The 116,059-nt window shown below is 39.9% G+C and overlaps 3 protein-coding genes across 3 annotated transcripts; all 3 read left to right on the forward strand.

Moving 5' to 3' along the window:
• The first annotated feature begins 6,200 nt into the window (after window positions 1-6,200).
• EPC2 (enhancer of polycomb homolog 2) lies at window positions 6,201-24,468 on the forward strand. The gene is made up of 14 exons (XM_053470952.1): window positions 6,201-6,628; window positions 15,899-16,058; window positions 16,735-16,880; window positions 17,390-17,596; window positions 17,859-18,007; window positions 18,098-18,230; window positions 18,578-18,772; window positions 18,933-19,022; window positions 19,223-19,368; window positions 19,462-19,796; window positions 20,577-20,713; window positions 20,888-21,047; window positions 21,573-21,906; window positions 23,191-24,468. The coding sequence occupies exons 1-14, from the start codon at window positions 6,476-6,478 to the stop codon at window positions 23,261-23,263; spliced, it is 2,418 nt and encodes an 805-aa protein (XP_053326927.1). The 5' UTR covers window positions 6,201-6,475; the 3' UTR covers window positions 23,264-24,468.
• Window positions 24,469-27,281: 2,813 nt separating this feature from the next.
• Window positions 27,282-51,866, forward strand: KIF5C (kinesin family member 5C). The gene is made up of 26 exons (XM_053471339.1): window positions 27,282-27,566; window positions 32,205-32,295; window positions 33,621-33,694; window positions 35,134-35,238; window positions 36,389-36,437; window positions 36,793-36,848; window positions 37,259-37,346; window positions 37,834-37,958; window positions 38,285-38,389; window positions 39,177-39,325; window positions 39,419-39,567; window positions 40,918-41,093; window positions 41,951-42,019; window positions 42,302-42,508; window positions 43,731-43,877; window positions 44,336-44,524; window positions 44,644-44,761; window positions 45,540-45,616; window positions 45,868-45,977; window positions 46,255-46,356; window positions 46,619-46,679; window positions 46,885-46,956; window positions 47,280-47,384; window positions 48,693-48,909; window positions 49,384-49,500; window positions 51,387-51,866. Exons 1-25 carry the CDS (start codon window positions 27,441-27,443, stop codon window positions 49,494-49,496), a joined length of 2,880 nt encoding a protein of 959 aa, XP_053327314.1. The 5' UTR covers window positions 27,282-27,440; the 3' UTR covers window positions 49,497-49,500; window positions 51,387-51,866.
• A 4,811-nt stretch (window positions 51,867-56,677) lies between these two features.
• LYPD6B (LY6/PLAUR domain containing 6B) lies at window positions 56,678-84,787 on the forward strand. Its single transcript, XM_053471810.1, has 5 exons — window positions 56,678-56,795; window positions 81,821-81,982; window positions 82,307-82,405; window positions 82,735-82,865; window positions 84,290-84,787. The coding sequence occupies exons 2-5, from the start codon at window positions 81,871-81,873 to the stop codon at window positions 84,455-84,457; spliced, it is 510 nt and encodes a 169-aa protein (XP_053327785.1). The 5' UTR covers window positions 56,678-56,795; window positions 81,821-81,870; the 3' UTR covers window positions 84,458-84,787.
• The last annotated feature ends 31,272 nt before the right edge of the window (window positions 84,788-116,059 follow it).

Consider the following 116,059-nt stretch of genomic DNA (forward strand, 5'->3'; position numbering starts at 1 on the left):
CACCATCAGCCCCATGGATGATAAACCCCTTTTATGCATTTGCCCCTTTGCCCACCCTGGGGGTATTTTCCATGCGGGCGATGTATATTGTCTGTTAGTATCATATGGTCTTTATTGGTCGGATTGCCACGGCGCTGGTACGGCAAACACAAGGGGGTCCAATGAGAGTTCCAATGGGAGCGCCTAGGCTGCTACAAGCGGTGGCGGGAATCTCAGGAGAGCCATACAATAAAAAGAAATCAGTCAATAAATAAAATACTTATTATCAGTATTAATATTTTTTTGAACGATAATTCAGAATCCTTTTCCTTTAGTACGCTCTCTTCTTTAGTAGGGCTGAAAGAGGCAGTAACTGTCCCTTAAAATTCAATATCTTTTTGGTTTCTTGAAGTTTTTGGTTTTTTGGTTTTAGAATTTAATGGTCATCAACGAGAACATGTCCGGATGGGAATAAAACAGTTTAACGTCACTGACAGCCCTTCCGAATAAGAACTCTGTGAATAGTTTAATGTACATTCTTCAGAGACAAGAAAACCGACTTAACTCAAGTTGAAACTGCAGCCCTGCAGCTGCCTTCCAACTCCGTGGTCTGATGATTCTTTTCACAGATTGGCTGCTTGTAGCAGCCAATCAGTGGCAGCAAAGCACACCCACTGAAATCTTTGGGAGTTCTGGGGGTGAGTTTATCACATGTGGGGAGATGTGTTTGGCTGAACATATCACATGCATGAAAAATAGCTGGGGAGTGGGGGAGGGGCAAATATGTATAAAAGGATTCCGCAGAACCCCCCGATACATTTGTGGGGGGAGGGGACTCCACAAAAATTTAAAGGGACCACACAGCTATCACATGCATTAAAGTGAATATGATGGCTGGAGCGTCCCTTTAAAAGCGTCCCTGGCTGAGAAAGCGATCATGAGCTCCATATAACATGACACATCATAACAGGAGATTGGATTTGTTCTACCCCCACTCCTCACATCTGTTACCATGGTAACTACTACACCACTGCATCCACCATATGTACCCGAGCAGTCGAGAGTTTATCTAGTTACCATGGCATCCCATGAGCACAGAGTACTCAAAAAGAGCCACCAAGACACCGCATCTCGGACGAGGTAGCGTTAAAGGTGCTGTTCCACTGAGACAAAACATTAAGTGCCCGCTCCAGTATGTTAAGCAGATGATCCTTAATAGTTTTTTCTCTTTCCTTTATAGGTTTTATCATCTAAAAACAGCACCAGAAATTTCTGTAGTAAGCGATGACTTCTGACTCCTGTGTCATGTGACCCGTGCCGTGTTCCCTGCAAAATGATGAATGAGACAAAATTGCACTTGAATAAAGAATCATTTCTAGTAAAGGCTCTGGCATTCATATGTACTTGAGATGGAGTTTCTGATGCTGAATTTGGTTTTAAAAAAAAGTGTTCAATCCGGCAGCGTAGATTTTGAAAGATGTGGAATTTATTCTGGGAAAACAGTCCCAAGGAACAATCACCTTAGTGACCTTGAGCATGGCCGTATTTTAAATACAATGTGATGGAATTTGGGGATCTTTGGATCTTTCTTGATTACGCATGGCCCTCCACATGCTAGTAACGCAAATGATATTTCAAAAATAGAAAATAATTTAAAAATAACGTTTTATCAAAATAGACTTTCGTATTTATTTTAATCAGTGCTAAAGCAGATATACGAGGGCAAAGCATGAAAATAAGTAACTGTATACACATAATCCATTCACTAAATCATTTACTGAATCAGGGGTGGGCTTGCCTGGGGGGGGTCAGGGGGAGCAATTGCCCCCTGAGCCACTCCGAAATTCTTCAAAAAGGGCTGGTATGACTTGGTCCAGGCGGCACACAGAGACTGGAACGCGGCGGGGGGAAGGCTATAAAATAGGCTGTATGAGAGGTGCATAAGTGCATGTATGAGAGGTTAAGGGAGTTAGGGAGGCAGTGTGTGAATTAATATGTGTGTGTGTTAGCATGAATACGTATGTGTGAAAGCAGGAGATTAAACACTGGGATTAAAACATTGAGGGGTTTTGGTTCAGGATAGTTTTAGTGCTCGATGAAAAAAGTAGTGTTACGTACATAGCTGGCGTCACATGTTAAGACTATACTCTGGCTTCACGTATGATGCTTTTATCTTCGGCTCTGGATCCTTGTTGTCTGAAGTCCGACCCGGAAAGGCAACACTCAACACAAGATGTGCCGCCTGGAAATCACGCCGGAAAAACCAGGAACTAAGAACACGTATGGGAAACATAAATACCAACTTACCGAGTAATTACCCCCATTGGCAATATAAACACGACACGTAATGGGGAAAAAGTGGGACTTTCCCTTTAACATCTTTAGAGTTATCTTCTCAGCTTTGACGTCTTATCGCATTCTATAAAATCGACACTTGTTTCTCACGACGCTGCCATGTTTCCTCGAATCTTCGCGCATGGCTTTGCAATCGTCCACACGAGCCTCTGGGGCTGTTTGTTCATCTGTGAAGCTATTAAATGTCAAATGTCTTCGAATGAGGCAGCAAGGTGACAGCTCCAGCTTACACCAAATTATTAAGTAACAGGTCATCCTTATATTTATAAGTCATCCACCAAAACAATGTGTATTTTTAGATCCGTCTTACAAAATAGGGGTACTGAGTATTTACTAGTGTATTAGTGTGGATCCCTCCGGTGCATTTCTATAAACACACATAATAAAGCACAGTAACTTTACAATCACTCAAAAGAATGGACATGACATTGAGAGCTTATTCACTAAACCAGGACTTTGCATTAGAATGGAACCCAGAAGCTCCACTGCTGTGTTGGAGAGGGTGTGGGGACAACAAAGCCATTTGCCATATGCTTTGGTCTTGCCCTGAAGTCATGCCAATGTGAGATATAGTGTCCGGCTTGCTGGGCTCCATTCCAGAGGAGATTCCTGGTAGACTCCACAAACTGGGTTATACACTCTTGCCTTGGTCCGGCAGTGGAAGCAAACTGAATGTTATCAAAAATACTTCATTAGACGCTAAGCGCATGGGATATTTAACACATTCGATTCAAAATACAACTGGAGTGTTTGATGGAACTTGAGCTCCATGGTGTTTGGATGGTCAGATAATTTAGATGATTCTTCAAGGGTACAGTTGTGTAAATTCTCTTGTCTATAGGGGGAAATAAGAGTGATTGTCGGGGGAACTTTGTAGGAGAAGGATCAGAAGGTTGACCATGCCCGAGCCACCTAATATATAGGCTTATGTTTAGCTGCAATTTAGGTTTGAGTTACTTCTTGGAAATAGACTGGACCTTTTCTCTTCTTGCTTGGGAAAGGCTTTGGTACAAGAGCATAAACTGGGCGTAGGAAATGCTTATTTGTAATTTTTTAAGCTACGGGTTGTACGACTCTGTATCTGGTCAGGTTGTATGTTTTATTTGCAAATAAACATCAATGGAAATAAATGGAATGTTTTCAATTCCCAGACTTTGTTAAGAATCATAATGAGCTAACGCCTACGAGCCTAGAGGTCCTCCATCACACAGGTCCAGTTCAGAAGGATAATCTTACTGGTTATAATGCGTGATGGTGTGCAATGGAATCAACTGTTCTGTACGTTCCCAGTATAATGAATACGCCTCGTTGTACCTGTGATAAAGGTCAAGTCAGCTTAATGAATATCAGAATGCAGCTTGACAATGATTTGGTGGATTTGGTTAGGAGACTGAAATAAGATGAGGTGTGCAGAAAACAAATAAAACACCCTGTTTAATGGAAACACGAAAAAGTAGCCCGGATAGCTGTTTCTCAGATGTGACGACCACAACAAATACCATATATAATTTCCAGGTTAAGTGACACGAAGTTAAAGGGACACTCCAGCCATTGTAACACTTTAATGCATATGACAGCTGAGAGTCCCTTTACATTAACATGGTGTCCCTTATGCAAATGCATGGAGAGATTCTACAGAATCCCCCATATAGATCCCTCTACTAGTTGCCGTGCAGGAGGTCCGTTTGGCCCAACACATCTCCTTGCACGTGATTTACTTACTGCCCGTCAGCTCCAGCGCTGGCTCCGTGAACGTCACAGGGGGGGTCTAACAAGGACCTCTGTGTGCTTGTGTGGAAACGCTCCTATTAATTACAATGAGAGTGCTTTCCTGCCATCGTTGTGTCTGTAAATCAAATTGTTATGTTATATACTACTTCTTATGTCCTTTTACTCATTGTACAGCACTGCGAAATATGATGGCGATATATAAAACAATAAATAATAATTAGAAGTACTTTAATATGCATTCTTCTTTGGTGAGACTGCCTGGGACACTAAGCTGCCTCTTTTAGATGATCATGGGAGCGTGTGGGGCTGAGCATGTAATGGGTATGGCTGAGCATGTGCTACTTTGTTTAATATTAGTTTGGCTGAGAGTGCTATGTATGTGTAAGTACTAAGGCGTGTGTGAGTGCTGTGTGTGTGAGTGCTGTGTGTGTTTGAGTACGCCACAGACTCAAATGCAGAGGGTTTTGGGCACATAAATAAGAAATGATGTGACTTCTGTGTAAATAAATAATAAAAAAATATTGTTTTAGTGTTTTGATGGATACTCGGCCACATATATGTACAATAAATACTATAAACACGTTTGGTAATTTTGTATCATAGGAAAAGTTATAAAAAAGGTAGAAAGGACTAACAACTCTTGGCAAAAAGTATATAATTGATAGTATGTTGTAAGTATATTTTTTTATATTATTTTGTTAACATATTATTTATATGATATTTTGTAAATATATTATTTATATTATATTATTTTGTAGATATATTATTCATATTAATTTTTAATATATTATTTATATTATATTATTTTGTAAATATATTATTTATATTAATTTGTAAGTATTTTATTTGTCTCAATTGTTGTCTGTTATTTTAATAGTTTAAACAGATTTCACTAAAATATTCAACTGGCACAACGGTATGTGCACAAAATGTTTAAAAAAAATCACTGCAAACAATTTTTTTTATATTTTTTTTAAAAAAGTAACGTAGATGTAATGTAAGGAAGTTTTACTTTAATGAGAGGGTGGTAGATAAACGGAACAGCCTCCCAGTAGAAGTGGCAGGGGCTATTACATTAAAACATGCATGGGATGGGCATATGGCTCCTGAAGGAGAGCCTATGGACCTAATTAAAATGGGCAGACTAGACGGGCCGAATGGTTCTTATTTACAGTTCTATGTTTAGTCTATGAAGTAGCGTCATATTTGGAAAATGTTCAGAGTAAAGTTTTTAAGAGAATAAACTTTTGGGAGAAAAAAACACAATTTTAGGGTTCCCCATCTAACAAAAATAAATCCAGAGTACCTTATTTACCTGGTACAGGGACGGAAAAAAATCATTATTTCACACAACTATGGAAAGTCTGCTATTTTAGTGCAATTTATTCAGCGTGGTCATTAACACTATTTAATGCTAAAATAGTATTTTAACACCAAGGGGTTGCCATCTATTTACGTACAGAAAAAAACTACGACTAATTGTCAGAACAAAATGCCATAATCTAAACCTAGAAGGTCAGAGGCTTAGGTGTAATTCCAGGACGTTTTACTTTGCCGAAAGGGTGGCAGATGAATGGAACAGCCTCCCAGCAGAAGTGGTAGAGGCTAATACAGCAAGGGAATTTAAACATATTGCTCCTAAATCTTAAATCTGTAAAATCAGTGGTCAAATTCTATGTTTCTATGAATCCATCCTAGTAAATGCAAAATTACCCCAGCCCGGGGCAGTACTCGATGAACTTTATATCGCTTCCTACACGCATCATAATTGTGCTAAAATGTGGGTTTTGGTGATTTTAGGTGTGTCCCAAATTGTTTTTAAATAAATGTATAAAATAATCCACTATAATGGATTCTAAAAATACAACTTTACAAAAAATAAACATGTACTAAAATTAGCAGAATATTATTGGTGTAATGGAATTTTGCTGGCTTTCTTCTGCCAGTAAAGGTTGAGATATCTATAAATATTAATTGCCCCCTGGGAATTGCCCCTCTCCTCCTCCCTACACCTTCAGGGGCAGCTCTCGCTTCTCCTATGTGGCTGTACTGCGTGCGCGCCCTCGAGTCTCCGCGCGCTCCCTCTTTCCCCCCCTCCTATTGCGCGCGCACCCCCTCTGTGCCGCCGCTCGCGGGGGCTGCTGGGATCGCTCGCCGCCTTGGTAATGTCCGCCATGTTTGCCATGGCGCAGGGAGCGGATCGAGCCAACAAAACCCGGATCTAAGCGCGACGAGACACCGCCCGAGCCGCTGCATTCCGCCCCTCACCGTAGCCCGGGGTCCCCCATGAGTTCGAAGGGGACACAGACGAGCGGCTTGGGGCAGTCTTTGTGACTGAAAATTTAAAGCGTGGGGTGTTTTTTTTGTTGTTATTCCTCCCCCGTCTGTCGGGTGTTTTTTTGTGGTAACAATGAGTAAACTCTCCTTCCGAGCGCGGGCGCTAGACGCCGCCAAACCGCTCCCCATTTACCGCGGCAAAGACATGCCCGATCTCAACGACTGCGTCTCCATCAACCGGGCCGTGCCGCAGATGCCGACGGGGATGGAGAAGGAGGAGGAATCGGTATGTAATCTTTTGTTATCCCGCTCTCTGTTTTTCTCTCTCTCCTCGGCCTCCCCCCTCCGCCTCCCTCCATTGTAAATAAGAGATTGGTATTCAGGAAGCCTCTTACGCCTAATGGGATGCGTAGGGGTCGCTGTTCTGCTTCTTCGCTACGTCAGTGTGGGTTGGCGTAGAGCTGTGGCAGGCGTAGTTGGCGGGAGCCGCCATATTGTTGCGTTCAGCCCTTACGTCAAAATGTGTTTGGGAACTTAGCGTAGGCGTAAGCTGCGCTGTGAATAGCAATCCTTCGTATCGCTGGAACTGCAGCCGGCTTGTGTTTTTGTTGTTGCTCTGTATCAGCGCTTGGCAGGCAGCGCTATACCGGGGGCCTCCTCGGTCTTATGAGGCTATGGGTGGTCATTCTGCCCGCAGTCTTTATACTGATGAATTATACGCGAAACATCTGATTTTTTTATTTTCAAAAGTAGACTTAAGTTTCTCCGAATAGCACGTGTGCTCTCTGTTAAGGAAGTTACTCCGTCTTATTGTTGTTGCCTCTTCAATTATGAAATTCCAAGATGTTCTGCAGCATCTGAACCATTTCGTTATTGACAAGTGACCTTCTAGAGATCGAACAGCATAGAAGCTTAATTTGTTATTTAAAATTGTGCAACATAACTTAACTCTTTCAATGGTGGGCATGTCTTTACAGCATCTTAAGTCATATATTACATGCCTGTTACACAACGTGGGAGCCGAGATCTATTACTAGGAGATGTGCGGTCCTGGTGCTGTCACTCTCCAGTGCATGGCCCAAAACAGTGTTACTTAGTGTTACTCTCATGGATACATTGTTGTAACATTGTTACTATGTATCTTTACATTTGTTCAGCACAACCTAGTTCAGTTCCATGTACCCAATTAATAATAGCATTCTTAATTATTATTTATTATTGCGATCAGCAATGTCTTGGTATGTTCTCTTGCGTTTGCGTTCTGTGGATATTGTAGTGTGCAGTGTTTAATGGGTTGCAGTTACTAGACGTTGTGTGTTGTAGAATAAACAGGAATCAGAGGTTACATGAATATTCTGTGTATAAATCACGCGTGTCGTGTCCGCGGTGTCTGTAGCTTACAATGTATGTGCTCTGCAATAAGGAAGACACGGGCTCCTGTCCGTTTGTGTGCGTAGTTGTGGTTGTAAGTGTAGCCAGATGGATTTCCTGAATGAAAGCAAGCCACGCCTCTGCCAGTTTCCTATTGGCTGCGCTTGATTCTTTCAGTGACAGGCCGCGGGCAGCACCGATCGGTCACTCCTACCCAGTGTTACTGTTTGCGCTGGTTGGTTGGCGGTAGCCGTCACCTCATTTCCCCGGGCACACGCACTTAGCAGTCGGCTGGGCTAGGTGCTGTGGCCCTCGCTAGTATCTTAAGACACGCAGATGCCCCATTAAATCACGTTTTCTTTACCCGTTTCCTCAGTGTGTTGCTGTCAGTTTTCATTTACGTTAAAGCCCCTCGCTGTTCCGGAAGGTGTTTCACTTTGTAGATGAGCAGCAAAAGTGTAAATCGGATTCGTTGGTTTGCTGTTTAGTAAATGTGGTTGTTTTCTAGGGTTCTATTAACTAAAAGGAGAGCTGGTGGGAGATTTGTGATCTTAACCCTCTCACTTCACTATTCATTATGTAACGCCTACTGGAGCAAGTTATGCAGCCTGAGCTGGCCCTGTATAATGCATAGTTAAATGGGACAGGAGACTGAAGAAAAATCACTATTTTGACTATACTGGATTAGCCAAACTCTTCCTGCAGCAGAAGCTCCCCGGGGTCATCTCCTCAAACACAAGTGTCTTTAATGTCACCCGTGTCTACGGGAGGGCCTCCTGCAATGCTTAAACAGAACTTCTCTATATGCTCAAGCATGGGAAATGTGTCAGCCACACCTATGAATAATTCACACTCCACTCTGTCTAATGAGTTCACTCAAGTAGTGACTTTATTCTTGTAGAATTAGAAAGATGTGTTGTGCAAAAAAAAACTTATCATTTGATGAATATGTTGCATTTCTTTCCAGCTAATAAGTGTTTTAACATTGTGGCCAATTCTCTTGTGACTTTGTATAAGTCCTGCTCTTTTACCCCACTGAAAGGTAGCTTTGAGCACTGAGTGTGTCTGCGGTGTATGGGGGGGGTATAGCTGATTGAATTCAAATCAATTGATTGTATTGTCAGGCGGTGTAATCAGTGCATTTGTTTAGGAAAATGTAATTAATAGTATACTCTGAGTACTTTAATATGTGTTCTTCCCAAACTGTACATAGATTCCTGTCCCTTAAGTCAGGCCTCAACAAACCCTGGGTGCCATGTCCTCTAGAAATAGCTTCCTGGCAGTTTTAGGTGACAAGGGGGTAAAAACTGTCCAGGGCTCCCATTGTGAATCTGGCACCCTACGCTTTCCTGCGGGGGCCGTGAGGCCCCTGCTCCCCATGCCATATTCACGATGGCAGAATATAGTCAGCAGCGTGGAGTGGTGTATGTGAGTGTGTATACTGTACTGTTTGTGTCTATATGTGTGAATGTAGAGTGTTAGTGTTAGCCAGTGTGTGTGTGCATATGAGTGTGGTATTGTGTATGTTACAGGATGACATTGGAATCAGTGGGAAGACTATACACGGATCTAAACAAACCCCTACATGCCGCATTCAGCAGAACCCGCAACTGGATTAGAGTTGAGTGTTACGTGCAGGGTAATGCATTCGTCTGAATGCATCTCCTGATGGTCATTTAGCGAGGCGATGGGGGAAGGGGACAAATGCATTTGAGGAGGATTTTACAGAATCCCCCCATGTATTTGCTTAACCGACCACACACCTTTCATATGCGTTACAATGCATGTGACGGCCTGAGTGTCCCTTTTTTAAAGTAATTTTTGTTAGATCCTAGTGTGGATTTTGTTCGTACCATTTGTAAATTGAATGCGTTCTTCTGTTATCGGTTGAGGTGTTGACATCGCAGCGATCGTATGGCCAGTAAGAGTTTCCAGGTCACAGACCTCTGTGTTTAGGAGGGTCAACCAGATGTAACAAATCTTCTGCTTCTTTATACATAATAGTGTGTGTGTTTGTGTATATATGTTTGTGTGCAAATAATCGTACAATAAAACATTGCTGCTTTGTGACTGTTATTTTACGTAACATCCCGTAGTTTAATACACTCTTGTTCACCAAAGTGTAAAATAATTTAACTCATTAAGTCACCCGAATTCCAGAATCCTCCCTTCGTTAACACTTAATTTTGGTAGAAATAGCTCATTTTGATCTGTTGAAGCCATTGTTGTTGTAATGTGTACTTAATGATTTCATCGACAACCCCTCCGGCCCCGAGTAATTGGATCGCTGATCATCGCCTACCTTCATGTACCTACAAACCCACCCGACACAAATAATGTAATACTGGCGAGCGTTAGTGAATCAGTGTAAAGCTTCCAATCGAGTGCACGCTCCAAATACGTCAGTCGGATGCTACCCAGAGATCACAACAGGTTAACAGCCCGGGATATAATGACACCGGCCACGTGATAATGTCTGGGAACACAAAACACACTTAGTCTCGAGTTTGTGGCAGAACAATCCTATCCTCCTTGGTTTGCTTTACATTACCTCGCCGTGTATGTATCCCCACCCGGGAATCTGAAATTAATGAAACAAAAGCTATAGATTTGCCCAATCCTTGCACAAAATATCAGAAAATAAAACCTGACAGCCAGGCTTTGGTAATGCATGGGTTAATTAACGCATCTTCTATTCTGCAGATAGTTTTTTATTAAAGTAAAGGTGGTTTTTGCTTCATTGTAAGAGGGCAACGAGCCAGCGGGACCTTTTCCTCGCCGCAGCGTTCGGCTTATTATACATGTGCTTACCGTTCACTCGTGGTCCTTACTGTCGTAGTTTACAATCTTTGGCGGGGGGGGTCCTTGCTGGGCTGATTTAGGGAACATAAAGTAAAGATTTGCCGAAGCGCTGCGTAAGGTGCTTCTTAGTGATGGAGGAGGAGGAGGCGGCAAGACTTCCAGGTCTCCATAATACAGGCGACAGAAAACAGAAATCCTCTAACGTTACCATTATATGACCTTTCATAAAAACACTGGGGTGTCCCTTTAAGGGGGGGGTAATACAAAAACCATGCGTATGAAAGTACTTTGTAAGTACATCCGTATGCATTGATCTTGAGCTGCCGTCCTCCATAGTCTAATGATTCTTTAAATCTATGGGAGCGCTTTCTGCGCATGCATGTGAACCGAACCCAAGCCAGCCCTGGAGATGACTTGGAGCGTCCTGGATGAGTTCGGCCGAACACCACCTGCGGAGATAATAGTGAGGCTGGGGGGCAAATGCAGAGAGTGGATTCTGTGAAATTTGTGCGAATGACATACCATCCCTTTGCTGGTAGCACACTTATTCCTCCCCTACTCCTTCACCGGTTGAAACTATTCCTCCTTTCTAATCGCGTGTCAGAAATCCGGCTATATGTGTTCTCTGTTGTGTTCTGCTGCCGGTGCGGGATCCCCCACCGGGTCCATCGGCTCAAGTAGCAAATGACTTGTGATCTACCACAGCGTGCAGACGGCGCGCTCACTGACTGCATTATTAATAGCGGAGAATCATATGAATGAGGCAGGAGATGCTTACTAGGATATGTAGAAGGCGGTTTGGTGAACGGGGTAGAGAGCGGTGTAAATATTTTGTATTTAAAGTCTATTGCGCCTTTATCATTGTACATATTACTCTGACATGTATGTATTCTCTATCCATGTACACCACCTTAAGAAAACCAGTACCAAACGTACACAATATATATATCCCATACCTATCCCAACAATCACTCGTGGACATGTGCGAAGCTTTATTGTATGTCATGATATTTCATCGGGGATTAGTATGTATAATGTTATTGTGAGCAAGTCTGTCACGACAATAGGTCCCTCGTACAAAACAAAGCCTCCACCGTCTGAGGTCCAAGGGATAAATAGTCGGTGGTTTCGAAGGCAAACAGTGACATTGTGCCATATAAATCCGACTTCGGCCCCCGCCATCAGATCAAAGTTGTCGGCACACAAGTGTCCAAACCCGCAACCAGCCGCTTCTTAAAAGGCATTCCCTGAACACTTCCAGGAAGCAGTTCGAATAAACATTATTTTGTCCCGATGAAGACCCGATGTTTGTTGGGTTGGAACGTTTGCTTTTGTGATGGATTTTTTTTGTGTTTTTTGCTTTTTTATACGTTTTCTTTATTTCTATGGCTGTAATCCTCGTGGATCTGGGCGCCTCATGTTTTAAATCCACGCGTGTTTGTCTGCGCTTTATTTTTCACGCATCTGAAGCTTCTGTTTTGTACGTTGATGTTCATTAATTTGGAAAAGGTTATGCGGTTTATAACGAGCCGCTGTCACCGCTACACCGACCAGGTGGGGACGTTTAGGGACAGTAATGAGTCCTTCCAGGAGTTGCCAGATTCTGTTAAAGGGTCCGCAGGCCCCCGTCGCCTCGGCTCGAGTCCCGTATTCGGTCTCTCTGATGGCAAATGATTAAGCTTGAAACGCATCTCAGGGGTTCTCTCTACCCGCTCAGCGTGTATTTGCTGTGTAGATTGATCAATAATTTCTGCAGAAGCTACTTTTCTCTGTGTTGATCTTCTTACCGAATGGTTTTTCTGTTTTATGTTCAGCTGGGGCTGTTCTGAGATCGCGATCTGGATGTTACATTTATTCACCAAACCTGGAATATAGAAGACATCCGAAGGGGACGTGCGTTTCCACAAAATGTTATCAAAGATGCGGATGCCAGCTTGCTTTAGCTTTAGTTGTCGGGACGGTTTTATGCTTGGAATATATATGCCTGTGTTTATTACTCCGGTTTTGTCTTCCTTTAATAAACTGAAGATGCTGATTTATTCTTTTTTGGGTTTTGGCTGCCTTAGGGATGGAAAATCCTAAATAAAATCTATCCAGGGTCTTACTTTTATACAAACTATTCCACATGTGTGAGACTATGCAGTATTTGCTGCCTTTTTAATGAACAAAGCAGCAGGTTTGTGTCTTCTCTGCCACAATATGCCTGCGACAGGTTTCAGCGAGTCGTTTTTATGGAGTTCTTTATTGCTTTTACTGTTTGCTTTTCTTGTTTAGTTTTACTTGTAGCGCAGAACTGGCCAAATCAAGTATTCAAAAACTAAACCCGCTAAAGTCATTTAAAAACACGTTATTTCCCGCTGTGTATCTTACTGCCGCGTCGTGTTTTTAAACTGGTTCCTGGCCTTGTGATTGCTTTACGGGGGGATCTGCGCACCTAGAGACCCGAGCAAAGTCTGCTAAAACAATGCCGGTATATTCTCGGAAGCGGCCTGAAACTTGATGTGTGGTAATAACTTCCTTAAATAATCTTCTTTCAGACATCATGGGCATTAAAAGCCACAGCCATACCTTTGGCGAATCTCAGAGCCGGAAAGTGTGTGTGAAAACTATCATTCAAAAGTTTGGGGTCAATCGCTGTTTTCATGGAAAACGAGGACATTTCTCGCTGTAACATTTGCAAAAGGGTTTTCCTAACCATCAGCCTTTTAAACTTAAACTTGCAACAAAATGCCATTGGAACACAGGAGTGATGAGAGTGATAAAGGGCCATTGGAACACAGGAGTGATGGGAGTGATAAAGGGCCTCTGTACGCCTATGAAGATATTCCATTAAAAATCAGCCGTTTCCAGCTAAAATAATCACTTACAACATTAACCCCGTCTAGGCAGGATTTCTGATCAATTATGTTATTTTACTGGACAAAGCTTTCTTTTAAAATCAGAGATTTCTAAGTGACCCCAAACTTTTGAACGTTAGTGTGTTCTCACAGACATGGAATACTCTATTGATATGAGCGGCTCAGTAAAGGTATAGTTCAAGAGATAATGTACATAGATATAGAGTCTTGGATCAAACACTGCAAATAAATTGCCGCCAGTCACAAACTGTGTAATATTTTTAAATGCCAAACTAGAAAACTTAACAAAATCCTCCTAATATTACTTATTCTATCACAATACGGGAAAGTGACATCACTACTTTTGGATTAGATTTATGTGACTTAGTGTTATATGTCGGAGCGTTTGCCAATAATACATTTAATTATCTTGGCCGTTGCTAGTGATTGGGGATAGAGGCATGCGCTCGTTGCCTTGGTAACGGTAGTAATCGTGCTTATTGGAGCGTTACTGAGAAATGGATTCCTATAAACCTGCTGTACGTGCAAGGTTTTTGTCATGTGATCATTTTCTTTTGGCCGTTAGTCGCATGCTTTTTGTGCAGAATTTCCATCTTAGGCCCTCGATGAGACGGCTGGGGGGTCTGCATCCTGGCCGCTCCTATTAAAGTTAATGCGGATTAATAAATCCCAAAACACAATAGCAACAAGGGCGGCAAAAGTGAAATAATGGGGTATTGGCAATCTATAATAGATGCTTAAATAAGATGTGTGTTGGGGATAATTGAGTTTGGCAGTTTTTGATGCGTAGCGACTTCAGAAATAAGATGACGGAGAGGTGACCCTTCCGTGTGTCTTACAACTCGCTAATGTCTATTGGCCTGGAGGGGTTAAAAACGACCAGTAGTTTTATGTTGACTTCCATTTTGTACGAATGCCTATAATAAGCGTGAGAAATAATGTTTATGGCTGGAATGACAGATGGCGATTAATGTGAAGGAAGCCGCTTTCCCTGCGATTCTAGCGGAAAACAGAAAACGTGCTCATTTTAGTTAAAAGGCGTAGGAATGGCGTAAATGTCGCTCTGTTTCTTTGTATCGGCGCCTGTTGGAAAGTTGTAACTTGTGATGGAAATGCTCTCAAGCGTCCCGGAGCTTCTGTTTTGCGCTTTCATGGAACATCAAACTGATATTTGTAACAGGAATCTCCAGCTCTTTCATTCCAATGAAAGCTGCGCGGCCACTTAAACTTTTCATTATGGGAGCCCCCCTCTTCTAAATGCATTGGGGGTCTGTATCCCCCCATTCCCCGCTATTTTCTGAGGAAGAGATGTATTTTCGGCCAAACTCCCTGCCCTATGTCTGATGCTCTAAGTTGGCGAAAGCTGCAAACGGGCGTCCAGACCCCTGTGCACTTTCCTTCCGCTGATTTGCTGCTAGAAGAAGCCAATCAGTGGCAAGAATCATCGGAGCACAGAATACTTTAAAATGCATTGTTAGCGTTGCTGTCAGGGCCGGTAAATTGCCCCTTTTGTTTTTTGGAGGAACCTGTTTTGAGGTGTGAAGCTGGTTCTGTAAGGATGATGCGAATCACGCTGCGATACAAACAAATTGATTACAGGCATTGTTCTTAACGATGTACCCGTAGGAAGCCGTTCTAATCGCGCGGCCGTCCCGGGTATACGGCAGGGCTGGTGTTAGTAGCGGAGAAGCTTTTTCTCGGCACGGTGAACGAAGCTTCTGTTTTCTGTCTGCGGTTTTTGTGGATGTTTTGGATCTTTTTTTCCTCTAATACAGCTCAATATTGCTTTTGTCACGCTATGCCTTGCTTGTATTCGGTGTGCATGTATGTGGAATCGGCCCCGTTGGCCCCTCTCCATGTATACGGGTGATTTTGATGCAACCCTCAACCCTCCTGAGTGGATTGCTGTGATTTTTGTGTGCGAGTCTCACGTCGCCTTGGAAACCTGGTTGTAACGTTTTGTCAGATTTGTTCAGTTATCAACATAATTGCAAATAATCTCTTTTTTTGTATTTCTTCTTAGCAGTCACGTTCTCCCCAGTTTAACCTCCTGTGTATAAAATGATCTTTCTCTGATGTACTTGATGTAAATGGCAAGTTTTTTTTTGGGGGGGGGGCGCAGATTGTTTGGGGTTTTTTCCCCCACACAAGGCTGCATTTGAATTGGCCAAACCACGCTTCTGGTTCGTTTATTCGTCAGGGTTCTAGAAGGAAACATTACATGTCTGGGGAAAAAAAAATTTGGTTCCATATCTTGATTTTTTTTTTTTATGTCGTGATTATGAACCTGAAAGTTTCTGATGATATCAGTATTGAAAGGTTTGTACCTGCGCACATTACAAGTCCTAAAGAAGTCTCTGCTGCTTTTATCTCAGGGCCTTCTATTTTTTAAATGTTCTTCTTGCGTTAATCGTGCCCGTTTTGTAAAGCGACAGGGAAGAGTCTGATATCTGATGTGTTTTGTTTCTGGTTGTTTTAAAGCCTCTCCGATTCTCTGGACTGAGTTTGTCGTTCTCTTTTCGCAGGAACACCATTTACAACGAGCTATCTCAGCACAGCAAGTTTTCCGAGAAAAGAAAGAAAGCATGGTTATTCCGGTTCCTGAAGCCGAGAGCAATGTACTCTACTACAGTCGTCTGTATAAAGGGGAATACAAACAGCCTAAGCAGTTCATTCACATTCAACGTAAGTTCATCTTCATTGAAAGCCGTGGTGTCTTCAGAATTGTCAGCGTTCCAGTAACAAACAGCGATGCGTCTGTTAGTAGTAGCGAAGTGAGCCACCTGCCCTCTCATACGTGAAGCCAAGGGTAGAGCCGACTACCGATCCCATTAATGGATCAAGTTGCCCTTTTGTCCTGAAATTTACATAATTGCCGGTTTGCCTGAAATGTTAAAATACCATCATGTTGCACTGTGCATTACATAAAGGGAGGAAAGACTTTCCTCGAGGGGGAGACATTCTTGTGATGGGGCAGATATAGAAGAAGCTTCATTGTACATCATAATAAAAGGTAAAAATAGATGTTGGGCCTGAATCAGCTGGATCTGGTTAAGGGTTCAAGTGATGGGCCCGTCAACAGTTTTGCCGTAAAAAAATGCAATATTGACACAGTTTATATTGAGGGGGGGAGGTATTTCTGGTTTGCGGCTCATCAGGTGTTTAAAGCTGTCTACATTAAAACATACACATTAATCAGTGGGGCATTATTTTGTGTGTTTTATGTAAGGACCACTTTCAGTTACATGTTTCTGCTGAAATTTGACATATTTAATCCAGCCTTACAAACGCCTATTCATCAGCTCTGTATCAAAGTTGTTTAGTGATACATTTATGAATGGAAATGCTCTGCGTTTTTTAGCTTTTAATCTGGACAATGAGCAGCCAGATTACGATATGGACTCTGAAGACGAGACATTGCTTAATCGGCTAAACAGAAAAATGGAAATTAAGCCACTGCAGTTTGAAATTATGATTGACAGGCTGGAGAAAGCAAGCTCTAATCAGGTAATGTACTGCTACGGCGGCCGTTGGGATTTGGTTTCATTTCTAGTGCTTTAGTAGGAGAGGCTCCAGCGAGTACACATCGGTTTATTATTCCCGAAACTAGTCTGTTCTAATATGGCACGAGCAAGACCCCTTTCTTCTGTATCTGCATTATGGATTCTGTGTGTTCAGATCGTTAATCTCGTGTATTGTCAATTTTAATGTTGTAACTTTTATGTTGCTGTTGGAATAATGCTACAGAACCTGCTGGTGCTCTATTTTTATACAATGTAATGATATTCCGGTCTGCCCACTTTGAATCACTGTTTAAATTATTTAAGGCTGTTGGCGTTGCACACGTTTTAAGTTAACTTGTATTGCTTTATTTACATTCTACGTCCTCACAAATAAAGAGACTGACTTTCTTGCTGGGGTTAACTGTGGCATGAGTGTGTGTGATATATTATATGCTCATGTACATAGTGTGATTGATTGGCATCTTCACTTAACACCTTGAATTTGTTTTGCAGCTTGTGACACTCCAGGAAGCAAAGCTGCTGCTAAATGAAGATGATTACCTTATCAAATCTGTATATGACTACTGGGTGAGGAAACGGAAAAACTGCAGGGGGCCATCCCTTATTCCTCAAATCAAGCAGGAGAAGAGAGATGGCTCTACGAACAGTGACCCGTACGTTGCCTTCAGAAGGAGAACCGAGAAAATGCAGACGCGAAAGGTAACGTCTGCAAAATTTTCTTTTCTTAACATAACTGTCAAAAATAAAAATAAAAAAATCAGGTGATGCCTTATCCAAAAGTTTATTTAATGTTTTTAAATACATTCTGTTTTGTAACCGTACAGCGAGCTGAATACTTATCACACAGACAGATAAGAAAACGGTTAAACCCCTTGTCTTTTGTCACTTGTCGTCGCTGTTTTTGAGCTACAAAACTTGTTTGGTACAGCTGGTTGATTATGTTACATTCTGGTTTCTGCAGAATCGTAAGAATGATGAAGCGTCTTATGAGAAGATGTTAAAACTGAGAAGGGAGTTCAGCCGAGCCATAACCATCCTGGAGATGATCAAAAGGAGAGAAAAGACAAAACGGGAGCTATTACACCTAACTTTGGAAGTGGTGGAGAAGAGGTAAATTGGGCTGGTACATAGCATTTCATACACTTTTTATGTATATTTGCTCTTCCACTATAACTAGTAGTGTTTCTCTTTGTATCCAAGGTATAGTCTGGGTGACTTTGGAGGAGAAATCTTGAATGAAATTAAGATTCCCAAAGTTGAAAAGGACATTCATGCCATTCCTGCCTCCCTTCATAATGGAAACCATCATAAAGTTCTGGAATGTAAAGCTAAGGTACAGTTCTTTAAGGTTCAAAGTGTTATTTTTTATTATATATATATATCCTGTTGTACATTTAACCAGTTATGTAGAGTGTAACAGGAAAGAGATACTTTTCCTCCAGTATTCTCAATTATTAAGTTATACAATTCACAATGTGTTCAAATGTATAACTCTGTTATGGCTCAGAAAAATCAAACTGAGGCCGTTTGGTACTTTGATGACATCCAGTGGTTGTCATGAAAATAACATAGAGTGGTCTAATTAATCATCCAGGGAATCCTGTATATCAAGGAGTTTATCACAAAGCAATGCATAACAAAATATACCATATAATTATCATATTATCTGTACCCTTTTAGAATTTACATCATTCCTCTGTAAAAGAAGATGTCTTAGAAATTGTCCGTCTCAAAAAGAAGCATCCAAAGAAGCCAAAAGCAGAAACCCTCAATACCCCTCAGTCCCAAGCCACCTCGGAGCCATTGCCAGTAATTAACAAGAGCGATATCAAACAATACGACTTCCAAAGCTCTGATGACGAGGAATTTCCACAGGTAGGTAGTAGATGAGCGCTATGGCGTGTTACTTGTGGCATAGTCCAAGAAATCTTCACAATTTAAAACACATGTCTGTCAAATCTTGAGAACACACATATGTTGACCTAGTAAGCTGTTACTCCTGGACCAATATTTACCATTGATTTTTGTTTCTAAGGTACCTTCGCCAGTCTCAGAGGTGGAAGAAGACAGTGACCCTGATGGACCTTATGCTTTTAGAAGGAAAAGTGGATGCCAGTATTTTGCCGTGAGTAGAACAAACTTTTTTAGATTAGCATTCGCCTAGTTCTAAATTTGAGGGCCATGTTCTAATTCTAAGCTTCGCTTTGCAGTCTGATAATAAATATGTAATGTAAACTTACCACAAATCAGTGTTTTGTAGTAGTTTTGCATTGTTTATTGTGGCAACCACAATCATTAAACTTGTTTTTGTTCTTGAATGTGCAGCCTCGTTTGGACCAAGCAAGTGAGCCTTCGGAAAACACAGATTTGTCGACCCTGGCCAGATATCGGTATAGGCATTGTCTCACGGCTCTTACAGTTCCAAGGCGATGCATAGGCTTTGCAAGGAGGCGATTAGGCCGAGGTGGAAGGTAATTTTAACTGTTTTCCTTTTTGTCCTTCTGTACTTTTTCCCCCCCTCTTCTGTCTGAGATGTTCATATTGTGTTCTTTATCATATCACAGGGTAATAATGGACAGACTATCCACGGAGCATGACCACATTCTAAGGCAGATTGACCCAGAAATGTTGTCGAGTCCTCCAAGCTCTTCCCACGATGCGCCGCTCCCTCCCAATCCCCCACGGACCAATGCTTCCGATAGACATTGTGAAAACAGACTTTCTCTCTCTGAGATCCTAAGCAATATTAGATCGTGTAGACTGCAGTGTTTTCAGCCAAGGCAACTCCATTTTCAAGACAGCGATAGCGAAGAACGTACCTCACGGATAGTAGGACAAGCTGTGAACGTTAAAAGGGTTTCTGCAGGTTTATTGAGCACCAGCAAGAATGGCTTAACAGGTAATGTTAAGTTGGCCATTTAAAGGTACTTTTGTCACTTCCATCAGTTTTCCGTTGTATGTTGGTGGGAGAAATCGATAGCAATAAATTTATATATAATCAGTCACCTGAATACATTTTTGCTCTGTTTGTGTGTTTACATTCTAATACGTAAATGTATGAGTGGAACGAGGTGGACTTGTGCCGTATGCACATTCTGTATGCTGGCTTTTCTTAGACGTCCTCTAGAACCTGCAACGGTTTGTCCTTTTCTGTTATCCCTCACATCCCACCCCCTAGGTTTTTCTTAAGATCCTTCTCGACATTAAACCAGAATCATTTTTTAGATGTATGCCCTAGCGCGTGAAGCTAGGCGCTAAAGATCTCTAAGGCAGATGTTTCTTTACAAAAAAAAATCTCAATCTTGCTGTAGATGTTATATTAGTTGTCAAATAAGCTTTATTATCCTTTTTATAACCTTTTAAGTCCTCTGTCGCCTTATTCTCTTACTGCTCATAGTTAGGATGAGATGGAACTCGTACCGCTGAATTATTTTACAGGGTGTTTGTTTGTTTTATTAAAATGTTTTAGCATAATCATGAATGGGATTGGGTTGTCCGTGTGCAGAAGCAGCTAACAAGAGTAAAACCAGTACAGCTTGGGAAATACAAGGCTAAATTTTATAACTAGTGGCAATAGCAATCCACATGCAAATGAAAGACCTGGTTCTGTGAAGCTTTGTTTAGATTTTGTTTCTTCTCATGAACCTAAAGTGTTTAACACTTTATATTACTGTCACAGGGGGCATCACAGAAGAGCAGTTCCAAACACATCAACAGCAGCTAGTTCAAATGCAAAGGCAACAACTGGCTCAGCTTCAGCAAAAGCAGCAGCAGCAGTCGCAGCAGTGCTCTCAGCAGACGCATCCGAAAGTCCAGGTACGAGCAAAGACTGAGCGGAGCGACCGTTTCACCACTCGCACCAGTCACACGATAGTGGTGGGCACAGCAACATACCACAGACTAGTGGGACTATAAACGTATTACGCTTTTTATTAGTTTGCTTTCTAAGTAATTAATGTACCCTTTTTAAAATGTGTTTTACTACTCTAGGGCTTAAGCAGTTCTGACTGCATGTCCAAGACGCTTGACTCGGCAAGTGCTCATTTTGCTGCATCTGCTGTGGTCAACTCGCCAACCCCAGGCCGCAGCGAAGTACCCAAGGAGCAAAATGTTGGTCACAGCAACCTGAATGGTGTCTTACAACCTTCAGGTAAGAGAGCCACAGCAGATGTCCCATGTTTCTTCTACACGTACAATATTAAATTTCCAAGCTATTGGATAACAGCAGTTACAACCACATGGCCCACTTAGTATGGTCCATAAGTAACTGCAGGCTAAAGGCAGAAGAAATATATGTTCCAGAGTAACCCTGCATACAGTCTGAGGAGATTAGATTCATACCTGGGTGCCTCTCCAAACCAAGATCCATATACAAGAAAGTAAAAGAGTGCACGCAGCAGGAGAGTCTATTCACTTCAAGTGGTTATCGACAGAAACTCAAGGTTTCAGCCCCTGTCTGGGTAAAAGACCACCAGGATATGTCTTCCCTTTATGTGCACAACTGCAATAGGATCAAATCTTGGTTATTTTACCAGGTTGCAAAGCTGTGTACGTAAACTTTCTGGAAGAAGAAGCTTACATTAGTTTTTCTCCTTAAATGTAACCTTGTATTAGCTTAAATGTTTTCTTATTAATGTGTTTTTTTTTTTTTGTTTTTTTTTTTCTCTTTCTCCAGGGACTGCTAAAACTCTGTACCCCACAAATATGGCTTTGTCATCCAGCCCAGGGATTTCCACAGTTCAGCTTGTACGGACAGTTGGCCACCCCACCACTAACCACTTAATTCCAACATTGTGCACAAGCAACTCACAGACACTTCCTATAAGTAATTCTTGCCTAACCAATACTGTTCACCTCAACAATGTCAGTGTTGTCTCACCTGTCAATGTGCATATCAATACAAGGACTTCTGCACCATCGCCCTCAGCCTTAAAACTTGCCACAGTTGCTGCCAGCATGGACAGAGTGCCAAAGGTTACTCCAAGCAGTGCCATTAGCAGCATAGCCAGGTGTGTATTATAGTGGGGGGCTGTCTGATGTACAATTGCCTCCGTTTTAGCATTTTTGGGGTCTTCAGCCGACCTCTGTAGGCTGTTACCATGTAATGATTGTCATGTTATTGTGTACGAAGGGAACTTTCTGCTCTGATCTTTGCTGCAGCATGCTATCTTGGGGAGATCCGTTTAAGGTTTGTGGGGGGTGCATTTGAGGGTATTTTTCTTGTGTGCAATTTTAGGGAAAAATTAAGTGGTTTTGTTTCTTATCTTTCTGTATTCATACTAAATGACAGACTAAATATGTTTAGATAAGGAAAGCCCATCATCATCCAACAGTATATTATTTGTATGGTTCATGAAATCACAGGGGATCTATTCAACAAACACATAGCTAAATGGTCATTTTTTTTACAAAAATGTGTCCAAGCCTAATCAATTAAAATGAGGCCGACTAGTTACCTGTCAGCATCAATTACATTTGCATATTCTGTTTACTTTCATATAATGTAGCTTGAACGTACAAGCTCAGCTAGAATTACCATTGTCCCAATCTAATGCAATATGGAGACTTTATCGCCTTATGATTAGTTCTCTAAAATTAAAACATAATATGCTTTAGATTTCAGACACTGTAAAAGCAAAATGTTTTCTGTCCATAAGGGAGCTTATTCACGTGATTACTTTGCCTGTCCGGTAAATGTTCACCAAAGCATACAGAGCACAGAAATCTTAGACTGAAGCGTTTCTTAATAAGCGCTCCTAGTGGTGGGCTGTGGAACTGCAAGCACAACACCTTCCACTCCAATAAATCTTGCGAGCCCTCCCCATGCGTACTGTGCTGAATAAATACATTTTAGTCGTTTTCTCAGCGTCAATGCATACATGTCAGATGCTGTGTATTGTGTTCCATATGCCGATTGACAGATTGAAAGCTCCTTTGCGTTCTTAAAGCCACTTGTGGCTCACCCTTGTTTTAAATGAATAGCTTACCCTTTAGTGTGATTTTAGCTTTGTGTTTAAAAAGTGGCCTAAGATCCAGTTTTCCTACTAATTGGATTGTTATAGTGGAAAGATGAGCATCGGTATCACTTTTCATACTCAACCCCCAATGTGCACATGGGGATATAGATAGATAGATATATCATCTATCTATGTACCCACTTTATTTTATTCTATTGCCACCTCTATTAAACACCTGTTCTCGATAGACATCGTCTTAATGTATTATGTACTAGTGCGGTGAAATATTGATCTTGTGGAATTCAGTACTAATGATTTTTCTTTTTTATCTAACAGAGAGACCCATGAACCAGAAAGGTTGGGTTTAAATGGAATTGCCGACACGACAGTGGCCATGGAAGTGACATAACTTTTAAACACGTGGACTTTGGCCTGATGTTTTTAGGCATTTGTTTCCCCACAAAATGCAGATTGCAACGCTCTGCGGATCAGTGCGCTAATACGGACCTAAATGGACTATCAGTATATCGGAAAATGAAAACGATATACTATGTAAATTTTGTAAAATTGGAGAAAATCACTACCTTGTAAAATAGTTTATTTGTATCATCAATATTATTTCTGTTACTTGAATAGTAGATATTCATCATCATGCTTTTGCACTTGAATTTGCAACTGAATGGATATAAAAAAAATCTTTAAATGGGATCATGAGCATGAAATGGGATCCTGCATCACTTGTTTTAACTATTTATTTTGCCATGTTTACATTTTGTATCTTGTACAAATAAATCCAACTTTGTGTCTCAAAAAACAAAAATTCATAGCTAGGAAATGAAATTCTTGTAATTTTTTTCTAAAAAGAAATGTAAAGTTTTCACTTGGTTCATTTTGTTTCACAATTTGACTATCTGGACCTTTTTGGTATATACTTTAGTGGCATTTCACTGTCCAATATGAAGTTCAAGGCAAAATAGTATTTTCTATTACTGTGCAGGGGTAAGGGATGGATCGATACGTACAAAACTTAATAACAGTAGCTCACTTTTCCATATATTTTGAATGTATATTTCTATTTATAATACCAGTTTCTAAGAGTTAATTACACAAAGTCTATGGAAAACATAATGATGCATCCGCCACAGAATCCCCCCCCCCAACCATTTACATTTTATCAGAAAGAAAATTCATATTTTATCCAGCTTCTAACACCCAAAGTAAAGATCATTTTACCATTTATATATTGCATTCTATACCATTGCAATAACGATTGGATGTTTAAATATCGAGCCATCCCTGGTGAAGGGGGGGTGGGCCGGGAGGGGGCAGTGGCGCGATTTGTCTTATCAATTCAATATTGTTTTCCTGTAGCTACAAGGCAAGTAACGGGTTTGAAATAGTCTGACTGTATTCGTTGGACACCTTCATAGTGTTTAGTAATATATATTTTTTCATTATTTTTTTCTAATTTTTTTTTTTATACTGTTGTAAATTAGGTATGTGTAGTACTGTTTATCCGAATGTTTGTTTATACACTAGTTCAGACAACTTTCCCTGTTACTTGTTCTTGATAAGTGAAACTGCAGGGAAATAAAATACATATCAAAACATTAATGCTTTGTGCAAGTTCTGTTTTTGCACAGTATGCAAAGAATATGGTTAAAAAAAAAACAGCACGGTCTCATCGAGTGCAGCCAATAAATACCCCCCAGAAACCAGCAGATTAAGTGCAAGCTCTTGGTGCACTTTAAGAAGTCTTTTTTTTTCTGTTCTTCCCCCTTAACAGAATGCAAGATGTTCAAGGTATTGGCGTGAAACAGGATTTAACAAAGTACAGGAGGAAGGTTTATTTTAAAGCTGGAGAAACGTCAGAGGATAAGATCTGAAGTATTATCTTTTATTTATATAAAAATATTTTTATTTATATAGCGCCAACCATTCCCGCAGCGGTTCTTACAATACATATATTCAAGTGGTACCTACTTTAGGAGGAGAGAGCTCTGGTTACAATGTAAGGACGTTTTACTTTACTGAGGGCATTAGATTAGTGGAACTGCCTCCCATCAGCAGTGACAGAGGCTAATACAATAAGGGAATTGAAGGACTGATTAAGATGTGAGTCTTACGTTAGGAAAAATGGACAGATGGGCTGATTCTTATCTGCTGTCAAATTCTACATTTCAGATGAAAGGCTAAACTGGACACAAGTGAGGTCCCGGTTGGATTTGCATGACCTGAATAGCTGCAGGTTTCATCCCGTGTGGTGGTGGCGGCAGCAGTTAAATTCCTTGGAGCTTTGCAAAAATCAATTTCCATGAATTAACATGTATTGGAAGACTCCATAAGTGACCAGAGGGTAGCGTAGTTAATGGCTCATTGTGGAGATGTTTGTGCTAGAGGCTGAGCAAACATCCACCTACAGACCAAGGCAGGGGTTGAAGGTGCCCCTAAGGTAACACTTTTGCCTTGTGTTAAATACATTATTTCAGAGAATAAAGTTAACCGTTCTTTGCTTATTCCAAGTTAATGTTTTTTTTATTTGACACCTTTTTCAATAAATTGTTTTCTTTGTGAAGTCAGGCCTGCGGTTAATAAATGGCATGTTTTAATGCTGAATAAATGTGGTCAACACTAAAAGTCTGCAGTGCAAGCTTCAATACAGCTAAATGGTAGGTGTCATTGGGCCAGACATTTAGCATGCAGCACCCGATCTGCTGCTGGAGGGGCAAAACGTGTGTGATGCTGTCAGCCAGTGACCCCCCCCCCCCCAGGTATTTGCCCGTTGTAGCAGATGACCAGGCCAGGCCAGGTCTTACCTCTTAATGAAAACCTCTTTCAATATCACCGTATATCTTAAAAGATCACATTTCACATCAATCTGGCACCAATAAAGTTAAGGCATTATTCATGGATTTATATGACGAGTAGCTAGCATCTAGCTCAGTAACTTCTCTGGAGCCATCGTTTACCTTTCACTGGAAAACAGCAGCGTGTGCTGAGATTATTAACTGGTTTCAACCTCTTACTCAACCAGTGAGTCAGACCAGCACTGAAATAAACTAATCCACTTATGGTTCGTACTGCATGCGTGACATAGAAAATCATATCTGAAACACTATAATCCATTAAACATAGGTAAAAAAAACCCTAATAAATAATAATGTACTATCATTGCTGGTTGTGCTGCATTGCTGCTCTCTGCAGAAACCAGTTGGTGTCCCAACGGATATTCTTATGCAGCATAAAAACAATGAGAAATTCAAAGCCCAAATTATTCACACACCCAGAATTGTTTCTGTAAAACCACATTGTGATGTATTACCTTGTGATTTGCCTGTTGTACAGCACTGGGGAGTAACATAGAGGTACATAAATTAATAATAATAATAAAACTTCCCAGGCACATATATTGCCCCCCCCCCCCCCACCTCCTCTAGTACACAGGAACATTTTATATCGGGTAATGTGGCCACAAGTCAGGCTGGTGCCAGTGAAGCACAAGAATGATTGTTAACTGCAACATTTCATCCCCCCAGCTTCAATAGAAGTGCTACAGTGCAGGTGAAGGAAGCATACTAAAGTATGCTTCCGGCTTTTATTAACTCCTGTAAATGAATTGAATCCATACCAAATGGATCCCAACGTTTTGTGTTTTTATTTTCCAATAAAGGAAGAGAATCTGACAGATAGACTGCATGCATCAATTTGTATGCTGTAAAATGTTTTATATATATACATATATATATATATTATTTTAAAACAAGTAAATAAAATAAAGTAATAACAATAATAATAATAAACATTTACCAAAGTGCTAGAAATAACTGTACACAGAGCACAATAAACAAAGTAAAGAGATTTGGGATTAATTGTGATGGCCATAGAGGTATCCTGAAATAAAATAAATAGGAGGTGCCAACTTGATCTATGGGGGTCATAAATAAAAAGCGATTCTGTATTCTGGAGTGTATTTGAAGGTGGTGTCAGCTTAGCCACCGGTGGAATGTTCCTGCTTATTGGACCATTCCATCAGCTGCTGTAGTTGATAAGTTTATTTGGACCAGACTCACATTGTATCACATGTGCTTTAATGTATCTAAATATTGCAACATTGTAGCGATTGTAAGTAACTCCACATCAGAGCTGTGTCAGGCTTAGAGCAGGTGATGGGGGGGCTGATGAGGATCATCAGGATTCTCCACCAAACTACAACTCCCAGCATGCTCTGGGCTCCCTACGCTGCAGAACGTGTACTAGGAGGGGCTGGGAGGGGGGATGCAGAGAAGTGACAAAGCCCTGTACCGGGGAGAAGGTGGCTGCTGCTGGTGCAGGATGGCAGATCTTGCAGACAGGGTCAGGAACTGATAGGGTGGAAGACATTCCATCGTTTTGTCTCTGCTACATCCTCACCCTGCACCTGCCATATCTAATACATGGGGCTGGGCTCCTGCAACCCCTGAGCAGATGCTGGATTGGGAATGAGATGATCTGCTGAAGGTGGAGATCTGCTGTTCCAGCTCTGGATTGATATTTATGCATCAGATTGGAAGCCATACATTGCTGCTTAGTTGACCCCCACAGGAATCATGGCAGACCCAGCAGAATGCAGCATCAAAGTGATGTGCAGGTTCAGGCCACTGAATGGAGCAGAAATTCAAAGAGGGGACAAGTTCATCCCTGTATTCAAAGGTGATGACACCACAGTGATTGGGGTAAGTACAAGGAAGGGCATCCCTTTATTTTTACAAGATTGGCCACCCCAAGCCCATACACACAATCTATCATGCAATTTTGAGCCACCATTGTGCATCAGATGCACATCATGGGGTAAGAGTGTCTGTCTAGATGCCCTCTGCAATTCATAGACTTTAGAGCATGGATAATTGTGATCAAATAGGTTTTCCCCTGTATGATGTCTGCACTGGGTCTGGTCGTTGGTGTTAGAAGGGCAAAACCAGGTGGAAGGGATAGGCTCCATTGTATTTTTACCCTGATCAAGCAAAAATGGGGTGTATGAGGCTTATTTTTCCTGTATTAGCCCATTAAGGGTCAGAGACAGGCTTTAACACACACACACACACACCCTTTGCAATTAAGGCTTTCCTTGCAGTTGCTGGGTGTGGATTCCCTGTGGGCTTTTGGTCTAAAACTGAGAAATTCATTAAATTTTTAAAAAACAAAATAGGTGATCCCATCACAAACTTCATATACATCAATGGTCCCCAATTGCATTGAATGAATGGCATCCCTGAGAAACCTGCTGTTTAACCAGACAATAAAAAAAAAATAGCCCAGACAATGAGCGAAATTAACCTGTTTACAATACAGGATTTTCTATTCACCTGCATTCCCTTTAAAATGCTGAAAAGCACCATTTAACCCTTACTAAAACATCCCATTTTCAATATAATGAAAGGGTTAAATATATACTGGTATCCAGGTTGATGGATTTGATCGGCAATCTATTAAATCTATGTTTTATTTTGAATTTATTGCATCCAAGGACAACGCTTATTGTGCTGACAAAGGGTTAATGGGAAGGAAATCTTCACTTCTGAAATATGTAGCTTAATCCTGAGGCTAACAAGCTTTTCACCCAACAAAAGCCAAAGGATTGTGCAACAAAATGCATTGTGCATCCCCCCCATGGCACCTTTAAGGGTTGTGCAAATATCTTCTTTTGGTGAAGGACTTAAGAAATGATTAGAGGGTTAAACTCTCATTAACTACATTTGGAGTTTAATCAAATCAGCTGTTATCTAGAGATGCCAAGAACCGAGATGTGCCACGTGGTCACAGCATCAGGCCCAGCTGGCTCTGCGGGGGTTAAATCAGGAATCAGACAGCAGCAATCGGTTTGGTACCTGCGGCTGCATTGCCTTTGTTCCTGAATGTTTGGAAGCTAGGCTATGGGTAGATGTGGCACTATGTTTGCCTTGTGTGGGACTGGATGGCGGAGCAGGCGCCACTCGGCGGGGATGCCCACCTAATGCAGGTGTCTGGATCCAAAGTGTTTATTTTCCTGGCCGATGGGGATATGTTCTGGTTGCTTCTGCGCTGGTGCAGCCTCCTCAGCATTCATAACGATGATGTCATCAGGATTCTGCACATGTGCAATGGGGATTCTGCAGAGGACCAGCTGATTGACATGTCCATGGTTGCCTTGGAGAGGAGGAGGAGGAGAGCCTGTTCTGGGATGAGGGCCAGGCGTCCCAAAACGATTTGGTTCACAGCGAGAGGTCACTTGTCAATCACAAAAGCCAAAGTGCTCCTGCCACCCAAAACCAGCTTTATGTTCTACAGCGGTGCTTAAAATTGCTTGTATGGATCACACTTGAAATGACCATTTAAGCGATTTACACAGTTACCCAAAACGGCCAAATATTTTGGTCTTTGATTCCTGTTCCTGCCAGAACCTCATTTGGAGGCGAGCAGACAATCAGATCATAATATTTATTTACCCCAGCAAAAAACTCATGTAAACTATCTTAATGCCCTGCTCTATGTATATATGTGCGGAGAGTGACTTGCTTGTCCCCTTGTTTTCCCCTATTTAGTCTAAAATACATGGTATGGATCACAACTCCCATCATTTTCTGTCACCCTCTGCCAAGGCTGCAGAGCTGGCAATCTGCATTTTTCATAAGGCATCTGCTTCTCTGTCAAGCTTACAAAACCCTCAAATCTCCTGGTTTTGATGGAAAAACTCTAATCACCCTTGGCCAAGAAAGTCATGGAGGCAGTAGCTAGAGTGCCCTAGACAGCATATGCAGAGAGGCCATTATAATGTATAGAACCTTACAAATTTCCTGTATCGAAAACTATAACTCTCATGACCCTTAGCCAGGTTTGGCTGAAGCGACGTGTGAAATTAAGTTCTGGTTTTAAATAGTTGGTTTGTCGAATTTAAAAATGAGTCTAAAATCCCATAATAGGTTAGAAATAAACAGAGAGGCTCTTATTACGTCACCAACTGATGAAAACCATTGTTACTTGTCAATAAATAGTATTTATTACTCCGGATTCTAAAGGCTGAAGGAAACCCCTCGGTTCTCCCCAGGGGCATTCTCATGTTCTGGGTTTATATATGAGAGCAGATCCACGGGAGGCTCTGTGGGAAAGTAACTGATCCTGCAATCTCCATTCCAGTTCATCCCAGAGGTGTCTGATGGGGTTGAGGTCAGGGTTCTGTGCAGCCGGTCAAGTTCTTCCACCCCAAACTCATCCAACCATGTCTTTATGGACCTTGCTTTGTGTGCTGGGGCACAGTCATGCTGAAATAGAACAGGGTCTTCCCCAAACTGTTCCCGCAAAGTTGGGAAGCAGAGCATTGTCCAAAATGTCCTGGTATACTGAAGCGTTAAGCTTTCCGTTCACTGGAACTAAGGGGCCCAAACCCCAAACAGCCCCAGACCGTTCATTATCCCTCACCCACCAAACTTTGCAGCAGGCACTGTGCATTCCCAGATTCATCCATCAGACTTCCAGATATTGAAGCGAGATTCAGCACTCCAGAGTTTCCTCTGCTCCAGAGTCCAGCGGCGGTGGCTTTACTCCACTCCAGCCGACGCTTAGGATTGCGCATTGCGATCTTCGGCTTGTGTGCAGCTGCTCGTGTTGGAAACCCATTTCATGAAGCTCCCGACACACAGGGCTTGTGCTGATGTTGCTTCCAGATGCAGTTTGGAACTCCTGTAGTGAGTAAGGATACTCAGGATGGGTTATTTTTCCTTATTGACCAAATGGTCATCTGTGCCCCATCTCGGGGATCATCCTCGGTACTTAGTCCCTTTTTGTTCCTTTGCGGTTAATTCTAATGTGCTGCCTTCTCCAAACTGAACAAAGTAAAACACATCTTGACACCATGCCTTTGAGAAGTGTGCGTCTTTCTGAACTCTCTGCTTTTAGGGTGTGTGGTTAGACATGGCGCTCTGGATGGGCCGTTACCAAGACTTTCTTTATAACCTGGCTACATAAATATCGGCCAACGGGTCACAGGGTAAGGAAGTTTAGAAGACCAGCAAAGTTTTTAGGGCTGTAGAACATTGGGGTACACTCACAATCAGCAAAGGTTCTGAGCTCCTAGAAAAGATGGGCAAGGGGGCATTTGTTTCCCAAAGGGAGACTGTCCTTACCAAGGGACAGTTGGTAGCTATGGTGGTAGAACATAGCTCAATTAATTCAATAGTCTCTGATATTTGGGTACTGTGACAACGTCTCTGTTTAAATACATTTCTTGTAAGTTTAGCAGGGCAATGCGAGCAAACAATGGGAATGAACATTTCTGACCAGCGGGTCCCATTCAGTGTTTCCCCGTCCCCTGCAATCCCTTTCAATGCTTTTGTCTCCATATTAGCTCAGGCTTATCACGATACAATGGGAACATTCCGGCTCTGGCCGCGCTGCTCTCTGTTAAAGTCACATCTACAAACCCACCCCACACAAGGCGTTGGAGTATTGGGGTACATCTGAGGAGATGCCATTTAATAATACTAGAGGTGTCCAGTAATGAAGAGTGATATTAAATAGGGGGGTTAAACCTTCTGACCAAATGATAAATATATACAAATAGGGTTTTAAAACTTATACTGGATACAGCGACGTAGGAGTACCATGCGGGGGGGGGGGGTTTATTTACCAGATTAAGAGTTGGCAGGGGTCACCTTTGCTATAGGTTAGGGCAGGGAGGGCCAAGCTGCCCCTGTATAATATATAGTGAGACTTTGAATACAATGTCTTATCCCATGCTTCACCTAGAGACCACCCTACCTGCCTGTGCCACGCACATTCTGATGGCGGCCCTGGTGTGTTCCTTTACCCTTTAGAACTTTTCCCAACCCCTCGGACTTGGGGCAGCGGGTACTCCTAACACTACAACTTTAATGATGCTAAACATATATAATACCATCTCCTAAGTGGGGAAATCTACCCTTTTATTAGATAAGATCGCTCCTCGTGGTATAAGAATGTTGGGGTAAGGGCTGTTCTATTAGAACCGTGCTGAAGGATACACTGGAAGAAGGGTAGTTCTCATCATTAAGGAGATCCTCAACCTCATAAAACGGTCTGGTCCCTGACATTCTTGGTTTAAGAATTTGTTATACGATCACAGTGTTATGTTTTATATTCTGTAACATCTCCTAAGGGTTAGATAGCACCTTACTGCACCTTGTGCACCTCGTGTTGTCCCTTTTTGGCCACCTCCATCACAGTGTCTTCCTGTTCCTTTTGAGGTCTCCCAGCGTCGTCGCGTTTTTCCGTGAATGTGTGACCTTTTTTATTTAGTAAATTATCTGAACCTCTGAGTTTTCCTGATTCTTGACGCCCTCCTGTTCTTTTTTTTCTTACAGCAGGGGAAGCCTTACGTGTTTGATAAAGTGTTTTCTCCCAACACCTCCCAGGATCAAGTGTACAGCGCCTGCGCCAAGCAGATCGTCAAAGGTAAAACCATCAGAAACTCCGCGTTAAGATGTCTTTTTGAAGGGATGCCCATCTAGTTATCAACATAGTTATCCTCTTTATATCTATTCGTTCCCTTTTCGTACTCGTGTGATATTTTTTAGCTTTTATAATAATAATATTTTTTTATAATAATGTGAAATACTAGAAGCAGAAATGTATGCCATTCGATGCACCTACAAGCCAAAAATGTGAGATGCTGCGTGTCTTCTGCTTGTCTGCCGTAATGGAATATTTGGTGCTTCCTGACACCCCCTCCTGATGAGCTCCGGGGAAATGAACGCCATGGTTACCGGAGCTCCATGCTAAGGAGATGACGGAGATCTCTAAAGCCTGTTGGCCATTTGCCGCTTTGAATCTATTACAGTTCGATCAATGGAGGAGCCTTGGGTTTTCTTTTGTGTTTTCCTGTGTGGGGGGGTGTAGAATGGTAAATTATAATAAGCTCAAAGCAGGGATTTAACCGACTCTGGCATTTTATGAAGAATTCCAAAAACCCCAAAACAAACAAAATCTTGAACTGCGTAGGTTGTGTTCACGCAGGGAATTGTATCCAGGTGCCATTCCTATACCTGAGAATGTCCTAAACTGACCCTGGAGCTCTTCGGAGACAGTTGGCCATCACAAGCATTCTCCTTTAGTGAGCCACAAACCCTTAGGGTTCTAATAACAGTCCTTAAACGTCCTGAATCGTCACCTGTGTTCAAGCATGGGGTTCTGCTGGGATGTGGTTATTCTTACAGGATAATGTAGGTGTGGCTTACTATAGCTCCACCCACTTGTCATAGGAGCCAGTTTTTATCTAGAGGACACTGTAGAGGTTTATTGCACCTCCACCCATAGTTAAAGTATTTTTTCGTACAGCGTTTTGATTGGTTTACGTTGACAATGGGGCGTAACCTTAGTGGGGTCACCTAGAATGTGTAACGTTTGTGTTTTTGTCATCTTGACAAACCCACAAACTTGTACTTACGGGACTGGAATGATTTGTTATTTGCAATAGATCTATGATCTCTTTTCCTCTTATGCGATTCATCAGGGCATCAAGAGTATTCAACATGTTCTAAGTAGATTCTAAGTAATTCTAAAACGAAGCAAGTATTGGGGATTCCGTCCCTCTGTACAGCCATAAATTACTCAGCCTGACGCTGCGTCACTAAGTGCCCCAGGTTTGGCGAGACCCATGTAATTTTCCATGTCTATATTGCTTACCAAGGAGCTGAATCAGTGGGACTGCGGTGATTTAAAGCCTTCTCTGGACGCTGTTAATGTATCTGAGGGCTCTGCTTTACTTCTGTTTATTGTAGATGTTTTGGACGGCTACAATGGAACCATCTTTGCTTATGGACAGACATCTTCAGGGAAAACGCACACGATGGAGGTAATAATTGCTCCTTGCAGGGTCTCCCCCTTAACACATTTGGTTTCTGGTAACTTGTCTCCATGCTAAGATCCCCCCAGGTCACACTTTATGGCTGTTGCTGTAAACTTTGACTTGCGTTTTAGTGGGGTAAATATTGTAGCCTTCATAGATTGGGACCGTTGTCCACCTGATGGACCATTTGCTCCTCTTCAGGGACTGATCGGTGTTTGTTAAATGTTTGAGGGACATAACAAAAAGCTCCTTACAAGTACCTACAGTGTGGTTGATGAGTTCGCTTTGTGTGATGTTCTTTCTACCTTTGTCCATTTTACCAGCTCTTTTACCAAGCCGTGGGACCCTCTTCTCCATCCCTCTGTTTCTACCCTTCTCTACCCCCTATCTCAATTTCCACCTCTATCCTTCATCAGGAAGGGAGTAAAACAAAGATGTTGTGGTTGGTGGATCCATTGGTGGATCCATTGGCCGGGTTATGAATGCATAGACCCTGACCTAGTATCCCTTTTTACTCGCCATGAAGATGTCCTTAAAGACCGCGTTGTCTCTGTATTGTAAGACTGCTTTGAGCCGCAGAATCTGCTGCCTCTCTATAAAAGTCATGTCATAAAAATAGTTAAATATTTAATGAGATTTTTTTCCCCATTTTTATTTTTAAATATAAACAAGGATTTACGGTTCCGTCGGATCATAAGTTTTTCCCTTGGAGTACAAATTCTGATTATCCACCACAAAGCCAGCGAGGCAAACGGAAAAAAAAATATATGATGATAAATTATGTATCCATAAAGCTGCCGGTTGCGTAATGCACACATAGTATTGTTGGGTTTTTTTTTCTTCTTCTTCCCACGCATTTTGCGGAATCTTAAATAAAAATTTTTGTTTTGTTTTTTTTTGTCCCCGCTTCTTCTTAAACCCACTGAGCTGTGATGCACGGATTAGGGATGGTGGCTGCGTAAATAACAGAACTGAAGAATTCTCTTTAAGTCTGCGCTGGTAGAGAGAGTAGATAAGTAACAGATAAGAGAAGAAGACAGATAGAAGAAAGAAATAGCAGATTGCAACGAGCAGTTCCCAATCGTAAATAGAATAAATTGGTGTGGGCGCTATCAGATATAGATATAGCTAGTCTGCATTAAAAACCAAATACATTTTAAAAGAATTATAATATATATAATAAAATGTAGATAACATAAAAATATCAAATGTACAAATGAGCGTAGAGTGCTACCAATATTATAAACTCTTCTGGTACAGAAACCCGATGCGTTTCACCAATGAGGCTTCTTCATGAAAGGCGTGATGCGCGTGTAATGTTTTAATTTGGCCGGTTTATTTTGTTTGTGGTTTGTTCTCTGTTGCCAGGTTAATGATGTATCCTATAAGTGCCAGAACATAGCCAGATGTATCTCCTCTATCGCTATTTTGTTTCCACCCCCCAGGGAAAGCTGCACGACCCTCAGATGATGGGCATCATTCCAAGAATTGCGCACGACATCTTTGATCACATTTATTCCATGGATGAAAACCTCGAGTTCCACATTAAGGTGAATGAGGGCGAGATAAGGGGATTTTGGCACGGTATCGTGAAAATATTTAGAAAAAGTTAGAAGTTTTAAATGCATAAAGACAAAAAAAAGGCAGGTGGAAATGTACTGTTGAGCTTACGATTTAGAGATTTGTTCTTCTTGATTTCTTATCCCTGTATTTTTTTTTTTTTTTTTTTTTTTTTTACTTTTTAAAAGCCTATAAATTTTTTCGACTACAATAGATTAAAAATGCATTAGATTAGACAGGATATTAAAACTTGACCTACTAAGAATGGCAGCTGGACGGCGACTGGTTTCCCGGGATTATAAACCCGTCGCTGCTGGTTTATGGCAGATACTGTCATTTAAATATTGATGTTTGATGGTAAATAGTTACCGCGTTACACTTGTAATTCTTTCTAGTTTATGTTTAAAGTATAAACGGATCCTTTTTTTTTTCTTGTTAAATTTTAATGGGGTTTCTTTATATAATATATATATATATATATATATATATATATATATATATATATATATATATATATATATATATATTAAATTGCACAGAAAATACTGTTATATGACTTTGTATGTGAATCAGACCTGGCGGGATCATGCCATGTATAGATGCAGTAAGCTTGCCCCGGGGTAACCCCCCAGCTGCCCCGGGGTAACCCCCCAGCTGCCCCGGGATCTGCCTCAGGGTCCTGCATGCCTTCTGTGCCGGGACATCATGTCCTATCCTGGTGCTCCCCACCGCAAAAGGGACAGATAGAAAAGAGACCACTGTGTTGGCTAGGGTACTTTGCAGGACATGTGTGTATATATAGGTCTTGAGAAAGGACCGGAGGTGGTCCGAAACGTTGGCCGTGCTGATTGAAATAAACTAGTGCTTAATGCGCTTTGCTACAAAGACCCGTGAGTGCCCATTTTGCTTTGGATATATATATATATATATATATATATATATATATATATATATATATATATATAATATGTGTTTAAAAATAATTGCTAGTTACCCCACAGTTGCACATCAGCTATGCTGGCTTTGATGCATAGACTCCTTCATGGCAAGGTGGTCCATCGCTGACCCCCCTACTGGCCGTTAGGGGCAGTAGTACTATGCGTTTTTTTTTTTTTTAATGACTTTTTTTTCTTCTTCTAGGTTTCCTATTTTGAAATTTACTTGGATAAAATTAGAGACTTACTCGATGGTAATGACCCAAGGATTTAATTTTTTTTTTTTTTTTGTCTGAATACTTCACCAATCACTTCAATACATGATCATACCCTTTAAAATATTAGAAAATACATTTTTACAAGCCTTAACTTAGATCAACAACTATAATAATAATGTTTCATCAGATTTCTCAAAATAAATCATTTTGCACTTAAACTGTGCAAGCTTTTTTTTTGTTAAAAATCTGCTCATGAATTATTTATTATTAATTTAATTTGATTTATTATTATTTAGCCTCGATCTGTTGAGCTCCATTAATGTAAAATCTAATTCTTTTTAATTATTTCTATGGCATTCCTAATACTTTTTCCCCTCTCTCGCTTTTTAAGTGTCTAAGACCAATCTTGCCGTACATGAAGATAAAAACAGAGTTCCTTATGTAAAGGTACAGTAGGTTTGCACTTTTTTTATTGGATTTCTAGAAAATTTGTGATCTTTTACTGTTAAAATGCAATTTTGACCACATTGCCACCAAGGCATATTTTGGTTTTTGGGAATAATTAGTTGATTGCTACTTTTTACTTTTGACTTCGTGCTCCATCCCCGCTGGCGGCCGTATCTCCTTCACAACGTCTCCTTCCGTACAGTTCTAAATCAACCAATAATATTGCCAATTTATGAAGATTAATTCATGTGTCTGATTAGTATACCTGGGAACTTTCTGTATCCGGCTTCCCGGAGCCCCGTTGAGGGACGTGGGTTGGAGGTCCCACCAATGTCGATCAGAAGAAAGTAACCCTCTCTTGTATGTAGGTTGGGCGATCGCTGAGATTTGCTGTTCTTATGTATATTTAGGGTTGCACGGAAAGGTTTGTATCCAGTCCAGAAGAAGTCATGGATGTGATAGATGAGGGCAAAGCCAACAGACACGTCGCGGTTACAAGTAAGTCATTCACAAAATGGATTCCGTGTCTGAAGGGCATGGCGATGTGCGCCGCGGTGGACCAGGGGCTTTAAGGTCCTCTTACAGTGGGAGTGTTGGTGAGAAAAGAAGAAGAGAAATTAGCAGTAAATACAGATTTTTAATAAAAGTATGAGGCGGGATTTTGGATTTAATACGCTGGGAATTTATTGTCGTAGGAAATCATGGAGAAATATTTCTTCTCCTTAGCGTCCTTCTTATCCGAAATTATATATCTCGTAGTGCTGTGTTTTAAATAAACCTCTGTATTGATGTTTACCAATTAAATTAACCGATATATACGCTATAAATCCACCTTATGTGGAGACCACGGGGGCGGCCATCTTGACTTTCTGTTCTTAGAATGAATATTCTCTCTCCCCTAGTGTTAAAGTTACGCATTGCTCTTTTTGTAAGAATGAAGGGAAGGAGATCGGGTTCGCTAAATGATGTTTTTCTTTCTTTCTAGATATGAATGAGCACAGCTCCAGAAGTCACAGTATTTTCTTAATAAACATAAAACAAGAGAACGTGGAAACGGAGAAGAAGCTTTGTGGCAAACTCTACTTGGTGGATTTAGCCGGAAGTGAAAAGGTAATCCGTTTATTTATTTATTTTTTCTTTGGGATCAGAATAATTTGTTTTTTTGTAAAGTGTGTTTTATACAGAACGTAGAACGCTGTACAAATTGGGAAATGTTTGGCTTGCTTGTTAAACTTGGCTAAAGGGACGGTCGTCGTTGTTAAAATAGTGTGTTTGTGTATTGGTTATTCAGCATTTTTTCTGGTTTATTTGTATTTTATTTGTTAAAATTGACTAAGCGGATCAAATGAATTGCAGTTTTTGAATACACTTAGAACATGTATATTGTGGCTGTTGTCACCCAAGTGATTGATGTGCTTGGTGTTGTTGTCTGGCAGGTCAGCAAGACGGGAGCGGAGGGAGCGGTTTTGGATGAAGCCAAAAACATCAATAAGTCTTTATCTGCTTTGGGCAACGTAATCTCGGCTCTGGCCGAAGGAACCGTAAGTACAGATCTCCACCACCGGCATCTGTCTGTAACATCAATCGCAATCAATGGCGTATCGGCCAGGCCGACTGAAACCTGAGGATATGCAGACTCTTCTGTTTCTTTATTACGCTTATCTAATATCTTAGCTTAGATTCGCTTATCTTAGTACCAGGTGTAATAAAAATCCTACTAGTGCTTGCTCCCACGATAGACAAACAATGATGGTGGTCCTTAAATATATATAGCTTTACTTCTATACCTATTACATGTATAGTATGTTCCTCTGCATTGGAGTTTATTCACTAAAGTGAGCATTTGTAGGAGAACTGAACATTATGAAATTCCAACCTTGGTGAGCTTCTCCTGGAAAGCAAGAGTTTGGTCGAGCCTCTAAAAATGTCATATCAGCCGGTCCTTGATTGAACTATGCAATACTCGGGGTCAGGTCTCAGCCCTTATGTCAGTTTTGGCCCTTCATAATGTATAGTAAAGTCAACAAATTGGAATCACGGCCTTCAAACTTTTGTGGATAAGTCAGCCATGGACCTTACTTGGTCCTCCTGCTTTTCTTCACAGCGGTTAGAGGCGCATTAAGTGGATTAGGGTCTTTACAGCCATCTAATCCTAAAGCTACTGGCTGTGACTCTGTTTATTTGGCTATTCTCCCTGTGATTCCTGTAACAATCTGGTTCCCGTTTTTGAGAGCTAGCGCATGCAACATGTGAGAATACCTTCCTCCAACAGAGCTGCCGATTAGGTCAACTGAAAATGTGCTTTTCTTCTTTCTTTATCTTTTGCAGAAAACCCACGTTCCCTACAGAGACAGTAAAATGACCCGTATTCTTCAGGATTCCCTGGGTGGAAATTGCCGAACGACCATTATAATCTGCTGTTCTCCATCCATCTTCAATGAAGCCGAAACAAAGTCCACCCTAATGTTTGGGCAGAGGTGAGCGTCTGTACCGGCAGAACTGCCATCCCGATCTCCAGCTCTTTCTAAGCTCCTTCACTGTTACTTGTATCTCTTGCCCCCCCCCCATAGAGCGAAGACCATCAAGAACACGGTTTCTGTGAATCTTGAGCTGACCGCGGAGGAATGGAAGAAGAAATACGAAAAGGAGAAGGAGAAAAACAAATCTCTCAAGAACATTATCCAGCATCTTGAGATGGAGCTGAGCAGATGGAGAGGCGGTAAGAAAATAATACAAACCTTTGCTGACGAGGACTGTATCAAATCGCAAGTTCACGCCAAACCTCAAAAGCTGCCGGTTCCCAAGATTACAAAGGCATCTGGAACATTGCTTTTTTTTTCTGTTGTATTTTCCTTTCTGTCTCTTATTTGCTGCCTAAAAAAGCTGATTATTATATACTGGATTTTATAGTGCTATCCTATTCTGCAGCGCTGTACAAATAGCGCTTGATAATGCCTATGACATCATGCGTGCTTATCATAACACAGCACCAAGAAGGGTATGCTATAGTACTTGGGTCCCTCCTAGCTCAGGGTATACTAATACATCATGTATTTTTGATACATACTGAATGTAATAGCTGGAAATCCCCCCGAGGTTTCGGGAGCAGTCTCTTTAAATGATGTGTAGGTAGCTTTATGCTGCCAGCTGATGCTGGTGCTTTTTCTTCCGACTCGTCCCACGGGGTTCTGCTGATTGTTGTATAATGAATGTATCTTTGATTGCGGCATGGAAGTTGCCATGGCGACTGCTTTTCTGGAAGCCGTTTTGGTTTGCCTAGAATACAAGTCCCGCGTGTGATTACGGGTTCGATGGCGGCCTCGCTTATTGCAATTTTGCGTTGCCGCTTATACTGGGAGACGCGTGCCTGAATAAAGACAGGGGAGTTCTGTGTCATTAGATTTATGCTTCTTGGAACCACAAGCATAACCACTTTTTTTTCTAATTTATATTGGCTTTTCTAAAGATTTAATTTATACATATATAATTAAAAGCATTTTTCAAAAAGAATAATTTTTTTAACCCTTTAGGCGTTGGGATATCTGTGCTTCTTGTAATAAATGGGTCAATTAACAAAAGTTAATCTGCACGTGCTGGGGCTGTCAGGACAGGGAAAAGGGATTGGTTGTCAAAAATGGCTGTTCTATGGTCCCAATTTGCTTGGGATCTCCTTATGTTGTAAATTATGACATCATTACTTTGTCAGCTCCGCTAAAAGCATTAACGGCAGTGATGTAAGCCACAGGACCCAAGAATGGATCAGCTATTTAATGTATGATGGATTAACTATTATTGCCTAATGCAGCAGGACTGTACTTAAGCATTTATCCGGTGTTTACGCTTGGTTACACTTACATGGCTGGTCTGTGGCCATCATAACCTGGGAACTTTCTGGCTCCGGCTACCTGGAGCTTCCATTGAGAGATGCGGGTAGAAGGTCCCGCTGAGGTCAGTTGGGGGGACTCCGTTGACGTTGAGGAACACGCTTCCTGTTTTTACTCATTTCCTGGCTGCAAAACTGCTAATTTACTCCAAAAATGATTGATTCCGTTTAACATTTTCATAACAGGAGAAGCGGTTCCCGTGGACGAGCAGATAAGCGCAAAAGACCAAAAAACCCTCGAACCGTGTGACAACACCCCGGTCATCGATAACCTGTCCCAGACCATCGCCAGCATCTCGTCGGAGGAGAAGAAGAAGTATGATGACGACATCGCCAGTCTGTACAGGCAGCTGGATGATAAGGTTGGACATCGCTTGCATGTTTTGCATCGTATGGTATTTTCTGGGTGACGTTACAAAAAAAATAAATTAAAAAAAAAAACTGAAAAAAAAAAAAAAAACCTCACTCTATTTTTTTGGGAGGTTTAATGATACTGTGTGAATTATTTTGGGTGTAATTTCCAATTTCTATTGGGAGATAAGTATAATGTTGACTAATTGCACGTTTCTAGCGGTTCCAGATCTTCGTTGCGCTCTGCGTTCAGCAGACAGGAGGTCTTTTTATTTATAGTTTCTAAACATCATTAGAAGAAGTGCTAATTAAAGAAGACATCTTAATTCTTACTTTGTAGCTGCACAAAAAAATGCCATTAACTGCTTCTGGTCTCTGGTGAAATGGGGCAGTTTAATGTAACGACGCAAGTGTGAGAGTGAGAGCGGATACGTGTATCACACTTCTGCGTATATTCATATATAATATGTCCTTCGTTTAATGATATTTATGTAACAATGTATTAATGTAAATATTGCGATGTTGGCCCCGTTAAACTGAATTCTTTATATTACTATTTTAGACCTATGCTCAATGAACTCCAGGTGTAATTCCCTATTTTGTTTATCAAATGATCAATTAAACTTTTTCTTATAAAAACATAATTCTGAGATCATGTGACAGAATGCATAAATGAAATCACAAAGCAGGTGAATATGGATCCTAGTTAATTATGGCTGCGGTGAGACATTTAGTTTTTTTTTACATATGTAATATGTTCCATGGCAGCATTTTGTGTAAACATTTTGTAAAGTTTACAGCATGTTTTTATTTATTTATTGCAATTGCGTGTATTTTATTTTTCATTTCTTCTTTTGAATATTTGTAGGATGATGAGATTAACCAACATAGTCAGATGGCTGAAAAATTGAAACAACAAATGTTGGATCAGGAAGAGGTATAACTGTTTGTTTGTGTTTTGTTTCTTTCTAGAATTAATAATGTTAGGGGTGTGAATCAGTTGACCGAGGGTAAAGGTTTCTAAAACCGATTCCGGTGGAATGTTTTAAAAGTAGTTTTATTGCTGGCGCAATGAATGATTGGATGATTCCAATGGTGATAAAACCAATATTTTGCGCCGGAATCATATTTTATGTGTAAACCTCCATTGAGCATCCATTAGTCTGCCCCATTGTGTCACACTTTAGTATTCCTCCTAATTTCTTCTTCTTCGTTCCAGCTCCTGGCGTCCACACGTAGAGACTATGAGAAGATTCAAGAAGAGCTGACGCGGCTTCAGATAGAGAACGACGCCGCCAAGGACGAGGTGAAGGAAGTTCTTCAAGCCTTGGAGGAACTAGCTGTGAACTATGACCAGAAATCTCAGGAAGTGGAGGACAAGACCAAAGCCAACGAGCAACTTTCTGATGAACTTGGCCAAAAAACGGTAAGTATACTGCCAAAAAACAACACTAATACCTTCCTATTACAAGAGATTTATTCGATTTTGTTACATGGAACGTTTTTGCTCGCTCTGGAGAGTCTGGTCAAAGAGTTTCAGAAGATTGAAATTCCGGAATATCCAGTGTATGACCTCTGTGAATGACTTTGTTGTGAGTCTCCAGATGATAAACCGCGTTTCCTCTTCTAATCCGCCTCGGAAGCCTCTCTGCTTTCTGAAAACTGATTTTCACTTCATCTCGGCTGAACAAACGCCTGCTATCTCTGCACAAAAGTACAGAGAATAATGCATTCATACGATGAAGCTCTGCAGCTGCTTTGGGATTCGGGATGTTTCTAGAACAAAATGCTTTCGTTTTATGAGTCATCTGCCTGCAGTCGGCTTATAGATAATAAGTCTCGCTATCTTCAAAGAGACCGTTTGTGGTTAGAAATGGTAGAACCGGCGTCGTTGAGGCCGAATGAGCGTCGTTATGAATTTAATGGCTGATCGTACGTATGATGCACAAACCAACGTTCACTTCTAGAAGAAGGCTTTGTTTCTTTATAATTAAATTGAGATTGGGGTGGATGGCTCTACCATCCCGGTCTCTTTCTTGTCTGCTGACTGTTGGTTCCGCTGCTTTACTTGCCGTATCCCTGACCATTATCCTAAAAATCTCATCCACCCGATATAGATATAGAATCAGTCTATAAATTAAGATGTTGGGGAAAGGATTTTCAGAGGGTTCCGAGGAATCCATATAGCCTAAAACTATAAAATCTCGATTAAGGAAGGTAGAAGGTTTTTATGCGGTGGAATCGTTTAGACCACAGAAAGGCCACCCTCCTTTTGTTGGTGTGATTGATGATCATGGAAACCTGGAAAGCCTTAGACAAAAAAAACAGATGTTTCTAAACTTTCTCTAACATTAATTCATTGTATCCTTCCTGATGGTACGTTGCTCTGTTCTAGATACCGGGTTCCGTCCTTCCCTATAGATATATCCTCATTCTGCATACCTTTTGGATTGAATAAATTGGTATAGAAATTAATGGCTGAAGGTGATGGCTTCCCTTTTGTCATCCTTAATTTTGACCTTTAATTTACAATAATCAGACAATAATTGAATTCAGTGACAAGAATGGTTTTAGAAGGACTAAGATCTGTGTGTTGTTAATACTGGTTATTTCTTAATACTTTTTCATTTATTTTATTTTTTTTTAAGACCGGTTTGATAGCCACCCAGCGTGAGCTTCACCAGCTGCAGGAGCTCAGTAATCATCAGAAGAAGAGAGCCACGGAAATTCTGAACCTGCTGCTCAAGGACCTTGGAGAGATTGGAGGGATTATTGGAACCAACGACGTGAAAACGGTGATATTTCTTTATTGTTGTCATCATTGTAACAATGTTGCAGCATTACACACACACACACACACACACACACACACACTGCCTAAGGGACTGATATGGTTTAAATAGGACAACTTGATCCAAGAATACGGGTTCCATACAGGAGTTTGTAGCGTACCAGTTCAACAATGATGAAACTTCCAGAACCAAGCCTTGATTTCTTGAATTTGTGCTTTTTGAAACACAAACATTAATTACTCGGCCATTAAGCCATCTTGATGACCTTGATAGTCATTTAAAAGGTTTAATTACAGTTTGCGTTACAGTAACAGACGGAAGGTCGAATTGGCTGACTCTGCAAGCTCTAGCGTACGATGCGCTCGCTGGGTTTTGCTCTTGGTTTTTAATGTGTTGCTTTATTGGACGTAACCGCGCATGGTGTCGCAAGTTTAAAAAATTTAACGAGAAACTTGTTGTAGCTCGCGGATGTGAACGGGGTGATCGAGGAAGAGTTTACCATGGCTCGTCTGTACATCAGCAAGATGAAATCTGAAGTCAAGTCGCTAGTAAATCGGAGTAAACAACTGGAAGCCGCGCAGATGGAAGCAAATCGGAAAATCAATGAAAGCGAGAGAGAGCTGGCGGCGTGCCAACTGCTCAGCTCCCAGGTAATTCACGCGGAATCGTCAAACGGGGGACAAGTGACCCAAAACTTACCGTTCACCCAACAGAATTAGCACTTGCAATTTTTGTCTTATTGCTAACGTATTAATTTCTGTTCCGCCAGCATGAAGCAAAGATCAAATCCCTTACAGATTATATGCAGAATGTGGAGCATAGACGGAGGCAGCTGGAGGAAGCTCAAGACTCGCTGAATGAGGAGCTGGCCAAACTCCATGCGCAAGGTATCTGCCAGTTTGTGTGTTCTGATGCAGACAATCAGCTGGATCTGTCACATCCCCCAAAAAGTGTATACCTCGGAAACGTTTCGCCTCCACTTTCAAGTTACTCACAGTTCAGTTTTTTTTTTATTCATATAATTTCCTGCAGCGCTTCTTACAGTCTATACATTCAAAGGGTCCGACGACATGATCCATTGGGTAAAGCCGGCCGTGCTTGCACGCTTACACTGTCCCATAGTCTGTTGGCGGCATCTCTCCTGTGAGAATCGGGGGTCCCTAATGGTAAATAGGTGTTATATATGGGGGGGGGGGTCTGTGCATCGTCCAAACCAGGATTTAGTAATGTTGGCTTCACAACACAGATCAAAGCACAGGACGCTGTACCTCGGAGATCGTGTCTGGATTATTCTGCTTGTAAGCAGCCTGCAAGCAATTCCTGTGTTTGTGACTCAAAACAGCTTTCTTATTAACTTTAATTAATAACAGAAAGGATATGGGAAAAGCTCAATTATACTGCGAACTCTGCAGAGCTAAATACATTAGATCGATATAAATAAAAATGTACATGAACTGCAACCAATTAATGCCACGAGAAATGCCCGGAGCATTGAGTAGTCGATGAGATTGTTGGGTTTAAATGTCTACATGATGGCGGACCTGATTCACAGAACTGTCACTCAAAGAAAGGCGAGGGTCTGTCCAATACAGAGGTCACTGGATACAGCTGCCAATATCGATTTAAAGATCATTTTTAAATAAAGTACTTTTTGTCTTTTTACAGAAAAAATGCATGAAGTCTCCTTTAAAGATAAAGAAAAGGAACATTTGACCAGACTTCAAGACGCTGAAGAAATGAAGGTAAATTATTGAAAATTGGGTACATCGCAGATTTAATTTTTTTTCCATAAATATTTTGGGGATGCTGATGACGGGGGAGAAAAGCCCTTTCTGGGCACTCGTTACCCGTTCTTACTGCGAGGGTTGTGTCCGCGTATGCTCGCCTTTCTGCTCGGTGTGTTCGCAGGCGTTTATACCCAACGGCCTTGGCTTATCTCTGTGTCCGGATATCTCTCTGTAGTGATTTCATGCTTTTATCTTTTGGAAAAAAGAAAACCCTGGAGCAGCAGATGGAGAGTCACAGGGAGGCTCATCAGAAGCAGCTTTCCCGACTGAGGGATGAAATTGAGGAGAAACAGAAGATGATCGACGATCTCAAAGAGTAAGTTCTGTCTTTGAATAAAATATCTACATGCCTTGTGGGTTCGACGATGGAAGGTGAGTTGGTTCACCCTGTATTTCAACTGAATCGGATTGGTGTTGATCGAGTGATGAGCAAAACGCGAAGGGGCTTCGTTTTCCGTTCTTTGGGTGTTTGTTGGGTTAACAAGTTTCAGTATGGATGATTTGGGGTCGCTAAGACAAATATCTGTCCCCTCTCAGAGGTAAATTATCCAGAGATTATTCATTTTAACATTTTTCCACCAATTTCCACAAAGTCTGAATCAGAAGCTGCAGCTGCAGAAGGATAAACTGACTTCTGATTACGAGAAGCTAAAGGCGGAAGATCAACAGAGAGCAAAGGAACTGGAAAGTCTTGTGTGAGTACCCCTTGGTTTTATGTTTGATGTTTATGTATGTTCTGTGTGTCTGGAGAACATCAACGAACAGAACTTTACAACGGGGAGCCCGCTGGGATTAACAAATAATGAACATTTTTCATTTTATAAGGTAAATGTACCGTTTCCGCCCCGGCGTATATTATTTCATATTAAGAGAGTATAGGAATGTCTTCTTTCTAATGATTTTTATCACTGTGGTGCGATATAAAACAATAAATATATATATATTTTTTTCTACTAGGCTGCTTAATGAGAAGCGGGAGCAGTCTCGCGAAGACCTAAAAGGCCTGGAGGAAACCGTGGTATGTTTGCTGAAGGTGTTTTTATTAGTCAATTTAACCTCAATTTTTTTAATGTTTTTATAATAGGATAACGTGTTAAATCTCATTATAAAATGTTAAATCCTATTAAATTGCTGATAATACAGTTTCCTTTTACTCGGATCGCTGCTGTCGGAATATTATCTGGTGAGATGGTTATGGATCCGTTGTTACTTTTGCTGTCTAGGCCAGGGAACTCCAGACTCTCCATAACCTGCGCAGGCTTTTTGTGCAAGATCTCACAACTAGAGTGAAAAAGGTATGTTCTGCGCATGGAGAAGACCCTAAGTTTTTACTTTCAGGATTACATGGCTGGCAGGGGGCACGTGGGACCGGGGGATGCACGGCTTGTCACAGCAACACGTTCCTCATCATAAAAGTTTAAAAATGTGGTTTGATAGCAGATGAGATTTATTGCCCCTCGGTAGAAGTGACTTAATCAAACCTCTGAGTAATGGGTACGCAGCGGCAAAGCTGCAGGTCAGAATCCTCAGCAGCTTACTAGGGCGAGGTGGTAACTCATGGGCAGTGACTTTTTCCTTTATCTGGATTATTTTATTTATTTGTATTCCTCCCCTACAGAGCGTTGAGCTGGACAGTGATGATGGAGGTGGAAGCGCAGCCCAAAAACAGAAAATATCCTTTCTTGAGAACAACCTTGAGCAGCTCACCAAAGTTCACAAACAGGTGAGAATTACCTGGGATGTTCTGGTACAATGAACAAAAAGGAAGGTCACAAGGTTACATATTTAAGTTAAAACTACCCCTATATGATGCATGGAGTTATAGATACTTTCTTCGGCTTTCCAACTGGGTGCTAAGAGCTGGTCGGTTATAGAATATGTTATACAATTCCAAGTCCTTATTGATATGTTTTTAGTAATATATCCCTCCCAGACAGGTTTCCTTGAATTGGAGTCTATTATAATCGCTATTCCATTTCATCCGATTCACATTACATCAGCGTTTGGAGGAGCGATCTCCTGCATAGATGGCGCTAGCCCCGGAGAACTTAAGTGGGTGTAAACTGGGCAGGGAGAGGGGATAGTTTGCAGGCCATGACCACAAGCGGCTCCCCTTCAGTGAGAAAGAAGAAACTGACCCAGGGAAGCATGGCTTCAACCTGGAGACCCCTGGTCAGACAGAGTTCCCAGCCATGGTGGTCTCGAGTTGAATCTAATGTTGCGATTTGAACAATCTTTTTATTTATTAAGTGCCAACAAACTAGGCAGCGCTGTAGTTTAAATGGGGCCATTTACACACACAAAAATATACATTCATACAGATACATCAGGAGTTGGACCTATCTTGCAAGAGCTCAGTTTAAGATGGTAGTAAGCACAAGAAATAGAACACCTGGTATGTTGGTGGTTTCTGTTTCAAATAATAAAAATGGTATTGGTTATCTTCCAATGTGTTCTTCCATTATCGGATCAGTCTTTATTTACCTCCTCCAATAAACCACAATATAATTGTTCTTTTTAGGACTCCTTTACAAATTTGGATCGGAGTTCCTCTTTTTAAGCTGCAGTGCTCACAAACGCCACTAGATGTCACTAGTATTCCAGCATTGTTCCTAAAGTGCAAGTTTAGCAAATCCCTGCCTTAAAATGTAGTTTTGCTGGGAGTAATACATACAATTACAGAAAATTAGCAGAAATTAATGCCAAAAACCCAAAGAACAAGCTTTCTACAATACTATGTGATGGATCCCATATAACTTGCTGGTCTCTTTTGCTAAACATTCATCCCATTCTAAAATATTCCCTATCACTCATTCTGTGTATGTTTGGATATCTGTATGATGTGTTAGAATCGATTGAGGTGTCTACGTTCTGGAAGTCGACAGCTGGCTGGTGGTGAAGCTGCTTCTGAGCACCTGAAGGCTCTGTAGCCATCTTTCGGCATTAGCTTCATCTGATCACTGTGTATATCTGTGTGATACTCGTTCGTAGGTGCAGATATAGTCCTCCCCAATTCTTACTTTTATTTCAGCTGGTACGCGATAACGCAGATCTCCGCTGTGAGCTTCCTAAACTGGAGAAACGGCTCCGAGCCACAGCTGAGCGAGTTAAGGCCCTGGAGGGTGCCCTTAAGGAGGCCAAAGAGAATGCCATGCGCGACCGCAAGAGATACCAGCAGGAGGTAGACCGCATCAAAGAGGCTGTGAGGGCAAAGAATATGGCAAGGAGGGCACATTCTGCCCAAATCGGTGAGAGATTCTCATTACTTTGTCTTATGTGCTGTTTTACAGTTATGGTTAATGTGCTAGTTGTTTTTTAAAACCTTCCTGGTGCTTAAAGGGTTAAACACAACGTGATGCAAAATAAAATACAGATTAAGCAGCCTATAAATTCAGGTTCCCAGCTGCATAAGCATCTCATTAAGTATTAAATGCCGGCAGAATTGGTTTACTTTTATGGAATAAAGATCTATTATTATTATTATTATTGTTATTGTTGTTGTTTTATATGGCACCATCAAATTCCATAGCGCTGTACAATGGGTAGACAGGACATAACATGTAGTATGCAACATAACAAATTGACTTACAGAGACAACAGGTGAGGAGGAAATATATATGTAGAATTGGTACATTCAGGTTGTTGTCTGTAGACTGTTTTTCACGTCTCACAGGTTGGAGCTGATAGATTGTAAAGCGTTGTCTCTGGGTTTTTTTTTCCAGCCAAACCAATCCGACCCGGCCATTACCCGGCATCCTCTCCCACGGCAGTGAACTCCGTTCGAGGCGGAGGTGGATCCGTGCATTCTTCCTATTACCATCACCATGCAAAATAAACAAGTGAGTCGAGTGATGATTTGGACCAACAAAAAAAGATCTGTGCGCAACATAATCTTCTTTTTATGTTCTTTTGACTTAAGTTATAATAGAAGAATTTCCTCTATCGGTTATGTTGCTTATTCATGTATACATTGCTTCTCCTCCATAAGATATATGGGGTAATAACATTATATTCCCCTCTGTGAGCCGCTCATGCTCCGTCTGCAAAAAAGACACACAATTTTAAGAGTAATAAAGATTTTAACCCCATAAAATTGTTCTCCGCATAACCAGTAACCCCTTGGATCCTGAATCCCCTTTACTTTACTATGGCTGTTATGGCTGGGGGTCTCCAGTGTGTTTTTTTTCTTGCTGCCCCTAGGTGGAGCTGTAGGGTCACGTTATTCGTCTGTCTCGGTCACGCAGCTCGTCTCATTAGCTCAGTTACACAATCACCATGCGCGAACCTATCGCCAGCGCTCATGCTGAAAAAATCTCCCTAAATATATACACACAACCATTCAAAAGTTTGGGGTCACTTAGAAATTTCCTTGGCTTTGAAAGAAAAGCAAACTTTGTCCATTAAAATGAAATGTATCAGAAATCCAGCGCAGACAGTGTTAATGTTGTAAATGACTATTGTAGCTGATTTTAAATACCGTCATATAACACTATTAACCAATAATGGAATTGGTGTGACCGCAAATTTATAATCCATATCTGTCAGATTTACTCCTTATCACTAACAGCCGGAAGGGCGTGATTCTGAAATGTCCGATTTGCCCGTGAAATACGTGGCTTTGTCAATACCCCAACCTGTCGTTGCATGTGAGGTCTGTGAATCAAGGGTCCCCGACATAGACCCCCTGCTCTGTTTCCATAGCGATAAGTCATCTTGGCTTTTGATTCCGTCGCAGATGTACTTGATGGGACTCTTGTTGGGAAGGACGGTCAGCACTTTATATATAATTCTCTATGCATTTGTAGATGTTTCTAGGTAGTGTAGATGTGTGTGTATATGTGGATGGATAGATCTAAAATATGCTGTGGTCCTGTGAACCCCCCAGACCGTGACAAAGAGGTGATCCTAGATAACGCGTTCCCGCACGTTTCCACGATACGGACGGAGCGGAATAAATTCTAGTGCAGTCTTGCAGGGGATACTATTTTTCTCCTTAACAAAAACCCTTTCAGGGATGGGATGGAATCTCTCCATGGTCTGCTGAGAATCTTATAAAGCCCTTTGCTGCTGGATTCCTGTACAGGGCAGGCATATTGTGTAAACGTGACGTTTGGATGGATGGAAATGCGATCTGCGTTTTGGAATAATGCGACTGCAAATCGGAAAATGGAGAAAAGTTTGTACTGCGGACTGTATTGTGTAAATCGGAGACCTTTCACTAAGTCCTAGCTTTTGGATCTGTTCTGTCTCTGTTATCTGAGCCCAATCTACTAGACATACTCCCTGACTCCTTATCATACTGCCAGAATGGCTCAGTCTTAATCACCCAACCAGACTCTCTGTCTAAAGTCTAAGAAGCAGACTTTGTTTGTTTTGCCATAAATATTGAGCTCAGTGAGGTGTTTGAGCAGGGAACGTCACCCAAAAGGTCGCATGATGATACAGCTATGGTGCAAATAAGCCAGTGATCGATAATAAAATGTTTTGCACGCATCCAAAACGCGCCTACAAGTCCTAGTGCAGGGCTGTCCAACCTGCGGCCCTCCAGCTGCTGCAGGACTAAATCTCCCATAATGCTCTTTTATCCAAGTGGCTGATAGGGGAGTATGGGAGATGTAGTCCTGCAACAGCTGGAGGGCCGCAGGTTGGACAGCCCTGTACAAGTGGATAACCCCCCCTCCCCCGGGATTTTTAATGATATTTCTGTTTTCTCCTCTCTCCCCAGGAACCATCGCTACGCATGTGAATCCGCTGTTAATAATTTCGCCATCTCTTCGCGTGTAGTTTGAATCTTTTCCTCCCTGCCCTGTCTGCAGTCATCAGTCTGGATCCCTGGCTTACCTGAACCCGCTAATGTACAGACGCGTTTTATCACAGCGTAATGTATCGAGCATATCGACAACTATAGTGACCCCAGCACCCGTCCCTTGGTGCTAAAGTGGCCTCTGCTCTTACATAGGCAATGCAATCAGCCCCTGGGGTACGGCCGCCTAGCAGCGCTATCCCCTTCCTCAGCTCCCCGGACACCATGCATCGGTGTCTCTGCTGCATATTATCCTTTACATAGCAGCAAAGCCGTATGCCACGCTGTCGGAGGCTGGGGACGAGCGAGTCGCCAGTGTCTGATGTACAATAGAGCCCTATTTTATATATTTATGGAATGAAGAAACCATGTGCTGCTACACATCGTCCATTCATTTTACAGTATAAAAAAAAAGACAAAACCCAAATCTAGCCGATTTTAAGTAAAAAAGTGGAGGTAATGGTTTACGGAGAATACAGCATTTTGGGGTTAATCATGTTCCTTCAACTGAACCCTTCGAACAGTATAAAAAAGGTTATCGGACGGTGTCACGAGGATCGAATTGTTACAACACTTACTACGATGAATGTACTGTTGATCTTGTAGATCAATCAAAGGTCCCCGTTTTTTTGGTTCCATATGTGAAATATGAGCATTAATGAAAAGAATCTCTACATTCATATGATGTTCTATACAGGTTAATTTATGCAATTGTAACAAACATTTGATTCTTGTGTCCTGGTCCATGAGGGGTTAAGTCTGCTACACTGTGGTTAAAAAAAATCTAATTAACCCCATTTAACCCATTGTGGCCTGTGAGATTAGACAGCCAATCCACTTGCTAATTTGAAAAAAACGTGATTTGATTGGCTGAGGAGCAGGTTTGTAATAGGTTGGTCTGTAAAGCCACCTCCTGAGATGGTCCATACGCTTTACTATTGAGCCAAGCACATCACAAAGAGAAATGAATGTATAGATCAAGCCTTCCCTAATGTAGCCCGTAAATTGGCTGTGTCAGCGGATAGATTTAGGATTTTTACAAAAATATGCCTTTTTTTTTCTAACCCTTATGTGCCGGTTATTTATTTTTGTCCCCAAATGTATAGAGCAGGGCAACGCCAACAGAATGCCAGTCCTATCGCCTACAGACTGGCTTAGATTGATGATATTTGTGATAGCTGGACATTCTGCTGTAGCTTTGCCCTGGAATATTCTGTAAGAAACATGACCTTTATTTACAGGACGGATCTTGTAAAGTTGACTTTTTTTTGACAAAAGAATTGAGACTATTTATATGGAAACTAGAAGCATTGCAGGCACGAGTTACATAATGTTTTCCTTTGTTTTGTTTTTTCCCCAAATGTATTTATTTTTCCGTTTTTGTAACAATATATTTATAAAGTTGGATAGTTTTTTGTTATTTAATTTGTATTTATTGTTGGAGGTTTAGTTTCGTTTACATGTGATGATGATGTAACTGCTTTTCTCAAAACTCCAGGATATCGATGTATTTCAGACGCATCTATTTAGTGTACACATGGTCAGCTTTGGCACACAACTGGTTAAACATGTTACTGAAAAGGGGCTATGGAGACGATAATAGGGTCAATAACCCCCCCCCCCAGAAGTTCCAATGATTTAAAATGATTTGTTGAATTGCCTCTTTTAGAAGGATATTTAGATATCCATATAACGTATATTATGTCCTAACAACCGGAGAGCAGTTTTCTGGGGATAAGAATTAGAATTTGCCCTCTTTAGAACTCGGGGCTTGTGGTATAAAACGGGCCGGTGACCTCTGTTGACCTGCTAATCAAGAAGAGGTCTGGTGCTCGCCTGTATTGAAGACTAACTTTCCAGGGCAAATACGTAAAAATCTTAACATTAAAATTTACTTTATAGAATATGGTCCTTCCAGATTTTTTTATTTTTAGGGAGCTGGTTAATCTTTAATAAGACGACCTAAACGTCCCATGTCTGATCAGCCAGTCAGATGTTTGGAATGTGTTGCTCTCTAAGATCGCTTTATCAAAAAGATTTGTGCCAACTATTTATGAGCGATAAAAATACCAAGAACTGGGCGGAAAAGCACCGCGTTCGCAATCCTCTATTGGTTTTATTCCATTACATTCAATTTCCAAAAGGTAGCTGTCCAATTGCTGCTGAACAAAAGTCCTATGACTCCGAGGCATCCGAGAAACATACTGATCAAAATACTGATCAAAATGTATAGGATAAGTTTCAGCCTGCAGGATGCCTTCTCCCCGATCCCAAGGAACAAAGTGATTGATTTACAGAAGGGTAGGAGTTTTAGGGGTTCGGGATTCTTGTGGGTTTCTGGGGCTAGCAAGTCCTGTTTCAAGGTAGTGTTGGGGGTCGGGGGGGGGGTTTAGCTGTCTATACCCAAAAGGACCCTTTACTGTCTGTTGATCCTTGATACTGTCTCTTCACTACCAGGACGTTCTGAAATACATAGATAAACTGTGTGGTTTTGATTATTTGTAAAATTTATTAGTTTCAGTATTTTTGTTTTTTTGTTTGTTTAGTTTTCTGGTTTATCAAACATGTAACTATCCTTCTGGGGTATTAGCGTTTATAAATTGAAACATTTTCTACCAAGTTGACCTCTTAGATGTTAGTTTTGTCGCCAACATGTCGTGTGCGTTGTTAAGTAGAGAGCTTTTTGTGTTGGTGTTTTCCATGTCTAGATTGTACCGTGTGACGTGTGAACCAGGTGTTATTCGCCGAGCTCCATGTATATGTATATAGTTGCGTTCGTCATAGAGAAGATGAGCAATCTAGCTGAGAGAAAAGATACTTTACTGGCGTGTGGCTTTTTTAAAAAAAATTCAAATACATCAGAAACGTATCAGACTGATATTCTGCTGATTGTAATATTATAATAATAAAAAAAAAAAAGTTCCAAAGTCCAGGAGGCGTATAAAAAGTTTGCCTGAGGTTTGTCTCCAGCTCCTGATATTAAAGATGTACGGAAACACTGGCAGATTGCATGATTTTATCTGAAAATGTCAAAGTGAGAAATAAAATTTGAATTAAGTTTACTATCGGTTTTTTGTGGTTTTTATTTTTTTTTTATTATATATATATATATATATATATATATATATTGTATGTATTTATTATCTCTGGCTCGATGAGCATCATGGGACTGGGCTATGTTGCTATACAGCAATGGATCAGCTTTGTAGGGACAGTAGATTGGTTTCCATAGTAACTGCTTTACATAGAACATTCTCGGTTCTATCGTTCAGCTGAGCTTTAAAGGAAAAAGTTTAATAAAGTTCGCTAAAGAAGAAAGCATAAAAACATACTTTGAAAGACGAGCCTCCTCTGATCCTCGCTACTAATTGGCTAGTTGAAGCAGCCAATCAGTGGCATGAAAGTGCTCTGACTAAAATCAATGGGAGTATTTTCTGTCCATCGCACAGGGGTCCCGATAGACCCCCCTGTAGTGCGGCTGACCGGCAGTAAGAGTATTGTGTGTAGGTACGTTGCTGATTATATACATTAAAGTGAGTATTAGCGCTTGAGTGTCCCTTTAAGCTGAATCCGATCTTGCTTTACTACACAGAGTGATTCCCCCCCCCCCCAGTCCCCCATGACACCCCCCAAATCACACACCTTGTTATTACCATGGAATGTCCCTGGTATACCGGTGAATTGAGCCCTGTGCTGTTGACACAGACTAAGTCAAACATTATTTTTATGGCGATTGCGTTCCTTCTCAAACATGGGCTAAGCACTTTCTTTGTGGCCACTTATGAATGTCACGCTGATGGATGTGGCTCTGTAACATTTTCATTTTTCCTCTCTGGTTCACCTGTAACAGGTAAGATCTTTCGCGTTTATCACCGGCTTTCTAATTGCCCGCGCCTGTTTACAGACAGTTGGCAAATATTTCACACCTGTTTAGTCCTTTGAGTTAAAAGGCACCAGGTACCGGCCTCCGAATATCGTCCTCCATATACAATGTGTTTTTGAATGTATTAATTATATTCAAACTGGGGAAGAAAGGGTTCGATTCGCTAAGCTGCGATACAGTGAGTGGCAGTAAAATGTGGCTACATGAATTTCCCTATACATTTGCTAGGAAACCCCAATGCATAGGTGGAGATGTATGGATCAAGCAGACAGTCACGTTTTGCCATCTGTTGATGGTGAGATGGGGATATTAAAGGGGTTTGAGCGGAGTCCTCCTGCCGATGGTTCCTCGGCTTTGTCCCATCTCGAAAAACGCTGGTATTTTTTATACAATCCGACGCCGTCGTTGCTAAGAGGCTGTCTTGTATTCCTTCTGTCGCTTGCTCGAGTTTCGTGTTTAATTTTTCATGCGGACGACCTTCTAGTTATATATATCGGTGTGTGTGTGTGTGTGTGTGTGTGTGTGTGTGTGTGTATATATATATCATTAGCTTTCTCCTTTTCGTATAACTTGGTTTGTGATATTGTGCTATCACTGAAAAGGAAAGCTTTGGGGAAGAACATATATCTTTTTTTTTTTTTTTGTTCCTCTTTTTGAGAATTGTTTGAATGCTGCGGCTTACGTGATAAACTTTTTATGTGACGTAAGTGTGAGTGGCGGCGGCGACGTGGGATTCCACTGAGAAAAGGGGCCAGCAGCTATTCACCTGTAGCTGAAGTATGTCCCTGTAGCCATATCTGCATTCACTATACAGCCCCGAACATGATTTAGATCTCAGGTTACAGCGCCTGGGCTGCAGGACTGAGCTGATTACACACAGGACAGAGGGTAAGTGCCGGGTACTGAAAACCAATTCACTTGTATAAATGAAATGATTTGTTCAAATAAACAATTTAAATTCCGCAGGTCTGTGTTTATTTCGCTGGATCCGGTGACGGTGTTGGGGGGGGGGGTGTATATATAACTGCCCTCATACTGGGAACTGTATACATTGGTGGTCAAGTAAACAGATCTGCCCAGGGGCATTCCCTGTGAACCACCACTCACATCATGCTCAGCCAATTGTTTCTCATAAGCAGGTGTGCATCTTTGTTAAGGAACAAGTGAAAGAGTGATGGGAGTTGTACTTGGGGGGAAAAACCCCATTATTGGATCTTTGGACCCTTTAGAGAAATATTGTCAGTTTCAACTTGAGAATAGAGCAGGGAGCTGGGGGTGTGCCTTAACGTGACCACGCCCCGTTCTTTGTCTGTCCAATCAGGAGCCGGCTCGGCTGTACATGCAGGGCAGGCAGGCTTTGTGCGCTGACTCGGAGCTTTAACTAATGCATTGGGGGCCACAGCCTTGGAGTGGTGCAGGATCTGCCCCGGACTTGGGCTCTTCTAAAGGTAAATGCCCCTCGCCCCGTTCTCCCTGCTCTCTGCATAGGGCTTGCATCACTTACTGGGGTTGTACTGGGTCATACTGGGATTCCCCTGATCTGTAAGTTAGAAACCAGTCTGACTTTCACTGGGAGGACTGGAAAAGCCACTTGTCTGTAATGCCTGAGTGATGCTCAGCTCCTGCAGAACCTCTTGGGCAGCAGAACTGACAATCGCTGCCTTATGGGTATGATCAGAGGGGAATTAAAAGCTCTGTTTACAAACAAATCCTGCTTTTGTTATTTTATTATTATGTTTATTATTTTCTCCTTTGTGACCCAGTTTGGCATTAACCATTTATATGCAGGATGTGAGCCCTTCACAGCACTATTCATTACAATGACAATAGGGATCGGCGCAGGGCAATAAATGCCATGCATTGTAATACAAATGCTTTATTCAGGGGCAGGCAGAAGAAGGGCCACATCTGCTGGGAACTACTATTGGGAGTACATGACCTGGCCATCAGTGTAGGCTGGCTGTGCTTGATGGGAGTTGTAGTCCACAGGAGCTGGAAAAACAATGGCTTTTATGGTATTTACAGGGTTCAGTAATTATTTATTTCCAAACCCAATATCATTTTTTTAATAGAAATATTTTTTAAACTGGATCAACAGGTTACTAAATTGTGAATCCTTACTGTTTATTGTGATACTGTATATCTTCCTCATTATATATATATATATATTTAGAATTCTATAACTTGGGATAAGATCTTCTTATAGTAACAATGTATCCAGTGAGCCCTCTGCGTGTACATGTGCTGTGTACATGTGCTGTTAGTATGTCATTGCTGTGTAACTGTATCTGTATGTCTGTATCTGCTCACTCAGCAGTCACTTAACCCCAAGGGCCAGCATGCTTTATTTAACCCATTCACTGCCTCACATGTGCCACAGATCATGATGAACACATTAATAGTCCATATTTTATACTTTTATATTGATCTCTCTCATATATATATATAGTAGATATTTGCATTTCAACTCATTCAAATCCCATTGTGCTGCTAACTATAATGTTATATAAAACAATTAATAATAATAATAATAATAGTTGAATATATGTTTAGCGTAACATACTTCCTGAATTCATGTGCTTTCGGTGTGTGGTTTTCTCACAGTTGTGAAGGAGTTTAAATGCCAAGAGCCGCTCAGTCGATTCGTCCTGTATATTAATTAATGTATTGAAGGCGTGAGATATGCCCCGTGCTCGGGAATTGTTCCCTCTTTCAGGACGCTATAATTATTATAATATAAATTATTCTGCCACAATCCAGATGGACGTTAGGGTGTATCTAACAATAAAGCGGAAATTACTGCGTTATAATCAGTGCTGTTTGTGAAAAGTAATCATATTTACAGGAGTTTACAGAACAAAGGCGAGACTTAGCCAGCTCTTAAGTAATCTTAGCGTTATGAATCAGAATGGGTGTGTTTAATACCTTTTGAGAGTTTAGAAAATTGTGGGAATAAGGAGAGGGCTGTTGGTTTCTTCAAACTGGCTTCACAATGTCATTTATCCGTAATGCCGTCTCCAGACCGGCTTAGCTTCAGCTATCGCAGTTATCCTCCTTGCGCACATTTACCTTGAAATGAATAGCGTATGAATGAGTACAAAGAATTCCCAATGTCTTTTCCATTTTATTCATAGAATCTTAAAGAAACATAAGAATAGTAATGTGAGGAAGTTTTACTTTACTGAGAGGGCAGTAGATGAGTGTAACAGCCTCCCAGCAGAGATGGTAGAGGCTAATACAGTAAGGGATACTGAAATTATTGTTATAAGACTGCTGTCAATCTAAATGACTGACGAGGGGCACTGTGTGTACATGACATTTTTATGCAAAAGTATGCAGAATAGTTTTTTTGTTTCAAAAAGTAACCCTACCCCGGAGAATTTAATGATTTTTCTGTCCCCCGGGGGGCATTTACAATGCGTGAGCGTAATACCTGGTGCAAGGCCACTTAACCCCTTTCAGGAGGGCCACTTAGCAAATGGTCTTCATGCCCAATCATAAGCATTTTCGAAGGAACGTGCAAACCCCTGGTCGAGTACAAAGTCTCCCTTAATATAAAATGACCGACAGGACAGGTCCGTGAAGATTATCAGCCCCCCCCCCCCCGCTGTTTCTTGGACCCTCAACATCAAGAAAGGGTTAAAAAATAACACCTTTAAGCTTGGGATATAGAACACAACACAATTTCCTACCCGATTACTCCCCGCTTTGTTCTTGACTCTCCCTTTGGATAAACACGAATCTGGCACCGAGGCTTATGACATATTATCCATAATGGGTTCTTTTCAATAGTTGTCAAAAAAAAAAATATATATATATATATATATATATATATATATAAATTCAAAAACAATATCCTTTCCACAAAAAAAGATCTATGTGGCAAAGAGCCCACCCCAGTTACTGTCCATATAACCTTCATTTTGGAATAAATAATCATTTTCAAAAACCCATCGATGTTACCATAAAAGTGTCTCCTGATGAGAGATGCTGTTTAGGCGTCATCAACAGCTACTTGAGACAAACTTTCCCCGACATGCCACTGAACGGTAGGTGACACTCATTGAGTTGTCACCGGGGGCATTTAATCAATTTGGAGACAGGTTGAAGGGCTTCGAGGACCTACCAGACATCGTTCGTTGTCCTCCTGGAAGTTTCCCTATTTATTAATCGGGGTCTAAGTATGGCTATAGCGTATTCTGAATCAGGCCAGGAGTTGGGCATTAGGACGGTGTCAGGACCTGTGCCTCGTGGAATAGGAAATTCATTATGAAACGGTTAATTAATGCTCCACGCCGGGTCGCAAGAGGTCATGGAGCAGGAAACTCTCCATCATTCAGTTGGAGATCATTCAGTAGATAACTTTTCCAACTTTGACTTCATTCACAGTCAGTGATGAAAGATCTCAGTAGCAAAGGGCATCATAACCAGAACCAGCTGCAAAATCAATGAAAAAAAGATGATTACGGAAAATATAAACTGGGCGAGAAGGTTTCTGATGCTTAAGAAGGAAATTGTCATTAGTGTCTCTTAAATTGATAGCAGGTGTTCTAGACTGATGAGCTTCTCATTCTATTATGTTGTGTTCCATGATTATTATGCTATGACTAAATGAATACAAGTACCCTCATTAGCCTGTTTCAGAGGAGAACAATCTTCTCTTTCCCAAACCTCTCGGAATCATTTGTACGAAGCAATTAATGGTCTTTGTTTTAAAACCCCTTCCAAAGAAGGTCGTAAGCTCTTTGACCAAGTTTGATTGCTCGGTGAATGCACGATCACGGTCTCTCTAAGGATAATGGATATTCGCAGATGTGCTTCCAGTTAGGTAAACATTATGTACACCCACGTCTGCGCCGATCTAGACTACTAATCGCCTGTTTGATAAACCATGTGACATGTTCCCGCATCCTAATGTTTTTTGGAGAGGAGGAAAATCCCCTTCAGTCCGAGGTGCTTATGGAAAATGCTGCAAGGAGAATTGTCACCATATGAATGTCCCTATTTAAATATTCCATCCGGTCACTCTAGCACGAAACTATTCATTTCAGTGAAAGCGTGTTCTAGACTACCCAGATTTTACCTGTAACTAGGAACGTATATGGACATTTATGTAGGTTCATAATTCTACTTTTAGTTATATACACAACAACTGTTCAGAAGTTTGGGGTCTCTTAGCGGTTCTCATGGGAATAAAGGACATTTCTAGCTGCAACATAATTGCAAAAGGGTTTCTAATGATCAGTTAGCCTTTTAAACTTAAACTTGGATCAGCCAATACACTATTGCCATTGGAACACAGGAGTGATGGGAGTGATAAAGGGCCATTGGAACACAGGAGTGATGGGAGTGATAAAGGGCCATTGGAACATAGGAGTGATGGGAGTGATAAAGGGCCATTGGAACATAGGAGTGATGGGAGTGATAAAGGGCCATTGGAACATAGGAGTGATGGGAGTGATAAAGCGCCATTGGAACACAGGAGTGATGTGAGTGATAAAGGACCATTGCAACACGGGAGTGATGGGAGTGATAAAGGGCCATTGGAACACAGGAGTGATGGGAGTGATGAAGGGCCTCTGTACGCCCATGAAGAGATTCCATCCATCCGCCGTTTCCAGCTGCAATTAGTCATTTACAGCATTAACCCCGTCTGCGATGGATTTCTGATCCATTTCATGTTATTTTAAAGGACAAAATGTGTATATCTTTCAAAAAGAATTACATTTCTAATTGACCCCAAACTTTCTAGAATATATATATATTATATTTAGTATTACATCACTGAGCTGTCACAGCTGCACATGCTTGTGTTTGTCTATTGCGGGATTACGAGCGTCGTTAAAGAATCACAGCCAAGTACAATTGAAAGCGTAGAATATCCTTTGATAAATACACTTGCTAGAGATTTTGTTAATACTGAGTAGAAAACATTCTAGATCTTTGAAGTTATAGATCACAATTTCACGTTACGGTATTTATCACGGGACGCAAGCAGTTTTCTGTTGTGTATCTCATTTCCGTGGCTACCTTATTGCATTGTCTGTTATTCTTTAGCACAGGTAGGCTGTGATGTTCTGACATTTGAATGGAGTTTTGGCCGCAGCAGAACACACAGGAGTTATTGTGAAGTCCGGTAACCTATGCTGCCTGACGTTGCCTGAGAAGAGGTCCGAGCGCCTGAGCCCCTCCTGGCAATAGTTTCTCTAAAGCTGGAAGAATTGTTCAGATGTCTTGCGATCATCAATCTCAATGTGTTTTAGTGACTGGATTGCCCGTGGCAGTCAAACACCGGCCCGTCCTTTGTATTGTTTCTTTGTGTATGGAGGCAGCTACCTCAATTGTTTTTTTTACACTGGGATTTTAACCCCCATATCCTCCATAGGGAACACATGATGCTCATGTCACTTTAGGGATCTACCGTAGGATTCTCCATGTCATACGCGCTCACCTTTAGAACATGTATAAAACACTTAGAATATTCTTTGTTTTTGACAGAAATTTGGTCCACTAAAATAACACACAATGGATCAGAAATCCAGAGCAGATGGGGTTAATGCTGTAAATGACTATTGTAGTTGGAAACAGCTGTCTTTTAATGGACTCTCTTCGTGGGCCTTTATCACTCCCATCACTCCTGTGTTCCAATGGCTCTTTATCACTCCCATCACTCCTGGGTTCCAATGGCCCTTTATCACTCCCATCACTCCTGGGTTCCAATGGCCCTTTATCACTCCCATCACTCCTGGGTTCCAATGGCTCTTTATCACTCCCATCACTCCTGGGTTCCAATGGCTCTTTATCACTCCCATCACTCCTGGGTTCCAATGGCACGTTGTGTTGTGTTTAAAAGGCTAATTGTTAGAAAACCCTTTTGCAATTCCTGTATGTTACGCATAGAAATATCTTAGTGACCCCAAACTTTTGAGCAGTGGTATATTCAAGGGCTCTACATCTATTGTACCCCTTTTTTTTACATTGAATGAAGATTTAATCATGGTGGGATTTGGAAATGTAGGGTGTCCCCAGATGTTCTCGAACTGTTCTCTAACTGTAAAACAGTCATGGAATGTGCTCTGGTCATCAAATGCAGAGTTAAAGTGGCCTATTAATGAGTTGCTAAAGCACCATGACACTCAAGGGGTTAATAATAGCAACTTATCCCCTCCCCCGCACCTTTTCTGGTACCCAAATTGTTACTCATATTCAGGACGGTATCTCTGTACCTTGTAAGCTGTACTGAGAAGAGCCTTCTTATGCCTGGGTATTTGAGGGATAATTGGACAGAAAGGATCTCCTGGTTTGAGGACGAATTAGTAAATAAATGCGGGGTCGGATTAACTAAGAAGCGTAAAGCCGCAGAGCGAAAATTCCTATGTTTGATGTATACATAAACTATATTTCACCCTTCTTCAGGATTAGCGAGCACATACCTCTACCTGTCTGACTAATGAGCGCACCGAAGAATGTAAAGAAAAACTGCCAAAATAAATAAAATACTAAATGTGAATTCATCCAGAATACAATATCAATAGGTGTGATCAATTATTGTTTTATCTGCCCAATTAAAAGATAAATCACTTCTTCGGGGAATGTTAACATTAAAGAGGACCAGCCGAGATACATCTCTTAACTCTCCGACGTGAAGATCACACTTCCATTAAGTTTAAATGAAGAAGATCCATTTCCATCAGTTGGATGGCTACCTGTTGGCTACCTGTTGGTCTAACGCCTTACCTTTAACCCCAAATAGGGGTGAGATCACTCAGATTAACTGATGCTTAGTCGTGAAATAGGAGCCCTTGCCCTCGGGCAATTTCACCATCTCAACGTGTGCAAAAAGTTAGCCGCAAGTACAGACACGGCTGAAATAAACTCACATTTAAATCGTTCTCAGAAATATTTTAACATTTCAAGTTGAGATACGTAATTTCCGTATCATCTTGGAAAAAAAAGAGTAAATGAAGAAAAACCACAATGCAAAATATTGTTCTATAACAGCCTTGGCAGTATACCGAGATATGTTAAGGATTACACTTTTTTTAGCTTTCAATGGTTTATAACAATATATTCATTTAATGGAACTGGAATTTCATAAAATCTGAAATGATATCTAAAATGATTTATTGACACTTTCTATAGGATGATAACACATTTCCATGATGGTGTCTGTTTGGCTGTGGGGATCTCATTGTACACAAGCATTGGGGGCGCTCATTCATACTCCTACAACACAACCTCCATCCCACAGCTGCCATTAGGGGGGGCTATCAGTACTGGTGTATGGGCAAGCAAAAGGGGCCAGCCTCTCTTATTTGTCATGGGCCCCTATTTGGCACTTATGGCCCACTACCGGGGACGGGTTCATACGTTTTGCTACTCAGGACTAAGCCTTTACGGCCCGCCACCCATGTCTTGGCCCTTGAGGGCTTTTGGTCCCAGGCGCCTGATTGGGATCAGGTAGCTCCTTTATGGGCTTTGGGGCTCTGTCTTTAGGTTTGTACGGGGCCCCAAGATTTCTGACGGCAGCCCTGCTCCATCCCAACACTTGGCACAAATGTCAGGAACCAAAAGTACATTAAATGTGGTCAGTGGTCTCGGATTCATTCTGTTTATTTTTAAATGGTTGTTCTATTAACACCGGAATTACCTAGAATTTATTAGACTTTGAGAATTTTTTTTTTACTCTTGAAATTCCTCCAAAGCTCTGAAATATTGAACAAAGAAAAGAAGGGCCTTTTAAGTAAATAAGACACAGGTGGGTTTCTGGAGAGATGTATACAGAACAGTTACGGATAATGTATAGCAATCGTTTGGAGAATTCCAGCTTCTATCACTTTACAGCCGAGCATTCGGTGTTTGCTCAGTCCTCTGTACCTGTTTGTTCTGCTTCTTGAAGCGTATTGAGGTGAAGAAAATCCCGTGTATGTTGACATAAGCAGACAGAACAATGGTGTGCGTGATGTCACCGCGTGCTCATGCACGTAGCTGTAAGACCTGCACCGTACATAGCAAGCCTCGCAGGGGTTATACATGTTCAGAAGCGATGGAATCCAACTCCTTTACATGTTTAGACGTAGGGATCTACCCAGGGGCCTGTCTCTATGGGCCCCTCGTCTGTTGGCCACTTGATCTCTTCCCGGCAGAGGACACCATGCTAGACCTTCCCCTCCCTGACGGTTGAAGATAATGGGGCCAATGGTGGTCGGCAAACGCAGAGACCACTCTCTGGAACACTCTGGATGTTGTGGTGCTCAGAGGGCCAGGTTCGCGTTCCAGATACCCAAAGTAACAAAGATCCCGGGTCAAGGAAAGCATAAAAAGTTTAAAAAAATTAAAGGCTTTATAGGAAGGGTCTAAGAATTAAATGGGGGGGTCAACATGAGGCAGAATGGATAGAAATCTTTTTACTGGGAGAAGAGAGTACTTACAAATCCAACTGATCTCCTAAATCCAGTATCTCCTGCTACCGACCACATCCCATGCCTGCTTTCCTGGTGCTTGGGGAAAAAAAATTGACCATAAAGAAAAACAATTCAAGTTCAAAGACGTCTGATCAATCAAACATGAGCATTCTTTTGGATTCTGCTGGTTGCTATGGTGACTTTGCACTGGAATTTTTCTCATATATATATATATATACTCTCTTTAATTTTGGAACTTGGAGACGCCATTTTCAACAAATTCCTAATACTTAAAAAAAAAAACTATTCTTTTGCGTTCACAAAAGAAGCGAAAGTTACTCTTAATAAGAGAAAACGCAGATTTATTGTACGGATTCCTACCGGTTTTGAACTGTCTCATTTATTACATTAGTTAACAAGCCCTCACCTCCCAATGGATGTTTGAGTCCTCTTGACCTCTCCCCATTCACTTATCTTTAAACTTTTTGAGATATTGGGTTATCATTTATCAACGTCTACCCCAGAAACCTGGCGGGTTTCACTTGACACTCTCGCTGCTACACATCTATTAAAAAAGATTTTAAAGGAACACGTTACATGCCTTTAAATATTTTTTGCCTTCTTGCAGTCTTTTATTACCCAAAAATGCTACAGATGACGGTTCGGTGCGGTGACCCAACTACTTGCATGCCGTCATTATGTTAATTGGTCGTTCCTTTTAATGTAAATTTAGCTCTCTGTTACTGGAAATTAACCTGCTGGCATGGATTTCCCACGTGCGTGAAAAGGTTTTTATATACCTGGTTTTTTTAAACTTCAAATAGACTATGACGCATACCTACTAAGTGTCCCAGGTTAAGAGGGGCAGTCCCAGTCCCCCCCCTTTTCTAGAGCTGAGAACGTTTGCGGAGTATGAAAGTGTCACAGTCTTCAACAGCCCTAAACGTCATAATAATAGGTATAGAAACAGAAAAAACATGTCCAGAAATTAATAAAAAAATGTAATTTTATCTTTTAAATGCCTGACTCTGTTACCATAGATACAGTAGATGGTGCATTGCTGTAACGTGCGTCATTCCAGGCTTTATATTACTTTCTTGTTTCTTTTATGGTATATCTTTTGTTCTGATATCCAGAGAGGGGCAGAGACGACGAGCACTTAATAAAGGATGTGACTTTTCCCTTTAAACGCTTCACGGAGGGTGCCTCTAGGTTTATAGAGCCCTTACTGAATAAAAGGCTACCTGTCTGTAATGCAAACAGCCGCTGTAACAATACCCAAGGAACGATACGGATTTTATAAATGGATTATTATAAGCCTGGGAAGGCTCCGGGTTTCGGCCAGAGAGCACCACATCTCCGGGTCTCCTGGTCTTCAGGCTTCCAACATGCATTGACCAATAGATTAAACACACGGGATAGTCGTATGGCTCCTGAATCTAATATAAGATCAAGGACCATTTGGCACATCGGCCACGTCGTGACAGCGCCACAACCTCACCTGATCTGCCATGACATCAGCATTAAAACGCGGCATGCAGCCGATCATATCTGGTCATCAGCGCCACCAATGTCATCAGGCGGCCTCTGGCCTTAAAGCGCCAGGGCTTCCTCGCCATCGTCAGTCTGATTAAGGTTTGAGTCTTTAACGGTCCTGCTGTCATATTCTATGTTTCTATACACAACATTTCTTATTTTACTTTTTTCTTACTCAGTGGACCATGAGAAGCCTCTTGGCAGATCTCTCTCAATGCAAACATGTCAGCGAGTAATTCTGTAACAACTCTGGGAGCCCAGAATCTGCTGCCTATACACAGCGATGACATGTTTGACTGGCGTGTGACATCATTTCTTTGTTCAGACTGCGGCAGAGCAGGTTCAAGGCACCTAGCAACCTCTTTATATTTACTGGTGTGTTTGGAAATCTTCTACAGGGCATGAAAACAGAGCAGAAGAACGCAGGGCCATGCAATGAACCAAAAAAAATCAATCCGCATTGAAGTTTCTTTGTAGCTAAACAGTGCGGCTAGGAGTCATGGGAGTAGCACGGGGTCAGTGTCTCTCGAGTCAACATGTGGACATTCCTAGATACCTCCATCAACCAAGGTCTTGATTAAGAGCATTTTTTGGCAATGGTCCACTATAATTAGGTCAAATTCCATTTTTTATACTAAAAAGTGATAAGTTTGATGTTTTTAATTTAAATATTATAATTCTTTTTTCCACAGTGCTATTCTAGATATTATCAGAAAGATTGGGTACGTGGTTAATGAGAGAACGTTATTCGTTTCAATAAAGGGGAATTGGCTATGGGTGATTAGTTGCAGTTCCTGACTACTAATATCCTTCCAAGCTTTGCATATTTAAGAGGCTTTTCATAAGGTTAGTAGCCCTGAATGTTTCCTGTCATTTAAACGCTTTGGGTTAAGAAAGAAAATCATTAAACTTCTAATCCCTGGAAGGAAGGGGAAAAAAAAAGCAGCCTAAAGAACTGCTCTAAATGATAGGGTTGGTGGGGTATAATACAAGAACACCTTGGGCTCTGGGGCTTGGGGTAGATTTACTAGAAGGTGTCCTGCCATTAAACTATTAGACACCTTAGATACAATAAACACGCTAAACAAATGACCCCAGGGGTAAATGATTAGGAGGTGTTAATATGCTCATTCCAATTGTGAGTGTTACTCAAGTCATTGGAAGGTACGCACTAAAAAGGCGCATTAGCACATATATACCCCATTGATGTCTCATGACCGGGGGCAACTGGAGCTGGTGGTAAAGCAGGACCCTCTCCATTCTCGGGTGCATTTACTGTTAAAGAGAAAAAAAACCCACAAAACATTTTGGGCCTAATTACCTTGAAACATGTAATCATCCTCGGAGCAATTCTTTTTTCTTTTGTGTTTGTCGCTGTATTGTGATAACTTGCCTAAGGTGGACCTGTTACTCAACGAGACCAACCAAGAAGAGAAAGCTGTCAATAAGCCATGCTTTTCCTGCAGGACTTTGTTGGCCAGCATAATCCTGGAACAAGGAGTAGAGGAGCATAGGCTTTTAAGCACTTTGTAGTCAATGGAAAAGCATAATTAACTTAAACAAATAAATTGCACTGACTTTTCAGTGAAGACCTTAAGCTGTGAAGGCTTCTGTGGTCTTCAAAGATAAAGAAGGGACTTCAAACAGTTGGAGCCATTTGGACATCACAGATATTATTGTATGATCATATCAGTATTGTTTGCTACTTTTACTTATTTATGGCTTCCTATCACAACGACAGTGGACATTGTAACATTAAATGTCTCTTTAAAAGCATTTAACTTCTTGCGGGATTTTACCGAAGTTACTCTGTAGAGCTGTTGTGTTTTCCATAAAAATACTTTGCTCTATCGTCTCATCTGTGCTTGCTTAAGGCTCTTAGGTTTTATGAGTTAAGTGCTTAAAGTTAATTCTCAGTGACCATATAACACAAAGAAGATTAAGGTTGTTTTTCCGTGACTGAGAACCATCCTTCTGAAAAACCAAACATCCTGCACTATGCAGTCCTCTCGTTTTAGTTTAAAACCATTAAGCCATTACCAACGTTCCATAAAATACCTTCGTAACCAACATACTTTTGTTCGCGTGAACCTGTCAGGTACAAAAAAAAGCTTTTCATGAATTGTAAAGTCTAAAGAATAACAGGTTTAGACGTTTTTTTCATGTGTGCTGTTGTGGTGGTTATGTGTAAACGAGCAAGCCTTCCAAGTGTCCCAGTTTTCATGGGGCAGTCCCGATGGTACTACATAGCTGCCTTGGTTTTGTGGGCAGTTTGGATCGAAGGCCAGTTGAGGAGATCCTCTGATGTCCCCTGACAAGCCCAGGGAGCTGTAGAATTATATCATAGATCTCGACGCTCTACAGGTGGCACTTCGGATAAAGTGAGTGGGTGACCATGCCTCTGACCCTATCCACTGCCTTCACTGGTGCAATGTATGAAAAGTGAGTCCTTGGTGATGAAGAAGTGTTAGCGTTCATGAATGTTTAGTAGAACTCAGCAAGACTGGCATCACTGCCAAAGTTCGGTTTAATTCATTTTCCTAGATCGGCCTATGGAGGGACACCAGGGGCAGAGTCTGGAAACAATACACACAATTTCGCTTATACAATAGACTGCTTTCCTACGATGAAAGGTCATTCAGGAATTTAAAACAAGGCGTGCCCATCATTTCAAGCCTCACAAAGAAATCGGATTTGGTTACCAGAAATCAGGCCACAAAGGATCACGACAAAAAAAAAAGGCATTGATAGGAACACAAAACTCTTGGGAGCTTTATAATAATAAAGAGTTATTCCTATTTATTCTGAAAATGAATAACCGGAGAGTCAGAGACTCACAAACGCATGTCTGTGCATATCGGAATTGTTACTTCCTCCAAGAAAAAAGAAGCTTCAGGTTAAATGATTTTGTGGGTCAAACCTTAAAGATTAAGAGACTCGGCATTGATCTGTTGTGACGGGGCACTATCGTGCAGAATAGGCTTATTTTTACCGGCTGCGCCCACGGCAAGCAAATAACGTCAGGTGAAAGGCAACAGGTTGTTTCTTTTAACCAGTTTGTTTAAGAAGTGTTTACTTTGTCTAAGCCAAGTGTAGCCAACGCAGATGGACAAGGTAACTTAGCCTCCTTCCATGCTTACAATGTTGCAACCCAAGGTCAGGCCCTCCAATTCCAAAGGGGCCATAAGCTGAAGACTCTTTTGCAGTAGCCAACTCTCTAATGACTGTGGAACGAAGATACTTGTGGGGCTCCTAGGGCTAGCAGATCTCCATGGATAAGTCCAGGCTGGCCATCTGGCATACAGGGTAAATGTCCTATATCCCATGGTTAGCAGCCCCTGCCTGGGCGCACATAACGTGACCATAAAAACAAAGTGTGTCCTGTCCTATCCAGCCGTCTGCCAAATGGTAATTGGAGGCCATCAGGGCCACCTTGTTGTGCCTAGTCCAACTGTCATCACTGAGGGGCCATAGGCAATTTAACACTTCACAAAGTAATAATGTATTAATCGACTGAAATGTTTACGAGCTGTTTTTGGACAAACACAAATAGCAGAGATCTTGCTAATTGCCCAAACCGCCTTTAATCTGCTATTCTTATCTTATCTTATTATCTGAGTAAAGTGTAATATAATGATAAGATGGGGTGTGAGCCATTAGAGGATGCCTAGGTCCGTATTCCCTCCCATTCAAGTTCTTTAGTAAATTCAGACTCCTTACGATTCTGCTTTGAAAAGTATTGAATGATTCTCTGAATTCTATGGCAATCCTTTTTTCTTTTTCTTTTAGTCAGTGTTTATGAAACGTGGACGAATTCCTTTGATAATGTTTAGAGGAAATATAATACATCGTGACTAGTAAGTGCGCGACTTCTTCATTGTGCTCCCGTTTTCTGGCAAAGTTCCCTTTTTTTTGCCTCAATAACGTCAAGGTCAAAAATTCAAATGGGCTGCGTCTGTAAACACAGATGATTCGCGTAAAGCGCCTACTGTGTTGGAAAAGTTCTAAAAGCCGTAATCCCGCTTCTGTTCTGGGAGAGATCTCTCACCTTGCAGGGAACCGGCTTTATAGAATGAATAATTCATCTCGTATTTAAATGTACTATTTAATCCTTCTCAGGTGTTGGGTGCTCTCAATGGCCTAACTGTTCTTAAAGTAAAAAACCTGTTTCCTTGAGAAAGTCAAAATGTTTTTTTATCCCCGCCAGTTCATGCGGACATGTTTGGCGTATCAAGAATTTGGTTCATTCATTCGGTTTTAATATGAAAAAGTGGAATAATCTTAAAGAAAAGCAAATAAAAATAGATTAGTCTTATTTCTACCGCCATGCCGTTGCTTACGTTAAAGAGAATGTTCTGCTTTGGAAAGTCTAAAAGGGACTGCCGTTCCACCTGCTCTACAGAATGTAACATTTTTGTAACCAAATGTGACATTTGATACATTATTTCTACTACTTTATTTCAGAAATAATTCTTTAATTATTTTTTTTGTTCCCAAAAACACTTAGGTGTTGCCATAGAAGCTAAAATAGCTTCTTAGAAGTGTCTGTTTTTTTATGTGATTAAACCTTTAGAGGAAAGAATAAGATATATATATAGAATAAAAATAAGTACGTATTTAGACTATAAAAAGCAGACAAAAAAAGTGTTGTGCCTCAAGCTGAAAATGTAATAAAAATATGATGATAAATATAATTATATATAAATATAAATTAAATATATATATATATAGAAATAAAAATATTAACAACAATAAAAAAGTTATAAGGCATTAGATATAGCCATACCAGAGGGAATGGATTCTTTAGTGGAAATTGATACCTATTATTCCGTCTGAAGAAGAGACCTATGAGGTCCTGAAGGCTTATGTACCTTTACCTCTCTTTTTATATTGGTGCATAAAAGGCATTAACTTTAACTAAAGGTTCCTTAAATACTGACACGTTCTTAGTTTATCTTTTGAGAAAATCAGTCGATGGCCAGAACGCGTTGGTTGCCACAGCAGAAACGAACCAGTTCACATTTTAATTATTTCTTCTTTAATATGGATTCCTAAACATTTCGTTACTTTGCTGGCCCATTCTGCTTCCGCGGGAAAAGCGATTCCAGATCTCTTCTACGCTTTTTGATAGAGACGCAGATATTTTAAGGCAGGAGCTTTATTGCTGTAACTAAAGCCACCCCACCACCTCTCTCAAAAGTAGACCTGGTGTAGACTCTTGGTGTAAACGTCAACAGAGACGGGCTTCATCGCCGCTGGACCGGTGCCATTCCAGCCAGCAGACCTGGTGTTTTTTGGAAAGAATGCTGCGGGAGCTGACATGCGAGACACTTTCTTCCAGGCGTATTAGCAAGAGAATGAAAGCATCTCGTTTTCCGTCAGGTGCGCACAATGAGGGTTTTTGTTGGAGGGGGAAGTAAGAAATGGTCACTTGGTGGTTGCCGATTTAACTCATTTTCCAGTGGAGACCAACAAATGTAATCGGCCTTCTCATTAAGGTGACCCCATTTCTGTCTCCAGTTGTAATGATGTTACATAAGCTCTTGGGAAACATATGCGGAGCCGGGAGATTGTGTGTCTACCCGAGTCCGGGTTAAGTGGGGACGGGTCGTTGAGTTTAGCATTGTGTTCAATGCAATGCTTTCAATAAATTCACAGCTTGTCTAGGAAAAAAATGCTAAAAAAATAAAATTCACTTTATTTTCATGACTTAATATTAACTTTTGAGATCTGCCCATTGACAAGGTTGGCGGAGTAGTTCAACATATCTACCACCCTGTCAGACTCTACATGTGGTGAGGAGTCCGCTGGAGGTTTTGCAGGTTGGGGGGGTAAAAGTGAACACAAAGCCTCCGGGGGGCGGTGCAAAGCCCCGCAGGGCAGAAGGAAGCAGAACAAGAAGCTCTATAGACAGGAGCGAGGCAGCCTTAGGCTCTGCAAACACAAGGGATCGCTGTGTCGTGTCCGTATAAAGAGAGAATATGTCAGGGTATCATAGTGTCAAAAAGAATACTCAATAGGTCAGCTAGGAGTACTTATTGCGCATGTGGAAAGTGGCATATATGACACCGTATATGTAATATTTGGGGAAAAGTTACTGCCTTTTGTTTCTAGTTAACTCTGTAGTTTGCATCTCGTTAGGTCGGCTCGAGATTGAATCTTTCGGTCTCAGTCATGGAAATTTGCTTAACAGGTGGCCATAACCCGTTAACCTTTGACCTCTCATTGGTTTATCCTAATTCCATCTCCAAAACCATGCCCATGGCAAACATATGCGCTGTGAGTCAGTGCCATGTATTGACCCGCAGGCGTTTCATTTGCTGCAGTTTGCAGAACACCAGGATATAGAATGCGATCAAACGACCATTTGTCAGACACTGGAGGAAATCGAGATTTACGACGGGCTCATTTCCCTGTGGCTCAATAATGACCTCAGTATCTACACCGAGAGTCACCGTAATGATTAAAACATTAACTTAGACGCTGTCACTTTAAAATGCATTCATACTGTGTCCATAAAGCTTTGCTGATAATATTTGTCTATCGTGAATACACAGACATACATCATTCAGGATTAGTAATTAGGAACGGGATTAGTAACGTCCAGGGGAATGCCCAGAGAACAAAAAACATTTAAATATTCATTTGTGGAATGATGTATGAAGCACTTACGAAATGTGAATTGTATTTTTGTCACATTCTATAGAACATGTGCTGTGTGTCACCATATGGCATCAGGCATACACACTACCGTCAAACATGTGGGGTCACTCAGCTGCTTATTTGGAAGGATATTTCTGGCTGCAACATAATTCCAAAAGTGTTTTCTAACGATCAATTAGTGTTTTAAACTTAAACTTGGATCAGCAAACACAACATGCCATTGGAACACAGGAGTGATGGGAGTGATAAAGGGCCATTGGAACATGGGAGTGATAAAGGGCCATTGGAACACAGGAGTGATGGGAGTGATAAAGGGCCATTGGAACACAGGAGTGATGGGAGTGATAAAGGGCCATTGGAACACAGGAGTGATGGGAGTGATAAAGGGCCATTGGAACACAGGAGTGATGGGAGTGATAAAGGGCCATTGGAACACGGGAGTGATGGGAGTGATAAAGAGCCATTGGCACACAGGAGTGATGTTAGTGTTGCTTTAGGGACCTTGCTTTATGTTTACTAACGTGTAACTGTAAATGGCCAGAATTGTGCTTTTTTAGTTTTTTGTCGTGTCCTTTATTGCTGTGATCCTGGTATTTTGTGTATTGTCTTAATAGGACACGCTTGGGAAAAAGAGTCAGGACAACAGCTGCGGTCCGACTACAAACGTTCCTCTGTTACACTTGCACAGTTTAACGCTGTAAGAATAGAGGAAATAGGGACTTTTAATTCAGAAGACTTATTATACAGTTTTGTGACTGTCATAAAGTTTATTGCTTCCTCTGGTTCTGAATGATGCGTCACAAAGCATTCGATTGTCCCCCGGCACCTGCTGGGACGGTATTCCAGAAATCTGCCAGCATCTGCCCGGCTTCCCCAAACATTCCAGCCTGAAACGGCTCAGCCAAAAATAAACTATACGAGTCTCATTAAAAGAATGCCTTTAATATATATATAGTTGTCTTTTTTTGCAATAGTTTCATTAATAGTATATTAATTTGAGCTAAATGTTTTAGCTGTTTTTCTACTTTTTTTTTTCACTGTGAAGTCCGCGGGATTCATGTTTCTCAGATCCGTCATTAAGCTGAAGGGCCGCAGTGGAAACCAGGTCAATCTTTCAGCCAATCTTTCACTTCTGAAAGTGATAAGCAGCGGAAGCCTAGGAAGGGCTGGATTTTCTAGGGTCCCTTCGTTAAGAAGACCCACTAAAGTCTTCAAGGGAGGGTGACGGCCATAAGCCACAGACCACCACATCCTCCACCAAAAAGCAGTGGTGTTTTCAGTGAAACCGTGTCACGTGCAAAAATACATATAAGTAAGAAGCGCTGCGTAAATTGTTGTCATTATGTTACCGTTGACTACATGTACAATTTTGCCAATTCCTTTTTCCTCTTCTTATTCTTTTTTTGATACTTAACGCTAGTGAAAGGGTTGTTGATTGTTTGGAGTGTTAAAAAATCAATCCCCGGGCTGCATGGGAAAGCAAGCAGGCCAAATTCTTTAGAGGCAATTACCAATGATAAATAACCCCCATTGTCCCCAGTGCAGGTTCGTTTTAAGTGACCTATTGTTATCTGAAGGAGGCTGAGGTTAACAGCAATTCTGTAACAATCATGGTAGACGGCAAAATACATACCTGGAGCATTGTAGGTGAATTTATGGCATTCCTGAAGAAAGGCCACAATCACAATAAGCGGCGTCGCCTTCCTGTTAAGATGCAAATCTAGCTACGGCTAACCTACCGCAGAACGCTTCTGAAGTTTTCCTACTGTTCCGAATCAGCGGAGCACGAAATAAACTACAACTAATCAACATAGAGTCATATTCTCTCCTCACATCTTTTTCTTTAATAATCTATGTTTTTCAAAATAGATTTTTTATATTTTTTTTTAATAAATGCCCCCGTTTACCCACTGCGAGAGTGGAGTTGCATTAAAGGGGAGCTTCCACCATTTTTGGTTGGTAGTATAGTCAATAAGGTACCTAATAATGTCCGGTTTGTAGGTAGATGTTGAATGAAGCAGTGTGCTGGAAAACGTACATAAAGTCTGATCGCACCTCTAAACGCCAATTATTTAGTGCTTTCTTTAGAAATACCCATTTATTTTCATGTTTTGCTTCATCATAAGTACTCTAGGGCTGCAACTAACGATTATTTTAATAATCGATTAATCGGCCGATTATTTTTTCGATTAATCGGATAAAAAAATATTTAATAAAATGCCCTGCACCCACCCACACTCTGCCCCATCAGTTTCCCACCCGGCAATCATATTCATTCTCTCTCTCTCTCTCTCTCTCTCTCTCTCTCTCTCTCTCTCTCTCTCCATACGTACCTCCGCTACCGAATCCTTCCACTTACAACGTGCAACCGCAAAACTTTATTCAAATCTTCATCGTACACGCGCGTCACATCCGTCATTACGTAACTTCAAGCAGACGGACACTACAGAGCTCTGCAGCAGAAACGGGGGAACGCCGGCGGAGGTAAGTGAAAGGAGCCGAGCGCTCCAACGACGAATCGATCACTCGATTAATCGATAACGGAAATCGTCGACAACGATTCCCGTTATCGATTATCGATTTTATCGATTCGTTGTTTCAGGTCTAAAGTACTCTAAGGCAGTTAGTGGCAAATCAGATCTGCATGAGCTCTGGGGTTGAGTCACATCCGGAATACTCAACACAATAACCACAACGGTATCGCGAAATGGCATGACGTCCCACTGGATACATCCCATGTAAATCGGCGTTAGATATGATATCCGGCAAATATTTATTTACAAAACGCGAACACACATTTAACTTAGAAGCTAACATTTAAGAACCTAAATAGGAAAAGGATTCATAATTTGTCAAGTTGATGCGAGATACGCGATCATTTTCAGCATGCTTATCGTGGCATATTAAATATGAAGAATACCATGTGTATATTATTTGACACATTCTGTTCTCCCCATTTACATTTTTAGTGACCTAAAGAACACAGGTGTGGACGTTGTCCAGAATTGTCTCAATTGTTGTTTTTCTAACAAATCGCTTGTGCAAAGTGTTTGTGATTCTTTATCTTGTTTGCCCCTTTTTAGAAAAGGCATTGAAGTCTTATCTCAGTACATCGCCGTAAACAGTAGAAAGCGGGACCCAATCAGCATGTCTTCCGGTCAATGATTTCTACGAAAAGGCATTCCAATTTGCCATCAACCAAACAGAATAAACAGGAGCAGATCACGTGAAAACACAAAAGCAATCTATGATTTGCTGCATTGTCCCTTTAATTCTATTGAGATAAACCAGATGTTATGTTTTTTTTTTTCTCTTTTATCACCTTTCTTGTTATTTCAAACATCAGGAAAAACCAAAGTACAAACTACTTAACAAATTAAGTGAACCAGATCTATTATTAAATGATATTCCTTTTTTGTACTTTTTTTTTTCTAATATATATATATACCCATTTATGTGTATGTATATATGTCTATATCTCTATACATAAACTTTCTAATTCAGATTTATATTTTCTAGCGCTGTTGTGCGTTTGAAGCAAAACTTTATTTAAAAAAATAAATTAGAGCAACGTCGGATAAATTAATCTGTTATCGGTTAAAGGGCACCAACTAGTTCCAGTTTACTTTGGTCTGTTTTGGGGTTTGTTTGTTTTTTAGTTTTAAAGCATTGACAGATGCATTTTACTAATATGCACATGGCTGTGTGACTTTTTTTAAAGTATTTATTTTTTATAATTCCTCATTCCCATTAATTTTCTGAGTCTTGCGAAAGCAGGAAGTGTACATAAGTACACTTCCTGTGCACACACTGTAGCTGTCCCATTGAAAGAAAGGAGAGTAAAGTCATCTATGCTAGCCGAATCTTGACAAAATGCTAGATTTAAAAATAAAAATAGAGGGGAAAGGTGGTTTTTATTTTTTTATTAATTTATTTTTAGAAATACTAATATATTAACAATGTTTGCTTATCCTGGAGATAAGAAATGAAAGCCACCAATCGAAATGTGTAAATTGTGAATTCCTTCTCTGCCATTACCGCACTTGGTTTCCATGCGGGGCTGCGTCTGTGATTTGTGTTATGGTTTTGATTAATAGCCTTCCCAATGGCTCATCCATTAGGATATTTAGTAAATCTTTTGTGAAGCTCACTTTGTAATCCAACAGAATAAGAACAAAGGTAAAGCGGGATTTGGAAACATTAAGTCCTAATTCTTTAAGATTCTAATGTAAACATCTAGAAATATATTCAACCATTCACTTATCTTTCTTATCAGCTAAAGTGTTAATGTCTAACACATGGGTTTTGGGATATATTTGGGATCAGGCTGTTAATTGCAGAGGGCTAAGGAAAACAATAGATGACAAATGTTTGGAAAGGGCAACATCTGATCGTGTAAACGTTTGGAGGTATTTAATATTTGCTCTTTAAGACAATCATACTGATTTTCTCAAGAACATTCATTTTGAATTTGATAATATGTAATCAAGTAACATTTGGGTTTTTTTGGGGACTGATATTTTCTACCTTTGTGACATTTTCTGACATTTCTAAAACCGCATTGATTGTGGTTATGATGATTTGATGCAGTTTTTAAAACTTCAAGACACAGAATTTTCTTTTTAGAAACGAACCAAACTGAAACATTATAATTCTGAATATATATATATTTAAATGATTTATTTGGTGTATTTTTTATTTTTTTTTTAAATCAAAAACTCTAAGATACAGATTTTAAAAAAATGTAAAAAAAATTCGATTAACAAATAAAAATCATAATATTTGCCCCCAGCAGACGCCTAGGAACTTGGGTGCAACGGCTCCTCTAACCCAACTATTTATTCACCCATGGCTGAAACAAAGCATTTTGGAAAATAATATCTGGAGGGTCTCTACCGCTTGTTAAAGCTGATATATTACACCTTGCTTTCATTTTTATTAGGTATTGATTTTCTTTCATGTGATCCCATTCAGAGCCCTTGAAGCGAGAGACTCTTACGTTTTCTTTCTGAAGACTAGGCATGAGTTAAAATCAGAAGTTAATGGTTTGTTTCCTCTAAAACAAATTCCAGGTAGTAGCTGACACGGTTCATTTGCTCTGTTTAACTCTGCTTGTATGGCGCTCTATCAAGGCAGAAAATATTTTGTTAAGAAGTCAACTGAGACCAGAAAGCGACATTATATGGGCTCCGTTGGAAGAAATAAAAATGTTTATTTATTAATAGCCAAATTAACTTACACATTCTAATGCTTGGATTTAGGAGTTAGATAGATACTGTATTCTTTTGAATTTGCTTTGTTGAGCTCCAATGCATGTAACGCTCAACACGCACCCAATGATTATTGTAAGCATCAGCTCGAGGTCAGAGACAATCACATATCTCCAACTTTTTTCATGTTTGACACTTGATTTAATAATGATTTAATAACATTATTGAAAAAAAATAATTTTAAAAAAGTTATAGAATCCTCGTAAGAGACCTTAGATCCAAAATGGATAATTTGTAAGGAAAATATTGAAATAGTGGTCGATGCATGCTCTAATTCAGTGGTTTATTTTGGCTTGGGCAGCCCTAGACTTGACCCAAGGAAGCTGTCTAGCCATCTTCTGCCACTTACCTCCCTGACCCTCTGTTCGCCATGGAGGTTGTGCTGGTTAGGTACCATCCACCATAGTCCACATGGGTTGGTTAGAAATACCTAACTAGCCCACGGGCCAGCAGCACACAGGCCAACCTGCCCTCGGTTCTGTGGCTGCTGCCCCCTGGAACTGGCACCTTAGGCCTATAGTTGGACTTGGCATCACTCCTCAAACTCCACTAGGGATAAACCAATCAAATATCTGGCATTGATAAAAAGAGCAATAACTATTCTTTTCAGCGGATGCCATCTCACGCGCATTAATGAAAACCTTTCGCTACGCAGATCAACTCGATCATTTTCTTTCTCCAAGGTGTAGAACAAAGAAAAAACAATCAAACCTTTTTTTAGAAATGCAGTCTTCTCGAAAAACAAATATGATTTTAACACGTAGATCACTGCAACGGCCATTAGTTATTGCTTGGGCCGTGACGGTTTACCTTTCACATTGTGCATTCGCCTTCCCCACGGTGAGTATATTTGAAAAGGTAATTTTCCATTGGACATATTTATATTTAACTTGGGTTTGGGCCAGAGAGATCAGCTCCCGTTGCCAGCGCTTGCTTTCATGGTACTTGTTACATATTGTACTGTAACACCAAACGAGAGAAACTAATGAACAAGGACAGATTTATCTATACATAGGGTTTTCTCCAATTTAAATAATAACAAATTTGACAGATTTAACGTAAATGGGGTTTTTTAATCATCATTGGAAATGTTTAGTAAGAAATATAACTTAAATGGATATTGTATTACAGTGTGGGTTTCTTTATAGAATCAGCAGGGGTGGGCTGTTACTTATAATCCTGGCAGGAAGGCAGGCAGGCAAACCAAAGTAAAACTGTTTCAAGGAAAGAACAGAGATTTTCCAACACTAAACGCATTGTTATATAAGACAAAACCTATTCATTTCGGCCAGTAAGTAGAGCTTTTTCACTCAATACTGTAATATCACTTTAAGAGACCATAAAGCATGTGTTGCCCAACGCATCAAATAGTCAAACAAAAGCAGAATGTGGGCAGCGGGTTCATTGTTGTTTGATAATGTGTTTCCTGTTTTAGAATATATTTATTCAGCTGAGCTCGTGATAAGAAAGTCAGGTACGGGAGAACTGGGTGCGGCGATTGGTGTAGTTCTGCTGAAAATGGCTGTCCTCATTCCCTTAAAGGGACACTAATTATATATATATATATATATATATATATATATATATATATATATATGTATTAACTATAAGTAGAGCCTGCAGCGCTCATAATTTAAGATCAGTGTTATATTTCAACTTAGGTCTAATTCTCTATTGCGTATGAGTCAGATATTATTGACTTCTGTGTGTAAAATATACTTTTTTAGCAGGGGAAACAATTATTAATAATATTATTATTATCTTTTATTTATTAGGCGCCAACATCGCTTTACAATTTCATTGGGGCAGTAAACACATACGTAACGAATATACATTAATACATCCGTGAGCTTGTCTTCTAGCCTTATGATACTTCTTAAAATTTACAAAAAAAGCTTTTTTTTTAGTATTTTTTTTTTTAAGACTAAACATTTTGATGACCTTGTCCATTTAAATGTTCTGCTAATTAATATTGAATACTGTTGTAAAAGTGAATATCCCGCATCAGAACAGCTCCAACTTGGTCATGATGATGTAACAGGGTGGGTGACTTATTATTATTTATTATTATTATAAATCTGGGGTAATTCAAGCAGAAACAGGGTGTTTATGGAACAAAAAGAATACCAAACTTATTTATCTGAAAATATTTCTTATGGCATCAATGAGGTAAGTGCTTAGCTCCAAAATTGATTGTTTTCTCTTGATCAATACACTTCTACATTCACAACGGCTATTGCGCAAGGCTTCGGTACAGGCAGAGCGCTGGGTCCTTCGGCTCAGAGAAGGAATGAAGTGTTTTCCTATATATTTTACTATAAGCGTCTCACCCCTAGCTGGGAACCACTTTCCAGTCTGATGCCTTAGTGCCATAATAATATGGGCATTGAATTCCTGCTCTTCTGTACGGAGTGTTGATTAAATTGGCCAAGGTCCAAGCTTTCATGGGCTTCCTGACATGGACTCCCTGGCCAAACAGAAACACCCGTAATATTTGTTTGAGATTATTCAGAGTTCAAACGCGGAGCAGAGCTTTGACTCCTAAAATTGCCGCAGTAAAGTAACGCGTTCAAGGAATGAGTGAAACCTCCCGGCTGGAAATGCCTGCCATGATACGTGTCAAGGCGGTATGCGGAAAGCTTCAAGATACAATAGACAGGCTTTAGTTTTCAACACAACCGAAAATAATCATTCAACAAAAATGTATTAGTTATATATTTACATACACAGTGCTAAACCACCATGGGGGGGAAAAAGAATATTGATTATAACTATATATATATATATATATATATATATCACTGGGAAATTATTTCATATTGGATTTTATTTCCACCAAAGCCATTTATTTTTGTATAGAATGTCAAGTTTGGTGAAACATACATTTTCGGAAAAACATTTTTTTTCCCCCTCTTAAATAGACCAGCTCAATGCAAGCAAAGAACAAAATCAGGAAGAACTTAAATTTGCAAAAATGCTGTTTTTTTGGTTTTGTTTTTTCAATTAGTGGATTATTATCAAATGAGAAAGAAAAAAAAAAGTTTAAAAAAGTCAATGTTTCTGTGCACACATTATTAAAGCAGTTTTTTGTATGTACCCCAATGTCACATAATTTTGTATGTTTTTATATAAATGTTATTTTTTAACTCTAAATATCCTTGTGATTCCGTATGGACACCTTATGCCACCAGCCCTCTACATCACTATGCACCTTACTATATACAGCCAATATATTACTAGACTAATTAGCTGCTAAAATTAGAAACATTATTCCTTCTGTGAAACAAATTTTGGACAGGAACATTTAATTGTCATGTGACGCAAAAGTAGACAGTGATTGGTCATTGCCATGGAAACGGCAAAGATTTCTTAAACATTTTGTTATCCAATCAAACTTCAAGGTAAAACAATAAAATGATGGATCTAATAGGGTTATTTTTTACGTAGCAGAGATAGCAATTAACAGCACATTGAATTACATCTTGTTGCTGGGACATGGTAACTATGCGTTTGATCCCTGGGACTTACATTGCGTCTTTCTATCTAGAAAACGTTCTCAGTCTATAAGATCTTCGTAAACAGACTTTCTTTTGATTTCAGGCGGTGACGGCTTTTCGATCGTCTGATCGGGAAATATCCCGCCCTGCAGAATGCGGATATCCCACCTGCTCCCTCTGTGTGCCCTCCAGCTCATCGTATTAGCAAGATGCAGAACGCTTGCCAAAAATATCAACTTTCATAACGTGAGACCTCCACTGGATCGTACGTTGGAATTCTTTACCTATTCGTTTGTACATTCACAATTTGTTCAAAACCAAAGATCTCCGTCTCGGGTTATTGGGTTATTATTTATTATTTTATATATATATAGCGCCATCATATTCCACAATCACTGTACAATGGGTGAACAGGACGTAACAAGCGTGTTTTCTTTGTAGGTATCTTTTATATTGTCGTCATTAATACAATGTATCGAGAGGATCGCATGCTCTGCTGGTTAAAGTCAGATTTCATTCACTCATAATTTCTAATATATTAAGAAGCTCTGCAATGAGTTAATGTTTCTGGATCTTTGTTTCATTGCAGCTACGCCGTTCCCTAATAGCTTCAAGTGTTTTACATGTGAAAGGGCTGCGGATAACTACAACTGCAACCGATGGGCGGAAGACAAGTGGTGCCCCCCGAGTAAGTAGGGCTTTTTATTACATCTCACATTAAAGCGATGTCTTTTATAATAATCATATTTCCTATTTATACATTTATTATTGTGACCATTAGGGACACCAAATACTGCGATACACTTAAACCAGCAACTATTTTGAGTCTGTAGAAAAGAGGGACATCAGGGGAGGAAAAAAGTCGGAAGGCATTTGGGTTCCAAAGGGAAACTAGGCTAAACATACTAGCATGCCACACTTAATATAAAGCACGTTCACCCATCCTTTGGATTGTAAACTCCAGCGTGCAAAGCCTTCCACACCTTCTCTTTTCACTTACAATCATATATATTACAGATACTCATTATTGCAAGACGGTCCACCATTTCACGGGCCATGGACGTAGCAAATCAGTGACGAAAAGATGTGCCACTAAAGAGGAATGTCGCACGGTGGGGTGCCACCACCACCGGGACTCCGGCCATTCCGTAAGTGTATTCTTCCTTTCTTCTGTGCATTTATGTATCTGTTAGATTTATTTATTCTTAGTTACCCCAAATTTTAAACCTGATAATCACCCAATGTTCCCGCGACAGCATGTAGCTACTTCTGCGTCTTTAATAATGTCATTACTCAACTTTGGAGTCTGACATCATGCATTTAACCCGCCATCTCTGACATCAGACTTGCACAGTGTTACCTTACACAACATTTGAGCTGCTTCGTAACTAAAGTGATTGCTCTAATCAGAGCTTAGGCTAAAATATGTACTTAAAATAATTAGCTTTCCTTGTTTTCAAATTGCTTTAGTGCTTTACTTAGTGGCAGAAAAAAGGACAAAAAAAAACCCACCCAAAACAAAACATGAGCCGACGGGTGATGTTTTGGGATCCGCATATTTTTACTTTGATGGATGATGTATTTAGACGTGAATGCCAAACGATCCTCTCGGTGTGGAATGAAGGGGTAAACGGTCTGAATGGAAAGCAATCCAATAGAAACCCCACCACATTATATACACCTTTTCGTAGTCAAAACAAAGTGGTGTTGGCTTGGTGGATCAGCCGCTCACCTTTGGTCATGAGGCTGTAACGTGCTGTATACGTTGTCAACAGATAAGCAGGTGTCACTGAAACGTAAACATCCATTAAAGGAACATTCATTTATTTTTCCCAGAAAAATAAACAGTCAGACTCCCTTGAGGCCGTCGGGTTCCTCACTGTCACAGACATGACTCTGGTGCCACCATCAATAGATCCAAAAATGAGCTCCTTTAACATTTTTCAAAGTTTAGTTTCTAGGTACTTACAAAAAAATATATATAAACACGTAAACACCATATCATATCATCTCTTACTACCACTTCTCTATATTGTATTGGAATCAGTAAAGCTTGACGTACATCTGGTGGCACCACATCAAACACAGAAATATATACATTTTCATTAACTTGGTGTACAAATGCATGAATGATCTGCAGGACACTATTCCAGGGACACATGTCCCAGTATCACTACATGTTCGGGAATAATGTTTTTTTTCTATAATAGAAAAAAAAATATGTATTTTAAGTTTAGATGTCCGTTCAGTAATAACGGGCTTAATTCAATGACCCTAGAAGCTAGACTTGTAAAGATTGCAAAGTAAAAATATATTTATGGATTTCAACAAAGCTTTTTTTCTCTTTAGCCGTCACCTTTCAGAATCCAGAATACATTCGGGGAGTTTATTCACAAACCACGTATTTCAATGAGTGTTAGTAAAAAACGGAGGCTTAGATGGGCCATGGAATCAAGTCAATTGTCTTTTGTTTCAGCCATCACACATTCAATGGATAGCACAGATAACCTTGATAAAGCGGAACTTTTTGTTTCTGGATAAGAATTAACATTTTCTCTCTTTATATCGCTAGGAGTGCATATCCTGTTGCGACGGAATGATCTGCAACGTGGACGTTCCAACAAATCATACGAACGCCTTATTCTACGCAATGAGATCTCATCGAGCGTCAGGCGCATCAAGACCCAGCGCTCACTTGTGTGGAGTTCTATCACTTTTAGTACTTCTCGTCTTATTCTAACCCAACTGAAAGCTTATTCTCGAGATTGCGACTTCTTTTGATGAACGGTACATGTCGATGTAAGCTCTTCTACGAAATCACATACTTGAAAGTGATCCATGGCTGTGAAAGACTGTGTTTTACCGCATCGGTTTCAGGAGACGGAATTATGCTATGGACGGCAATCCAGAAGCCGGAACTGTGAAAGAGACGTTAATATTTTTAATTTTTTTATATTTATTTATAGGACACGATATTGCAAACACTTCATATACATAAAAAAAAGGGGCTCGATAATATATTCTCGATGGATCGCTAAATTATGCTTCCTTTTTCTCAGTGGGTGGGTTAGATAGATTCACGGATTGATGATATTAACAAAAATCAGTAACTAGAGATTCAAGCATGGGACCTACGTGAAAAAAAAACGACTACTTGCCATCCCCCTCCTCTGTATTTAAAGCTGTGATTCATGTTTGCACCATCTTCCAGAAGTTAATTATTATTAGGGCATCGTCACCTAAACAAACTTTACATTAATCAATTGAGAAAGGAAAGCTGTCTATGGTGTATTCAATAAAAAGTGATCTGTATGGGATGTGATGAAACCTCTCGATTCGTCGTGTTACAAGACAGTTTTTAATGTAAAATCCTTTTAACAGAATTCATTTTTTTTGTGCTTTATAAATATAGTGTATTTTCAGTTCTTCTGGGGCTGATCTAGCGTCTACGTGTTGTGAGCACAGGCCCCTCGAGGAGGAAAAGCTCAATGGCGTCTGTCTCTTTATAACCATATCTGGGAGCTTCCCAGGGCTGGAATTAAGAAAGCCCCTCAGCACTTTTTAATTGAAACAAGATACATTTTTGTTATCCTTGGTTTAAACTGCTTTTAAAATGGTCCAAAAAAGCCTGTGCTGTTTTATAACGTTTGTGCATCTTCTTTATCTGTCATTTGTTTGATTTATCGTTTATTACGTTTTTAAGATGTATTATTTGTATATTAAATATTTTTTTTCTAAGATGTCCCGTGATTATTTTTTTTTTAACCTCTTGCTTGCCTTGTTAGTAAGGCATTACCTTTACCAACTCTTTCTGACACACAAAGGTTGAAATCAGGATGACCACCTGCAAGTTCTGGTGCGGTTGGTATTACTACTATTGATGTTAAATTATATATATATTATATATTGTTTTATGAGAATTTCATGCACACATATAATAGTTGTGCATTCTGTTCTTGTAGTTTTTGCATAAAACACTTAGAGACCAAAAGATGGAACTATCTGTATATAAACTTCACCAATGAAAACTGGGGAGCTTAAGCAAAAGGAAAAAAACTAAAAGAAAAAACAAGAGTGTAGAATGTCCAGCAGCGTGAAAGATATAAGAAGGTCTTTCATAAAGTGCAGGATACTTCCATAAAGTAGATAAAAAATAGACCAGAATGAATAAATCAATCGATAAATAACTTGCAAAATCACAAATGATGTCCTCTAATGTCCTCAAAGTCGCATCGGTTAACGCTAACCATTAACCAACAGAGCATAAACCTGTCGGTACGCGGACTTATTCCTTTAACGGCCCGGCCATTTAATTATTTTTATTTTTATGGGCTGAATCTCATTACCCTTTCCATAGCCCGACCATACCTGGGTCGTTTTTAACAGTCCGTCACAAATGTGCCAGCAGGTAAAGATATTCTGAACGAACCCACCTGTGTTCAGGTAGCTGTGATATACCGGTGAGAAGGGTATCTATCGGGATACTCAGATATTATTCGAATCAGATTATGAAGGTGTCGGCTCCGTATTGCGTGTACCTGAGAATTTACACGTTATCTCCGGTACCCTGAGCTCAGCGTAAAGCACGGCCCCACACCGGTTCTAAAACATGTGAAATGTATGTGTAACGTTATTGAAACGGCTTAAATCAGACATAACGGGGGCTCTGGCACCTGGGCCAGGGTCGGAGAGGGCGCTTGCCCCTCGCTGATGTCACATCGGCTTCAGGCACAGGGCCGATGGCGCCGGGTGGCTCAAGCACGTCCCTAACCCTGCTGCCCCCCTTGCCCCATAGCACGCTGCTTAAACTTTCCTAAAACTATAATAATCTTAGCAATATACGGTTTTCTGCTTTAATACGTGATAATTCATTACTCTTATTAGCAAAGTGCATTATCTTAATGTCATATATAACTAAAATGTACATTTTCTATCTTTGCCAGTAGGGGGTGCTCTTTATTTTGTGTAAATGGTATAGCCTCCAGTAATATATCAAAGCTATCGTATCAAAAGTGATTTAATAAATTAAGTGTAGTAATAATCACATTTAGATAGCCGTTTTAACTCATTGTTAAGCTGAGCACCATGGAAGACATGTTGTTTCTGGGTCACTGCGGGGAAACTCCAGGTCATGGTCGTCGGCTGGACTGCCCGTCGACATCAGCGGGACCTCCTATCCACATCTCGCTCGGGGGGGGGGGTTCTGGGAGTTCCCAGGTATAAACATAGTCCTTAGCCAGGGGGTTGCCCCCTGAAAATGGGGGCCATCGGGACACTGTAGGATATACCTGATTTTTTAATCTATTTTTCTTTCCAATTTGTGTAAAGAATTCAGGGATTTTGCTTCATGGGTCCTTCAACAGGCCTGACGAATCGCGTGAAATTTCACCTTTTGTGTCCCACAGGGAATAAAAAAGCGTCTTCTGGCATCGTGTGTGTTTACAGAAGGCTGTAACTGCTCGGACATGTGTGTGAAAATTCCCTCTCCCATTTAGTTTGTGAACACGCTGTACGATTGCTGCAGTTGGCTTTTCATTCGAAAGAGCAAATATTTTGTATGATAAATAAACACCACAAAAATATTTTTGTACAAAACAGATAACAAACCTGTCTAAAATCACTGGTATGTAAAAATAAAAAAGAGGTGTGAATAAATAACTGAAGGTTATGAGGGGTGAAATCCATTGGGCCGCCAACACTATGGAGATGAAGGGCCCGATCTTCTAAATAAAACGCAGCCATTTCCAGCCTCGCCCTAAAGATATTTTGATTACAAGCTTTGGTATAAGTGAGCTACCCACTGGGTGACTGTGAACAGCCAACTCCTATCACTCTCAGTAATAAATAACGGTCGCTGTCTTGAAGATATTTGATCGCAGCACCCCGGTGCGTGCACACGCATTTATCCATACCTTCTAACATTCCAAAATAGGAAAGAGGGACACTTCTATATATAATTATTTATTTTAAAATCGCTATTGCGCAACTCGCCAATACAAGCAATTGCACTTTACAATGTAGCATCGCCACTTAAAACACGCCTTATTTTTGTCAGCACAGGCACGCTTATTACAGGTAATAACACACCTGTAACATGCATCATCTTATATATCAGAGCCCCCACTAGGTAACAGCAGACCTGTAACATGCATTTTCTATATCAGAGCCCCAGCCAGGTAATAGCACACAGTAACATGCATTATCATATATCAGAGCCCCCACCAGGTAATAGCACACCTGTAATATGTATTATCATATATATCAGAGCCCCCACCAGGTAATAGCACACCTGTAACATGCATTATCTTATATATCAGAGCCCCCACCAGGTAATAGCACACCTGTAACATGCATTATCTTATATATCAGAGCCCCCACCAGGTAATATCACACCTGTAATATGCATTATCTTATATATCAGAGCCCCCACTAGGTAATAGCAGACCTGTAACATGCATTATCTATATCAGAGCCCCAGCCAGGTAATATCACACAGTAACATGCATTATCATAAAGATCAGAGCCCCCACCAGATAATAGCAGACCTGTAACATGCATTATCTATATCAGAGCCCCAGCCAGGTAATAGCAGACAGTAACATGCATTATCATCTATCTCGACCCCAGATAGGTAATAGCACAAGGTAACATGCATTATCATATATATATATATCAGAGACCCAGCCAAATAATAGCAGAGAGTAACATGCATTATCATATCAGAGCCCCAGCCAGGTAATTGCACACCTGTAACATGTATTATCATGTATATCAGAGCCCCCGTCAGGTAATAGCAGACCTATAACATGCATTATCATATATCAGAGCCCCAGCCAGGTAATAGCACACAGTAACATGCATTATCATATATCAGAGCCCCAGCCAGGTAATAGCACACCTGTAACATGCATTATCATATATCAGAGCCCCAGCCAGGTAATAGCACACCTGTAACATGCATTGTCATATATCAGAGCCCCAGCACACAGTAACATCATACCTCCCAGCAATTCAAAATGTGATTTTTTTTTAGTCGCTCTCGCGGAACTCACCAATAGAAGCAATTGCACCTTAGAATTTTGCGTTGCATCGCCACTTTAACGCTTCATTAAACTCTTCATGTCTCCCAGGCCATGTATTCTGTATAATACATATGGATGGGATCTGTGTGTCTCCCTATATTCTGCCAGGTTCCCGCTTAACGTAACGCAGAATATTAGCGCCGGGGAAACGTGTCGGTGTAAAGCTGATATTGCACTTTAGATGGGTTTTGGTGTTTGGGCTCTCCGGTGGAGCACTTGGAGAGCAGGCTGGCCCACTGCTCTGCATTGTGGATGTTGCGGGGAGACTGCAGGTGAGTGCCCTGATTTACCTCACCTGTAAAGATAATTAATTACAGGAGCTGTTAAGTACTTCCTGCCAAAGAGGAAGCCCGGGTTTAACTTCCTGTGAGGCATTAGGAAGCTGCTGAGAGGTAATGCTGTTGGGACATGGAAATAAAAACTACCCCCCCCCCTTTATTTTAAATTGTAACTAATAGAGAACAGACTTACTACCTGGCGATGTACGTACAGATTATGGCATAAGCCTGAAAATTTTATTTTTTTTTTTACTTTCTTCTTCAGGAAACTCAAGGGAAGAGAAGAGGAAACAAACCCCCAAGGTAAGAGTTAAGTCTGCCGTCTGCACAGGTGTTAAGAATGATTGATCCTTTTAAAGGGACCGACTTGTATTGACAATTTTAAGGCTAAAAATGGGAACATTAGGATACCTGGTAGGTGCATTCAAGATTCCTATATATCCATTAAGCATAAGTTGTTGGTATATTGGGTAATGGCTATACTAGCCTGGATACTTGGCTTGGAAACTTAGCAGATACGCTTTACATTCACATGTGGTGGAGCAGATCGGTTTGTATGTTATGAAAATGTATATTCAAAAAGGGACAAAGTAACCGTAATGAAATTCCACAAAGTATTATTTACTTTTAAGGAAAACAATATGTGTATATATATATATATATATATATATATAGATCTAGATCTATATATATATAGATATATATATATATATATATATAGATCTAGATCTATATATATATATATATATATCTATATATATAGATATAGATCTATATATATAGATATATATCTTATGCAAGTAATTTAAATTGGAATCTTCTAAAGTGCCCCAAATGAGACATGAACCCCAGTAAAGCAGTCTCTGAAAATTAAGTTTTGTAATTCACATTCTACTATTCCCAAAACAAACCACCTATACATGTGTTTATTTCCCCAAAATGTTTTTATTCTCTTCAGATTTGATTCAGGTTAAATGTATGGCTACAGTAAATTAGAAAGATACAAATTATGGTTTAATTAATACAATATTGTTCATGAAGGGGTTAATGTTTCAACCATTCCAGATGTGCAAAGTAATTCTTCTATATCTTGTTTTCAAGGATAGCCGGCTGCTCCAGAATCGGCCTTCTCAGATTTCTACGGATTCCGTAATCCTCAAATAATCAAAAATGTGCCCCTGTTTGATTGTGCTTTAAAAAAAAATCCTAAACCACTGTGCAGAACACATAAACAAAAGATACAATCTTACAAGGTCCCCGTTACAGGAACGTGTGTGGCCTTAAAAAAAAAAAAAAAACAAACAAACAAAAAATACACTTTGGGGTGGAAAAAAGTAGTGTTCACCTTAAAGAGACAGAATTTTCATTAATGTTGATTTATTAATAAAAATGTTATGATTTATTACTATATAAAACAATTAATATTAATAATAATATTATTACATTTGAAAGAAATCCCAAATAATCACAATATCGTATAATCAATTGAGATAGAATCCCTGCTATTTAACTAATTTTTTTAAAATTGAGTTATTAAAAATTGGGTTTAACAGCAAAAATTAACCCCTTCACGACAAGGCCCATACATGTACGGGCTCACAATGCACAATGTCATTAATGGGTTTAATGTCCTTAAGGGGTTAAACTTTTGTTAGTATTGATGTGCATTGAGTGATATTTAAACAGCATAGGAAAAAAAAAATCATTTTCAGCATAAAATTTAAACCCGGGTTAGTGATTTGGAGTTGCAGTTTTTTATGAGCTGCCTCATATGCAGATGATTGATGCTTCAAAATCTTGTTATGCTTTATGCCCCGATGAAGAACAGATTATCGGGTCTAAACGTTGGCATTTTCATACATAGAATTTTTTTTTTATAAAGACTGCCCACAAGATCCTGATTATTGTAAAATGGGCAATAAATGGATCAATGTTACATTTGCCAAATTTTGCAAGTTTATATTTTTTCAAACTATCAATACTGGAGTTCCCTTTTGAAACAGAATATTTAGGAAGCCTCCGTGATGCCTTCTGGTCTTTTGACAAGTGCTGTCCAGCAGATAAATCACCCCTACCCGTTTGTATGTGCAAACAACGACTTTACGCAAGTATCAATGCTTTCATTCTCTCGCTATATCATTTTTCATTCATTTCCCATGCTCTGAAATCACCGCGCATTTATTAACAGTTACGGATCACCGAAAAAAGCTCACGTCAATGAACATGCATCATTATCCACTTGACTAAAACACCCCCGCAGTGATCCACTCGTACTGTATTTTTCCACCATGTGGAAACATGTAATTCAAAAGCCCAACATATTCATATACGGTATAGAGGAATGTGAATTTTGGGCCCTTTTTTTTTTTTTTTTAAAGAGGGCCGTGTTTACTAAACTAGGTGTGTGCAACTTAATTAAGCATTACGAAGGGCTTCTACAAGGAAGGGCTGCACAATGCATAGTTACTACAATGACTTGGCTTTCAACCAGATGCAGACTAGCGATCTGGAACACAACAGCAAATCGCCGCATGTGCAGTCGTACTTTTACTCGAGTCAATTGTTTTAGCATTAACCCTAACGATAAAATAAGTAAAAAGTGGGTAATACGATATTTATGTGTTTATAAATGCCCATGAGAACAATTTGTAAAACTGCCCCTATTTTCAAAAACATTTCGAAATTCCATTTTTTTTTATATCGTTTTTCTTTCAATATTCACTTTTGTGAAGGTGTGTGGAGAGAGTTTTAGCAGAATAGAAGGCATTTATTGAATGCGTTTCCAGTTATTAAACAAGCAGTTACTTATTTGCTAACAGCTATAAAACCCACGAGTTCAAGAGGATCATTAATCACAAGACGCATTATTGAATTCCACCGACCGGAATTTAACTGCATAACCATCTCTACTGATTTCATATAATTTGCCTTCAGAAGGATGCGGGTTCTGTTGGGTAAAATAAACTTTGCCAAACTTTGCGATATGTTAAATAAAAATATTTCTAGAATATTGTTTGAATGTGCTTAAAATTGTTTTAATAAACATGAGAATAATAATAATAAAAAAGTACACCCATCTCCTATACAGTTTTTGTAAAGGAATTCTGGGACACTGACTTATAACACATCCCGTAATCACCATACAATGTTCTCCAGGGCTGGCGTTCTAAAATAAGAAGTACTTAATAACTTTGCTTTGGTTCATCATTCAGGTATAAAGCATGATGAGAACAAAATGTTCTAATCAGGTTTTAGGGCGAGCCATTGAGGCAGTGTAAGTGTAATTACATACAAAAGAACAGACAGCCACATATTAGCTTGCCTGTTCTATAGTCCTTTTCGGAGCATTGCTTTAATTAATTTTTACCCTTACAGAGGGAAAAACCTCCAACATATTAGTCTGATTCAGCCCAGAGTTAACCAGGACTAAAATGCAAAGCCAATCTCCTCAGCCTAGCGAAGCCCAACACCACCAGATGTTTCAGCCTTCAAAGACCTTGTCAGTCCGATGTAGTCATTGTCCTCCTAGGCAGAAGAAAGCAATGAGGTCCATGTCTAGAGGCGCTTTACTCTTGGGATGAATCCTAAGAGTTCCCAAAGAGGAGAAACTGCATACAAAGAGGTATAAGAACAACTCAATCGAAAACGAACAGCAACTTAAAAGACTGCCTTGGGCAGCTCTTGGGGTTCACCGTAAGAATAATGACGAGTCCAGATGCGGACCGACATGCTCAGTTGTCCCGCAATATAAAACCAAGGTCCGTGAAGCCGTGGGTTGGGATGCACAAGGGGTAGGTTATTAAGCGGCTATCATGTGAGCCAGTCTCACAATGCAACTGTTCATTATTATTTATTGTTTTATATAGCGCCATCAAATTCCGTAGCGTCCTTAAAGAAGTGGGTCTTGAGGGATTTTTTGAAGGAATAAAGGCAAGGAGGAGAAACGGATAGACCGGGGGGAGAGCGTTCCAGAGGATAGGGGCAGCCCTTGAGAAATCTTGTAAGCATCATCATACGAGACTTTAAAAGCAGCCATTTCTACCAAAAAGCAAGTTAAGGAAGTAATATTTTTTGGCATGCTTAATAGGAAGATGTCTTAAGCTCTGAACGGCCATATGTGCTTCTATTGCCGATTTTCCCAGAAGAGGAGACAATGAATTGTTCTTAAAATAATCTGTAGTGTTTAGTTTGCTTTAAACCCTACCCACCGATTATAATGTAAGGCTAACCCAAAAAACAAGTCCAAGATAAACTGTATCTTCAAGGTTCCTCGTATTCCGAGTATCTCAGAGAGCGGTCACTCACTCAGATAGCACACTCGCCAAGTATTTGCTTTGTTAAATGCTTAGGAGCACAACCGTTTACAACCCTTATCACATACATTAGTAAAACCTAGACAACAGCTAATACTCCACCAACTACCAGACATGTCATTGATCTAAAGTTATAAGATCAAGATTATGACGCCAAGTCCTTAATCATGATATCAGGCTTTATTTTAGCAGTTGCACCAATATTTACTTTTTCTCTAATCTCAAGAGATTTACTATCTATAAAACTATGTGTACATGCAATAAACAGGTTGGATTTTATGATCCGCACTCCATCATGTCATGGCAGCTGCTTTCTGAGTTTGCAGACGATTTGGTATTTAAGAGTATAAAAAAATAATATATAACACAATTTATTAAATTCACATATAGATCACACAGTGTTTTAGCTGACTGTAAATGGTGGCATTAATAAAATGCCCTTTCTTTGGAAGGTCTGTTAAGTGAGGAAATGGTTTGGCCACTTCTTGAGCAGAAAGAGGAATAAGGAATTGAATATAGCAGATTGAAGAGATAAGAGACAATAAAAGATAGAAGAAGATTTGGAAGTGGCCAACAGAGAAGGGCCATTTTTGACCAAACCAAATGGGCCGGGAACAAAATTCATTGCCCAATGGGCCAAAAACCACCCAAAAAATGTTTCTGAATCCTTTTTGGCCCATTTGCACATGTCTAATCTTAATGGCCTGTCCTCCAGTGCTTCTCTGCTCAAGGGCGTCTTATGCTGTTACAAAAAAGATCCAAATACTTTACTGACGAGCTGGACAAAGACTCTTGGTGAGTTGAAACGTTGCCACCTTTGTTGCAATAAACACCTCCTTTATTTGGAAGGCTGAGTGTTTGCTTCGAGAGTATTATACAAAGAAAGAAACCCACAAAGGCAGTCCAGAACCAACGCAAACATCATCCGCATGAGAGAACAAACAACCCAACACATACAGGTCAGCTTTCATTGAACTCAACGGTGGAATGCAGTAAAGTATCCCTGGTGATCTGTGTCTTTCTGAGGGTGAAACCCAAAAGATCCTCAATGCAGTTGGTATCCCATTACGCACAAGTGACCAAGGAGGTCCATAACTGGACTCGCCTGGACTGCAAAAGATCCAGAAAGGGAGACATTGCATAGGCCTGATCAGGTGGCATGGTGTTGGTATCCCTCTATGCACAAGTAACCATGGAGGTCCATGTCTGGTCCTTTATATTTAAGGTGAACCCCAAAGGGATTAACTAAAAAGTAAGATGTTCCTGAGTGCGGATATACTGCAGGACCGTAGGTCAAGTTGCTGCCTGTTCTCAGTTGAGTTCTTTTTATACCCGTTTGAAATCAGATTAAGACTTGACGTGATTAGAAGGAGGATTCTTGGAAATGTTTGGACATTCAACGTTACCAAGAAATATGTTTCTAATGATGCATTAAGAAATAAATGCCAAACTAGAATCATCTAATCAATTTCATGTGCCGGCGTTCTCTCCCTTCTTCTCATCTACCCTTACCGATGGTACATAAAGCAGTTGGAAATCGAGCAGGTTATCGGCCATGATATAAAGTTAATATAAAGAACCTGGGAAAAGGCGAACGATCTGCTTTAACCATTTGTCAATTTAGCATAATTACGTTTTTTGTAAGTAGTCCGCAGAGATTGTAAAAGAGAGAATGACATAAGAGCAGACAAGACGTAAATGAATGTATTTTCTTATCAGTCATAAGAGCGATAGCCGAGCGCGTTATTCCCATTAACACACTAGAAGAATGCAGTTTCTTTTAACCTATGCACTGCTGGGCCCAGGTGATGCATTTAAGAGGTTATTAGAATTTCTCGTGATTTGCCCTGGGGTATCAAAGTGCCGTTACTCATGTTTCTCATATCTGACGCACGACGGTTTGGAAAATTGCCAGACAAGCGGCGACTGATACTTCCTATGTCACATGATACATTTCGTTATAATGTGTAAAATATCACCGGACTTATCTTCATGAGGTTATGTTCCCTGAGAACTGACAAAGCAGCGATACACAAAGTAAAGACGTGATGTCACTTATTCTAACTTTAAAACATTAAAAAATCCCAGACAACAAAGACAAGGTCAAAGGTCATTGTTATTCAATATAATATAATGTTTTTTTTCTCGGTCATGCAAATATATTAAATTTAATTATTCATATGCTAAAGAGGTAGGTAAGTGTTTTTCTAGAATGTTACTGTTTTCTGTTGAATGGGTCAATAGTTGCAAGTTTTTCACAAAGGAGAAATCAAGATGCAAAAATAATAATAATAATAATAATAATAATAATAATAAATTTAAAAAAAAGTAAAAAAAAAAAAAAAGATGCAAAAGGTCGGACTAATACAGAAGACAAAGCAAGGATGTCTGCAAATATCAGATATGAATGTTTTTTGTCGGAAGATCTGCAATCAAAAATCCCAAGGAGTCGGACGCTGACAGGTTGTGAAGAATCGGGCCTGGTTTCCTTTTTTTAATCTTTAAAAATCAGGAGGAAATCATGGAAATGAGCTAATGGGAAAAATGTTAAAAAAAACCATAAACAGCTAAATAAAAAACGCTCGCCAAAAGAAATAAGGCCCAAAATCTGGATAGCAAAATAATAATATATAAATGTTAAAATTATTATTTTTAATCACATTTTAAAAATACCCTGCTTTCCAGGAAAAAAAAACACTGTGGCTGTCATGAAATGTGTCTTTTTTATAGCTTGAATGGAGATCTAAAAGTTGACGGAGGATTAGATGTAATGTAAGGAACTTCAACTTTACTAATAGATTAGTAGATAACTGGAACATCCACCCAGCAGAGGTGATAGAGGCTAATACAGTGAGGACATTGAAACATGTGGTAGGCATTAGGCTGCAAAGAGCGGGGAGGAGGTATTTAAAGGGACAGTTTAATGCCTCTGACACCCTCATCAAAGAAGAATGCATATTAAAGTTACCTTGATGAGAAGCTTCAGCTTCCCGCTGACTCGTTGTGACTTTCACCTGGCCATCGCTGGAGTGACTGGTGCCGAGTATTTCTAATATCCGGAGATGTTTTCTCCTGCATGGAAAGGCAAAAGGATATGGGGGATTCTGCAGACCCCCTCCACCTATTTCAAGGGGGACACCACAAAAACATTAAATAACCTCTTCGCTATCTTACGCTTTAAAGGTTCGGGGGGGGGCACTGTTTGACATGGTAAAATTGGGGGTCCCAGGGCAATTTTCACACTGTGGTTCCTAGTTACAGATATTTTTTTTTTAGATTTTTCTTCTGTTCACTCACTTTGGATTTTATCTATTTTCACGTTTATTTGTATAAGTATTCTCACTTTACAGCATTTTTTTTTCACAGGGCTGTACATATGTTTTGCTTTTATTAAGATAAGGCACCTTGTAGCATGAAACCATGACCATTTGATCCAAGAAATTCAATATCTGCCATTAACACAAAATTAAAACGTAGAGGCGAAACTTCATAAGAACCCTTTCTTCCGTTTAATGACTAATTGTAGTATTGCAACGAGTCCGCCTCCGCTATTGTCCGCCAGAAAACTTCTTTTGGCCAAGTTCAACTTACCTTTTCTTGTAGAAGACTGCGCCTCTGTTCCAGTTTCTTGGCACTGTTTTAGTTAAACCTTCTAAATAAAAAACCTTGGTGAGAATTAATTAAAAAAAAAAACCCAAACATTAATTTAGATTTTTAAGCAACCTGATTACCAACCTAAAACCTTTATGTTATTTGAGAAACCATTGTAAGTATTCTTGGTGCTCTCAGTGACTGAGGAGATGAAATAAAAAATGGAAAAAACCCCTAAAAATAACGTATTATTATTATTATGCATTGCTTTATATAGTGCCATCATATTCCGTAGCGCTGTACAATAGACAGGACATTACAAGTAGTATATAACACATAGCAATTTGACTTACAGAAACAGTTGAGGAGCTTACAATCTACTTCTTCCTCCAATATTGTAACATGAAAGAACGGGAAAAATGTGGAAAAATCTCCCAATTCATAACAGAATATTTTTTGATAAAACGGATTCTTTGAACTTGGTTACTTTTATTGGGAAATTATTATTATTATTATTATTTATTTATTTTTCTTTTATTTATTTAGTGCCAACAAATTACGCAGTGCTGTACAATTTAAATGGGGCAGTTAACACATAAATAAAAAATATGCACATACAGATATATCTGGAGTTGAGAACCCTGCCTGTAAAATATGGAAAAAGCCCCAGAGGTCTCTTTTTCAGATGGAGTTAGATGTTTCAAAAGATTATTATGTAACTTTACATGTTTTTTGGTATGTTGGCCCACTAACTTTTTTCTGCTCATACAGCAATATTATTTTTTTCCATAACCTGGCAATAATAATGTTACTATACTGTATATAAACATATATATATATATAAGGATGGTGCAACTCGTCGTAGGATGAGTATATTTCATGTATTGGTCCAGGTTGTCTTGAGGGGGTTCAGACAAAATCCAGACTCATTCAGAGCCAGGCCATTGGACAAGTTGTCTAGTTCCCAAACAGTTAATAAAGTACTTCATTAATACTGTTATTTAAAGTCCCTTTTCGTATCTTTTTAGCATCTACCGGGTTATAATTACATGTAGAATGAAAGCGATATGTCAGATCTTTTTCCAAGATGATACTTGTTAGATGTGAAATGTTTGCACCTGTGCGACTATAGCACCAAAGGTCTCCAAAAGTGGAAAATGGATCCTTTTCGCATGCTGATTTGGGATGGGTGTCAATACAGTAGTTCACGCTGTTTAACTATCGGGACATAGAGCTTTCAGAGGTATCAAAGGGAACTCTTGAGGCTTCTTGCTGTGAGTGTCTGTTGGTTCCCCACTGCAGGGGATCTTGCCAAAGGTAGTCTGATTTCTTCAGCTGTCTCGGTTTACCAAGGCAGATCCATGGGGGATATTATTTGGACAACGGTCTTCTTAGACTTTTGTCTCCTTGGACCCGAGTAAGGTATTTTTATTACCAAGACAATTATAGTTAGTAGACAACCTACTGTACGTTGGATACATTTTTAAAAAGACCAATTATAAAGGTTGGAGATCCAGTCTGTTCTTGTATCCAACCTCGTCGGAGTATGTAGAAGTACACTCTCTGTTTATGATCTAAAACAGATCTCTTATGAAGATGGGTCTAGAGTCCCAAACTTTTTATATTTCCGGAGAAGATTTTAAATTTGTGATCATAACGCTCTTTGGGGAATATGGACCGGTCACTTTTGGGCTCAATTCAATGTAAATGGAGTTTGACATGTAAAGGGACAAAGCCGTACAATATGTAGCACATTGAATAACATTGTTGCAAAAAAGAAAATAATATTGGGTTTCAGCTTAAATTCTCAGTTGTTTACACATGGTTTTAACCCCTTAATGACAAAGCCCATACAGGCTCAAAATGCATTGTTTTCAATGGGTTTAGTGACCGCCCATTGTCCTTAAGGGGTTAAATTGTCCTTAGACCAGCAGGACGGTCCTGATTCAGACCTGAAGCCCAACCTATCAACAAGTTCTGCTTCACTAGAACACTGAATAAACTTGCGGTAATAGCAAATAATGATTTGTGCAGCTGAACGGTCTAGCCCCCCGGAGCCCACAACGTACAGTATTTGGTATTGTCCAACATGAATGTAGAAAGGTTGTTACCAACTAGCCATCTGACCTATACGACCCTTATTTTTGCATCCTTAGAGGTTCTAAACACATCAAAAAAATTCAAACTAAAACTTTTAGCAGGTGAAAAGTGATACAATTTTAAGGATTTTTGAATTGTTATTTTTAAAAGGTTTCAAGTTGAATTGGATAATGCACATTTCCCTTTAAAGGCTACGGGGGGTGCATGAAATTCCACCTCTTCAAGAACCTACGGTTTGATGTGAGAGTAGGAAAATCAAAACTCAGAAAAAGAGATTTGAAAAGCCTAAAACTTTGACTTTTCATACAAACCTCAGCTGTCTTTCTATTATTACGGTCTCTTTAATACTGGTATTCCATTAATTAGAAACTCTAGACTGTTGAGTTTCTTCAGTTGGGTTCATCCATAATTTAAGTCTCTATTACACTTTCATCGCATGCCTTTCAAACTGATAACCAAAAAATGTAAATGGCATCCTTGTTATCTATATGTAGTTCTATTATCTGGCCATATACTCTTTCACAATCAAGTATTCTCTGTTCGGTGAATCTTCTTTCCATTTTCCCATCATCCTTTTATCTAAGATGTCAACCAATAATTCTTTTTTTTTTTTCTTCCTATCTCGCAATCCCTTGTTCATCCTCAAAACCATTTCTTTAATAATTGCCCGGTGTTGCTGTGATTGGTTAGAACGGGAAACCTTATATCATTCTTCAATTATCTGAATGCTGATTTTTTTTTTTGCTTCCTCCTGGATAATGTTACCTGGAAGCCAATTTGTGAACAAAGAAATTACGCAGAAGTCCTACAGAACAGTTTGACTATCTGTATTAAAAATTGGATCAAGTTTCTTCTCATAGGAATACAAAGTTCTCATTGGCACTTTTTAATGTGATGTAGTGGGGTCTATTCTTTGGTGAATTAAAGATGGTCGTTATAGGTCATTGAAATCCAGAGGAAGCCATACCAGGTTGTCCTCTGTCTATTTTTGTAATTTGTGTTTTCCTTGCATTATATCTAGAGCATCTCTCCTCCATGGCTATGGCTCAAGGCTCTTTCATTTGAAATATCCTTCGCTATTCTTAATACGCAAGCCCTAAAGGTGCTTTCTTCAGCTGAGAAGCTTTCTTAGAGCAAGGTATCCTAAAAAGGTTTCCTCTAACAGTATGATGGTACAATTCTAGTTGGCCTAGACCTAGAGGAGCAGTTCAATGGTGCTTCAGCCCCTCTGCCGCAAAACTGAGGCCATTGTCCTGGTGGTCCGGGTTCCCCAGCATGCAAATGCTCCACGAACTTGTGAGGGAGATCAGAGACACGGAGCCCTGTACCTAGATGGAGCGGACGGCTGGGGTCTAGGTCAGAGAGCACACAATTGACTAATTGTTTTATATAGCACAATCACATTCCGTAGCACTGTACAACGGGTGCAATGGCTACAGTTTTCAGAGCTTAGAACAGTACAGTAGAATGTTACATCCTTCATTCCACCTGGAATTATCCAAAAGCCATAGGCTAGGATATTTAAAAAACAAATACTAGGATCCAGTAAAAAAAAAAAAAAATGTTTGTTGAAGGAAGTTAAAATGAGATTTCTACTACACCGTTGTTTTGAGTCAAAGACGAATATGTTACGAATATGTTATGATACATTCGCATTGTAACACTCTCTTATAATGTCCACATGCTCTCTTTATTGTCTTCGAATGAAAGCTTTGCCGGGATTCCTGCCAGAACGTGAGCCTGTAGGTGTCTGTTTGACAGACTATAGGATAGGGTTGACATGCCGCAACTCTTTTTTGTTTAGGTAACTTTCAAAGAGCTAATGGTTTTTAGGTTTGTGTGTTTTATTAGCCGGGGTCTGTTTCTCTTTCCTTCAGCGCAAACTCCCATGGCCTCTGTTCAACTTACTAACGTTTAAGGATGATTGGTGGTGATGGATTTTCTAGAGCGAAGATATTCAAGCCGGGATAACAGGATGACTAATGAATCCAGGCTTGTTATTTGCTGTTGTTTAACTTGATGGTCGTTGTACGGCTATTCAAAATTTCTGACCTGAACAGATATGTTTGTTGGGAGCGACATACATTGTATAAAACTAGTAATATTTATATAACTGTGTTGCTTAATTTATTTACCCAGGTTCATTTATTTTGACTGGATCAAAAAGACGTTACTGAGAGCAATGATGTGAAAAGAGCAGAGCTTCAAGAAAAATGGCAATTCCTATAGTGACTGTAGTTGTTATTCCTCTAATGGCCACAAGGGGCAGCTGGAGAAAATCTTTCGGCTGCATTTTTAACCAGCCTGGATCTTTTGTGTGTTTCTTTCTTAGTATTCACGAGAAACATAAAATTTGATGGCAGGTAAGAACTGTTCGACCCATCTAGTCTGCCCGTGTTTCCTTGTGTAGAAACCCAGACCTTAATGAGTCCTTGGCATTTATATGTATATTCACTCACTTTATAAGCCTCTACCACTTCTGCTGGGAGACTGTTCCAATTATTATGTACTGTTCTATTGATTCTCCAGTGTGTTGTATTAAAATGCATTCCCAGACTTTTCCCTAATGGGTGCAAACCTGCCAGAATTTTAAGATTTCACTAATTCATATAAAAATATACTAATCACATTGTACATCTTGAGCATTGAGTTATATATTCTCCTTTCCAGCTGTCTCTGTGTGTATTGAAGACATTTCCTGGATCATTACAGTGCTCACTTGCAGCAAAGGACCACTGGAGTCGGCTGAGTTGGTGGGCCACTCGCAAGGGCTACCGCCCCTCCCTAAAAGAAATCGTACCAAAAATGATAATTTTGCTTTTAATAAAAAATGAAGAATATTAGGCAGGGCCCTCCTCGCTTGCTGTGTCTGTAAGTCAAATTCTTATGTTATACATTACTTTTTATGTCCCGTTTACCCATTGTATAGCTCTGTGTAATATGATGACGTTATATAAAACAATAAATAATAGTAATAAGAATAAATAAAAAAAGCAGTTTTAGCAGCATAGAAAATACCCCCTCATAGTGATAGTGGGGCTAGTAATAGGCAAAAATAAAAAGTGCCAAGAAGAGTTTTGTTATCGCCCTAGAAGCATGTACTTGGTACAATACCAGGGCAACTGTCCTTGCTGTCCTGGGATCAGCACCGCGTCATGCCATGGACTGTAAAGCTGCATTCCTAATGATCCTGACAGTTTCAGGTTTAAAGGCTATATCAGATTTTGCACAATCATTATAACAAAACAAATAATATGCGGAACCTGTGCAGAACGAGATAATCCTAAAGCAGCCTCAGCCCTTCTGGAATGTAGTTTGACATGTGTAGGGTTGTCAATGTTCCAGTCTGGCAGTAACAAAAATACAGGACCTATTAAGAAACAATGGACAAAACAGCCACCAAAATCTGAAAAATGATCTTATAGCCCCAATAATCGGCATAGTGCTTAATAGCATTGTTCTATGCATCCATTATTTCTTACAATTTATAAATCTCCACGCCATATTTTGTGTGGCGTACTGTACAATAAGCAGACAACTAGATGTTACCTATACAGGCAGATTTAACGTAACGATTGGCATTGTTATAAAGAATGTATCCAAGAAAATGTGAATTATTCTTACAATGTTTGCTACGATGCCCACCCATCAGCCAGGAGCATCTTCCAAAGCCATGGGAAACATCCGACCTCCAATGTTTTCACAATGGCCTCTGTAACTACCGGGCTTTCAGCTGCTTTGAAAGATTTCTCATCCTGATCGCACACGCCAAACCCTGAGACATGTACAGTTTGCCAGTCAATCAAATAAGCCTAACGTCTTCCATTAACTAGCCTGCCTCTGGCTATCAATAAATTGCAGAAGAAAAAGAAAAAATGTTGCAGTTCTGCCATTGTAGACAAACAAGGTCCATGAGGTCTCATGTCTAGCTCAGCCTTGTTCCACCTGATGGATAGCATTTATAACTAAGCGACCAGGGCCACAGTGGGCCAAAAATAAAACATTTGAAGAATAAAAGCGTACAGGATGTGTTATTACACGACTTAAAAAAGTTGGCCCGGGCAAGTGGCCCGTTGGGCATTTTACTCTGTGGCTTATGGCCAGTTGAGACTCGGCCAGATCCCGCTTCTACCTACTAGAGCGCTTAGCAAGTAAAACTTAGAGGTCTCGTCAACGGCATTACCATGACAGATAATATTGTATAATCTCACCCCAAAGGAAAAACATCACCTAGACATTATTTTTGAGGGTTTGCCATAGAACTTTGGTTATTTAAATATACAGAAAATATCTCTTTGTCATTTAAAGAGGTATCTCGGTGGTTTAAGGGATCTAAGTTGGAATTCACTGTCCTTGGGCAATTGTACTTTGAGATTGACCAGCGAATACACCGCCTTTTAAATCTCTTTCTAAAACACACCTAGCCCAGGTAAATGTTTTCTGAGTGAATGAGAAGAAGTAAAGGATCAATTGGCTTTGAGGAGTTGGGGCATAAGGCCGTTTGTAGCAAGGAAACCATTTATCATTTAAACGAGTTAACAATTAAAGTAAAGCTCCAGTTCTAAGCTGTGATAATTATCTAGCTGGTAAAAAGAAAAGCAGAGAGTTTAGTTAAGTGTTTCGCAGCCCTATCTGTTGTAATTAGAACGAGCATCAATGGAACCAATACATTTTCAAAGGGGCAACCGATATGGATTTAGGCTAAAAACTAACAAAAGCAAATTGTTATACACAGTTGGTAAAAAAATGCTCTTTTGGTAAAACCATGATAGAACCTAAAAAAAAAAAAAAAAGAAAAAAGAATTAAAAATACCCCCACCGTAAATAACTATTTTATTAAGATAATTTAAAGTTATTATTTGGGGTTAAAAATCTACTGACCCCCCCCCCTCCATGGTGGTAACAGTGAATACTGTAAAAAAAAACAATTAACCTGTTTTATTATAGAAAAAATTGGAGTAAAAATGGAAAAGGAGAATATTTGCTGATATCTCAGTAAACTGTTTGGTGTCAAACAGAGAATCCAAGGTAATTCCCCCCGAAAAGCCGACAATCCCTTTTTTTGTTCCTGTTACTTGCAGAACCTGCGGATCTCGTTCGCCAGAATAGTATTTCAACCAATTAAAGACTGACTTCCAAAAATGTCTTCATTAAAGCTAATTGTGTACAAAAGCCAAATTCATTTTACTTACATTGCTCGAAGATAGGATTAGAGCAGAGGGTAATTAAATCTTCAAATACATATGATTATATGGGATTTAGAAAAAAAGGGTAATTACATCCCTGCCTGTGGGTAGGTCAAGAAAAACAGAATAAAAACAGATTAACTATTTAATGTGTACATTATATATATATATATATATATATTTATACACACACACATATATATATACACACACACATATATATATATATATATATATATATATACTTTGTGTATATGCTCTGACATGACAAAGGTGCGACATTTGACATATTTTAAATTTGCGTTCCTCATTAAGTTTGTCGTTTGGAAACTAAACTCTGCAGGATACTATATTTTTGTAAATATTTATACTTTACAGTATTTTAACCCCTTAATGACAAAGCGCTCAAAATGCATTGTTTTCAATGGGTTTAGGGACCGCCCATTGTCCTTAAGGGGTTAATTAAGTAAGTTAGTTTTTTTTGGGGGGGTGCCAACCAAAACACATATTTTGCAGTCTTGTTTTTTTTTTTATTGGCCATATCGTTTAATCATTTCATTTTTAACACTATCAAACGTATAAAAAAGTGATCTTATCGCCATAGCAACCAATGGAATGTCCAAGTAAGTAAATTGTATTAGCGGTGATAAGACCATTCTAAAACAAGAGACTTTTCATATCTTCTTACCACAAAATCGTGTAATTGCTTGGGATCTGTTTGTAATTGTAATTTTGCGAGGGCTGGATCACATCTGAAAGCAAAAACTTGATTTTGTGGCCTCTGCTGCTTCCAAAATATAGCACAGGGCAAGTTTTATAGAAATAAGAAACATTTTTTTTTGTTGGAATGTTAAAACAATGTTAGTTGTGGACAGATAGAGGAGCCAAAGTGTTCGAGGCCAAGGTCGGGAACCCGTGTCACCTCGAAGCTAATTGCCATGTAGCTGAGGAAAAGTTAAGTGAAGGTGGCTGGGATGTCCTAGCCTGACAGTCATATCAATCTTTGGTTGATGGATTGTTGGTAGAGTTCCTCCTGATAGCACTTCAGCCTTCATCAGATAAGACACCAACCCCTCTGGTTGGAGACAATGTATCTTTCGCAAGCAAAGCCCCAAGACTACAACTGCTTTCTCCAGCCAGCAATCCCCTGTAGGGGCATTTTTGGAGACTACTTCATGGATGGGACAATCTTGTTGACCTGGAGGTAGTTCTGCTTTCCACCTGAGCAAGAGTAGAATGACAAAGTACCCTGGGTAATAAAATCGGCAGTAACTCACAGCTTGGCATCCTGACACAACCATCTGTAAAATATATATATATATTCTTTAAATGAGGAGTCCAAAATGATGATTTTAAGAAGCATTTCAATTAATTTGCATAAGGCCATGGAAGGTCATTCAGATATAAAAGGATAAATAACATAGAATATGTATGCAAAGACTTCTATAAAAGAACCTTTTAAAAAATAAATAGGCGTTTGATATTCACCTCTTTATTTCTGTTCTTTTTTGTTATATAATTTGCCTTAATTCAGATTTCTCATAATTGTCTTTCTTTTCTCTTCATATACTTTTGTTTAAGAGAAAAAGTTTTGCACATTTAACACGCTTCAGCAATGCTAAAGAGAGTGAGAGGGTCCCTGGTGATTAAGACTGAGCCATTCAATGCTGTACCACAGGAGTTGGGGTGATTGTCTAGGAGGTCAGGCAAGGATAACAGAACGATAATTCATGTAAACAACAGCAAAACAACACAATATTTAAATATACATATTGGGATGCAATACTAGGAATATAAAGGGTGGGAGTCCCGCTTTACATCATTATCAGACCACATATTATATGGTGAAGTAAATAAACAATATGTGGAAAATTGTGGGGAAATACAGCATTTTTAGATTAAACTTTGTGTTGGTTTTGTTATCTCTTAATCTGTGAGGTCTTGAATACCAAGCACTTAAACGGTGTGTGGAATTTGGTGAAACTGTCTGTCCTTTTAAAAAAGTAATAAATCTGTAACAATTTCCAGCAGATAAGATCGAACACGAAGAGATTAATAGAAGAGTCCTGTATTAATTGTAGCCATAAATCTGCTACAATCCCAACAGGTAAAATAAAGTCCAAAGGAGAGATTATGAACAGATTGTACCACATTTTACAGATTGTATTTGTCTTCTTCAAAGATTTATGTGCACACACCGAGCTTAATATACAGCATCGGGATCTATATGAATCAGATATTATTATTATTATTATCTTTTATTTATATAGCGCAGTTTATGCAGTTTCCTACAGTCCATACATTCAAAGGGTCTGACAAAACTAGAACCGACAGACTAAGACAATCCGATGGAAGGTTGGTCCTGGTTTTACGTAACCTTCAAAGAATCAAACCAATCACTTTCTTGGCACTTTAAATCATTTGGCTTAGGTCCTAAACAAACCACTTAGCTCGGCACAATTGCCCGGCAAATGTAGGCAATGCCATAACAGTTGAGGTTGAACTTTCCATACAGAACCCTAAGCAGTTGATTGTTTCTGCCAATATTTTCTATGGGAGCAGAGAAGCCTATGATTAAGAGTCTTTTGTTCCAAGTTCCCTCCCGTACTGTGCTGATTATTTTTTGAAGCCCGAGGTGCTGATATTCCCAAGTGAAGAAATGGGCAGGTGATTCCAAAAGTGCTCGGTAAGAGCCACAGTGGGAACCGGACCCCAAAATCTCTGCCAAAGCTTACAGGCGGCCGAATCATCTTGGTCCAGCTCAGTGATATTGTTCCTGAAATCATACTTTTTGATATATATATAAAATATCAGAAAAAAGCAAAAAAAAAAACTATATACACAATTGAATTGTCAAAAATTTGCAAAAGAAAACGTGCATTTATGAGGGAAATAAAAGTGCCCGTAGGAGGCCGTAGTCTTTGTCTGGCATCGCCATAGCTGCAAACGCTCAGGTTTTGACCCTCAGACTATGACTCGATCTAAAACTCAGACATTTCTGCTATTGCTACCGGTATGTTATGTGAGTGACTACATAGACTTTTCATGATGGGTTATTAAAGGGTTAATATTTCCAGATTCTCAGGGCCAGCTCACGGAGATCGTTCCCAGTTATGATCATCACCTCCCAGCCAAGAAGAGGTGTGGAAAGGTGAGAAAAAAGTAGCAAAGGGTCCAAGGTCCTGTGCTGATAGAACAAACATGTTTTCATCTTTTAGATTTTGTCTTCTGTATCATCTGGTGCTCAAGTTCCACACAACCTGATAACCCCACTGCACCATGGGAAAACGCACGGGTCATATAAGATCAAAAGAGGCCCACATGGACCTCATGCACCAGGATTGCAACAAAATAATCCGAGGGATAAAATTCCATTCAGTATCAGTGAACCGAATCAAAAAATGATACAATTCCAATTAGAAAAAAAACAATCGAAAAATCCCTTCTATAATCTGTATAAAGCAAAGCAAATATTCTCGGCAATATTGAGTAAACTCTGTACAAATCATTCAGTAAATTAAAGATTAGATGAATCATTTGGTGTTTGTCAATACTCTAATGCAGTCTTTGTGCTAACATTTACCTGATCCAATATACATTTAGAAAAATAGGGCATCTTAGTGTCAATGTTCTAAATGAAAACAATAACAGACAAATGGGGACTCCGCGGCCCGTATGCTGTCCTTTTTTCTGTATATACTTTATTCTGCGTTTTTACATACCTGGAAAACTCTGCCAGTAAAACTTTTTCTTAACACTGCAACTTTTGTGTTACTTAAGAGCTGGCAATCATTTTCCTGATTACAATAAGACACCATCTCCACCCTGATCTCTTCATCTACGGCCATGGTGGACTTGTGTCTTGTGGTTTTCCAAAACTAATCAAGACAATCTGATTTTTTTTTTATTATAAATCTCTGAAAATGGCTTTTATCTTTAAAGGGATATTTGGGACACATACATAAAGATAAAATCCTCTATACTTACCTGATATAAAATCTGTCTAGTATGTGTGATATTTCATAACATACAATTCCCAGATAATAAAAATATAACACTTAAAAATAACTGTATTTACATGATAGATGTGATCATAGACATGGAATTTAGAATAACAAGCCACACAGAATTTACAATGCGACTGGTGGAATTCAGTTGGCCCAGAGCCACCATTATTGCAGAAAGGGTAGCCAATGTGGAACCGTTCACAACTGATCAACGGATTTGTAAATACTTTCTTCAGGGTCAACAAATATGTCTATCTAGAAAGATTACCACCTGATGGGCTGGTGATGAGATAATGAACAAACCCCCCCAATTTATGATATGGTCATGCAGAAAAAAATGATATCCCTTCTATATCAGAATCCCATTTCTGTAACATTCTCTGCCATGAAAGTGTAATTTGGAACGGTACCGTGTGTAGAGACGGGTCGGGTTTCAGAAGTTCAAGTTGGTATGTGAAGGACTTGGAGACATAACTTGTTGATGGTCAAAGGTTATCTTCCATCATTAGAAATCACCTGAGGCTGACACATCTCAATAACTGTTCATCATTTTGAGTCCTTGACAAGATCTGAACTTGGAATTTACGATTGTAACCTCACTGAAGATGTACGGCGTCAGTAAAAAGATGTTGGTTCTTGAAGTATATTTAAAACTTGATACAACTTTAAAGTTACCAGATACCACAAAGATACAAGTTCATGTTATTGTCAAGACGGTATTCACTACTCGGTTTGGCTCTTCGTGCCAGCTTTCTCTGGTCTTAACTGGACAAAGCAACTGAGTGACCTTGCAGGTGTACTTAGGGTCCGTCACGTCGCGTTCAGTACAGCCATGCGTCTGTCCTATGTATGTTTAATCCTCGAACTATATTAACCTCTTCATATTGGAATGATCCCACCGACAAGGGAAGTCCAGACCCAAAATTAGAAGCAAAGTTCTTCTACTAAAAAGGGCCAACAACCCCAGCTATACTGTTCGAACGCTCCTTACTGTCGTTTGAGTGGTTAGAAATGCGACTTTACGGAAACTTTTTAACCTACTTTGTGACTTATTGATCGTTATTTATTTAATTTACTAGGGTATTTACAATTCATTTTTTTTTTATATAATTAAAATTACAGAAGAATTTTCTGTTGTTTCTAGGCATTTTATGACGAATTGTTTGCATATATAATACCATGACACAGCCATGACACAGCCATAGCCAGCAAGCATTTTGAGCTCACATGTAAGGTGGTAGATATGTGGAACAACCTCCAAGCAGAGGTAGCAGAGGTTTACACAGTGATGGAATTTAAACATGTATATGGCGATCCTGATTCGAAGATGAGACCAAAGACTGAATAAGGTTTGCGGTTTTTACATCAGGAACAAATGGGAGGACTAGGTGCATGAATGAATGAGATTTACAATTAAATCTAGCTTACTGCGCACTTTTGTGAATAATAATGCAGACATCCAGGCAATTATTCATTAACATAATTAATTGCAATTATAGTGATAAATTGCGGCCATTTTTGACACATTTTAAAGCGGAAACAACCCATAAAAAGAATCGTGTCGTGAAACAAATGTTGAAATTTCTATAGTACTAATAAAAATGAGATGTCGGATTGGTAGATTGGGCTTTTATTTACCAAACAGCAACGCGCCACTCGCCTTAACAGGCAAAGTAGGTCCAGCCCAAGAATTGCTGGCTAAAGCCGGAGTTGAACTTTTTCTAGACACCGCATGTCAAGATATTTGAATGCGTATGTCAAACAAAATTCTTACCGCCGGTCGTCACTAAAATTCTTTAACTTAGCCCAAGGATAATTTCTCCGGTTCTCCAGACCAGTAACCCCTGGGGGAAATGTTCTAGGGTCACTGGTATCGCCATTCTTTATAAAGTGTTACCAGTGTGTAGTATATCACATACAGAAACTACTCCTCAAGAGTAAACACTCCTTATCACGAGTTTCCTATTCAGCACAAAGCAGCAGGTGGGACATCCCTGATAATTTGACCTCGGAGATTGTTTATTGAAAAATGAATACGGGACAAATCAATATGTTTGACCCTTGGAAGACTTCTGGTATCAGTTCTCAAATACAAAGCAATAAAAGCACAAATGATTCATCTCCTGCCTGATGTGATATGCTTCATGCCGGGGCTGGATGTAGAACGTGCCTTAGTTGTATGCCAACCATTTGTCTTAGTGTTGCTAATGGAATACCAGGTTATATGGCGAATGGGGTTTGGTAACATGGTGAATGTATGCATGATGGAAGATATTGGTATGGCTATTATGGCGTTTGCAAAAGTAATTAAGAGATGGGATGGTGATTTTTTAATAGGGGAACTACACGGGCATGAATGAGCTTAAGGAGCCTCCTCAACAGCCCAATGAGCCTCTGTCAAAGTTACTTGAACTGTAGTAGAAAAAGAGGACAGTAGCTTAGATTGCAAGCTCTTTGACCCTGTACTGAAAAGCAGAGCTTTTTAATATGCTCCAGATATCTTAGTTTTCCCTATAGATCTTGTGGAGGTCCAGAGGTTGCAGTAGATGTTTCAGCGAAGACCTATACGCATCCTAGACTGGCCTGTGGATTCACTGTATGTTTTCCATAGAAATGGAGATAATGGAGCTTAAAAAATAATATCAATCAATAAATTATAGTACTAGTAATGGAAATAATAGAACAGGTGGTAGGGTGATAAAGAGAAGACATACCGAAAAGGAATGCGTGGGTGAATGGTAGGAATGGTTGGAAGACTAGCTGCACCGGGGATAATGTGAAAGGTAAAGGCATGGGGAAGGGCGAAGGAATGAATACTGAAAGGATTATTATATGAGAAGTACAGGAAAGGATAATGACATAGGAGCGAGAATGAATGAATGATGATATAAAGAGAAACTTATTATGACCGCAAGAGGAAATGGAGAACAGAGAGCATAATGACATACGAAAACCAATTTGGTAAAATAAGGGCTGGAATGACACATGCTGAACAATTACATGGATGTATCGGTAAAGGTGATATTAAACTATTGGGTGCTACCCAGACTACAGGAGGTCACGGGGAAGGGATTGATTATTGTAGAGTGGGAGCGGGAGTGTGGGAGCTGCAATGAAATAACCTGCTCAGCCAGTTGAGTGTGATTTGGTTCAATGGGCACATTGAGATGTCTGTATTTACAAATGGCGCGTTGTTTCATACATCTGCCCAAACAGGACTGTTTTTAAAAGCTTCCTTTTTTAAGACTTTTGTGTGTTTTGGTGATTCAGTGATGCGATTTCTCTGTGCTCCTCTAAGTAAACAGTTATAACTCAGACTCAATGCAGCAGAGGTTTAAAGGGTTACAGATATAAACCGATTCCCAGCACCAGTAACGGCAGAAAATACAATATGAGTAAAGCTCCATGAGCATTATATATGACTTAGTGATAGAATCAATAAAGGGGCACTCCGGCCATTGTATGCACTTTAATGCATATGATAGCTGAGAAGTCCCTTTACATTTCTCCTTGCTCCCCCATTGCTAATACAGGGAGCGATTCTGCAGAATCCCCCATATGCAGTTGCCTATTTCCCTGCCTTCCAGCTCCTAGGCTTGCAAGAGATGTCTATGGCCAAGGTTTTAATGAACCAAAAGTGAGCTTTCAATGTGTTTTACATCCCGGACATTGGGAACAAAACCAGACAGACTAGACTGGTTGAGAGGTTCTTATCAGGTAGCAGCTAGCCAACCATGACAGCACTTACTCCATTTGGTCCAGACTCAAAAAACGTAACGTGCGTCCACGCATATCCAGCCATTGGCTGCACTTACGCTCATCAGATGGCCACTGGCCTTAAAAAGCCAGGGCTGCCTCATTATCCTCAGTAGGGTGGCTACCAATTCAACTCAACCCCCCTGGAAAAATAAAGCATTGACCTGAAAGCCTGGTAATCAGTTGTGAAGCTCCTGGTCCAAACCCAATGGGTTCCCAGCTCTGATGGGGGGGGAGTACCGGCAGAAGTCTTGGCAAATATACTTCCTACTTCAAAGCCAGCGCAGGCTCATTGAGACTACAAGGGCGCTGTATGACTGTCACGCGCTCTTATACTATAAATCTCTGCATAATAAATAAGTTCCATTGTCCCTGAGAACTGCCGGAGGTTTCTGGCCAGAAACCAGCCACGATAATTAGACATAAACTCAGTTTCAGGCACGATGCTCACACCTAGCTTTAGAAATTGCACCGGAATGCTAATCCTACAGAAAGTAAGACCCCCTTACAAGACTGCCTGTGTCGCCTCCATGTAAGACCCTCATTAGCTCCTTGATTAATCGTCACTCCAGTAAATAAACAAAGAGATTCTGCAGCAGTTAATAATTAGGATGCAAGATTTTCTGTTACGGCATCATTTTATACCCTTTGATAAGAACCAGCTCGGGGGAGGAAAAATTCAAAACTCTTTATCCTTTTAAATCTTCCTTAAATCCTTTCTTTTGGCGGCAGCGCCTTTGTGTTCTACTCTGATCCGGGATGTGCACATTACTGCGACAGGGCTTAGCAAAGTGCAGTTTCTGAACATTTTTTTTTTTGGAAATCACATGAATTCAGTTTTTTCTTTCAAACCGAAAAAAGTTCTAATAAAGTCATTTTATCTGAAAATTAACAAAAAAAAACCAATCACTTTAATTATCTATTTATCTATCTATCTATTTATCTATCTATCTATCTATCTATCTATCTATCTATCTATCCATCCATCTATCCATCTATCTATCTATCTATCTATCTATCTATCTATCATCTATCTATCTATCTATCTATTTATGTATTAAATAAGAACAATATATAAATATATAGAAAGATTGATATCAAAGTGCATTTGTATAGAGCAAAAAAAAGCTGTGTTCTATTAATGATATGTTATTAATATTCATTAATTCAGATTCCTACCGGAAGCCCTTAATAAAAGCACAAGGTGGATGTGTGCAAAAGATGCAAATATTGAAATTTACTTTGGAATTTATTTATTTAATATTTGTGCAATTTTTTTTGGGGGGGGGGCAAAACTGAAATCCTGAAATATAAATTGACAAAGTATATATATATATATATAAAAAAATATTCTCAGCCTCCTACTACAAGCTGGTTTTAGTCTTCAATGGAAAATAATGTTTATTTTTGGCATAACATTTGCAAATCCCATGTGCACAGATGCAAAATTGAACATTGTATAAAATCTTGGTCCACAAAATAGCTATGGACATATACTGAGAATTTGTATTTATTTATGTGTTGGTAATACTTTACATAATAAATAGATATTACATTTTATAATTAGATTTAATAGTATAAAAACCATACGATTTGAAATATATTTCATATAAACATTGAAAGCATGGCAGATGTTTGACTTTACACTTGCAATATAAATCTAGATTCTTGATAAACCGAAAAATACTGAAATTACAATTTGACTTGTGAGTAATTTTGATTAAAATACCTTATTGGAATGTAAACTGTGTGATTTTAGTGAATTTAGAATTTTCAATGGCTTTTCTTATATTTGCTACTAGATCTGGTAGAGACATTGTCATATTCTGTATGTACAATTTAACAATAAACTGTAACAATAAATCAAAAAAGAAAGTATTTTATCCAACTAATTTACCAACAATATTAAAACATAGAAGTTAAAGTAACAATTTAGAGATGTGTATCTGAGAGTGAATTTCTAACCAAGTGAATTTTTTAACGTGGAATTATAGGCAGACTAACAAACAGAAAAAGGATAATTCTGAAGTAAAGCAAACATGTTACTTTCAATTATTTGCAGATAAATAAATCTGCTGTTAGGCTGTATACACTTTTTGTTCCATGGAATTTTTAGGATGCCCCCCATATTTTTCTTTATTGTAAAATCGTAAGTCATTTTTCCATAAACATTATTTTGCATAAACATGTTTCTTTTTTAAAATCTGCTTTATTTTTCACATAAAAATACTGTTTATAATTTAATCTGAATGAGATTATAACGCATAGTTTGAATCTCATGTTCAGTAAAACAAAGTATAGCCAAGTATTGACAGGCTTGATCTATACATTTGCATCCTTAAAGCACACTGCCTGGTCTAACAACTCCCAAATACACAAGGCCTTAAACCCTGAATTTGCTTAAAGACTGGCCAAGACTGATGGGTGTTTGTTAGAAGACTTTACCAAGTCAGCTGAGACACTAATGCATGCACCCACAACTCATTTTTATGTCACATTCCTTCATGTTTCTCCCAAATATCTTCTGTCCGGATTATAAACAATAAAGTTGTGACAGTATGCCTAGAAATAACTAATTAAATGTAATAATGATCCTGTTTTACAGTTGCAGGTTAATGCCATCTTCTTTAGTATCTTCTAGGTTTCAAGCTTCCAAATGGCCCATCACGGTTGCTTTTTGTGCTTTTCTGCCGAAGCCACCCAGTTTGTCTTTTGTCTTTGTTTTGCGTAAAACAGAATTACAATCCCTTCCTATTTATGGGATAATAGAGTGTTAAAAACCTCAAATATGACTGAAAGAGACAGGTGCTGCTACGGTTGAGAGTTCCCCGTTGAGAGGCACCTGCACCTTTCTGTGAGGCTGACATCGCTTTTGTAGCAGCCATAAGTATGTTTGGGGAAACAATGTATCTAGCGGTGCAGGTGTCTCCCAACACCGAGCGTGACCGTCACGTCTCTTTTCCTGCGTGTTAGGAGCCGCTCTCTCACAAAGGAGTGTATTCCGTCTCCAGCGATCCACAAAGAACATCGTCTCGCTGTCACCTAACAGTGCGTGTGATGGAAGGGGCCGGATCATTTTCCCCTTCATCTTTTTTATTACAGAATAAAGAATAAAATTGCATCTGTGTAGCATACCACCCTATTGTCTCTGTTTAGAAGCTGCAGTCCTTTTTTTGGAAACTCCAGCGCCTAATCACATAAATAGCTGCCAACAGGCCACAACTTCACACAGAAAGTCTTGTAACTGGCCACACCTCTAACCACACCCTCTCTGGCTTTTTTATGGTTGGCTGATCCCATCCTGACTTTTTTACCAAGTATTTTAGGACTAAAGGCTGAAATAATCTCTAGGATAAGAGACGTACAGGTTTATAAACTGCATTAATATACTAAGGGGTGGAAAAGGCTTGAAAACCAGATAGACTCCCCTGAATGATACAATGAATCGTTTTCTCTGCCGCTGCCATGAGTGTCTCTCACTGCCGTGTTTACCTCTCTTTGTATATTTGTTCAGTCTCTGTATGGGGGGGTCACTTTTTCTCTTTTTGTGTGTTGTCTCTTTCTCTTTCTGCGTTTGTATATTTCTCTGCGTGTTTATTTGTGTCCTCGGGCTGCCCCCCCAAGAATAAAAAAAGGTTGTTAAGCTAAGTGTCCTTACAAGTTTTACAGCCTCTTGTACCTAAATGGCAGTTTCTGACCCAAAAAGGCAGTTTCCTAGATAGAAGATATTGCCTTCCTCTAAAAAAACAGCAATATTTGCTTTCACCAAGATAATGTAGGCCGTTGAATTAAAAGTATCTCACAATATACAACGACAAATATCTGCCGGAACAATAACTATTATAAATATATACATTATATTAATGATAAGCGGCATGTTTTCGATTATGTGCAAATACTTGTGTGCAACACTCTGCTCTCTGGCAGTGAAAGTGTTAAAACCAATCTCGTTTAGCTGTAGTTTGCTTACACGTGGCAATAAGCCATAGAATATCTGTGCACGGCGCAGGCACACCCTTTAATTGACCC

This window comes from Spea bombifrons, chromosome 7 (genome assembly GCF_027358695.1).
Source record: "Spea bombifrons isolate aSpeBom1 chromosome 7, aSpeBom1.2.pri, whole genome shotgun sequence".
Taxonomy (NCBI): Eukaryota; Metazoa; Chordata; class Amphibia; order Anura; family Pelobatidae; genus Spea; species Spea bombifrons.

What these genes read in the sequence shown, in the direction of transcription:
- LYPD6B (XM_053471810.1), top strand. Translation starts at nt 81,871, where the DNA reads ATGCGGATATCCCACCTGCTCCCTCTGTGTGCCCTCCAGCTCATCGTA. An exon ending in CGTGAGACCTCCACTGGATC is followed by an intron (nt 81,983 to 82,306) that starts GTACGTTGGAAT and finishes GTTTCATTGCAG; the next exon opens with CTACGCCGTTCCCTAATAGC. An exon ending in AGACAAGTGGTGCCCCCCGA is followed by an intron (nt 82,406 to 82,734) that starts GTAAGTAGGGCT and finishes TATATATTACAG; the next exon opens with ATACTCATTATTGCAAGACG.
- KIF5C (XM_053471339.1), top strand. Translation starts at nt 27,441, where the DNA reads ATGGCAGACCCAGCAGAATGCAGCATCAAAGTGATGTGCAGGTTCAGG. An exon ending in CGGCTCTGGCCGAAGGAACC is followed by an intron (nt 38,390 to 39,176) that starts GTAAGTACAGAT and finishes TATCTTTTGCAG; the next exon opens with AAAACCCACGTTCCCTACAG. An exon ending in GCCAACTGCTCAGCTCCCAG is followed by an intron (nt 44,525 to 44,643) that starts GTAATTCACGCG and finishes CTGTTCCGCCAG; the next exon opens with CATGAAGCAAAGATCAAATC.
- EPC2 (XM_053470952.1), top strand. Translation starts at nt 6,476, where the DNA reads ATGAGTAAACTCTCCTTCCGAGCGCGGGCGCTAGACGCCGCCAAACCG. An exon ending in TGGAGAAGGAGGAGGAATCG is followed by an intron (nt 6,629 to 15,898) that starts GTATGTAATCTT and finishes CTCTTTTCGCAG; the next exon opens with GAACACCATTTACAACGAGC. An exon ending in CAGCAAGAATGGCTTAACAG is followed by an intron (nt 19,797 to 20,576) that starts GTAATGTTAAGT and finishes TTACTGTCACAG; the next exon opens with GGGGCATCACAGAAGAGCAG.